This window comes from Cynocephalus volans, chromosome 1 (assembly GCF_027409185.1).
Source record: "Cynocephalus volans isolate mCynVol1 chromosome 1, mCynVol1.pri, whole genome shotgun sequence".
NCBI lineage: Eukaryota > Metazoa > Chordata > Mammalia > Dermoptera > Cynocephalidae > Cynocephalus > Cynocephalus volans.
Genome location: NC_084460.1, coordinates 247,116,253 through 247,260,431, shown reverse-complemented (window position 1 = coordinate 247,260,431; position 144,179 = coordinate 247,116,253). Strand labels below are relative to the sequence as shown.

The 144,179-nt window shown below is 36.2% G+C and overlaps 1 pseudogene; it reads left to right on the top strand.

Moving 5' to 3' along the window:
* Window positions 1-30,669: 30,669 nt before the first annotated feature.
* On the top strand, window positions 30,670-105,588 carry LOC134369429 (E3 ubiquitin-protein ligase RNFT1-like; annotated as a pseudogene).
* Window positions 105,589-144,179: the final 38,591 nt, after the last annotated feature.

Below are 144,179 nucleotides of genomic sequence, written 5' to 3'. Positions count from 1 at the left end.
TCCAAGGTGTGAAGGAGGGCAAACCGATACTGGAAAAGGAGATTAGGAATCAAGGTCGCCCATAAAGAGATCCCTTATATGAAATTTTTTCTCTTGAACTTTTGTAATAGTGATAATTTACATCTAGTTGCAGGTGTTTTTCTCCTGTATTGTAATATCCTCTTGTAATCCCTAACTCTTCAGTAAAGTATGTTATACATGGACAGACTTTTGTCAGCTGGATTGTGGGTAATTGCATTAAAAGTCAGTAAATGGAATTCCTTTAGGCTAGCAGCAAGAACTGAAGACAACGGTGGTCTCAGAGTGCCACAGCAGGTGCAAAGCAAGCCGTATCCAAGGCATTACTGAGAATAGAGAACAGGAGCCCTTGATGTGGTGAAGTCGGTGCCAAGTGGGTGGCTTCAACATAGCAGGAGCCAAACACTCCTTTTCCCTAATACACCAGAGGAAGACGATCCTCAAAGAATGAAGCTGACATTGAAGATACAAGCACATGCCAGGCCCAATGTTGCCACTGTGGTAGGCATTTCCAGAGGAAGCACAAGGTACTGAGAGCAAAGAATGGGGCAACTAACCTAATTCTCAAGGGTCTGAAGACTGAGTAGGACTTATCAAGGCAAAGTGCAACATGCCAAGAAGAGCACCCCTGGCAAGGAGAAGAGAAGGGTGAATGCTGAGAGAAGTTCAAAGAACCGAAAGAAGGCCCAAGTGGCTGGACTCCTCACATTGACACAGGCTAGGCTGGTAAGGCTGGTGGGGCCAGGTCCTACAAGAAGCTGGAGGCAAAGTTAAAATGTTGTATTTTATCCTAAAGCAAAAAGTTTGAACATTCCTTTAGATCCCCAAGTCTAAGTGCCCCTACCTACAGTAAGTAGTGAATTAATACTATGACTTGCAAAAAAGGGAAAGCACAGTCCCTTGAGTGACCAGAAAAAAAAAAACCTCTCAGAGCATGTTAGCCCTGAGGATAATCATGGAAGATTGGTAGAACTGGTAGGTCAAAAGAATGGGAGAGGGATCCTGTAAAAGAAAAAAAGAGAAAACTCATAGTACAGAGGGTGCAAATAACTATTGCTTTCATAACAGGGAGTAGCTAAGTCCCTTTTATATGAAGAAACCTTTAATATGAAGGAATTTCAGTGGTTGGACAATATCAATAGAAATTATCCAGTAGTGTAACTATCAATGAAAATCAAAGCTCATAAAGAGCAATTAACAATATTTTTCCCCCACAGAAATAATTCTTTTTTCAAAATAACTCAAGTTTGATTTTTATCTTGCCAATGACATGTTTAATTAAATGTTTTAAGACTAGATTCAATGGACCGAATGCCCCAATATTCTTATATTGAAATCTCAGCTCTCGATGTGATAGTATTTGGAGGTGGGGCTTTTGGGAGGTAATTAAGGCATGAGGATGGAGTCCTCATGGATGGCATGTGTCCTTATGAAAGGGACCTCAGAGAGCTCTCTCACTCTCTTTTTGTCATGTAAGGATGCAACAAGAAGTCAGCCATCTACAACTTAAAACAGGGTCCTTCCCAGAACCTAACCACTCTGGCACCCTGATCTCAGACTTTCAGCTTCAGAACTGTGAGAAGAAAATGTCTGTTATTTATAAGCCACTTTGCATATGATACTTTGTTATAGCAGCTAGAGGTAAAATACCAGATGAGCTTTGATTTTCTTTGATAGTTACACTGCTGGATAATTTCTATTGTTATTGTCCAACCACTGAAATTCCTTCATATTAAATGTTTATTCACTAATTTAAAACAATTTTCCAAGGAATTAGGGTTAGGTGTTTTCTTTCTTTCCTATGTCTGTGCCATAAGGGTATACACACAATTAAGGTACAAATTATAATACTTGTTCCTCACCACCCACTCCTCCTAGGTTAATGGACCACCTACAGTTTTTAAGAATAATTTGGAGTGAAATATATCAAGTCAAACTTTGTTCTAGACCACTTTTATGCAGAAAAATAATTATTTCAGGGTGCTTTTAGCTGAAAAATGACAGAAAAATTCACCACTATTTAAGTCATTTAATTAATAATATGTACATAATGGCACATAACAAGGCAGGTGGTTCCAGATCTGCACGTTCACAGGCACAAAGACATCAGCCTGGGTGCTCTCCAACTTCCTGCTCAGCCATACGCAATATGTCAGGAATGTCTTCCTCATGGTTACAAGATGGTGGTAGCAGCTTCAGGAGTCACACACAAACACAACAGCATCTAGCCTAGAAGAGGAAAACCTTTCTTTGATAAAGTCTCTTGTCACTGGGAAGGAAAAGTCTCCGAGAAACTCTCTGATGGCTGTCTTCCCCTCAGGCCTTATGGGTCAGAACTAGGTCACATGAACATATGTAAAGCAATCACTGGAAAGATGAATAGGATTAAAATGAGTTGCTGGACTAATCGTGATTTATGCCCCAAGGTGCACATTACCTTCCACGAGCAAAAGGCTGGGTAAATGCTGGAAAGAAATTGTAGATGTCCTAGAAGGGAAGAAAGAGGGGAAGGCAAGAGAGGGCAGAAAAGAGGGCAGAGAATGAATAATCCTGAAACTTAGGTGACCTGTTTGAACATCTGTAAGGATGATATGGAAAAATCAACAGCAGGGTGCTATTATCCCCAGGTCTGAAGGGGAGGGGGAGAGGTTAGTTACTGAAACACAGGAGGAAGAAGATGTGTTGAGAGGGCCTTTCTTTGAAGCCTGATGAGGCTAGCCTGAGGCAGCTCCACAAGGAAGGAGCCAGGGGAATAAACACACTGATGTTTCCCATCTCCTATTGAGGCTTTTCACTGGCCAACCCCACCTGGAGGCTGGAAAACAAGTGGTCCATATAGAACAGTGTCCTGTGTCCGGGTGAGGGGAAGGGGAAGAGTTGATTTGCAGGTATAAATGGGAGATATCTAGCACAATCAATATAAGGATTGATTAAAACCATTCTCACTGTCATTGCAAATAAAAATTATACTGCATGTGCATTTTCAAGCAAAAAATATTAACTTGCTTTTTATTAAGTAACATAAAAAGTTGTTCTCTTTTCTGACCTCTTTTTCTTAAAGTATACCTACAACATTAATTACTGCCTTTTGTTAGTAATAGATTTTTTTTCAAAACTTGATAAGTTGGGCCCATGTTAGTAGCCGTCAAAAATGGTGTGTACACAAGTACAGGCAAAGGAAAGGGGAACCCAGAACATTCATTGCATAGGTTGTAGAGAAGACCTGCATGGAGTTGAGTCATGAAAGGTGAGGCAGTTTGAGATGCAGTTTAAGTTGTTCCATAGCACTTATATTTTGAAATAGTTTCCAAAGCTTTTATAAAAATCTGATAATTCTAATGTACACAGAACAATTTGGCCTTATTTTGCCTGTCTGAATTTCTCCCCAAACTTCTTTACAAGATCCTCCAGTATTCTCTAGACTAGTTCAGATTTTCCTATCGTCCAATTCCTACAGTAACAGGAGAAAGAAAAAGACAGAAACATACATAAAAAAAAAAATAACAAGAAAAACTTGAAGGTGTTAACCCTCAGATTTTCAGTTCCCTATTTTAATCTGTATCCATCTAACTTCCTTCTGTGGTTTTGCTGCTCTGATCATAGAAAAATAAACAAATGGCATGCCACCTCCATCTGAGATCTGTCAACTACTGCACATGGCTTTCAAGTACCTTCACTTTATCTTGCTCCTGGCTGAACTACTAGAGTGCATTTCAGTGTGCTGTTAATATTAAATTAAGGTGCATGTACCGTGCTTAATCAATTGACTTCATATTTTAAAACATGATGGTTTCAGGTGAAAGATACAGAGAATGAATAAAATAGTTATGCAGCCCCATTATATGGTACTAATTGATTTTTAGTATGTCTTCTAAGCCAAAGAAATTTAAATGGGTTAATTCAGGATAGCTGTTAGCAACACTTGATCTTTTCATGTCTGAAATGCATACTTTTTCTATGGCTAAAATTAAGAAATCTCTTTGAAATATTTGATATCAAATAGAATAGAAAAGATAAGATGGACTTTGTTTTAAATAGCTAATTCTCTAGTAGTGATTTGGATCTTTCTGCTAACTGAAAGACAAGATAATTAGTCCACAAATGTAAAATCCATGAGAGCTGATATTTGTATCTGTTGTGTTTACTACTATATCCTCAGTGTAGACAGCGCCTGGCCCGTCATAGGTGCTCAATTAATATGTGCTGAATAACAAATGAATAGTTAAAGCTCCAAACTAAGACTGTCAAATAATGTAAATATCAAAAAAATGGTTAAATTATTCTAGGTGTCAAATGTTAAAATAATATAAAAAATAATAACGCTATTCCTATTTTTTGGTATTTACCCTTTACCAGCCCCAGTTGAGTGTTTTATTCATAATACTTAGTTATGTATGTATATGTATATATTGTCTATAATACATAATTACACATAGTCCTTTGTAAGGATTCCATTCTATTATGAAATAGGTAATAAGAACCCTATTCTCTAGGTGAAAAAGCAGAGGTTTACAGGGCTATTATTAGGTGATCCCAGGAATCACATGCTCATTTATCTGTTTCCAAAGTCCAACCTCTTAAGCGCAAAGCTATAACTACAGCTTGTATCACCAAAGTATAACATCTCAAACCTGAAATCCAAGATTTAGTGCTTGAATCAAAAAACCTCTCATGACGTAGGCCCAGACAGCGCTAGATTTGAATGTCTTCTAGGCCACTGTCCTCTGAGTGACAGTGCACGAGTTATTTAATACTCATATCTCTGAGCACTGTTTTTTTTATCTGTGAGATGTGTTTAATTATCCTACCTATGAAGATTTTATTAGACTTAGATGTGCCATTCTTGTGAAGCTTGCCTAGTATATAATTAAAGTTTATTTTGGAGGTTCAATGACTCTATCCACATAAGTACAATGAAATAGTAAGTTAAATTATTATATTGTGAAACAAAAACATGTGGAAACATGATCTAAATAATTCCAATACTAAAAGCACTTACTGTAACCCCATTTTTTATTCTCTTGATGAGTGAGGGTGGAAAAGGCATTTCACTCGCAGAATCCTAGGGTAAACCCCATGTCACTTCAGCAATAGAGACCAATGTCTGTGAAATCTTCAAGACCCATTCTTAGGGAATACTAGCCACTGTTGATGATTGATGAAAGAAACATGAGAGGTCAGACAGACATTAAAATAAAATCATTCTTGTTTCATTTATTTATAGTTTTATTTTCAGCATCCAAAGAGAGCACAGAAAACAGAGAGAACATTGCCCACTAATTATTTTTTATTAATTCCTAATTACTTGATGTATTTGTTTATTAAACTTTCCGTTTTCTTCATAAGATCACAGACACTTATTTAATGTTTAATTTTTCCAAATTACCAGTGAGTATGAGACATCCTCTGGGATCATCCACCCTGCTCTACTTGTACTGAAGGGCATTATTTAATTACTTAAGCTTTTCAATTCTTTTCTGAGAATTATTACATACCGGAATAGAACCCCATCTTAAAATAAACACAATATCTAAGCTAGTGTTCGTCTGAGTTCTTCATCTCCTTGAGGGCTTCTACCTGAAGAAGGGCAAGCCACAATGGAAAGGAGAAAAAAGGAAAAAGATCAATATCAAGAGAAAAAAATTAAATGTAACCCCTTATTTTGTGTGAGTTTAGGAATTATTAGCTTCTTACAAATCTCCAGCAGACAGCTGACAAAAAAGAAAGAAGTGATATATTGATAGGCTGCTTAGAAAATGAAGTACTCATGGGGAAGGGAAGGTACAACATCATAGAATTGCCAGGTGCCAGGTGACAATTTTAAAATAGCTTGGGTATGAACCGAACAGGTGTAAAACCAGAGTTCAAGTGAGACAAAGAAGGGTGCTCTGGATTTAACTGAGAAGACAAGAGGATGGTTCTAAGAACAATTTCAGAGAGTAAGTTGGACCAACAGTGGTTCTCAACTTTGGCTGGACGTGGCTATCACCTCGCAAGCTTTTAAACATCCTATTGCCTAGGCTACCCCCTAGGTCATCAAAATTAGAATCTCTGAAAATGGGATTTGGGCATCCACATTTCTTTAAGCACTCAGTGATTCCAGTGCGCAGCCAAGGCTGAGAACCATTGGACTAAGGAGGCAGATTCAATACACGATTCTTCCCTATTACTTTGAATTACACAGAATTCTTAGAAGCAAAGTCATTATTTTTCAAAGAGACAGCAATAAGCCAACATTCCTTATGAGTTCACTGAGTTTCCTGACAACTTCTGTGCATTGTCAGTAGAACAGATGACAATGCTATGTGTAACAATTGAATTACAGCTCTGATTAAGTCTTCTGAATGGCAGACTTAGAAACAAAAAGCTGTTGGATCTCTGCATTCCTCTACAGCTGTTGAAAATCTAGAAGCCCTCTGCAGCAGCTGTAGGTAGAGCCTGTCCTCTTTCCAGCAGCCCAAAGAAACACTTGCCACCTTAAGCAACTGTCCCAAGGCATGAACGAATTAACATCTGCCAGGGATCACAAACAGCTGCTGAAATCAGCTGCTGGTGCAAGGTGAAGTGGGGGAGGAGCACATCTGTAGCCACTGTCAGCTCCTTGGGGAGCCCTGTTATCACTCCCAGCGTAACGTGGGTGGCATGGAACACAAAAGGGTGGAAGCTTGTGAAATAAAAATCTGCCAATGAAATTACTAAAGAGCACATGCTTTGACAAGAAGCTATCAACTTTCCACTTACTTGGAAACTTAAATATCTGGTATTTAAAAAATTATGTCTTGAAATGCTAAACTGTACTTCAAATTCATAGGACTAGTTTATCGTTTTCTCATTCACTGTTATTTTTTTTTTAATAAATCTAGGCATTAACACTTTCTTTCCTTGTATTTGTCAGGTTTTATAAACATGAACTAGGGCTTTTTTTAAAAAGGTACTTTAAATAAATGAATTCTTCCTTCATTCCAAATGGCAGTAGTTTACATATTTTAAAAATACATTTTTCAGTGAACTGGAAAGTACATTTAGAAGTGTTAAATTCTGGAGATTAGAATATATATTTCGATATCTCTCATACCTACTGAATGTTGCTAAGCAATGGGAGTAAACTTCAGAATCCAGAAGGCACCAAGGTCCTATACCTATTTTAACACTTAATTTTTTACCTGTTACCCCCACAAAAATGTTCTTACTTTACTTCTTGCTGTCTTAGATTTCTATACCTCAAATGTCTTACAGCCTGATCTAGCTATTGTTCAAGATGTGGGAGGTAAACCAACAAAGCTATAGTAAAAAGTATAAACAAAGGATAGTTTTGAAGTAAACCCATAATAACTTCATGGTTTTATGGTTCAGGGTCTAAAGACTTAAAATGGCACCATTTGAGTCTTTTCTATCTTAAAGCCTCATATGTATAGGTAAGGCTGTAAATACAGTATTTCAACTCCACCACCAAAATCTTTTTGAAATCAATTTTGTTCCTCAGGTTAAAACATATTTCTGATACAGTTTTTATAAGGTTGTTCAAGAAGGAATATATACATACAAATGTACCTTTGGAGTAGAAAAAGGCAGATTTAGGAAGAATCTGGAGAATTGGAGAAAGATCAAAGAAGTGCTATGCAGATAGCCAAAAGGTGGAAATTGGAACACACATGGAACAAGAGAGGAAAAAGGAACATATCAGTCAGAACAATTTCCATTACAAATCATAGAACTAGACTCAAAATGGTTTAAACAAAATAAATATTAACGCTTAGAAGTAGCCACCAATTGATATACATACCAATATACCCAGGTCACATGCCAACTCCTGGATCTGGAGAAGAACAGACATTCCTCCCTGAATCACATGAACTGAAAGTGGAGGAAGGGATGTAACTCACATTTATTTATTTATTTTTTATGACACGTAATTGATTATACATATTATGGGGTACAGAGCTGACTATCGCTATTTATGTACAATATGTGATGATCAAATCAAGATAATTCGCATATGCATCATTACAAAAAGTAATCATTCTTCGTAACGTAATCAACCATTAACCAATTCCTCGCTAAAACCCCTCCTTTCCTACCTCTAGTAACCAAAGTTCCATTCTCTCTTTCTGAAAGTTCAGCATATTATTGTGATTATTGTATCTTTCTTTTTTATTTATTTGTTTATTCTTTAGCTCCCACTTGTGAGTGAGGACATACAGTATTTCTCTTTCTGTGCCTGGCTTATTCCATTTAACAATTTTCCCCAAGTTCATCCATGTTGCTGTGAATGGCAGAATTTCATTGTTTTTAATGGCTGAGTAGTATTCCATTGTGTATATATATATACCACATTTTCCTTATCCAATCAATGAGTCATGAACAGGAACACACATACACATGCATGTGAGCATGCACACCTGTATTAGTTTGCTTCTGTTGCTTATAGCAAAATACACAAAATTGGGCAATTTGTAAGAAAATGAAATTTATTGCTCACAGTTTCAGAGGCTGGGAAGTCCACAGTGCAGAAAATACATCTGGTGAGCATCTCGGTGGTGGTGACGGTGACCCAGGGGTCTCACATGGCAGAAATGGCAGAGCAGAGAGAGAGAGATAACTTCTCATGTGTTCTCCTTTTATAGTCCCCAGAACCACACCCCCGACCGCCATTTTTAATCCATTCACTAGGCATGGTCCTCAGAATCTAATCAAATCTTCAAGGCCCCACTTTCAACTACCATAATAGGATTTCACACCCTCTTAACAGTCACAAGGGGGATCAAGCTACTAATACATAAAACTTGGGGGACATAATCCATATCAGCACTTTATATCACTCAGCATCCCAGATAGTATCCTCAAAATAGGATAATTCGAAGCAGGTGTGATAATGACTATTACTTAATAATGATATGGTCAGAAATAATAAAAAAAAAAAAAAAGAAGAATAGGAACAAATGGAGAAAACAGTTAACAGAATCTGGAAGAAAAGAATCTTTTAAAAATGGTCATCTTGAGAGGAGCAATGGTCTTGTGTCAAGGGACAGAGCCAGCCCAAGGCAACCTGGCAGAGAAGAAGCCAGGAGAACAAATACTCCAGCCTCATCCTCCTCCCTCTTTCTGATTTCCGCCAGGGATCCCCATTAGCCAAAGCCATCAGGAAGCCAGATGGCAAGGGAGATATCAGAGTATGGTAAAAAATGGAGAGAGTGGCTCTTCTGGGAAAGATGATATCCAGCACACAACCACTATAAAAATAGTTTATAATAGTGTTCAGCTGTAAATGTGCATCAAAACCAATTCCCTTACAATAAATGCCATGGAAATAAAGATATCTGCATAACTTAAAAGAAATCTATTCTCAGCTCCACATAACCTCCAGTCCCAACATTTATTTTTCTCTCTACTTTTCTTCATAGCTAAGTATCTTAAAAGAATATCCAACACATCCTTCCTGTGCTTTCTCATAGTCCATTTACCCTACAACTTCAAGTTAGCTTTTGCCCTCGGCACTCTACAGCAGTGGTTTTCCAAATGTGGTTCCCAGACCAGCAGCATAATTACCTGGGAACTTGTTACAAATGCAAATTCAACTGGCACCATCCAAGACCTACTGAATCAAAAACTCTGACAAGTTGGAGCCCAGCAATCTGCATTTTAGCAAGCCCTCCAGGTGATTCTAAGCAAACCAAAGTTTGAGAACCATGGCACTACAGGAAATACTGTTTCTAAGATTACCAACGATGCCCACCATGCTAGACTCCCTGAACAGCTTTCTGTCCTTATCTTTCTTGAACTTTACTTTGACCTTTTTGTGTGGCATTTGACATTGTCATCTCTTCTGCAGGGAGAATTATCCTCCCTGTCCTGCCATACTCCTGTCTCAGGTCATAGAACAGGAATATCCATTCTCTTAGAAATATTGGGAAGAAAACCACTGCTCATGAATCCACTCACCAAATCCCAAACCTCCCTAATACTAGTGAGCATCTGATTAATAATAGGTATAGTTAATGAAGTAAAAATCATTGTTCTCATGCAAACTGCCCCTTATTTTATTTTATTTTGTCTTTTTTAGCTGCCTGCTTGCAAGTTTCATTGAATGCTTTTCACTAGGGGAGTGTGGGAAAGTAAAACCTATAGTTTTCCAGCCACTGAGCCTGCTAGTGGGAAGGATAGTATAATTCGGGGAGAAAATAAGAAGAGGCCCATTTTGGCCTCAAGTGTAAGCCAGATTTTTTGAAAACAGTTTTATCAACAAATAATGTTGACATTTTGATCTTTATCTGTCTCCTAAAAAATATATTTATTTTTCTATTCAGAATCCATGAAACTAGTGAAAAAGTGTGGTTACTTATTCTAAATCCCCAACACAAGGTGCATCTGCTGGAAAATGATGAGAATAGAATCAGGACTTAGTTTTAAATCAAAATATGACATGGACAGATTGAACTTTCTATTGTAGCTGAAATGAACCGTTTTAACAAGTGGTGGTTTCTTGGTCCTTTCAACATTGAAGTCAGCAGAAGCTTATATTATTGCTGGAGTCTACATGAATGTAGCTAGGGTTAACAGGTTTAGGTTATGCAGCCAAAAACTTTGGTACAAGTGAGCAAGGGTCCAGGTGAAGATTTTAAGCAAGACTTTGACTAGTGTTCTTGAGCTTAGAACCAGGTAGGTTTATCCGGAACAGGGGTTCATCTTAGCAGTAATGATGGGCATTTCAGAGCCTTTGAATAGAACAAGAAGAAATCTGATCATGAATGTAAATATGATGTTCTTTCTTGGTGTCAGAAGAATTTAAACTGGAGAGGCAGTATCACATTTTCTGGGACTTGTCCCACACAGAATGAGTAAGATCTTAGCTAGAATGAGGAAAGGCTCCTATTAGATGAGCAGACTTTTGAGCATGCACCATTCGGAGGCATCTTGGCCTAGAATATGAAGTGTAGGGCTAGAGTAAGCATCTACTGATCTGTAGGAGCTGAAATTTTTGGAGTCCTGAATACTGGTAGAAGAAACCTAACAGAGTTAGGTTTGTACACCCTCATCCTATTTCTCAGCTGCTGCAAAATGACCCATAATGAGGGGGGAAAAAAAAGTCCTGCTAAGAGGAAAATAAATGGTAGAGATGGATCCACTGGAATAGTAAAGATTAACCAATAAAAAGGGCTTTAAATTTTTTTTAAATAAAAGCCTATTTTGAAGAAGTGCATTGTATAGGCTATTGCTCTTCATTGGACTTCTGCTCTTGCAGCTATGAAAACCTTGGACTTGCAGAAATGGAAACTATTGATAGCCAATTGACCACTATTATGAAGAAGCTAAAACCAAAAGTATTTCTATTTTTTTTTTTCCTATTTATCTTCCAGATATTACTAAATCCATGATCCTTGGCTGACATCTACAGTGAGGGTCTGGATAGTATTATTGTTTTGCTAAGATTGTTGTGGCATCTGGAGATGTTTTTGCTTTCTCAAACATATGAATGAGCAAGTCCTATTGTAATCATACAGTGTGTCCAGTTGATTCTCAAACCCCTTAATGGGACCAATGGAAGACACTGCAGGTTGCTGCTAAAAGAACCCTCACTGACTTAAAATCTCAACCCAATTGAAAATTAGCAAAATCAAACATAATGAAAAGATAAATTTTGATTTTTTTCTTTGAGAATTTAATTTAGAAGCAAATTATTCTGGGCATTAATTTCTCCTTAGCAATTTAATAATTATAGTGTGTTCTGAATATGCAAATTTGGGTCATGTTTCCACTGCTGGCATTGTGTTATCTGGAACATTTTATACTGTAATTTGACTGAAAATATAATTCCTTGTGAATTATATGAATAAATAGAATTTGAGATGTTAAACAGAATAAGGAAAAATTGTAATTCAGAATAGCAGATAGAGTATTGAATACAGTCTTCACCCATGTCACATCATTCTAGGATAAAATCTGAAATGCCTACCATGGTGCAAAGAGGATAGCAAGGAGTGTGTGAGACAGTGACAGGGAGTGACTTCAGAAAAATGAGAACAGGACTGACCTTACAAACTGCAGTTTTCCTCTTCTGCACTCTCAGTTTACCACAGACATAAGTGTCAAGCCCAAGTGTCACGAGATGAAAACCTGGGGCATGTAAGAGAGTCATTCTCTGACATCATCACATTCTAGCCCCAAGCCCTAACATGGCCTCTCCAATCTCCTCACGCACTGCTCCCAAAGAAAGAAAGAGTGACAGATCATTGGTGAGAGCCTGCCCTCTCTTAAGGATAAAAGTCTTTTTGTGAACTCCTTCCTTTAAAATTCTCTATCCTCTATCCTCTATCCTCTGTGGCTACTGTAACTCATTCTCTTCGAGTATTTATCCCATTCCTGCTCAGTATCTTTCACCAGCTCCACTCTCAAACATCCCTTCAGTGGGCTGTCCTCCAGGAAACCATCTTCAGTCCTTTCAGAGTGTTTTTCTAAAATGCAATGAAGATATGTCACTCTTTCAGTGGCTTAAAATCTTTCAGTGGCTTCCTTTAGCTTTCAGAGTAACATTTGAACCGTTTAGCTTAGTCTATGAAGCTCTTCATGATCTTGTTCCTGGTGGTCTCTTTTGAACAAATGAGGAAGAACATGATCAAATTTACAGATCTGAATTATCACTTAGATAACAATGTAATGTAGATAAACATAGTAGATATCCAGTAAGTATTTGCTGAATAAAGGAAGGAAAGAAGGAATCAGGACATAAGACCCTGATTGAAGGATATGCTGGAGAAGGTGAAGAGGGAAGAGATAATAAGGAGGTAAAATCTGCAGCAAGGGTGACTAATTAAAGAGGTGGGAGATTGGAGAGGGGAGGTCATATTGAGATTTTATATTTAGTTGGTAGTATTTTTCAAGAGAGAGAATCACAAGGAAGAACAATTTTAAGGGAGAATTCATGAGTTCGTCTTTAGAAATACCGATTTTGAATTTCCAACCACAGCCCAATATGAATTCTTTGTTCCATCCACTTGAGATCATTTACCTGAACACATAATAGTATTTTATGCTTTCTCTGTATCTATAATACCTGTTCTGACTGCCTTGAGTGCTTTCCCTTCATCTGTTCCTGACACATTTTTATTCTTAAAACTTATTTTAAGTATTCTCTCCTTTAGGAAGTTTTCCATGCTTCTCTCAATCCATAGTTGAATTAGATCTACTCATTTATGCTTTCATCCATCGTTTAATCTACTCAATACATATTCATTAAGCACCTACTACATGTCATGTGCTCTCCCTACTCTGTGATCCCTACTTCTAAAATAGTAATTTAACACATTACAGTGTAGTAATTGATTATATATCTCCATATATTATAAACTTTTTAAAAATAGGTACATTATCTTATTTGATTTTATTTTCCTAGAACCTAGCCCATTACTAGGCACATAGAGGTTGATAGAGGTTGCTTAGTGGCATAGACTGGATGCCCCCCCAACCTCATTGAAGCTTAAATCCGCATTGTAACTGTTGGACCATGCTGTAGTGAATGGATTAATAATGGTCATTCTAAGGGTTTTAAAAAGAGAGTAAATGAGGTTACTCTCTCTGCTCCACCGTTTTCACTGTGTGATACCCTACCCTAACTGTCATCACCACCAAGGCTCTCACCATAAAATTTTTACTGGCCCCTGGATTAGAGAGGTTTGAAAGGCTAAGGATAAATAAGAGAAAATTTATAGAATATTACTGACTGGTTATGAGAGGAGAAGAAACATTTTTAGCCTGGTTGACTAGACAAGTAGAACGACTATTGATAAACAGGAAAATAAAAATGAGGAAGAAACAAATTAATCAAAAAAGAAAATGAGTTTGGCCCTAAAAGATATTGAATTGGAGGATACAGTGGTATATCAAAATAGCAGTAAACATTTATACAGTACTTAGAGACTAAGAGTAGAATTCAAAAATGAGGTAATGACAAATAAAAAGCACATGTGAGAGTCTTGTATACAGGCTAAGGATGTATAACACGGTTATGAATTCAGAGAGTAGAGATTTAGAACAAGAAGGCAGAAGTCAGTGCAGCACGTATAGAAGAGCAATCAGCAACAGAGAAGAAATGTGGCTCAAACAGCATTGGAGCAGCTCCCTCAGCTAGGTCCAGAGTCAGAAGCCATGGAACACTTGGATACACTGGCGGTTCTCAGCTCAGTCTGGGGCATGGCTGTTCCAGAACATAACGCTTTCCTCCCTGGAGTCAAAAACACAAAAACTCCCTCAGGCTCCTTAATTTGTTTTTCCTGCGCCACCCACTATGTGATGGTAAAAGGTAAAACATTTTCACTCCCCAAAACACCCTGCCACAAATAACCACATTGGCTGCAGGGTATTTTCCCCAGATAAACCTTCTGGTAACTGTCCTCTTCAAAAACCATGAGCTCTTTTCATTGCCAAAGGGCACCTTCCATCAACCTCCAAACAAGAATCATCTTGCTTAATTAATTACTTCCTTTGCTTTACAGAAGAAATGGGGGCTAGGAGGCTGTAACAACTCCCAAACCTAAAGTGGATTAACAAAACAAAAGTTTATTTATCTTTCCCTCACAAAGTCTTTTGTAGTTTGGGCAACTTTCCAAGGAAAGTGGCCTTTCTACAGGACAAGAAACTTGGATCTTATGGCTCAGCTTTTTCATCATGTGGTCAGTGTACCCACCACCAGAGGAATAAAAAGAAGCTGGCAGTTGCACGAGAGGTGTGGTGGTTTTACTCTGTGTCAGTTTGGCCAATCTGAAACTGTTTCCCAGAATCCCTTTCCTCTGTATGTTTCCTAACTATACGTGACCAAAAAAGAAATTCCTACAAGATTTGGAAGGCTGAAATGAAATAGTAGTGATTATGCTCTGAAAATCACGGTGCCTAGAGATAGTGAGAGACATGCAGAGCTGTTAGCAGATTCCACCTTGTCTCTGTTCCTTTCACACTGAGAGATAAATGCAGAGGTGCAGAAGATTCTAACTGTTTTCTGCTTACCCTCAGTCCATGTCCAGCTCTTTTTCCTGACTGCCAGCCTTTCTAATCAACAAAAGATCCAGCCCACCACCTGACACAGATGCAGCCACCTTCTATAGACTTCTCCAAAAGTTTTCCTTTAGAGCCCCTCAGCAGCAGGTGGATGTATCTGGCTTCACCCACTCTCTGACAACCACCAATTTCTCCACCTGTGTCAATACTTTAGGAGCACTGGTTAGTGACTTTTTATTGATCCTCAAATTCTACTTTTACATTCTTATTTCTCCAACATCACTTACAATTGTGTAAATTCTTATCTAATAATAAATTCCTTGTTCCATTATATTCACAGTGGTTCTGTCTACCTGACTGGTGAAAACTGCTACAATTATTGGCATCAAGAGTAGTTCCAGGGCAACAGAAGTTTAAGAATGAAAACAAAGAATTTAGTTCTCTGACTAAATAGTATTAAAGACATCATTAATGCTAGCGCTGCTGGTAAAGGGAACTCTGATATTCTGTAATGTGAAGTGGCAAAAAAAAGTCATTTAAATTATTACCGGTACTCAAAGACCCAGAACAAAGTTTTGAATGGTCAAGTATTTGCGATTTTAGAAAATTTAAATGAAATCAAAGTAGAATGGTTTAGTTTTTTGTTGTTTAACTGCATTAAAAAAATTCGGAGGAAAAAAAATGGAGTTGGAGTTAATTAACTCAGGATGTTAATTAAATTCCCATCTCCAGTACTGACAAGGAAACAAAAAGCTTTTCTGTCTGCTTAAAAAGGTGCCCTTATTTCTTTAACTATAGGTCAAGATTTCTGGAAACAAAACCAAAAGTCTAATTCAATGGGTGGCTAAATCACAACCTCAATTGAATTTTCAACATTGTAGTAAGGACATTAATTGGGAATGAATGGGACCCTAAACAATATGATGGGTAAATTCTGATGAAGTACAGGACCCTAATTCCCAAGTTTTTGCCAATCTTCCTTTGCCAGTAAAAGCAGCACTTTCCTCCCTTGTGAAGTAATGGGAATGGCCTCCCCTGAGGTAGTTACTCCCACCAATTCTTCTTGCCTGTAGACCTACAACCAGACTAAGTCCCAGCAAGCTCCAGGTGGTCAAGTTCAAAGTAAGTACCATACTCATCTGAAGATTTGCAAGATTTTTGTCATTTTTATCAACAGAAACCTAAGTAAATATGTATGGCAATGAATTACAAAAGTGTTGAGTTAGAAGAGACATATTTGATTGGGCTGAATTTCCTAATATGGCAACGCTCAATCAAGCTCTAAACTGCCAAAGAGAAGGTGAGAACAGCTATTGTAATAGGTAGCAAAGCCAAAGCAGTAATTAAAATGGCTTGACAACAGAGATCCTTAGCATTTGACGATTTATTATGGTATACCTAAGATTGTCAAACTTCTGAGGTCTTACTTCATTTAAATAAGCGTAAAATATTTAGGAATGGAGAACAGGTGTCTGACTTGAATAATAAGAGCCATAGTGCCTTAACCAATTCCAAGTCTTGAGCCAGTTCACAAACCCAGAGTCTCTTGAATGAAAGGAAGCCTGAGTCCCTTGAGACAGGACCTTGATTATAAATATAGTATTATAAATCTAGATTATAGCCAAATCTATATTACAAATCTTTTTTTTTTTTAGCCCTTCCTAAGGGACATGCAGCCTTTTATCAGGGTGACTCTGCATCACAAAGGAGAAAACAACCAGACTTTGGGGGTATTATTGGATACTGGCTGTGAACTGACATAATTTCTACAGACACAAAACACTGCTGTGGACTACCAGTCTGTCATAGTGTAGACTTATGAAGGTCAGGTAACTAATGAAGTTTTGACTTGGATTTACCTCATCAGCGAGTCCCTGAAATCAACCCATTGTTCCTTATCCATTTCTGGAATTCATTATTGGAAAAGACATAATTAACAACTAGCAATATCTCCACATTGGTTACCCAACTCATGGAATAAGGGCTATTATGGTGAAAAAGGCCAACTAGAAACCTTTAGAGTGACCTCTATCCATCAGAATAATAAAATAAAGGCAGTTCTTCATTCCTGGGAGGATTTCAGGTATAAGCATCAACATCAAGCATGTGAAGAATACAGAGGTGGTGATTCCTACCACATTTCTATTCAACTTGACTATTTGGCCTTTGCAAAGGACAGGTGGATCTTGGAGAATGACAGTGGGTTATTGTAAACTTAAACTGATGGTGATATTTCTACTGTACCTTCAGTTTTATATGTGATTTCTTTACTAAATTAAATCAACACATTCCCTCATTCCTGGTTTGCAACTACTGATCCTGTGAATGCTTTCACTTGATGGCATAGTTTGGATATGTTTGTCTCCACCCGCCCCCGCAAAAGTTTATGTTGAAATCTGATCCCCAATTTGGCAGTGTTGGGAGATGTTTGGGTCATGGGGGCAGATACTTCATAAATAGATTAATGCCCTGGGGTGGGGAGGAGGAGTGTGTGAATTCTTGCTCTATTAGTTCCCACGACAGCTGGTTGGTAAAAGGAGCCTGGTACCTCCCTTCCCTGTCTCTTGCTTTCTCTCACCGTATGATCTTGTACCCACTGGCTGCCTGCTGTTTTCTATCATGAGTAGAAGCAGCCTGAGGCCTGTGCCAGATATAGATCTCCCAGAACTGTGAGCCAAATAAACCTCTTTTCTTTATAAATTACCCAATCACAGGTATTCTATTAAAGCAGTACAAAAAAGGACTAATACACTTGATCTACCACCACAAATCTACTTCAGGCCTATATCAACTATGCAGTTCTGTGCTTTAATGTATTCCACAGGGACCTTCCTTGATAATCTCCCCAATACACAAGACATCATGATGGTCTACATTGATGATACCATGCTGATTAGATCTTGTGAGCAGGAAGTAGCAACTACCTTAAACACTTTGATAAAATATACATATCCAAAAAAATTTTCCAAAAAATTTCTAGGGGTCTAGTGAACAGAATCATGTCATTATATCCCTTCCAAGGTGAAGAGTAAGCTGCTGAATTTGGCCATTCCTAGCGCTGAGAAAGGGATTGTATTAGTCCCTTTCTACTGCTTTTAACAGAGTACTTGCAACTTGGTAATTTATGAAGAAACGAGATTTATATATTTCTTACAATTCGGAGGCTAGGAAGTTCACAGTCCAGGGAACACATCTGGTAAGGGCCTTCTTCTGTGCGGGATCTCTACAGAGTTCCATGGTAACCAGGGTATCACATGGTGAGAATGACCTGACCAAGAGAATTAACCTTCTCACTCGCTCACCTTATAAAGCCATCAGAACCAACACCCATGATAATGCAATACTTCATAAATGGATTAATCCATTCGGGAGGGCACAGTCCTCATAATCCAATCACTTCTCAAAGGCCTTACCTTTCAAATACCATAACTGGATTTCCTATTCTTTTAACATTGTTATAGTAGGGATCAAGCTTCCAACACATGAAACTTTGGAGGACACATTTGACCCATAACAGGAACTATGCTTAGTGGGCCTCTTTAGATTTTGAAGGCAAAATATACCTCATTTGGACATGCTCCTATGTATCAATTATTGAGTAATTCAATAGGCTGCCAGCTTTGAGTGAAACCCAAACAAGAGAAGGCTGTGTAAAAGATCCAGACTTCCATGTAAACAATTCTTCCACTTACACCATATAATACAGATACGATGATGCTTAAAGTATTTGTGGTAGTTTATGGGCTTTACAATGGAGTCATTCTGAGAAATATTTTAAGAAATAGCTTTCAGATTTTGTTGGGTCCTAGTGGTGGATAGATGTTTAACAATAGCCACCAAATTATCTTGAACATTAAATTGACTCTCAAGAACTGATTGTTGACTTACACACCAAGCCACAAAATTGGGAGTGAACAGTAGCCCTCCAACATTAAGTGGAAGAGGTATATGAAAGAGCAGCAATTCCTAAAAGCACAAGTAGGATGCTTGAGCAAGTGGTTCACCTTCCTATGGCTCCTACTCCGCTCCTACTCCACTCTGTCAGCCCACAGTTATGGGAGTTCCTCTAACCAGTTGATCGAAGAGAAAGAAAAATTTGGCAACCAGTTTACAAATGGTTCTGCACAGTACACTGGCACTTCCTGAAAGTGGAGAGCTAATCCACTACAGCCCCACTCAGGCGTGGCCCTGAGGATAGTTGTGAAGGAAAATGCTGCCAGTGGGCATAACTCTGAGCAGTGCACCTAGTTTTTTATTTTGCTTTGAATTAGAGATGGCCAGAGGTATAGATCTATGAGATTCTTAGGCAAGCGTTGACAATTTGTTAGTTGACAGCATGGAAGAAACATGACTGCACTTGGTAAAAAGGAAGTCTGAGGAAGGAGTATGTGGATGGATCTCTGAAAATGGGCACCAAGTATGAAGATATTTGTGTCCCATATCAATGCCCACCAAAGAAAAACTCTAGCAGAAGAGATTTTAACAATCAGGTGGAGAAGATTACTCATTCTGTAGATGCCATTCAGCCTCCTCCTCAGCCACTCCTGAGACTTAGCTCCACCAGATCATGATTAAAGTGGTTATGGTAGTAAAGAGAAAACATTTTCATGAGCTCAGCAACATGGACTTCCACTCACCAAGGCCACTCTGTCAGTAGCTGCTGCTCAGTACTCAACCTGAGAACAACAGAAATTAACCCTGAGTGCCAACATCAACTGATCACCAAAACAATCACCTCATGACAGTTTGAATACAGTGAACAATCTCTTTTATGAAAGGGCAGCAATTTTTTTTCACTTGAGAAGGCAATTTCTGGATACAGATTTGCTGTTCTAGCCTACAAGGCTTTAATCAAAACCACCATCTGTGGACCTACAGAATGCTTTATCCACCAACATGATATATCACATACTATTGCTTCTGACCAAGGAGTTTATTTCATAGCAAGTAAAGAGTAACAAGGGGATTTTGCTTATTGAATTCACTGATCTTATGATGTTTCCTAGAAGCAATAGAATGAACTTTTAAAGACTCAGATATGGTGCCAACTGGTCATACTTTGTGAAGTGGGGTAATAATGTCCTTTGGCATGAGTATGGGTATTGACATGATGCTGGTTTCCCACCACTCCCCACCACCCATGGCCAAAATTCATTGGTTGGGGAAAAAAGGAATGGGAAATGTATTAAATCTTCTCCCTAATGACCCACTAGAAAAATTTTTGCTTCCTGTCCCCACAACTTTGGGATCTGCTAAAGTTTGTAGATCTTTATTCCCAAGGAAGGAATGCTTCTAAGAGGAAACACACAACAGCTCCAAATAACTGAAGATGAAATTGCCAGCTTGCCGCTCCTTGTAGTAGTGAATCAGCAGTCAAAGAAGCTTACTGTTGTTGATGGAATGATTGATTCTGACTACCAAGAGAAAATTGTAGTTGACAGAATTCTAAGATAGTCCATAAAATTTCCACCACCTGGAGTATGTGCCTGTAAAATCCCCTTCTCACTCCCTTGATTAGGTTACATTATGTAAGACTCTTTATAGCAGACTGGAATAATAGTCTCCTGCTGGACTTGAAGAAATAAGCTATCACATCATAAGATAATATCTAGGACCTAAGAGTGGCTTCTGAAGCTAAAAGTGGCCCCCTTCCCCAGCCAACAACCAACAAGTAAACTGGACCTCAGTCCTTGAACAAGAAACTGAATTCTACCACCACTGTGAATAAGTTTAGAGAAAAAACCTGAGTATTAGATGAGATCACAACCTCAGCCAACAAATTGATTGCAGCCTGGCAAGACCCTGAGCAGAGGGCCCAGCCCACCTATACCTAAAATCCTGGACCACAGAAGCTGTGAGATAATGAGTGCTGTTTTAAGTTGCTAAGTTTGTGTAACTCAGTATGTAGCAGTAGAAAACTAATACAACTGTGTGGCTTCTATACAACAAGGTAGAGAAGTGTATGTGTAGAACACAGGAGCTCCTCTAAGGCACCTCTCATGACTCACATATTCTTAAAATAAAACATTAATAGAACACTACAAGAACTCAGGGCTGTCAGAACTACTAATGGCATGGAATCTTCAGGAATTCAGGTTTGGGACAATTTACCAGTCAAGAAACCATGATCATGTAAGTTGTCTGCTAAGGGCAAATGGAATTTGGAATGGGTATTAAAAGAAGCAGCTACAACCATGAGACTACTTACAAAAATTAAAACTATATTAGTTATGAGTACTTCCTCCTTACCTTGACATGAATATATTTATGTGTGTATACCCTTATTGACATATACCTAGGAGAGGGAAAAGTGATAAAGAAAAACATACATGCACACACACACATATATATATCCATATATCTATATCTTTATCTTAACCATATTAACCAATCTTTTTTATTATTTTCCCCTCATCTGTTTCCCTACTATCAAACATAATATGGTAATAGTGATTAACCTAATGTGTCAATTTTTTATCGAAACGTAATTGATTATACATATTTGTGGGGTACAGAGTTGAATAACAATACCTGTGTATAATATATGATAATCAAATCAGGTTAATTAGCATACTCATCATTACAAAACATAATTATTCTTTGTGACCCTTTATCAATTTCTCGCTAGCCCCTTCCCCCTTTTCCCACCTCAAGTAACCACAGTTCTGTTCTCTCCTAAAAGTTCAATGCATTATTGTGATTGTTGTATCTTTCTTTTTTATTTGTTTATTTTTTAGCTCCCACTTATGAGTGAGGGCATGTGGTATTTCTCTTTCTGTGCCCAGTTTATTACACTTAACATAATTTTCTCCAAGTTCATCCGTGTTGCTGTGAATAGCAGAATTCCATTCTTTTTTATGGCTGAGTAGTATTCCACTGTGCGTATATACCACGTTTTCCTTATGATCCAGCAATCCTAGTACCGGGTATATACCCAAAGGAATGGAAATCATCATGTCGAAGGAATACCTGCACTCCCATTTTATCGCAGCTCTATTTACAATATCCAAGAGAGGAGCCAGCCTAAATGTCTATGGACGGATGATTGGATAAGGAAAATGTGCCAATATTTAAACTAGAGGATATCAAAGCAGGAGTGTGACTCAGCTAGAAAGAGAATAAACATCACTCAAAGATGAATGAAATGACTAGGGGGGATCTGGATCCTCTTTTTGTAGAGGAGGGAGGATTAGCATGTTTTCTATTGCATAAGAGATAGATGTATCATGTTAGGTGGAATCATAACTTGGCTATTAGATATGAATATAGGTAAAAGAGGTGTGAATGGAAGCCAAGCTAATAAAAGCTGGCATGCAGATGTTTTGTACTTTATCAACTTGGCTAATCTGGAACCATATTTCCCAGAAACCTCTTTCCCTATTTGCTTCTCAGTTAGAGGTGGTCAAAAGAGAAATTAGTGTGATTTGAAAAGCAGAAGTGAAACAGCAGCCATTACTCTTTGAAGATCGTCCTAGTTAGAGGTAGTGAGAAACACAAAGATCTTCCGGAAGGTTTCAGCTTGTCTTTAATCTTCTTGACGTGGATATTCAGACACAGACACAACAGGACCTCTTGTTCTCACTTTCCTCCACTCTGCATCCAGCTCTACTTGTAAACTGCTAACTCTGCTGATGAACAGGAACCCCTAACCATCACCAGACTCAGAGACAGTGAAGAAGAGCCACTTTCACTCTCCTTCCTTCACAGCCCTCATCCAGCCCTGCGTCTGTGCGGCTTCACTAATTCCCTGGCAAGCTCCTCTTTTTCACCCACACCAGTGCATCAGAGGAGCTGGCGAGTGCCTATTTTCCAGCTTCCCCCACAGTTTTACAAGGTCTCATCCCATATGAAGTCCCTACTACAGTATTCATAGTGGTTCTGTTTCACTGAATAAGACTGACTGGTACAGGAGCTTCACACGTCCTCAGCCACGAAGAGACAGTCCATGGGCCAGAGTGGTCCCCAGTGCACTTACCTGCAAGGAGGCTGGGAAAGACTGGAGAAATGACAATGAGCAATAGTAAGGTTAGCCATTTCTTTTTCCTTTTTAAATGTTAATTTATGATTTGAGAGGAAGTAAAAATAATAACCATGTGCTCATTATTTTAAAAACTGCCAGGAATATAAAAGTTACAGCTTATCAAAGTCAAGATACTCTCTCCATCACCCTCCCAATAATCTCACTTAAGGGGAGCCTTTTCTTTCATACATGGAGTCTAGCACAAAAGGTTAGGGTTGAAGTTACATCACAGTCCTCTACAGAGTTCATTAACTTTCTACTCTCATCACTGGTCGGAGGAGAACACAACTGAAAAGGTAAGAGACCACAAAATGCCTTTTAAGAGAAAGGTTCAGCATCCTGCTGGGGAAAAAAAGAGAAAAGAACAAAAGTAAAAATCAGGACTACGTGGTGAGCAAAAGGCAGCCTGTCAAGAAGCTAAGCAGAGGATAGAGGAGGAGAATGGGACAGGAACCCGAGAGAGCAATAAAGTTTTTAGAAGATTCTTCTGAGATAGGGAGGATTTGAAAACGTTTCTAGAAAACAAGAATGACGTCAGTGCGCTCAAACTAACAAAGGAAAAAATAACCAAGGTTTCAGTAGCCAGAAAATATCAGAGAAGACTGGAATCAATAGCATAAGGGGAGACGATATCTTAAAAATGAGGGACCCCACTTCCTTAGCCATTGCAGAGAGGGGTCACAGCAGGAACAGGGATGCCAAAAAATTCCAACAGAGAAGGGAGACTCTCTCTCTCTCTCTCTCTCTTTCTTTCTCTCTCTCTCTTTCTCTCTCTCTTTCTCTCTCTCTCTCTCTCTCTCTCTCTCTCTCTCTCTCTCTCTCTCTCTCTCTCTCTCTCTCTCTCTCTCTCTGTTTCACACACACACACACAGAGCCAAGTTTTTTTTCAATGACTATGGCTAATAAATCATTAACACAAAATCAAATTTTATAAAGGAGCGTGTCTTACTTATACAGAGGTTCCTGGCTGAACCTAAATTAAGATTAGAAGTGTGGGGCCAAGAAAGGTGCTCCCTACCCTTAAGAGTCCCATTCCCTGACTCAAGCCCAGAAACAGAGAGAGACAGAGAGATCTCTACGCCTGAGTGAATTCCATAGAACAAAGCGTGGCCTGTATAGAGGAATCTGGGGGATGGAGAAAAAAAGGTTATAAGTAGCACAGTATCTCAATACATCAGTTGGGAAATTATCATCTAAACCCATCATTACTTTAATTTGATTTAACTTTGTAATTATAGCTATCAAACAGTGACATTTCAAAAAAGGGAGAAAAAGGCATAATTGAGAAAAACATCAAAATGTAATCTAATCTTTAATGGGCCATTCCAGAAGCTCATAGCTAAGAGGTCTATTGGCAAGCTTCTGAGGAATGACAAAACAGCACACATCTGGGGCTGTGTATATGAAAAAATTGAAGCAGAGTTGTTGCAAGGAGTATGCTATAATGCAGTATATTAATTTAACTTTTGGTCCTCAAAAACTTCATAAAATTAGTCACACTATTACACACTATTACCTAATAATAATAATGATGATGATGTAAAGGCTGTCATTGATAAGAACTTCTATGTATTAGCCATGAGTTAGATTTACTTTGTGTTAACTTACCGTGTGTGAGACTTACAAGGGTATTCCAGAAAGTTCATGGAAAGATTCATAGTATCTCATCTTTTAATTCTATTTACCCACAGACTTTTTGAAGTACCCTTGTACTATGTGTCAGTAACTACAGCTAAGAGCTATACCTCATTTAATCCTCATAATCCTAGAAGGGAAGCATTATTATTATCTCCATTTCACAGATAAGAAAAGTTGCGAGTTGAGATAGTAAGTGATTTACCCAAGGTCACACAGTAAGATAGGAAACTCAGCACTTAAACTTAGTACTTAGTTATCTGACCTGTAAGTCCATGCTCTCAACCACTAATCTATGCCATCTTCTTACATTTACAGACCTCCAAAAACATTCATCCAACTTTAAACACTAGCTACTTAAATATGAATTTCTCAGCAAAATTATTTTCCTATAGACTTTACTAATTTTTTATTAATGCGAATCTTTTATGAACCTCTATATTAAAAATGATTATTTTGGTTATTTTCTTGGCCCTATTCTCTTTCAAAAAGACAGTCTCTGCAAAGTTTTGGTTTAATTTAAATCCAACCCAAGTTGAGAAAAGTTTGCTACTCTCCTGAGTACTACTGTTCCTGGTGCGGAATTGCTGACCTAGTTTTAAAGTGAAGGATAAATTCACATAGCTCAAATGTAGTCTTTAGGGAAAGAATGGAGTTATTGTTCGTGTCCCATTTATATGGAATGCTGACCTTTCAAAATAATCCATTTCTTACTGTAAATGTTTAATGAATAAAAATAATTGAGTTTAGGCTTTAACAGCAATGATCTGTGCTACTTTGGTCTAGAGTTTTTGTTGGGTTTTTTTTTTTTTTTTTTTTTTAATCTTAAAACCTGAATACCCCACTTGGGTTTAGTCTTAGGGAGTATGACATTAATCCATGTTGTATACGGTGAAATATTACATACTGAACTCTATACACCTTTAATCCTAAAGATAAAATTGTTAGGTAGAAAACAGAGATTTATACTTACTCTAAGTCTGATAAAGAAAGGGGGAAATCTCATTAATTATCTTATTACGTGATGTTGAATAGACAGATATAACTGACTTGTATTGATGACACAGAGGCATTGATTTTTGTCTCATCTAATAAAGTATCAGCAACACTAAAAATATCTAATGATTCGAGATAACAAAAGTATGACCTGTGACACTTACAAGCTTCAGAATCAGAAAATGTCTTTAAGTTTGTTGTTGTTTTATATTATTTGTAAGGAAAAATTATTTAAAGGACTATTATACAATTTAGAAATCAAAATATAGTATAAAACTCCAAAAAATAAATACTAAGTGGTAAAGAAAACCTTCAGAGTTCAAGTTGTAATAATCTAATTTGGTATAAATTAATTAGAAACAATGAGATCCAATGTGATTAAATAACAGCTATAGGTTAAACTAAAAAATAAAAATAGCTACATTAAGATAAATATTCCAGGAAAAATGTAAAAACCTATGTTTTAGAAAGTGTATATTCAACTGCAAGGAATAGAAAGCCTCTAAGTCCAGCTTAATAAAACGGGGCTTAACGTAAAGGTAAACATGCAAATTCCATGGGCATTCAAAGACAAGAAATGAAGAACTGCCACCGCAGGGATCTCAGAAGTAGAAGTGGAAGGGCAGGAACCACGGCATCTCTCTGTGTCTCCCAGAGATCACCCGTGTCTCCACTCTCTCCCTCTTACCAGCGTTCTAGGCTTAACCGTGACCCACCAGTGGCCACACTGTCCTCAGCTCTCACCCCAGGCAGCTATTTTAAGGACTCGCTATCATGTACTGACCACATTCTCAGTTGCCTCACCTGTAGCTTGTCGGCTCCTGAGTTGGGTGTTCATGGTGAGGCATGTGAGCTCCAACTAAAGGGCAATTTTAAAGAAGGGGAACTTCGATAGAATAAAAATCACCAAAGCATACATCTGCCTCTACCTACAGAAACAAAAAATAAAATGCAAGCATAAGCCTATATATTTAAAGTTCAAATGAGAAAAATAGAAAACTTCTATGGCGGTGTAGGGGGCCTGCCCAAATACATAAAATAGGGATTCTCAAAACAATTTACTTGGTCAAATTTTCTCCCATTTTTAATGTAGATAAAATAATTACTTTAGATTTACTGTAAGTTGAAAATAAATGTTTAGTCATGCTTTTGATTTTGGTTTTGGGATCCAACAGAAGCTGTTTGAATAACAACTCAATTTAATGGCTTCAACATGCACATTTTCCAATAGACAAGTTTCTGGACGTGTGGAAATATGAACACAGAATTCAGTCCACTATTTACAAAAGTTTTTACATGATATCCTAACTGTAAGGTTTCAATTGTGATTCAAGGAAAAAAGTCTTAAAAGTTTAATGTCATTTTTATGAAATTGGGTTTTGTTAGAGGTACTCACAAAATATCAGTTATTATTCATTAAAAACCAAAATTTTCTAATGTCCTATAAGTATGCCTTTGAAGAATATTTTTAATATTTAACTATCCAACCATGTGTGTATATTATATAAGCTATTTCATAAAGCTGTATAAAAATATCATAAGCACTGTTGTTTTTTATTCACTTTTGAAACACTTCTTAACATCTATTTTTTTGCTTAGGATTTATAAATTATTTTCTATTTTCTGTGGAATCCTTAGTACCATGCTTTCAACAAAGGAAGCATTTTAAATCCGCTCACTGATTTTAATCTTCGGTGGTCTAACTTCCCTTTATCTACAAATTCATAAGTTTTTTTTAAGTGCCCACTTTGTGAAAAGCACCAAACGTAGTGATGCAATTAAGTTTTAGGCTGGCTTTAATTAGTGATAAAAATTCCATTTTGCTCTTTTTTTCTACAATTCCCTAACAGATGAAGAAATACATACATGAACTGGTAAGTCCTTAGATAATTGAGGATTGATTACATTTCCTAATAACTTACCTCCTTTAATTGGTTCTCTTTTGCTTCTGTATTCACTTTATTACAGGATTCCTCCCTTAGCAATCTTTCTCTGTGCATCTTAAAATGAGAAGTTAATGTCAAGAAAAAAAAAAAAAAACTAAAAAGCAACTAACATTTTTGTACATAATCACTAAAGTCATGTTGAATTGATCTTTTTTTAAAATGGAATTAATTGCAGAATTTGAATTTTTTATTTTCAAATTTCATGAAGCTGAATTTATTGCTAGTTTAGTTAAGAAATGTTTCTGTGGATGGAAGCACTACCAACTAATATTAAGCCAATAGTTCAGAGTATTTTGTAGTTTTTAAATCGTGTGCACCATTGCTCCAAGCATAGCAGGAAAAGTTTCACAAACTTTATCATATGGAATTTATGTCCTAGCATTCTTCAAAATAGCTATTACTATAAATAAGCCCCCACATCCATTTTTTCCTCTCACAACATCAAAAAGTATTGGCTATTTGGCATAACCACATTTTGAAAACTTTTTTACAATATTGTCTACGAATTAAGCCCAGTTATAGCACACAAATAAAACATTACTACATTCAATTCCAGATCTCTAAAAAAAAATAATTTAATTAATCAATTAATTATTTTTTTTAAAAAAACTACAACATTATGAGAACCAGTGAGTTAACAACAGAATATATGTGTCCAGAACAGAAAAGCTTTAGACTAAAATTCTAGGGTAACCTGACTGAGAGAGTTGGGAGAAAAGGGAAGACTAGGTGCTAAGGCCAAATGAGGAACTAAATGTCCTAGCTCAGGTGTTAGCAGATTGAGAACATTATGTACTAAGACACAAATCCAAAACCGAAGGGAGAGATCAGAGGTCAAATTTTTAGCAAGAGTTGACAATAATTCTTCAAAACAAAGGTTGGTGCCAGAACAGAAGCTGGGCAAAAGGGAGAGCAGCAGGACAGGTCTTCAAGGTCAAATAGGAAAACACAAAATGGGAAATTCTACATCCAAGAAAGGCAAAAGTCAAAGGCTTAGAATACACAAAAAATGGGAAATTCTACATCTAAGAAAGGCAAAAGTCAAAGGCTTAGATGGGAACAAGACAGCAGAAATTAACAAGAACACTCTATAGAAGTACCATCCAAGAGAAATTTCTGTGATAATGGAGAGTTCTACCCTTCAGCATTCATTATGGTGCCTTATCCACATGACATTTGAGCACTGAAATATGAAAAGTGCAACTAAAGAAATGAATTCTTAAAACCAATGTAACTAATTTAAATTTAAATAAACATTTGTGGCTATTATATTGGACTGTGCACCTCTTTGGAAGCATAAACATGGCTGGCTCTGACTAAGTCACATGGACTGTATTTCATTGCTATACAACCTCCTGCAAGGGCCTAATCATGCTATGGCACTACCGCCAGATTAAAAAGTGCAGCTCCTTTCACCCAACATCTGATACTACCCATTCTTCCTTATTTCCCCTGATAGTTATATCCAACTAGTATAAGATTTTGGTATCATGAGGATGTATAAGATCAAAATATTGTGTGGGATAAAGTTCCTGGGCTCCCATGTCACTTTCACACCCCCAGTATACATCTCACAATTAAGCCACTTCCAGAGATATCACATTCACTGACTATACACCTGGGGCAGGCAAAGAAGTGGTGCTCCTTGTGGATGTGGCCATGAAAGAGAGGGATAGATGAAGAACTGGAAGTATTCAAAGGGATAGTGGGAATGGGAAATGGAAAGAAACAGATAGGATACAGCATTTATGAGAAACCATCCCAGGAATGTGTTGCACAGACCTCCAAAGTAAAAAGGGCTTCTGAAAGTTGGTTGCATACCTACATTTCATATGAACTTGATGAAAGGTGCCCTAGAAAAGAGCCTTGGCTCTGTAGGATTAGTAAAGTGAAGATTGATGAGATATTGCTATTTTTCACTCTAAATAGTGTGATGAGATTATAGATATGATGATCCTGCTCTGTGCAGGTCTCAGAGGGCTTGAACTTCAAGTTCACAGTGAGAATAGATGTCCGAACTCTATGAATAAAAGAGATAGTACACCTGCAATTTCTAGGTTGGGTTTAGGATGGGGACAGGTATAGGTAGTTGTTCCACCTTATACTCACACATTGAATATGACACTAATTTCAAATAACTTGGGAACAGCAGGAACACATCATCTGTGATAACTTTTCTTTGATTTGTATTCTCAGTTCCTAAAACAGTGCCTGGCACACAGCTGATACTCAATAAGTATGAGTTGAATGCCAAACCATGACCGCCCCAGCCTGGACATTGTTCTAAAAATGGCATTGGCAGGTTGGATGAAAATGTCACCATCCATGTGGTCCATCTGTTGTGGATTTCTGAGTCTTTGCTAAGGCATGGATGAAGATTAGGTAATGCAGCACATTTTAGCTATCAAAAGTAGAGCACAGACTTCTTCCAAGAACATGAAGTAGACACACTTCTCCTCTTCCCTCTAAGTACAACAAAACACTGGACATTATCTATAAAAGCACAGAAAGACTGAAAGTTGGAAAGAAGGCTAACCAGCCAGGACCACCTCGGGATCCAAGGAATGACATGGCAGTGAATTCCCTGGGTTTCCTTTTTCCTCATTTATCCCAATTTGGAGCTAGAAAAGCTAACAACCTGCATATGCCCATGGGCACAGACAAAGACAGCCCCAACAAATGCCTTCTCTCTCTAACCAAATAACCAGGAAATAGCCAACCCAGCAAGACAGAAAACTTTTAGATAATAATTTCTTTACTCCAAGCACCATAGAGAAAAACTGTGGCCTCACTCTCCATGCCCCCACCAATAGCTGCAAAGGATGAGTGGAGAGTTTAGACTTTTTCCTTCATGAGGCTGTCATGAGATGTCCCCAAACTTCTACCAGGGTGAGGCCAAAGAAGGCCAAATAGAGAACTGGGACTTTCATCTCCACAAGCTGGTAATGAGGTCACCTCCACACAGTGTAGGAGGAGACCATACTTGATGGTCTCCAGAACTTCTGCTCCCACCCAGAAGTAATGAGGTGCCTCTCCATATTCCTGCTTGAGTGCTATCAGTGGAGCCCCATGGAGTGTCAAGACGTTCCTCATTGCCCAGTGGTGTTGAGGCTGACAGCACTGCAGTGCCAGTGGGACCCCATGGGAACCAGAACTCCTGCCTCCACCGAGAAGTAACAAAGAACCCTTGCCTCAGGTGCCAATGAAGACCAAATGGGGAAACTAGATATCTACCTCCACTTGGCAATAACAAAATAGTATCTTCTCCTCCCTTTCCACGCCACAGCCGTGTCAGAGAAAGCCAGCTAAAATGGAATTTGCGTTGTGGGGCAATTTACATGGGATTGATCAACCAGCAGAGGAGGTAAAACATTCACATTCATTACTTTTCTTTCCTTCAAGTAGATGTAATGGTATCAGTGTTTACAATGTCAGTGGTAATTTGAGGGTCCTGTGTCAGATGCAGGATGCAGGATTTCCACAAGTCAGGTGGAGTAATTGAAAACATGGCAGGTGGCATCTGACAACAGAGAAAAGTAATGAATCCCCAAGCTAACAGGGCCTTCTACTTGCCACTTACCCATCAACACTGAGATTTTTAGCTGCAAAAATAACTTTGTATTTAAAGAACATGAAATTACCAGAATCCAGAAAATTTTTATGCTGGGTGGGAGGAGAATACACACACGCGCACACACACACGCACACACACACACGCAAGCAGGATTCTTTTGCCCATCAAATAAAATGAAAAATTGTAGAGGGCCACACACAAGGTCTTTTATGGTCAAATATAATACTTTTTCAAATAGGTGGCAAAAGGTAAAGATCAGCACAATTGGTATCTAAAGAAGCTTTACCAAAAACTACTTTTAAGAATTTTTAGGTCTGGGCTGAGGGTCTTGGCCACACCCCCCTGACACTCGCACCAGCCCAGCGATGACCATCCAGCTACAGCAGGAAGACCCTGGGCTCCCAAGCTGGGGGGGCAGGGCACAAAGGCTTCAGCCACACCCCCTGACATCTGCACCCAGCCCAGCAATGACCAAGCCACCACTGGAAGCCCCCTGCTCTCCCCTGCAGGAATGAGGGGGCTGCCACAGGCCTCAACCCCACCCCTCCTCCTTCATCCTTCTCCCACCCCATTTCCTTCTCCTTTCCCCTCTCCTCCTTCCTGCCAACTGCTCTGCAACAACATCATAGAATATAAAAAGAAGAAAAAAAGTAATATTAATAAATAAATAAACTTTTTTAAAAAAAGAAGTTTTAGTTCCACAAGAAGAGAGTCTTAGAATCGAACCCTGATTTCAGAATGCCTATGTATCACGAGTGGAAAAGTGTTAGGCTATTGTACTTTGGGGGATGCACCCCAGGCGGGGCTTGTGACTGTCCAGGACAGAGCTGTCTTCATTTCCCTGTTTCCTGAACTGGCTGAGCTGTGATCTGTCCAGTCTCCCGGGAGGCTTTATTTCCTCCAGCTTTTCTTTGCTTCTGTCAAACTCCACACTTAACGCATTCCTTCAGCCAACCGTTGTTTCAAATATGACACGTCCCTTTCTTTCTTTGCTGATGTCGTAGCTGTTATTTAGCCTTCTTGAATGTGTTGTTTTATAGAAAGAAAAAAAAAAGACAAAAAGTCCTGTGTCCCACTGGGTATTTCAGCTTCAAAAATCAGTTCGGAGGACAAAAGCTGCACTGGGAATGGTTGGCCAGGATTCCGGGTGTAACGCTATGTAAACCTCAAGACTAGAATAGTCTTCTCAGATCCTGAAATGCCGCAGAGCAGTACAAAGGAGAAAGACATGCTCTTTGGTATTTCATGTTACTTTTTAGTCCTGAAAGAACAAGTTACCCAATAGAAAATTTATCTCAAAGCTCAGTTCCTTTGCTGGCTTTCAGTGTTAGATTTAAGTCCAGAAAGAGCAGTAGCAATGCTGTTACTGGGTTTTTTAGTTTTGTCAGTCTACAGTAAAAAGGAAGGGAATTTCTTGTTTACCTGCATTACTGAACCAGCCTTGTAACTGGTCACCTTTTTCTTCCCTTGCTTCCCCATCCCATCCAGTTTATTCTCCAAGAGCAGCCAGGGTGAGTATCAGATGGCAAACCTCCTCTATGCAAAACTTCAATGGCTATGCCTTTCAGCCCAAGTTTTACACCATCTCTTCACCCACTCACCTCTCTTACTGTGCTGACCTCCTCTACCACTCCCTCACACCTCTCCAGCCACAGCTCTTTACACTCTCTTTACTGTCCCTTGCACACACCGGGAAGACTCTAGTTTTAAGGCATCTGCACTAGAAGATCGTACTACCAGGATGCCTATTGACATCACTACCTTTAAGACTTTGCTCAAATAGCAACATCTCAAAGAGACCTATCTTGACCACCCTCTAAAACACTGAACTCCTTTCTTCTACTTCTACTACACTTCCAACTCCTTTAATCCTGATCTACTTTTCATTTGTTCATATTATTTATTCTTTTGTTTACTGTTTGCTTACAATGAAGGCCTACAAAGGCAGAGATCTTTGTTTGACTGATTTAACTCAACTACCTAACACAGAACCTGGCAAAGGCATAGGAGAGACTCAAATTTGTTAAATACATTAATTAATGGTAAACTGACATATATTTTTTTTCATTAAAGATAATAAAGATATTATCCTAGAAAGAAGAAAAGACATTGTTAATAAAGTAATTGCAATTCACAATCACTGAAGAATCAAAAACTGTATAATTTCTGAATTCAAATTCATGGATTTTGGGGTTTTTTTAAAGATTCATGGAAGATCCTCAATATCCATAGAATAAAGGTAAACTTAAACTTGTAAACTCAAGTGAATTTGAGTTAGAAGTAAATTAACAATTTTGGGAGCATTTTTTAATTGCCTTCATCTAGGAAATCAGACCCACCTTCACTTTCAGACCAGTCGCCAACTTTCAGCTGCAAAGACATGGAAACTAGAATTTTGGTGCAGTATGAAAATTCTCTCCTAGAACTTAGGAAAAGTTCAAAATTCTTACCTGTTGCTTGGTGCTTGTATCAGTTAATCAAACTCCTTCCTGAATCTGGAGATTTTCTTGGTAAAATGCTCTGGTTTAGGGCCTGAGCCTGTGCTCCTGACTCATGCTCCCTAGTCTCCTAGTGATGCGTTTTAGCCTTTGTTTTCTAATCTCCTTGCTCTCTGGGTCTCTTGACTGTGCAGACCCATGCCTTCAACTTGTTCCTTGACCTATGTGGTAGAACCAGACATGCATCATCCAATCTCTCTTCTCGGAAATACTTGTTGACCAGGTGTTGTGAGTGGGGTCAGCACATAGCCTCCAACTGTCAGCCTCATCAGAAACTGCCTCAGCTACAAAGTGCTGTCTGCCTCATGTTACATCCCTCCTTGGGGAAGCATGCATCCAGTGATGGCCCAGTGATGGACCTCTAAGGAGCAGTACTTGCTCCAGAGACTCTTACTGTTTGGCTAAGGCATTGCCAGCCATGTATCACTATCCAGCTTCTCCCTCTGCCAATCCGGCTTCCACCCCTTTCCTTCATAGGTACTTATCCCTAATAAACGTTTTACATTTCCAAACACCATTTCATTATCTGCTTCTAGAGAACCCACCTGACAACAACCTCCAACACTCCAACACAACTAATAGAAATCAAAAATTGAGAAACATGGAGAGGTAGAAAGTAAAGCAGAATATGTACAAGCAACACTCAAAGAGCAATATGATAAGGAAGGGAGTTAAGGTAACGCTAATAACAGGAATGACTTCTCACTGTATTATATGTTAATATCGCCTGACAACGTAAGAAACTTATTTTGCTTTTTTAAGGCTTTAAACCAAAAATCTCTTCTAATTCACCCTCTGGAAAATCCTCCTTTATTTTAAGTTGATAATTATTTTACAAAAAAATGAAAACACACCAATGCTGGAGAAATGATAAGAACATAGATTAGGACCTGAATGAGGACCTAGGAGACCTGAATTTACTATATCGTAGAATTTAGAAAGATTTCACCCTGAAATTTGTAAATTAATAACACCCATTTGTCAGAAATTCACTTCCAACTATATATCTTTCAGTTTTAAAATAATTTTAGAATGGAGTGGGGTTTTTTTCTTTTTAATTCTAAGAAACAATGAATTTACTGTCACTATTTCTGTTGCTGGTCAGTACCAGCATGTGTTGGCTGAAATCATTTACCTCTGCTTTATTATGGTATTTCTTTATACTATTCAAGGTAAATTTGCCTTTGATCCGATGCATCTAATATCTAGGAGACACTTTACCTGGATCCAAAACTGTGCATAGGTGCCGCCTTCTGTTTGCCTGAGGGTGAATATAGTTAGCATTTTTTAAGTCCCTTCTAAGTCGCGTGATCCTCTGAGTGGCTGATTTCTGTGCCAAGCCCATTCAACTTGGCCCCTTAAGAGCGGTTCTGAATTTTAAAGGCCGCTTGTTTGAAAATTCATGAGCTTCTCAATGATACATTTCCTTTTTTGGCTGCCCCACTGCTCAGTTAGTTCAGACAACAAGCTGCTTAGGGACGGATAATTTTTCCTTTTAGCTGCCAAAACCTACATGGGGGGTGGGGGGGGGTTGGTGTTTTACTGCTATTGTGGAATTTTCAGAAGTTTGGAAAACAGAGGATTTTATTTTTTGTTTTGTTTTGATATAGGACATTTTGACAATGGCTTTGGCAGTGAGACAAAAATCTCCACACTTATAAACCAGAATAACATTTGCCGCCATCTGGCTTCTATGTAGCATCCTCTGAGTGGGATGGATGTAAAAACAGTTAGCAATTAAGAGGTTTAAAATGGCTTTCCCATTAGTCTCTGAACTGAACTATCCCACGGTAAAGATATAATAGGCAACGAAGGACTTGCTGGTTATTTGTCAGTACACTTCCCATCATGATAAAAATTGTCTGACCCCTGCGTTATTTCTTAATTTTTCAATCTCCCTTTGCTATCAGTACCACCATTTACCCCGATTGCTGAACTCCAATTTTTCCTAAATATAATATCCCCAGTTATAACAAACCACCAAATTCATTAAAAGATCCACTATATGCCCAATTTGGCTGCTTATTCTTCCTTTTGAATATGACTAAGTCTTGATTCCAAGAAATGTAGGAAAACTTTAAAACAGCATAATATGAATCACTGTCTTTTAATTTTAAATTTCCAGGTTTAATCTTTATATGATAAACATTAGATATTTTATTAGCATATTTTCAAACAACATAACACAGAAGAATATTTGATTCTTGAAATTGAAAAGACATAGTTCCTTTAAATCAGGAACTGTGCCTTTGACCTCTTTAAAATTATTCAATTTTATAATAAATAATAATTTATAATAAATAATAAATACTCAATATAATAGTATGTACCAAGATATATAAACAGCATTACCAACTTGGAGGCTTGTCAATTTCTAGTACAATAATAAGAGACCAAAGTTATCCAGTGCTCTAGAAGCAAATCTGGAGAGCCCATGCTGAGATGGTAGTTCGGGAAGAGGTTTCTATTTTCCCCTCACCTGACTAGCTTGCCCCCGCAGACTCCTTTCCTTTCAGTTCAGGAAACATGATTTACTGGTAATCTACAAAAGAAACTTTGTGCTGTCACTTATTTTGCACTTTTTACATACAGTAACATATTTTTATCCAAGGCTTTCAGATATTTCTCACTTCAGTTGTCAAGTTTAGAAAGCCCAGAGCTAGAAGAGATCAGACAGGAATTTTCCCAAACAAATTAGCATGTTGAAGGAGGATGACGTAAATAGTAGACTCATTGGCAGCGTGAATTTCCCCTATGCTTGAGCAAGTTTTGCAGCTAAGATATTAACAAGTGATGGTTTCATGCACTTGGGCTAGTGATTTACGAAGTTGCTTCCAGACTTAATAGAGTGCTGGAAAGGATTGTTGTTACACCAACTAAAAAGAAACATAAAATGGTAATGAATGTTATGAAATGTCATGAATATTTCATCTCAAGACAGGCAATCAGATTTATCTTAAGGTTAGAGAACACAGGCCATAAATCAGGCCCAAGGTGGAGTTGCTTGAAGTTTATAGTTGGTGAGAACTGTTAACATGTTAGGTGAGGCTACCTGTGGCGTTTATTACTTCAATCACATGTTAGAACCCAGTTAAGATAAAGAAAAAAAAATTAGTTTTAAAACAGATCACTTTTAAAAGGTTCAGCAAAGATTTCTTGGAAGCATTAGAGGTATTTTTTTAAACAAAATTGGCTTTATAGAAATTTTTTCATTGAAATTATTAAGTATTCAGAACTATAATCAATATTTAATAAAAAGGTATCATAAAGCTATTATGTTTCCATAAAATGGTATAATGAGCATGAGCTCATTTTTTAGCTATGAACCATACATATAACCATCATTTATATTAAATCTTTAACACATCACCAGTTTCAAGGCAATTTCTCATTTGGAATATTTATAGCTAGCTTAAAATTCACTACTTATTTTGTTAGATAGGTATATTTTATTTCTTCCAATAGGACCCCAGAAAATCATTCTTCCCCAGTCTACAATGATAACACAAAAGTAAAATTTAGTTCAGTGATGACGGGATTTTTCCCCTTGCTTGGCAGCTAGCTGAGAGCAAGCCCCTTAACTCCTTTAAGTTAGGTTTTTCCCCTTTCTTTTGTTTGTCAAAGTACAAGAAATGTTATTTCAATATGGAGATAATCTTTCTGCAATTTTTTTATTTATCTGACAGTGGAAATTGAAAGCTAAGTTCTCACTCATTCATTTGATCAGCAGTATTTTGAACACTTACTATGTGTTCCGATGCATCTAATATCTAGGAGACACTTTACCTGGATCCAAAACTGTGCATAGGTGCCGCCTTGGTTCCACTTGGTTTCGAGTGGAAAAAAGGGCACCAAAAGGCATGCTCCATATACCTAGCTTGGACTTCCTCACAACATGGTGGTCAGACTTTTACAAGACAACAACAGGCTTTAAGAGAAAGGAAGTGGAAGTTACCACCCCTCCTAAGAGCTAGGTCCAGAATTGGCATAGCATCATTCAAAGTTCCTAGATGATGGGGATGAAATAGTTGATTAGTAAAACATTCTTCCTATCCTGTAGAATACATGCTTCAAGAAGGGGTACAAACAAGTAAAGAAGCAATTACAAAATGTGTGATGGGCTGACATAACAGGGGCTGTCATGTGAGTACAGGGAGGGGCATGTGCCCCAGAGCTGAGGGGTCAAAGATGCATCTTGGAGAAAACAATGCCTAAAGTCGAAGCTACCTGAGCAGTGAATGAGGTCATGATGAAGTAAGGTGCAAACCAGGAGGAAAGAAAAAACATGATTCATCAGAGGAGCTGAGAAAAGTTTGCAATGGTTCAAGTGTGTTGAATGTGTGTTGTTGAATGCAGAGATGAGGAAGGAAGCCAAGGAGGACATAACCTGTGCCTGCAAACCCTGCCAGGAGTGTGAACTCCACCTCAGGGCGGGAGATTTCACTGAAGGGGCTCAGTACTGTAGCGATATAACTGGATTCCCATTTTATTTCGTTTAAAGTTAAACCTCTTGTTTGGTAGAGAAAGCATTTGACACTTCTACTCTTCGGACCAAAATTAAAATCAGGGATCTGACTAGATGCTATATGTCAGTGAGGAAAGGGTTTTGAAAGTAATTTTACAAAGAGAATGGGGTGGGAGAATCAAATCACTTACATAGAAAATGTTGAACATCATTTTGAATGGTGGAAAAGAGAGTGATCATGTAGATACATCTCTCTGAGAATAAAACTGGACTGGTGTTTGTTATCCTAAAGAATTTCCTGATAATCATGGAGTAGTTTCAAAGTGAGGTCATGAGATCTCTTTACAAAGTTCTTAAAAGGATAAAAAATCATGCCACTAAGGAGGTGGATCTCTACATTTCAGCATCTCTGCCCTTCTCACTACCTAAATAATGTAGTATTAAGATATGGCTAATGTTGATTAAGGAGATATGATGTGCCAGCCCTGGTCTTAAGTGTTCTACATGTATTAGCTTATTTAATCTTCATTTTAAAATCTACATAGTAAATACTATGAATATCCCCATGTTAGAGATGCAGGAATGAGGCACAGAGTAATTTGCCCAAGTCACACAGTCAGTGAGTAGCAGAGCTGGGATTTGCAAAGGGAGACCCAGTGTTCTCTGTCATGACATACTACATAGCAACAAGTTTACACAGTTTTCACAGTAACAATCAGTAAGCAAATAAATTAAAATTACCATCAAAAAGAAAAAAAAATTCCCATTTATCCTTTAATATTATTTTATGTCTGTTTATAAGGAAGTTCACATTTAGAGGAGGAAGAAAATTCCAGTTTGATTTTCTGTGAGGCAAACATACTTGTGCAGATTTGACACTCAGAGCAGTATATTTGCTTATTGTTTACTGATGAATAAACTTTGCGTTCTTACTGTGGTACTCCTGCACAGTAAGTGCATTGAATACATGACATCACTTATAAGGGAATAAATAATTTTAAAAAATTTCCCTTCACAGAAAATATATCATACTGAACTGTCACTAACATTACTCTAAACTGAGCTATAATATTATTACCTACTAGATGTCACATCCTTCATTCAAAATGTAAATTGTGTTTTTAATTTCTAAAGGAAAACACCCTATGTGTTTAAGCCAAGATATAGGGAATAAATACCATAGCCTCCCCATACAGAGAGTCATTTGTTCAATTTTCTGACCTGCGTCAGCCCAAAGTACAAGGACAGCAAAGGATGACAAAGGTTTCCAGCAGAAACAGATTTATAGTCAGAATCAGTTTTTTCTGTTTTCATTTATTTTGAGTGAATACAAAGAATAATCTTGCTGCTAATAGAAATGCAGCAAACCGAGCCATTAAATTGACAGTGTGATCTATCCCACTTCACACTGCTTTATAAGCAAAATGTATCATTCTTGGGAGCTTTCTCTGGTTAAATAATTGTGAGAAATATATCTCTTGCCATTACTTGTATTGATAAAACACAGCATGTCGTCCTAATTCATCCTTCCACTGTTCTATTTTATCCTCCACTGAGCGATTGGGATTCTGATCACTCTGTGTTCTGTCAGATTGAAAGCCTCTATCTACTCATCTGTTATTCCTTATGAAACAGAGTTCTGGTATAACATCTGTTTTCTCACTGAATCAGCACCCATCTCAGATTCCAGCAAGCAATAACCTTGGAGTTCCCTTAGAAACCCTCAAGAGCTCCTGCTATGTCAAGTTTCTGCTATACATTGAAGCTATCTAACAGAATTAATGGTCAATGTCCCGTTAACCCACTTTCACTTTGGAATTTAATTTGGGATACATGAGTTTGGTGGAGTACTGTTAATGTTTTACTGATTTTTGAAGTTAGTCATCACTTGGTTTAGAAGGTTGGAAGCTTTAGCTTCATATCTTAAACTTGATTCTTTCTCCTTTTCTTGTATTGATGTCCAGCGACAGCCGTATCTTATTTTAATCTCAGAACACAGAGAACATCTATTTTGTCACTCTTAGGAATTTTTATGAAATTTCCCACGTCTAATAACAAAAGACAATCTACAATTTCTATTCTGAAACTGGCATCTGTTTGGATATTTTGTTTGTGTTTCTTGATGGAATTTGACTGTTGAAAATTGATTCATCAACTTAGTTCAAATTACTGAGAAAAGATTATAAATGAATGAAAATCAGAAGCTTATTCTGGTCATAACACAAGTAATAGAAATACATAACCTGGAAAGTTTGTAGATATTAGTCATTTTTTATAATTAGTCATAACATGCTAAAAGCCAAACTGTATAATTTAAACTGATGTGTACATGTGTATATAAACACATAAACATGTATATGTATATACTTATATATTTATATACCTATACACCATGTTAATAGAATTTAAAAATTATTATCAGAAGTAATGAGTTACCTACTGTTTCATTATCCAGTGCTGCAAAACAATTCACCGAAAACTTAGTGGTTTAAAACAACAATAATTTATTATTTTTCACGATTCTGTCAACTGATAGGACTCAACTGGGAAGTTCTTCTGTTCCTTGAGACATTGACTGAGTCACTCACTCGGCTACATTTACCTGGTGACTAAGCTTAACTGGAAGGCCCAAGAAGACTTTACTCATATATCTGACACTTTGGTGCTCTTCCACCAAAGGGTACCAAAAGGCATGCTCCACATGCCTAGCTTGGACTTCCTCACAACATGGTGGTCAGACTTTTACAAGACAACAGGCTTCAAGAGAAAGAAAGTGGAAGTTACCACCCCTCCTAAGAGCTAGGTCCAGAATTGGCATAGCATCATTCAAAGTTCCAAGGACAGTGCAAACTCAAGAAGTAGAGAAATAGACTTTACCTCTTGATTAATAAAGCAACATGAATATAGAGGAAAGGAAAAAATTGATGTTCATCTTTGGACACAACTCAGCATACCTACCTACATTTAAATTTCAAAAGCCTTTATTTCTATATTTAAATAGTAGTACACAATGTTCTTCATTATACTAGATAAGAGTTACTGATTTTTCCAAAACATTATCCTGTCTAAATCCCACGTAACCCTGCATGTTTAGAAATGGGTGGATTAATCTGCTTGTTATGCTATCGTAGACATTTACTAATCTTAACATTGAAATCAAACCTCAGATTTCAGCCTGATTGTCTTTTCCCCACTATGCTTCCAATTTTCGCCAGTTTTTTCTTCATTAGTTTACATTTTCCCCATGGATACCATGTGAAACCAAGTGGAAACTGAAAACTGAAGGCAAACTTATAAATGTGTTTACACATATGACCCACTCAGTCTAGTCAAACCCAATCATCCATCCAGAAGAGCAAAAGGGACCCAGGGCAGTGTGAGAAGTTGCCAGGCAGTGTTTCTCACCATCCATCTTTGTCAGCCTTGGTTGGACAAAGTATCTTCATTTTCAAATTATTCACACCAATGGTTTCCCCCATTGACAGGAGTAACTGAGATGACTTTACATTTAGCAAGAGTTTAATAAACGTTAGTCACAAAGTATTCTTTCAGATATGTCAAAGAGAGTCATCCCAATACTTTTTGTTTGAAACATTTAAGACCCCAATATATGGTGCCCATTGGGAATATAAAGGTCATTATCACCTTTTCAAAGTTTCAAGAAGCTAAGAAAACATAAAATACTTCCTGATATTTATAGTTTTATTTTCTTAATCATTAATGTAATAAAATAAAACAAATTGACCTTTCATCAAGGTTTTCATCATAGTGCTTTCAATATCTTCATGTGAGATCAAATCAAATCAAACTGCTCTATTAATGACATAAGGATATTTAACAATAAAAGGTTTCTAAAACAAAAATGGAAGAATGATTTTAGTGATGGATTTCTTATCTGCAGATTAAAGATTTGATTGACATAAACCTCACATAGAAAACTCCTCTGTAGTTATTGCAGAGTGGTAAAGTCAGCTCCTACAAATTAGGAGTGATATATGGAAGGGGTAGTTTATTGATTAACTCAGTACATATTTTTTGAACATCTATTATGTACAAGTTGGTGCTGATTGCACAATGAAAAGCAGAAAAGATGCAATCTCTGCTTTCACAGAGCCTCCTGTCTAATGACAAATACAGACATGCAGGCAGCTACAATCTAGTGTGATTTATTTTGAGAGTAATGGGAAGTGGAAGCACACATTAGGATCCCCTAATCCAGGGGAGGAGGTCAGCAATAGCCTCAATAGAAAAGAATGATCAGAAATGTGTAAAATGGAAGTTTGGGGGCAGGGGAGAAGAGTATCCTAGATAGAGGGAATAGACTGCCCATAGACTCAAAGTTAAGAGAGGATTTTCTCTTCTGTGAACTGAACATCCTTAGTTTGGTGGGAGCACTACAGTGAGAGGAAACTGTGGAATGAGGATTCAGCTTCAGCAGGAGCACCACTAAATCCTGGGGAGTGGGAAAGAAGGCTTTTGGCTATATGTCTATTAACATTCCTATTTAAAGATTTCCACTTATAGAGTGTATCGTGTACATTTTTAGCTTTTAACAGCATGTGTGTACATATTTGAACATACCGTACACAGTTTTTTAAATGGGGAAAAATACATCAATATGTGAACCAGATGATTTTTTTCTAAATTTGCTACTTTGTCCTTTTTTTTGCATTTTTAAAATGTTATACAATACTATGCATAAATATTATATTTAACATAAAGAACAGCATTGTTTAAATGTAACTTAACTTTTGAATATAACTACAACTCATATGTTTCCAAACCTTTTTATACTTCCTCTGTTCATAAGGGACACTTTCTATACAAGTGTCCTTTCTGTATTTTAGTAATAAACGTTTTGTATTTGGAAGATGTCAGCTAAATTGAGTGAGTAACTAACTTCAGAACTGGATCCTTTATAGGAACAAAAGTAGTATTAAGAAACACATAAAAGTATATATTTTATCCATATTCTCTACTCACAGAGCATAATCCTTAAGTCCTGTAAATTTGAGATATATGCAATATTTGAATCCAACAGAATTTAAATTATTTGGAACATGCTATGAATATCGTAAATATTACTAAAATTCATCTCTTACACAAAGCACCTCTAGAAGTTAACATTTTTCTGATTCTAACAGGCTTTTCCCAGTTTTCTGTTCATTAGGCATCCCCCACAATATTTTCCCCACTATTTGCTTGTAAACTCTGCTTATTAAACCCAAAGCCACAAGACCATCACATGGCTCAGAATTTAAACTCAGAGAAGACAGGAGAAACAAACTCGTGTTTAACCTTGTAATATGGGTGAGGCCCCAGAAGCTGCACACAGAATAAATGCATCTGGTGACGGCTGCAATAAAGATGGTCAGAGTGATGATGACACGTCCTCGAAAAGCAATAAAAATAAAAGGTGCTTTGTCCTCCCAGTTCCATTTCTCAGAGCTGAGTTTATGCTGTTTTCCATAATCCAAGGCATGACTGTCAGCATAGAAAATGAATGATTGGGTTCTTAGTTCATGCACAGACCTTCAGAGGCCGCTGGCATATTCAGATCATCAAAATTCATAACTTAATTTGTTTACTTTAAGGAAACTCTCACTCGGTTATCAAATATAACATGTCTTAGAGCTAAGATTTAAAAGAAAAAAAAAAGCTAACATGCCTGAATTATTAATTATCAGTTTACAGTTTAAATCGTCACTTGGCAAAACAATTAACTTTTCCAAGATTGTTATAACAAGTCTTGGGCACAGCTATAGCAAACATTTGTGTTTGTATTAAATCTGGCTATTTCCACATATGCTCACTGTGACTTTAAGAACACAGCCATCAGGAGAAAGTAAGGCCGGCAGTCATTCACATTGTGCTGATAACAGCAATTTAGGTTGGTAGGCTAGCTGTGTCAAAAGGAACACTAATATTAATATTTATAACTTGCCTTTCTCCTGCTTTAAATCTACCTGAGACATTGTCATATTTACCTTCAGGCTATTTTTATGAGAAACACAGGTACCAATTTAAAAAAAAAAAAAAACACGTAAGGTAAGGTTTCTGTAATCTTAACTTTTAGCATAGTTTAGTTACAAGTGAGAAAAATGACATAGGTATTTGAAGTTCCCCAACTGACATTCCCTAATTGGATAAGAAAAGGGGTTCCAATTATGTATTTTCTGTCTAGCTGCCCCACCAAATCAAAAGTGTGACTTATAGATTGAAGAAAGGAAGAGGACTGACCAAATCTAAAGGAGATTGATTGGATTTGTAACAATGCTCCACTGTCATTTTCTCCCACAATTGGAAACCTTGTTCCAGTCTTTTAAAGTCTATGGGGAGAAAATAAAGTGGTGGATAGGAACTACATCATAACAGGAGAGGTTAAAAGCGCCCTGGGGACTATCCCCACTATTTTCCTGCCTTTAGCCAGACTGTTACCCAAACTGCATGGGGAAAAGTACAAGGGGTCTTCAAAAAGTTTATGGAAAGACTGTATTATCTTTTAATTCTGTTTTTCCACAAACTTTTTGAAGTACCTTTGTACAATCCACAAGTGGTAGGTCACGTCCTTTTTTAGTAATGAATTCTAATATATCTAATCTCTTGGGTCAAAAAATGTATCTTAATGCTTAAAATGTCAGTAAGAATGCCTCTAAGATTTCCTACTTCCTTCCTTTCTACATTCCTTCCTTCCTTCCTGATTTTCTGAACTACATAAACTCAGTTCCTTTGTAAAATCTTTGGGACAATTTTTCAGTGACATTTTATATTCAACAACCTCCCTTGCCCAAGAAAATCTGCAAGTAGCAGAACAGGCACAGGGTCTACAGCAAGTGAACATGGATGCTTTTTGATTGAGTGATGAAAGCTTCATCTAGTCACGAGAGCCACTTGTAGTTAGAGAGATGCAGCCTAGAAATGGTAGAACAACGAATGAACTGTTCCAAGTAACAGATCGAAATGAAATGGATAATATACAAGTGAGGCGTGAGTTCTTGAAGTCTTTCTCGAATTCTGGGTGCCTCAAAATCATCTGATGCAATTATAAAAATATCCGTTTCCAAAACTCCCATCCCCAGAGATGAGGCCCAGGAATCTGCATTTTTAAGTAGTACCAAGGTAATTCTGAAGCAACTGATCTGTGGACCACGCTTTGAGAAACACAGAGTAAGAGTTTATATTCTACTCCTAAGAAAATAAGTAACAGTCATTTAGAATAGTCATTCGATAATGCCTTATTGCTGATACTTAGCAGAAAGTGCAGAAAACAAGACAGACACTATCCTGCCACCACGATACTTACACTCTTACGTATTGGATACAAACAAGAAGAGGAAGAAAAAATACAATTATATAAAAGAACCTATCTAATTTTTGTTATATCCTTTATCTCTGATCTTGCCTTTACACAATAGAAGCTTTAAACAATGATAATTAATTTAAAAACATAACTTATTTTACATATTTTTAAATTCATACGTAATGACAAATTCCCAGAGATGAAAGAAAATACAGTAAAATATTTCACTAGGGCCTCATTAAATATTATGATCAATTAGAGTTTGAGTTCTACTTAGATATAGCAAGCTAGAAAAGCCCAGTGTCCTAAATTAGGTTGAACTGAGCTGCTTCTCTTGAATTTCATGTTGGGCAAATGGCCCAGTGTGGAATCATGTGGTTTGGGTGAGGACTTTCCTGGGCTTGGATCAGGTCTGGTTGGGGCCTTTAAAAAATGATACCAAGTGAAAGAGTGTTGAAAACTCAAGCATTCTGGTGATTAATCAGTCTTGACCTCAAGGAGCTTTTAGTTTAGCTGGGAGCACTAAATTTTAAAAACTAGTGAAAAAATAATAGTAAACAATGTTAGAGAGAAAAAAATACTTTAGGAATTCTGCAAAAGAAGAGATTAGCGTAGTCTGGAATGGGGAACTTTTCTTGTGGAATGAAAGGCTTAAAACAGCACCTAAAAGATGGATAGAATTTGATCAGTTGAAGGATATCCACTATGAACATAGTCTGAATACCAGAGGAAGGTCTAGAGTAGCCCAAAAAGAACTAAAGATTGTGAGTATCAGGAAACAACATTAGATAGCAAGAATGTGCCCCAAAAGGGGCAGGTCTTGAGTCCAGATTAATTGCAGCAATTACAAATTGATTTCAGGTTAAAATGTAGATTTTAACAGATGTTGCCAGGTTTCTTTTCAAATAACCTACAGCCATTATCACAGTTTCATTAACAATGTGTAAGAATACCCACACCGTAAATACTCTTGTCCCCTAATCTACCTTTGTGATGGATGTTAATTGGATTATTTCATCTATTTGAAGGGTATATAGTGATACTTCATTGTTATCATTATTTACACACTACTAAGTTTGAGAACCTTTTTATTTGTTTTGTTTTTATTTTTTCCTGTTTTATTGTTAGTGATTTGGATTTGCTCTCTCTTGAGTTGCCTCTTCATACCTTTCACACATTTTTTATTAGCTCGTTTGTCCCCTTCTTGTTAATTTTTGTTAGCTCACTGTCCTCTATCTTCTGACTAGTTCTTCCAAGTCCACCCATTGTCCACCAAGTTGACATTGTTTATGATTTTTTTAGACATAAATTTATCTAGTCAAATATTTTTATCTTTTTATTTATGATGGCTTAGTTTCCAATCTTGGTTAAGAAGTTCTCCCCTGCCCATTCAATTCAGCAGCTTACAACTGGGCATCTTTTTCAAAGAAATAATAACAGCAGCACATAAGGATTTCTGAATGGAATATTTAACACATCATTATCTGTAGTACAGAAAAGTCTGGAAACCAATGGAATATCTGCCAGTAGGGAAAAAGTTGTATAGATTACGGCACATACACCCCTCGAGTGAATTTGAACCCAGCTAATTAATTTGAAGGGACTTCCAGTGTTATTGAGTGAGGAAAGCAAAATGCCAAAATGTGTATAATTGGATCTCATTTTTGAAAATCAATGACAAAAAATTTATATCTATTTATTTATATTTGTGTGTGTACATAAATATATATTCTACATAATTATTCACACTAGATCATAACTATGGTTTAGGAGGAGGGTCTCTAAGAAAAACAAGAAAAAAATCTGAACTAGAGCAGGCAAACGCACATGGTATGTTTATATTTATATAATATTTTATATACTATATAGTATGTACATATATTACATAATATACAATATTGTATGTGTGAAAGAGAAATTTATTTAACTTAATGACATTTTTCCTTCAAATGAAAGTAGAGAAACAAATATGACAATTCCCTAACTACTTTTAGTTTCAAAATGCAGGTTTATTCATTTCACCATTAGATGACATCTGATTAGAAAATTATCACATTATATCAATTCATCAAATATTGGCCATCATATTTGTAAAACCTGAAGCTTCTCTGCATGACCTTGAGAGTTAACCACTCTGTGTCTCATCTTTGAAAGGAAAACAGGATAACGCCAGGATTTATCCTAAAGGATTATGGTGAGCATTAAACTAGGTAATGCGAGGGTACTTCAAAAGGTTCATGGAAAATAGAAAAAATGCTCAACATCACTCAGCATCCGGGAAATGCAAATCAAAACCACATTGAGATACCATCTAACCCCAGTTAGGATGGCTAAAATCCAAAAGACTCTGAACGATAAATGCTGGCGAGGCTGCGGAGAAAAAGGAACTCTCATACATTGTTGGTGGGACTGCAAAATGGTGCAGCCTCTATGGAAAATGGTATGGAGGTTCCTTAAACAATTGCAAATAGATCTACCATACAACCCAGCCATCCCACTGTTGGGAATATACCCAGAGGAATGGAAATCATCAAGTCGAAGGTATACCTGTTCCCCAATGTTCATCGCAGCACTCTTTACAATAGCCAAGAGTTGGAACCAGCCCAAATGCCCATCATCAGATGAGTGGATACGGAAAATGTGGTACATCTACACAATGGAATACTACTCAGCTATAAAAACGAATGAAATACTGCCATTTGCAACAACATGGATGGACCTTGAGAGAATTATATTAAGTGAAACAAGTCAGGCACAGAAAGAGAAATACCACATGTTCTCACTTATTGGAGGGAGCTAAAAATTAATATATAAATTCACACACACACACACACACACACACACACACACACACACACAAACCGGGGGGGGGGGAAGAAGATATAACAACCACAATTATTTGAAGTTGATACGACAAGCAAACAGAAAGGACATTGTTGGGGGGGTGGGGGGGAGGGAGGTTTTGGTGATGGGGAGCAATAATCAGCTACAATGTATATTGACAAAATAAAATTAAAAAAAAATAATAATAAAAAAAATAAAAGAAAATAGAATTAAAAGATAATATGAATCTTTCCATAAGCTTTTTGAAGACAGCTTTTATATGTAGCATTTAGGACAGTGTCTGGCTAAATAAATGTTAGTTGTACTATACAGAACTATACTACAAGCAGAAATGCTTACATATACTTATTATACTATAATGCTTATTATACTATAAGCAGAAATAAATACACTTATATATATGTACTTATAATATAAATGTTTATTATACTATAAATGTTTATTATACTATAAGCAGAAATACTAGTAACATCCTATAACTACTTTTAAAACTCATCAAATTATATGCTTAGTTTGTGTTGACCTTCTTGGCAGTTTCCCATTAATTCTTAAGTCTATCAGCATAAGATAGAACATTACCCACTACTACTAACACTCAGATACACCTTTTCCTGGTATATTATGGTTTCTTCTGTTTGAGTCTACAAACCATTTCTGTGTCTCCAACAGGCCTTTAGACTTGTGATCAGCGTTCACATCAACAACAGTAATAACCCACATCTCTGTAGTTCTTTATAGTTTAAAAAAATCTTTGCATAATTTTGATCCTCAGAATTCTTCAGATAAAATACTGAGACCTAAAGAAGTTGTGGTTTTTCCCAGATTACGGTCAATACGTCTAAAGCAAGGAGTCAAACCTGGGTCTTATGACTCTAAAACTCTTGTTTTTTTCAATTTTAATAGCTATTGTCAGGCTGATTTTTCAAATACAAAAAAGAAAGTGAATATCTATTTCCTTTTTTTAAGACAATCTTTTGTGATGCTATTATGATATATTTTATGTAATTCTGGCATTGAATTTGTAATTCCCATCATTTTTTGACACCACACAAGTCCTTGGAATATAAGCTTAGGATCTGGAAGAAAAATATTGCTATGATGACAGACACACTTATTCCAAGTTGTCATACATCTGGCTAATACAACATTCATTCTCTTATAAAGAAAATTATTCTGTTAAGGTGAGCTAATAAAGTGTCCATATATTAGAAAGTGCATTTGTCCCAACAAGTGCATCTGCTTATACATGAAGAAATTTGAAAAGCCAGTGAGCACATCCAACCATCACTGACAGAAAAATTATATCTTTGACATCTTGCATACAAATCCAAATGTTTAATGCCAAGGCAATTGTATTTGAATTTCATATGTTTGAAAAGATGAATACCTTGTTTTCACAGATTCTTTTTTATGTTTTTAGAGAATAAAATCGCTCACAAATCTATCCACATACCTTAATTCTTACAAACGGGATTCCCAGTAAAGATAAAGACTTCTATTTTTGTCTCAGAAGTTTTACAGAAAAGACTTTTATCTGATTGTAAACTATTACAAACTATTTCAGGGTACATTCTACATATAGAGCCCTAAGTGAGATAAAGGGAGAAATGTGAATAGTTATACATGGATCCATGGATCCTATCCTAAAAGAGTCTATAGTCTGTAAAGGGACAGAACACACACACACACACACACACACACACACACACACACAATAAGGTAACAGATGATGAAGCGGGATGATGTACTAAAAATGCATGGGCTGTAAAATCAACTCACACTGGATCTGATTTTCAGCTATGTCAATGTCACTTTGGACAAGTTACTCAAACATTTAGGTTTATTTTCCTTTTTTGCTACAGAATGGGCATAATAGTATATCTTACATAATTTCTATGCTGGCTAACTAAAGTAATATGAGTAAATCCCATGGCTTAGTGCCTAAGTGAAAGAATCTGCTGTATAATGGTGATTATGATTATTATAAGAAAAGAACTGGTTTGGTACCATCAAATGTCAGGGGAGGGAGAAATCATTTTTAAAAATATAATGGAGGTAAAATTTATAAAACTTGTAATTGTTAGAGGGGAAGGAAGGCAAAGTCGATGAAAGTTTTCAAAGAAGATCAGTCAAAGGGTGATGATATCATTAATAAAAATAAAGATAAGCATGCAGGAGGACAAGAGGATTAAACACTGATGAGAACTGCTGTTTATAGGAAAGGACGTCATTATTTTCCAACCATCTTGCATTATCCAAGTATTTTCCAGATGTTTAGAAATATGAACATGAAAATCCTTTTTTCATGGGTCTATTTTAAGGAATTTAAATTATATATTCAGCAAAAGTGCTCGTCGATATTATTAGAAATGTACTTTTATAAAACGGTACATACACAGGACTCCTCGGACCATGCGGCTGGCTCAGAATTACCCGACTGTGCAAGAAAATTATTCTGATACATTTGAGAAGATACAGATGTTGAGGAACAAATATTATTGTACCTACCTTAGCAACGAGCAAAATCTAAACTGAAAATAAATCCAAAATTTCAGAATCCTCCATGTTAAAAGAAAAAAAAACTCTTCAAATGCCAGATGATGTAAGCTTAGCTTGGGAGATAAAATTCTAGATTACTTTAAGAGACCTTTGGTGAACAAGAAAACTCTCAGGTGGTTTCACAGAGCACAAGTGACTTTCAACTCAGTATCCTATGGGAACACCGATAAATGTAAATTAACTGAGTAAAAGGATTTTTCAATTCCCTGTGAATAGGCTCTTACTATTCATCAAAACGCTCCATATATTCTGTATTTTTAAGGTAATTTTTCTTCAGAGGTGATTAGCACAATATCTTGAGACTATTCAAAATGTAAAGGTAATTTGAAACACTTTCCACTGTGTTAATAAAGAAAACACTCACTGCGTTTGTACTGACCTTAGTAACACACCCAAGAAGCAAATGAACTGACCATGTGATTGTATGTATACTGCTTTTCCCAGAGGAAGCTGGTTAAGTGGGTTGACTTTGCCTGCTTACAGCAAATAAAGGCAGATCTTCCATCAGACTATTTAACCCTGAGAAAGGGGACATCATTTTAATAAAATACTGCATTTTCTGAGTCTTTGTATTTCACTCTAAAATAAATACGTTATCTTTTTTTATCAACTTTCATAAAAATAACATGCATAGTTCTTTCTAGATATAGTTTTTCGGTTAAACTTCTGAAGCTGTCTAGAACCCTACCTTTTACTCAGAACTCTTCCATACTCAAAAATGAAGTCAGTGCATGCCCAGGCTCCTAGGCAAGAGATGAGGGTATCCACCTGAGCCTGGAGCAGGCAAGGAGCATGCCAAAAACACCACTTCCATGCCAGTGGCCCCCAACAGCCAACACCTCAGCCATGGCTATGCCACAGCAGTAGCCACAGTTACCCTGCAGGCAGCCTAAGAGACACTCAACTGCAGTGACACAAGGAAAGTCACCAGTGGAGACCAGAAAAAGAAGAGGATGTCTCTCTCTTAAAGCCCACTCCAACGTAATAGAAGCAGCAACTGCTTTATTACGTCCCTGCTTTATTTCTGATTTTAGTAATTTCTGTGTCTCTCTTTTGTTCTTGGTCAGTCTAGATAAAGGTTTGCAAATTTTGTTGATCTTTTTAAAGAATCAACTTTTGGTTTTGTTATTTTTCTGTATTGTTTCTTAGTTTCCTATTTCATATATTTCTGTTGTAATTTTTATTTCCTATTTATACTCACTTTTGGTTTAGTTTGCTCGTCTTTTTCTATTTTCTCAAGGTAGAAGTTTACATTACTGATTTGAGATTTTTCTTATTTTTATACAGGTGTTTACAAGTATAAATTTTCTTCTAAGCACTGCATGAGCCATGCATCCTGTAAATTTTGATATGTTGTACTTTGTATTTTATCTCAAAGTACTCTAATTTCCCTGTGATATTTCTTTTTGCCCATTGTTTATTTAGGAAACTGTTGTTTAATTTTCACAGATTTGTGAATTTTCTAAATTTCCTTCTGTTATTTTGGTGAGAGAACGTATTTTCTATAATCTTAGTCTTTTTGAATGTATTAAGAATTGTTTTATGGTCAAAAATAAAAAAAAAAATAAAGAGAAGAATAAAATAAATGAAGTAACACCATGGTCATGGAGCACGCATTCATAAAGCCATGAGATATATCCTTCCAGCAACTGTTAGATATTCCTTGGAAATATGGCTCTATAGGAAAGTTCTTACCAACAAAAAATTTCTTATCTTATGCAATATGATGGGGAGAGTCCTTTTACATTTAGATTTAACATTCACTAGTTCCTTTTTAATGCAGAAAATAAAAAAGCAAAAATAAAGCAGTACATATTTCCATAGCACATATAAACTTGCACAACATCCAAACCAGAAAAAACAAGGTAAATAATATGTGCAAATTGTAAGAAATTTTAAACACTTCTGAAAGGTATAAAATTAAAAGTCTCTCTCTTTATTCCCAGCTCCAAACCTTTACCACAAAGGTGAACACTGTTAGTTTCTCATCCTTTCAGAAAATAATTGGCATTTCCAGTATACTAATCTTTTAATTTTTTTTACACTAAAATAATCATACAAAACAATTACTCTGTACTTTGCATTTTGTACTTAACATGTCTGGAGATCTTTCCTAGTGAGCAGATATAAACCTATTTCATTACTTAAAAAGAATCAGGCAGTGTTCCATGTGCAGATGAGCTATAATTAGTTGCAGTTTCTTTGATTATAGACATGTAAGTTGAGTCTAGTTTTTTGTTTTGTTTTGTTTTAACAAATAATGCTGCTATAAACACACTGTATGTATTTTGTTTGCATATCTATAGGGAAGAATTCCTAAGAGTGGAATTGCTTGGACAGTTTGTGCATTTGAAGTTTTCATAAATACTTCATCGAAGTTTCATAGATATTACCATATTGTCTTCCAAGAGATAAGACCAGCTTATACTCCTAACTTCTGTATGAGAATGCCTGCTTCCACCCACCTCACCAAGCTTCACCAAATATTAACCAAATCTTTACATGATAATAATTGTTACGTGTTGAATCACATTCCCCCAAAAGATGTTAAAGTCCTAACACTCACTACATGTGAATGTGACCTTATTTGGAAATAGTGTCTTTGCAGATGATCAAGTTAAGATGAGGTCATGAGGGTGGACCCTAATCCAATATAACTGTGCCCTTATAAAAAGGGAAAATCTGGACACAGAGACAGACACACACACAGGGAGAATGCTGTGTGAAGACGAAGGTGGAGATACAGGTCATGCATGTACAAGCTCAGCTCTCAGAAGGAACCAATCCTGCCAACACCTTGACCTCACACTTCTAGCCTCCAGAAGTGTGAGAAAAAAAATATTTATTATTTTAAGCCACCCAGTTTGCAGTAGGTAAAAATTATATATCATTCTTTGATTTGTCCTTTTTCTGTCCTTTCTCCCATCTTCACCTACCCCCAATTTTTTTAAGTCTCATGGCATTTCAGCACAATGTCTTGTACTCAACAAATGTTGATGATAAACACTTGCTAAGTGAATAAATACTATAATAAATAAGCTATTTAAAAGGTACAGGACAGAAAAATTTATAGATAAGAATGTATTACTGCTGTTTTAGGTGGCATTTTGGGGGAAATAAAGTTGAGCCTATGATTATATTATTATTCGCCCTTTGTTGTTTTGTTCTTATTGCTGTTTTTCTTACCTAAAACTACTTCTTCATATGCTGTGCTCACTGTTCTGTTAAGTTGTGCATTTATAATTGTTGATTTGTGGGAATCACTTGTAAACCAAAGAGATTATATATATGTCATATGTGTTGTGAGTAAATTCTCAACTTATGATTTGTTTTTTAATTTAATTTTAATTCATACTAATTCTTTTACATTTTTATAGTATTTTCACATTATTATATAGTCAAATTAGTCAAACATTTTCTGTAAGGCTTTTGGAGTTTGTGTCTTATTTGGAAACATCTTTATACCTTTAAATTATAAATAAATAAAAACCTATTTTGTCATTTTAATTTTTACATTCAAATTTTAATATATTTAGCTTGAATCATACATTAAAAAGTGCCAAATATCAGCATTTTCATAAGGTTCAACATAATGACTTACTTTTTGGTGCAAATGAGGTAATCTAGTTTATTTTTTTCTAAATGGCTATCCAGGTGTTCTTACGCTATCTGATATATAAATTATTTTTCCCTAATGACTTAAACAATACCAAATCTGATAAGTAATTTGGTCAATTTCTGGTTTTTTCTTATCTGTCTATTCTTATTTCTAATGTATTCTATTCTTATAATTATGGGGGTTTATCACCCCTTGTAACTATGGTAAAAAGTATTTCTATGCATTATTATATATGTATTATTGAAAATGAACTTAGGAACCAACTGGGCGATTTTCCCTCTCTTTTTTCTCTAAAAAAAAAACATATTTGGATTTGTTGTGAGGTTGTCACTCAGGAAAGGAACCAAACATTTAATTAAGAATTTTAACACAGTCTTTATTAACCGGCCTGCAACTGCCTCCCCTAGGTATTTTGGGAGAGCAGCAACTAGCCTTAGCCTGGTGGAGTTTATAAAGGCAAAAACCACATCCCATCAGCACATGGGCTTGTCCAAGTACACAAAGCAAGCTAGGTAGCTAGGTTACAGAAGCCAAAAGTGAGCAGTTAAAGCAATTAAGCATGAAAATTTTCATTGTGTATAGTTCTTGTTCCTATGCAACGGTTCACTGTGTATGGTTCCTGTTTCTATGCAACAGTTTTTGTTTCTATGAGAAGGTCAACAGTTTCTCATGCAAAGGGGGGTAGTCTGACAATGAGAATGGAGTAGTGCCTACCTAAGATGGCATTGGTCAGGTCACAGTTTTCTGTTACAGATTTAGTTTGCCCTAAATTTATATAGATTAATCTTTAGAAACTGATATCCTTACAAAACAAATTCTTCTTGTTAAGGAGAAACATATTTCTCTGTATATAAAATCTTTTATTAAAATTTTCCTGCAAATTATTTAATCATTTTCTTAATATAGTCCTACTTATTTCTTTACTTAAATTTATTTCTAGATATTTTATGATAGTTTTTTAATTGGCATTATAAATGGGGTCTTTTGCCAATCTATTCTTATTAAAGTTCGTTGATTTAAAAAAATCTATTGATTTAGATATATTAATTTTGTAAGTGACCAATTTGCAGAATTTTCTGATTTATTATAGTCTTTATGTCCATTCTCTCACATTGTTCACATTACAGTCACATCATCTGCAAACAATAATGTTTGCTTTCTTTTTAGTATTTATTTTAGTTTACATGCCTGTACTATGGTTGTTGTGAGAATAACTTTGTGATACATACAACAGGCCAGGCCCATGGTAAGCATTTAATAAGTGTTGTGCAGTCCCTTTCTTCTGGAAATATTTAGGAATAACTAAATCATAATATACTATGTTGATATTATGAGCAACACGCCATGGAAGATCTGGCACTGCCACTCCCACATACTGTCTTATCCATTCTCTTCATATGCTGTGCTGCTCTAGAGCAGGTGCTATCACCCAAACTACTAAGTAGTCTCCTATTTTAGTCCACATATTAACAACAGCAAACACATTTATAGAGATTAATTATATACCAGGTATTGTTCTGCTTGTTTTACAGGTATTTCTGTTTGTTGGGGCTCAGAACATGATACCCCAAAATATGGGACCTTAGCATACTGAGTATTTTTAGCCAAAGGAAATTGAAAAAACCTGCAGAAGCAGGAAGACCTTCTCCTGCCTTTATCCTTTAAAACAGGTCATAAAAGAATTCTCTGATCTACCTCTCCTGAAAGTTGGTCCTAAAACCCTCATTTCAGAAGGGTCCTGTCTGCTACCCAGAGGCCAAGAAGAATCTGAACAAACAGGCCTTGCTAAGTTTCCCCAGTTTATTACCATTATCATACCCTTTTGTCCTCCAATCATACTTCTGCACGACTGTCTGTGAAAATACACAGTTTTCCCTGTGCATAATTGGGTCTTCATTTTTAAAGGCTTCCATGTCACATAAAACATATATTAAGTAAGCATGCATGCTTTTCTCTTGTTAATCTGTCTTTTGTTATATGAATATCAACCATGTCACCTTGTAATGGGTGAGGAAAAATAGTACTTTTTCTCCCCTACATGCTTAATTCTCACACTTTTATCCCCAATTTATTGATGAAGAAATTGAGGAACAAAGTTTAAGAACCTTTCCAAGAACTTTCAGCCTGGTGGTGGTGAAGGTGCAAACCCAAACAGTCTGATCCAAGGCCCATGCCCACAGCAAGCATGCAGAGCTCCCTGTAAGTGTGGTGTCCATACTTCTATTCATCCAATTTTTGATGTTGATTCTACCTCTTTAACATCTGTCCCTTCATTCCACATCTGTACTTTCCTTTATATTCTTCCATCAAGCATCCTAAAATAAGCCCAAATTAAGTTCTCCTAATTGACCGCAATTGTCTCGTAATTAAGTCTTCCCAACTTCTCTCTGCTCTGCACCATACTCTATTTGATCTGTCACTCTGCTCCCAGTTTAATGTTTCTGAAGTGGAGCTCAAGTGCAAATATCTTAAGTTAGTATTTACAATGTCTTGTACAATCAGGTTCCAATCTACTAAGGACCATAAAATACATGTACGTGTATGCTATTTCCTCTACCAAGACAGGCCACTCCTTATTTCTCAAGAAATATTTTTTAATTTATTTATTTATTAATATTTTTTTTTTACATTCTAAGATGTTATTGCGGAGCAGTTGCAGGGGAGGAGGAGAGGAGAAAGGGGAAGGAAATAGGGCAGGAGGAGAAGGAAGGAGGGGGATCTTGGTTGAGGCCCATGGCACCCATCTCATTCCAGCATGGGAGCCCTGGTCATTGCTGAGCTGGTTGTGGATGTAAGGGGGGCGTGGGTGAGGCCCTTGGTGCCCCCATCACCCCAGCTCAGGAGCCTGGGGCATTTCCTGCAGCAGCTCATTGGTTGTGACTGGGCAGGTTGCAGAAGTCTGGTGGGCGTGCCTGAGGCCCTTGGCCTCCCACTGCCCTGGCTCGGGAGCTCTGGGGACTTACTCTGGCAGCCTAGTGGTCTGGGTGTGGTCATCAGGGGGGATGTGGCTAAGGCCCTTGGCCCTCTCCACTCCCTGGATTGGGAGCCCAACAGGCTTCAGTTCCTTCTAGCTTTTATAGGTGATCATTGGTGGTAGTGTACATTTACTAGTTAATATCAGACTTTGTCTCTGATATGTGGGTTGTTTTTTTTTTTTTTTTTTTTTTTTTTCAGTTCTGTGTTGGATTATTGGCTGTTCCCACCACTTAAACTCTGCACTGGAACTAATTTGTTGTCCTTTGCTTACTTCTAAAATGGGAGAAGTCCCTGTGGGGACCAGCTTTGAGCCCTATGGTTGAGCTAAATTTTTGCTTTGCTGCTGATTCCCTGGGGAAGGCGTTTTGTGCAGATCAGGTTTTAATTGTTGACCTTGTATGTACTTCCAGGTCTTGTGAGGTCTGATACACCTGGTTTGTGTACACTCTGGTCTGGGCCTCAGTCTTTTCAGCAAACTGCACCCACAGCAGTTCTATATTCCTGATCAGTCTCCACTGAGTGGTCCTGAGATGATTGGAGGGCAGATTAGCTGTCCATGCTGTTTTCATATGTTACCCCAGTGGACCCATCTCCCCCATCTCCCACACTCCAAACACTTCCCATAGGGCGGGCCATGTACTGGTCCATTGTAATGACTCACCAGCATCTAAATGGCTCCTTTTTTCAGTTGTTGTGACTCCTCCCTCCTATGTGGATCCATGGGGACTCTGTTAGTGGTCTTGCTGGCATGGGGGCCACCAAGGCCCTCTACTCCCTTGCAGCCTCCAAGCAACTTCATCTGAAAGGGACAGCTGTAGCTTTTGCCAGCTCCTGCTCTGTGTGCTCAGTAGCTCCAGCCTAGAAATAGCCAGGGCTCAAAATGGTGGGAGCAATCTTTTTTTTCTCTCATCATTGCTTCTTCTGCCTTCATGAACTCTGTAGTTCTCTCCTCTTCCCCTGAGCTCTAGTGGACTCAGCTTGGCTGTCATTGCTTTTTAATAGTTGTAAACTGGTTGATTTATGGGAGAGAGTGACTCTGGGGACCATCTATTCCACCATCTTGACCAGAAGCCATCTCTCTATAAATTCTAAGCCATTTTTCAAAGGCCCTTTCAAATGTTAACTACTACAGAATCCTTTTTTAAGCCCCAGGCTGAAAGTGGCTTCTCCCTCTTCCCCTTATCCTAGCATTTGAATTATGCTGTGGCGTGAATCATATTCTATTTTATACTTAGTTATTTGTGTACATACAGTCAACAGCTTGGGCTGGTGTGCCGAGATAGTACTTATAGAGGAGACTGTTTAAAGTCTGTTTAGGGTTTGAAGGAAAAGAGAAGAGTATCACAGAATGAGCTTTTAAAAAAAAGGGGAGAAAAGTAAGGACATGAGACAACTAAAGGAAAGATTTGTATAAGAGAGCAGCAGTTGGGAAATGGGGCCAGACTGTTGAAGACATGAAATTACTCATTAAATGATTTAGATTTGATCTCATATGCAATGGAAGACTTCTAAAGGTTTTACATTCGGGAACAGACTACACATAAGTGGCATCCTGGGAAGATTAAACTGGTGAAGAGCGCAGGATGGATTTACAGATGGGAAGACTGGAGGCAAGGGGATAACCAACAGTGGAGCAGGATGAAAATTCAATTATCCTTCTGGTTAAACTTGAATCAATTCTTAGATGTGATTGGCCAGAGTATATTATTGTATCAAAGAAAATTATCCCAAAGCAGCTACTTAACAGCAAGATCTTTTAGGTCAAAAGGACAGTATCCCTCTTGATAAACTATTTTATAATCAAGTTTTCTCTAACAGCAAGAAGAGAGTTTCCGGGCTTTTATTTTTGTTAATAAAGGCCGGCACTTCCACAGTTCTCTAATTCTTTTTATCCTAATCCCTAGAAACATTTTTGCATCTCCTTAATGGAGAAATTGAACCAATATTTGTAGAGGAATTATTAGGTTACACATTTAATTTTTACAACAAGGCTATAATTTAGGTATTACACTCCACATTTTACAGTTATGGCAAAGGAATCTCAAAGAGGCTAGGTAACTTACCCACGATTATATAGCTGGCATGTAGCAAGAACCAGAATTTGATTGCAGGTCTGACTGCTAAAAAATCGAATTCCTTTTCAAGTTCACTGTGAACTCTCTTCCAAAACGAGGGCTTCCTTTAAACACACTGGTTGGTGCATTTGGTAGAACTTTCATAAGAAATTTCATATGATACTGATTCTAGGGAAACAGGCCCAGCATTTACAATTTACAAAGAGCTCTTCCTCATTATTTGTAAAATTAAGGAATGAATAAATTAATTGATTTTCTTGTGGTTTGCTTCCTTATGAGTAGAGAGGGAAAAAAAATTGACATTTTCCTCATTTAAAAAAAACTCCTTCAAGTAATTCATCTTTAAAACTCTGAATAATTTATTTTCAGTTAATTTATATACCCCAACTTTTAGAGATGAAGAGTTGCATAGTGGGTAGCACAGTGCTTTATGAAGCCTCAGAGATCTCCGAAATTACTGAGAATATTCTTTTTCAGAATAACTTCTATGGCAGCCAGCCTCCAAGATGCCCCCGGTGATCCTCGCTTCCCAGCATTCACACCCTTGTGGAGCCCCCCTCATATCATATGAGGATTGGTCTGTGTGACCAATAGAATACAGCAGGGATGTATTTCCAAGGCTAGATCATAAGGACATTGTAGATTCTGCCTCTCTCTCTGGGATCACTTGCTTGGAGAAAGCTAGCTGCCATGTTTCAAGAAGCCCTTACAGGTTGTAAGGAACTAAGGTCTCCTGCTGAGAACCACATGACTGAGCTTGCAAAAAGATCCTTCGGCCCAATCAATCCTTCAGATGACTGATGTCCCTCTTGATATTTGGACTTAAAGTCATGAGAGATGCTGAGCCAACCTACCCAGGTAAGCCATTTCAGAATTCCTGTCCCCCCAAAACAAGAGACAACATCCCAATTGATCTCCTTGATTTCCTTTAATATCTGAAAACACAGAATTGTTAGATGTTAGTCAGGAATAGTATAAGGCTTAAGAGTACTGCATAGGTGTGTGCATGTGTGTGTGTGTGCACGCACATGTGCTGGATAAGCAACATAATTTGCAGGGCCCAGTGCAAAACAGAAGTATAAGTCCCCTTGTTCAAAAATTATTTAGAATTTCAAAACAACAACAGCAGAGCATTAAACGAAGCATGGAGCATGGTCTCTGAGCATGGAGCCCTGTGCACAGGTCACTGCCTGTGAAGCTGGCCTTGAGTATAGGCTATAGTCGTAGCCAGTATTTATGGAGTGCTTACCATACCTCAGGCACTCCAGAAGCATATTCTAGTTTAATCCTCACCTGCCCAACGAGGTGGGTCTGATTATTATCTCTATTTTAAATGAGGAAGATAAAACTCAGAGGTGTTGATTAACTTGCTGAAGTTCAAAGAGGTATTAAATGACAGGACTGAGATTTAAAGTAAAGGTAGAAATCCTTGAGTCCAGAGTTGTAATTGCTACATTGCTACATTAAGGATATTGTTTCAGTTACCATAACAGCATAAAAAAATTACCCCCAAATTTAGCAACTAAATCAACCATTTTATCTTGCTTACAATTGGATGGATCAGAAATTCAGGCTGGACTCAGCTAGGCATTCCCACTTGGAGTCTCTCATGTGGCTGCAGTCAGATTCTGGCTGGGGCTGCACTCATCCAGAGACTTTGCTGGACAGGGTATCCAAGATAGATCAATATGGCTGTTGGTTAATATAGGCTGCTGGTTGGGAATTCATCTGCAATGAGGGCATCCACACTTGGATTCTCCAACATAAAGCCTCAGAATAATTGGCATTCTTACATGATAGCCCTTTCCCCAGAATGATTGTCCCAGGAGAATGAGACAAAAGCTTCATGGACTTTTCTGACTTAACCTTGGAAATTACATAGCATCACTTTTGTTGCATTGTGTTGGTTATAACTGAGTGACTGAGTAGGTCCATGTTCGAGGAGAGAGGACATAAACCCCACATATCAATGGGAGAAGTATCAAAGAATTAGTTGCATGGTTATTTGGCATTAATGCATTTGTTTGAAATTTGCCTCCATTAAGCATTTGCTTAATCTAATGAAACTTAAAATAGTCTGGATCATTGCTTATAAGTACAGGTGAGATTTTATGATTAATTAATTGTGGATAACATTTGACAGAAGAAAAATTAAACTAACAATAGTGGTTGATTCTATTAATCAACTGAGGCAGTCTACTTTATAAGCAAACATGTAACAAAACCTCATCATGGGAGACATGACTTAACCTTGAGTTAGACTTTTGTAATTAATATTTAAATATGAAAGCAATAACAGTATAACTTGTCTTATTAAAGATATTAGTAATAATTACTACATTTACTCATCATTTCCTATATATTCATTTATTTTTATACTACAAAGTTATATTTGTATTTTTGAGGGAGAATGAAAAGAATAATGAGTTACCATTGTTCTTTAAAATTGTGGAAAATAAATTTAACATTGATTCAACACTGTATGTGTATGTGAGGAAGAGGAAGAGAGAGAGAGAAAAAGGCAGAGAGAGAGAGAGATAAGGATTAAAGATAAATGATTTGGGCCATGGGTTGGCAAACTATACTGGCCAAACTACACAAGCCAAAACTGGCCTGCTCCTGCTTTCATGTATTTTAGTATGGCCTAAGAGCTAAGAATGTTTTTTACATTTCTAAATATTTTTAAATAATAAAAAGAAAGATAACATTTAATGACCTGTGAAAATTAGATTTAAATTTTAATGTTTATAAATAAAGTTTTATTGAGACACAGCCATGCTCATTCATTTATATATCATCTATGGCTGCTCTAACACTACAAAGGCAAAGTTCAACAGTTGCAACAGAGACCATGTATTCCATACTGCCTAAAATATTTACCGTCTGCCTCTTTATAGAAAAATAAATTTACCAACCCTGATTTAAACAAAATAAAAATTAGAGTGGAAGAGAACTGAAACAATAGATGAAGTTATTCTTATTAGCATAAAATACAATGGGTCACACAGAGCCAATCAATAATACTAATAGAAATAAATGTGCAAACATATCAGCAAATCATTGAAAATATGAAGTTTTTTTCCTGATTTTACATCCATGATAACAGCAACATCTATGCCACTCTGCCAATGCAAAGCTACAATTGCAAACATACATCTTCAATAACAATAATTTAATTTTCAATAATTACGAAACAGAGGCTTTAACAAGCAGATTTTTCATGAATGTGTGTGTTATTGATGTGAAAGGTCAGAGTGAATAAAACTGGGAATGTTTTTTCCATTCTACTCTTTTATTTCTTTAGTACCATACAGTAGATTATTAAAAAGAGACAGGTATTCCTTGTAACATAGTTTCTATTGTTTTAGCTATCAATCCTTTAGCAAAGGATTGGTGTGTTGACAGGTATCTCAACCACAAATTATAATTTCAACCAGAGACTTATGAAGATGGAACTGTAGAGAGAGTTGGAATGCTTATGTTTCTCTTTAGTCTATCTGTGGAAATAGATGTCTAATAAAGAAAAGCACTAATGACTACAATTTGAATTCCCCTCTAACAGACATATCCAATCACAAGTTAAATGGCACAAGAACAGCAGCTTAGATAGAATAAATTCAGTCTTTCACTTCTAAACTAGACTGAATTTAGTCTACTCTGAATGACATTCTGATTTTATTTCCTATAGAAAAATCAATCATTCAATGTCTTTTAAGGGGTGGTTGTTAAGTCTGTGAGAACAGATGGAATTACCCAGGCTGGGGACAGAGTCTGAATGTCTCATGGGATCACATCGAGAGCTGAGGCCTGGACAGGGATGAGCAGAAGCGACCCTCAAGCTGTAGAGCAGGGAGCCAAGAGAGTTCCAAGAAACATTGCCTGGGTGGGACAACTAGACATTGAGTGCCTCTTGATGTGATGTTTAAACTAATGCTAATCAAACTTTTTACATCTAACTTTCAGTGGTAAGAAAATAAGGGAATAGAGAAAAATGGATATCTGAGGAAAAGTCTGACAAAATCAGAATGTGAGGTTTTCTATAAGAAAATTGGCCTGCTGTGTTGGAAAAATCAATATTGGGGCAGGGTAGAGGGAGGAAGGGGTAGAACTACTCGAGATTAAAAAGAGTTTAAGAAATATAACTTTAAAAAATTAAGTATAAAATATAGTCCTTGATTATATCTTGATTTTAAAAATACATTGAGATATTATTGTATAACATGAAGGGAATTTGCATATGAATAGAGTATTAAATAATATCAGGGATCTGTTGCTAAATTTGTTTGATAAGATTATGAAGTTGGGGCTATGTAGGAGAATGTCCTTTATTAAAATGGAAATGAATACTATAATATTTAGATAAATACTTCTAGTTTTGTAATTTACTTTAAACCAGTTCAGCACTTGCTATATGTAAAGATGAAGCAATATCACCATGTACATAGTAAGTGTATGTGTGTTAATTCTATTTTTTGTGTGACTGGAAACTTTATAACAAAATTTTTTAAAAATTACTTTCTGTGCAGAGGCTATAAGCTTTATTAATGCATTGATCTAAGGGTTTACACTAGAATGACGGAATCCAGCTAAGCCACAAAAAATAGAGCAGAACCAGTAGACTTGGGAAAAAAAGTGGGAGGCAGGACCTAGAACGATGCCCTGAGATGCCTGCATACAACCAAGAGGTCATTACATTCCTTGAATCACTCTTATCAATGGCATAGAGTTGACAACACATCACACAGAAACACCGAACCCCTGTGGTCTCTGTCTCCTGAACCTCTTTCCCCTGTTTGTAAATTTCAGCTTATTTTGTTGGTGGCTGCCCTGATAATCTTCTTAGAGGACCATATTGATTTTTTACATGAGTCCTTAGGTTGCATCTCTTTTACCTTTTGTAAATATTTTAAATCTCATCAGAAGGCTCTATGCAGAGAAACAACACTTTGTTTTCATCTCTTTTGACTCACTTGGATCTTTTTCTTTCATATTTGGAATTTTGCTTTTGATAGCTCTCAAACTTTGGAGACTTTTTTCTTTTTAAACTTTCAGGCTGCAAGATATGACCATCTCACCTCTAATTTGGAATTTGCCTTCCTAAACCCAAGGCCCCTACCTCTGCCCACTGTTCCCCTTCCAAGATCCATGGAGGGTACCAGTCATTTCATTCTGTCCCAAGTTCTAGAACTTCAAATTCACTAACCACTTCTTCCTGATGAAGGCTCAGAATGAGGTTCACAGTTGGAGCTTCCAATTTTCTAACTCTAATTTCTGAGAAATTAAATAATCGACAAAGGAAGTAAAGAATTTAGCTTTGGGTACTATTTAGCTCAGATGATTCAATTGATATATGAATACCTGAATTCCCCAGTACTCACTTTGCCTGTTTAATCTGTGGAAAGAATAAGATTTCCTCTACCTCCACTCGGGCACTTGCGTTTATCCTCTCTTAAATGCTCTATTCCCTCTGTCCTTGGCTTTCTAAGATATTTCTTTACAGCACACTTAATTATTTCATCTTTTCTCTTGCCCATTTTTGCCAACAGTGTTCAAACAAATGAGAAATAAAGTCAGAATTAGAGGACAGAACTCTCCCACCTTCCGTGAGAACTGACTCCACTATATCACACTGCTTTTCCTTCTAACCAACATGGAAAAACAAGTTGGTGAGAAAAAGACTTCCAGTAGAAAGATATTAATGAGGAAGGGGAAGGCTAGATATAAATATTTCCTCTAAGGGATTAGGTTTAGAAATAGTGAATTAAACCCCAGCTTCTAGCAGAACAATCTTGATGGAAATAAACCAATGAAAAGAATTAAGGGAAAGGTGGACAACACTATAAGAGAACTAACCATTAATCACAGAAGTGACTGCTATGGGGTGGTGGAACCCAAACCCAGTGGGTCTCTTTGGCTTCCTTTTGAGATTGGGTCTCAGTAGCAGTCAAACCATTGTCCAAATGGAGTCACTACTGTCATATGAAATGCCAGCCAAGCTCATTCAAGGGAGAATGCCCAACACCAAAGAATATCCTGACCTGGGACTAGTACTGGTTCCACTATTTACTTATTTGTCACTTGCACCCATGATAAACAGGAATTCATTTTTAAAAGCCTGTGTGTCAAGAATGGTCCGATTGGATTAACCCATATGGGTAGGTTAATGAGGAAGCTCCATAGATGTCCTTTTTCATCTAAGGACAATTTCATATGCTTCAACCTATAGAACAGAGTGTAGGACTAGCATTTTAGGGAGAGCACTGAAACACGTCATAGGTGAGGATATAATGAGAGAGAGCATACAGTTACTTTAAATGAGTTTAAACTTCTGGGTTCAGATTAATTCTGACTTGAAGTATTAAGGAATTTAGAAAGATGATCTCAGATCCAGGTTAGTAATTTGCGGAAATCCTGACAAAGAGAGGATCCAAATGCCTAGAAATGGTTATGTTCAATTAGAGAGAAAGGAAGGACTGTGGAAGCTGCAGATGTGGAGACTTGGCAAAGGCTAAATATTCAATAACTGATTTATTATATGGTTAGCTTATAAGCATTTTTTAATGTAGTGATTGCAGTAGCAGTTGTGTATTTTGAACCAATAGCCAAATTATACCTACCAGTGAAACAAGACAGAAGAGATTGTTTTAAAACACTAAACATGAAAAATTTTATTACAAAATTTGCATTATTTCCTGATGATATAATTGTGTAATCAGAAAAGTATAGGAAATCAATTGAATTAATGATGGTTCAATAAATCAGCTAAATATAAGATAAACAAGAAAAGTCAATAGCATTTCTATGTTTTGCATACAATCATTAGAAACCTTAACAGAGGCAAATTCAAAAAATGACACCTGACTGGTAATGCCTGAATCAGCCTTGTTCAGTTTCCAAAGAAAATAACTATGAAAATGCAGAGAAAAATGCAGAGCCATAAAAATGCTGGAAATTAAGATTACAGGCCAACCTAATGCAGGAGTCAGGAAAAATTGACACTAATATTAAGAACTCTGGGGATCATGTAGCCATTACAATTTGTGGCCAAGTCAGACACATATTTTGCACTACTCATCTTTTATGGTTGAGGAGTCAAAAATTAGTGATTTATTTTCTACCTAAACAATTTTGAAAAAGTAAGGTCAAACATCTTTTAAAAGTAGAGAATAAAAACTAGTACAATTTATAATAATGTAAAATCGGAAAATAATTAAAAGACAAACAAAAATGACAACAATAAAAATTTGTCCACATAGCAAAACATAAATGAAAAAGGAGGAGGAAGAGGAGGAGAGTGGTGAGAGGAAGAAGAAGAAATCAAACCTAGAAAATACTAAACAGGATGGAAGTATTAGGCAAAATACAGGTAAGGCAATAAATGGAAATAGGTTAAAAACAAAGGTTCCAATACTGAACCTTAAACAAAATATAACCAGAAAATGTTTATAAGAATTACACTCAAAAAGTGACATGAAACAAAGTTTAAAAATTTAAGCATGCCAGTAAAGTTTGCCAACAAAAGAATGCAAAAATTAAACATATCAAAGTGATGCAAATGCAAAGATAGTTAACCAGGTGAAAGAAAAATTTATAAAGGATAATAAGGAAAAAAGGTATAACTAGCATGAACCATTATGTATTAAATAAGAGCAACAAAAGGCACAAGAGGAATGTCTTTTTAGAGAACGTAACAAAACATTAACAGAAACGCAAGCTAATGGGAGACAAGGCAACCCTCTCAGTCTTCGATCAATTAGGAAAAATATAGAAGTTCTAAGTTGGATAATAATATCAATCTAACTTTAGCTCCATAAAAGGCTTTTTAGAAATACACAATTAACATTTACCAGAAGAAAAAACTTTATTCATTCATTCAACAAATATTAATTACTAACCTGCATGCCAGACAGTACCACTACCTCAACTCGAAGATGATGTCCTCAAGTGTTAGAACATAAAAAGGACTCCAGGACTCCCCCAAAGCAGAAATTATCCTGACCATACTCTCTGACCATAATGCAGCAAAGCTAGAATTAAACACACACACACACACACACACACACAGACTCTCTCTCTCTCTCTCTCTCTCTCTCTCTCTCTCTCTCTCTCTCTCACCCTAAGTATTGTTAGGGAGAATTGAAATCAAAACTCCAACTAAAAATATTTAGAAATGAATGACAATGAGAGCATTATACATCAAAACTTATGGAGGACATGCAAAGTTTAACTCAGATTTCAATCCATGGCTTTAAATGATTTTGTTATTAGACAGGAAATGTTAACACTTTAATAACCAAAGCATTCAACTTCAGATAGAAAGGTAAAACAGCCTAAGTAAGGAAAATAAGTTCAGTTAGCATGTAGGAGCTCAAAAGAAACCATACGTCTTACCCTAACAACCAAAACAAACCAAATAAGCTGCAAAATTATAATTAAGCCAAACAGAAATCTGAAGATACACAGAAACCTAAATACATTAATTCAAGAAATGAGCAAACACTTCAAAGGAGAAAAAAGACCACAGCTTCTTATGTCACAGGCATAGTGACAAGAATGAGCCAAATGTACCACAGATGGGTCTAGGGAGGAATGAAGAGAACTTTTAAACAAACTTTTACCGCCACATGGCATTACACACTAGAATCCAAAGAAGTCCCAGTCACAGTGTATCTATACCCACATGCTAGCCCTTTCCCACGTTCTTCACTTAGTACAAAGACAACTCCCCAGCAACACTAAAAGGTGGCAGTCAGAATATAAAGATGAGAGAGATCACCCGTAGTTTAAAAAGCTGGTGGTTCACCTATAAAGCACTGAGAAACTTCTGGAATCTTGTCAGTGTCACCATTGAAGGAAAAGTCCTGGTCCCATCTTTGAAACTGTTGAAGCCCTGGTGAACTGAATCAGATGAAAGGTGAATGACTGACCAGTTCAACAACAACAGATACCCACATGAACTTAAGTACCCCTCTAGCAGCCTGGCAAAAGTAGTGCCATGCTATTTTCGATAGATAAATATTAATTTCAGTGTCTCTTATCCTTTTATGCGGTGTTCTTTATGCAGTCAAACAGTATGAGATGTACGAAGAAGCATGAAAATGTGGCCTTTGGTCAAGATCAAAAAGTATCAGTAGAAGGTAAAGACCCAGAAATGACTCATAGGTTGAAATTATCAGATGTGGACTTTAAAATATCTGTGATAAAAATGTTAACAGATCCAGGGAGAAAGTGAACAACAAGCATGAAGAGATAGCAAATTTCAGCAAGGAGCTGAGATATATAGAGAGAGAGAATGAAAAGGAATTCTAAAAATAGATAATATATCAGAAATGTTGAAGAAAAATATCAGAGTAGACATTCTCACCTCATTTTTGATCTTAGTTTATAAGCATTCAGTCTTTGACCACTAAGTATGAAGTTAATTGCAGGGTAGGAAAAATGGATTTTTTAAGATGCCCTCCAATTGAAGAAATTCCCTTTTTGGTTTGTTGGGAGTTTATTTTTTTATGAATAAGGTTGAATTTTGTCTTTTTTTTTTCTATCAATTAAGATAATACAGTTGGCATTAGAAGTCAGTTTCTTAAAATAACTCTGATTCACTGAAGCATAGTGAAAGCATTATTTGGAAAAAGGATGAGAGGGCAAGGAATGATGAACCTTTGATGCCTGAATAGCTACCAAGTCCTACTGGGTATGAGGCAGCAACTTCACTGAGGTTAGTTACTAGAGATAAAAGTTACCAGTGGAATGTGGAAATGATAGACCCAACTCCCAAGGAGTTGGCTCTCTGGTTACATAACAAAATGCAAAATAATGACAAACAAGCTAAATATAAATATACAGATCCTTGGTTATTTTAATCTGTAATACCTAAAATAAAACTAAAAGAAAGTGTTGGAGTAGATTCTAGAGCTGTATCAAGCTCAGAGTTTTATTCTCCAAGCTGCAGTCTCCAGCCTGAAGTTCACTACCAAAGGGAAAAGTTAAGCTGGAAAAACAAACAGCATTTCTATACCTCTGGTCACCAAGAAGGTAGTAAAGGTGGTGAAGGGGGCAAAAGACTACTAAAAGTAGGGAGTACAAAGTGAATTTTGTCGATTGATATCATTGGCTTCCTACAGAACCTGAGTAAATGGATTGTGAGAGTGACTAATTTAGAAGTCTCCTTGGTTTTGAATGTTGCGGAATGGAAGCATGGTTGAGTTGATGCAGTACACACAGCTCATTACCGAACAATGACTGATGACTGTACAGACTCCCTGGGGGGAAGACCCCACACATAGCTGGCAAGTAGATTACATTGGACCTTCAGTAATATAGCCCAGGGAGGCTATCAATGGATCCTGACAGGAATAGACACTCTGGACAGGGCTTTGGATACTTGTGGGTAGATGCAAATGCTCAAAACACTATAAAAGGACTGGAACAGAACATACTATACCAATTTGGACAACCAAGTTACATACTTTCAGACTAAGGAAAACAGTTGACAGCAATAGTATGAGGACAATTTAATCATCATTCTTAAAATGCAACAATAGCTTCTATATCTGCATTTTCGGTGTTTGAAATTTGTTTGTGATGAACACTTACGTAATCATAATAAAGGAGTAGCGTACTATTTTATTAACCTGAACACCTGCTTCATTTTTCTATAATCCTTCATTTATGTGCTCTGTTTTTTTTTAAATTTTCATAAACTGCATTTTTTACGTAAACTTCCTGGTGTCTAGAAAAGTAGCACACAGCAAATGCACAGAAATCTATAATGACAATGAGCATGATAACGTTGATGACAATGACTGATATGTAAATAAAAAGTATACATAGCTAGTTAAAAAGAATCTCCATTTTATTATAAAAGAATATCTAAGAACAATGAGAACAAAAGAAGAAAAGTTAAGAGTAAAATTAATTATAGAATTTTTTTAAAGCAGGATTCAAAAGGAAGGTGGGAGGGGAAGCAAAGAAAGAAATCACTTAACAAAACCGTTCAGTGTGAACATGCAATAGGAAACAGGAAATGCTTAAGGCACTGATACAGCAGCAATTATATCCATATCGCCCATTAACTTTCTGTTTGATGCCTCAGGAAGCCTCAGTTCACATCCCTAGGAGACATCATTCTTGAAGGTTGTGTATTGATTGTCTTGTGCTTTTTTCTTTTAGAATTATTAAGTGTTTTCTCAATTATATTAAAATGAAATGTCTAACATAAACAAGAAATTGCTCATTATAAGAATTTGTTTTGTGAATGGATTACTTGAGTATTTTTATTTTTATTGAGTATGGTGAGAGATGAATGGGCCTTACCATTTATATTAACTCATTAATAATAACCATTCATTTCTTAATATTTGACAAATGCTGCCATTTAGTACGTTTTTTGCATAATTTTTAATACCATGATAATGATGGAAAAAGGACTAGAGAAACTACAGACCTCTCTCAGGCCAAGAGCATCCAGCGACTTTTGTAGCCATCTGTGTTAGGGCTGGAAAGGATGTTGGAGTTTATCTGGCTGGATTTCCTCATTTCAGTACAGGAGAAGCTTCAAGTTCATTGAAACTCACCAAGAATCATACAGGTTGCAGATCTAGAGTGAAACCACAGTCTTCTAACAACACTGTTTTAGCTATTCTCCATTTTTTTCTACATTTCTTGATCCATCATATCCTATGTTGAACTTGCAATCAATTAGCATTAGTTAGGGTTTTTCAGTGAAACAGAACTAATAGGATGTGTTCTTATATAGAGAAAGAGGTTTACTTTAAGAAATTGGCTCACATGATGATGGAGACTGGTAAATCCAAAATATGCAGTGTGAACCCATAAGCTGGAGACCCAGGTGCAATTTCATTCTAAAGGCCCATAGGCTGGAGAACCAGAAGAGCTAATGGTGCAGATGAAGTCCAAAGGCACCTGCTGGAGAATTTCCTCTTGCTCAGGGAGCCTGGCTTTTTATTCTATTCATGCCTTCAACTGATTGGGCAAGACCCACCCACATTCTGGAAGGCAATCTACTCAAAGTTCATCAATAAAATGTTGATCTCATCCAAAAACATCTTCCAAGATGACACACGAAATTAACTATCACACAATTCTTCCAACAAATATATTCCTAGTAATATTTTGCCATTGATCCCTACTAAGTTGTGAGATTTAAGCATCAGACAAAGCTTCGTTTCACTCCTTTTTCTTCTTTTGTAGTAGCTAGGTTAGAGGTCTAGAAGGGAGCAGGGGTAAGCATCATAGATGTCCAGGAAGAAACACGACAAGACAGGTATGAGGACTGAAGAAAACAAAACACCATAAGCCTGAAGGGAATGAATATCCTCAAAATATAGATGTTTTTATATCCCTATTAGTGGTCTACATCAAATATATACAATATATGTACATTTTCACATCCCTCAGCACCAGACTTAACTATATTGAGCCCACAAATGTTCTATATTCATAGAGCCAATGGGATGACCAGGTTTGCTAGAAATAAGATGATTAAGTGACAAGATGATGTAACTTTAGCTATCTTCAGGTCAGTAGTAATCAATGGCCCACAGACAAGCAAAATGCAATCTCTGTGATGAATGCAATAAAAGTTACAGAAAGGTGAAAGGCTTGAATACAGGTGGAGAAACTGTATTCAAGAGTTCAGGGAAATTCACACAAGGATCCCAAAGACATGTCTACCTTAAGAAATTACCCAGGAAACATTTTTTTTTTTTTACTTTTTTAAAAATGTTTTTATTGAAGTATAAATATAACATACATTAAATAGAGACCTTAAAGAGCACTGATATTAAATACACAGCCCAGTGATTTTGTGTATATATACATTATATATTATATTAACTATATATAGTATATGTATACCCATGTAACCACCAACCAGACAGATACACACTGTAAACTTTCGATCATAATCTCAAAGTGTGTTGATAGGGAATAAACTTAAACATGCCAAAATTCCACCTCTGTAATTCTGAGCAGGATTGATATTTATAACAGCAATGAAATTATTTCAGTGTAAGAATTACTATTATCTTCCATTTCTATCTTCTGGTTCATTTGACTTTCTGATCTGTACTCACAAGCATTAAATTTACTTTGAATACAATTCAAGGACAATGCTTTATTGCAAAATGACTTGAATATGAAACTAGTCTTTTTAGGGACACCATCTGTTGTTCATGACACTTTAAATGAAGATTTCAGTTGCTAAATATTCCACAGAAACATATGAAGAGAATTCAAAGGGCTTGGGTTTCTAAGAAAATACAATATCCCATAAGCATGAAATGAAAGTGTTTGCAATAACAAAGAAGTTTTTAATTATATTTGATATACATAGATCTTTCTGGAAAAGCAAAATAACATGTGAATTAGATTAATCTCTCTGTAAAGCACACAGAATAATGAAAGTCAGTGATATTTTTACTTTCAATCGTGTAAGGACAGAAACAAATGGAGGTTAAGCAACTTGCCCAAAATCAAATGGTCCTGAAAAAGCTAATTGATTTGTTCCTCCTTACTCGAGACATAAATATGAGTCAATTGTCCAAGGACAGAGTTGAGGCTTGGAGGGCAAGCGGTCTAATGTTGCTTCTTTGGAGAGGTTAATCAGACTTCCCAGGACTTAGTGTTTCATTTTTAAATGACTTAAATATGCTAGAACTTCTCACAGGAATAATTAATGAATACTCATTAAGATTCCTAAGTCCTTGCGCATAAGAAGTTATCAGATAAATGTTTAGACATAAGAATGTTTTGAGCTCCTTGGATGAAGGGTTTTCAAGAATAGCTCAGCCGGGCTATTATAAAAGAATTGGAACTGCCATCTTTTGTGAACCACTCTAATCTATAATAATCTACCCTGTCAATAAACCAGTTAAACTGTGGCTTTGTCAGAGAGCGGGGGTCAGAGAGTATTATCGTAGATTGTCATTTGCTTTCTACGTGGTGCACTACACATCATTTTTAAATGATATGCTGTGTTCAATATTTTATATGATTGAAGGATAACTCTAGACTTGAATTTACTGCCACACATACTTGCAGCTAAATCATAAAATATTACTTCAAACACTATTTTCAAGATATCAGCTAGCATAACTGATGATTAACCATTTTATATATAAATTCATTTTTGTCTCATTTTTCGTTTGCTACGTTATTGCTTTCTAGTTATCTAAAATATTTTACACCTGGAAAATTTTTTGACATCTTTACATACAATCTGATTTTGTTGAAGCTGAACAAGTAAAAAAGAAAATAAAGACTTGTTCCCTTTCTGAAAAGTATTTTAAGGTTTTTATTTTTGTTTTTAACTTGGAGTTGCTATGATTTGTGGAAGAGCTCTCTGGGGACAAAAATCAATGTTGTCTTATTGCAAACATTTGTTTTCAATTTGGCCAAAAAAAAAAATCAAGATGATATGTTATATTTATATCTGAATTACTGATATATTGTGTAAATATCAATCCATCCTGAATTTCAGTTAAAATTGTATTTAATTATCCTCGACATTCCTCCCAGCAATTTCAACACTAAATTTCAATGATAATCTTATATTCCAAGTTTGAATTAACAACTTCACTCATCAGAAATCAATGAGGTGCTTTCTAAGACATTCTGTTATTTAGGGTATAGAGAACTCAATAAGATAAGACTTTTCTTATTTAAAAGAAAGAAGAAAGTTAGCTAGTATGTGCAAAGATCACACAATAATTACAGAAAACATTTATCCCTTTGAAATAAAAATATTGATTGACAAGAATCTGAAAACAGATTTGTTCACCAAAGTTTTTCTGTTTTCGTTTTTTTTTTTTTTCTTTTTTGAAAGTTTTTCGACAGTCTAGCAATGTAATTAAGTAGAGAGAGACCGGGTTTGTAAGCATAGAAACTACTGTTCTATTTATTTTCACACAACTTTAGTAGAACCTCTTAATGTAAAATGAGACCCACCAACTAATTACTACAGATTCTGATCAGTTTACACCTCAAGGTCATTCAGATTCAGTGACGGCTGTGTTAAAGTAAAAATCAAATTAGCCAAAGTAATTTTGCACAATTTTTTGGTACAATATATGCTTGTTCCACGTGGCACTATATTTTGACATTTAAGATAACATTCCAGTAGATGATGATTAATAAAACATCATAAGGTTCTTTAAGAATAATTTACATACATCAAATATATGATTGCTTAACAGGCACTTACCAAAGAATAACCTCCGAAAGCACTGTATGTAATATTATACCTCAGGTACACATAAATCATGAAGAAAGATGATCAGAGGAGCAGAGGAGCTGGGCATTTGTGTCTATCTCACTCAGGTGAAGATAAAGTCCATGCAAGTTAAGGCAAATTAATTGGTTCCTACTTCACATCCCTCTTCCCACCTCCATAAAATAAAAATGATGATGCTTGCTAAGTATCACAGGAATGCCAGAATATTAAAAGATTATCTTGTTTGTCTACACTCTAAGAGTCTCAACAAAATACTCCATGTACATTGTATTAAGATTATTTTATTTTCTAATATCAATTTTATATTTATTTGTAGTTACTCTGTGCGGAAAAGAGGTCTAGCAAATTGGCTAAAATGGAATCTGTAAGTTTACCTACAAGCCCATTATGTTTATAATTTTAATGGTTTGATTGCAAAGAGCAAAAAATGGGAATTGTGTAAAGAAAGGAACATGGGTAGAATATCAGAAAGAGGAATTGAAGATTTCCAGGAATGTAACATGCTAAATTATGGTAATGGTGAAATTGATGATTAAAATAAAATAAAGTACTTATATAAAATATAAAGAAATTCAGTCTTCAGGTTGAATAGCATAGCATCTTTACAAATTGCAAGATCTACAACCAAGATTTTAAAGAGAGTTTCGGTTCTCATGAATAAAACTAGGGATCTTAAAAAGTTCATGGAAAGATTTGTGTTATCTTTTAATTCTATTTTTCCATGAACTTTTTGAGGTGCCCTCCTATATATAAACCATCCACCAACTTATCTATCAGCCCTTATTAAAATCTGTCTATACTTTCTAGCTAACATCACCTAATATGTGTGTGGCTCTGAGTTAATCTTTGATTAAGAATATTAGGAAATCTCTTTATATAATTTATCACTTGAATATTTCTATGAAAAAAACTATGATCTCAGAGAATTCTGAGAAAAACCAACACATATTTTGAACTTGACTATAATTTCTTTAGCTTAATTTCTAAAATAAGATATAAATGTCAAAATAGAAGAGATCATCTTATTTTTATTTGCAGATACCATAATTTGAAATTCCAACTGATTGGGCCACATGTTTACCCTTTGAACAAATTACTACACCTAGGAGGGGACTGAAGAACTATACAAGGATCAGCTTGGGCTACAGGTCTATCCCAGTAGGTATGTATTTGGAAGCACCACTAGAACTCTATGGATTGGATAAGATTAGTTCTCCTAAGGAAGTCTAACAAGTAGAATACGGGGAAGAGGAATGCTAGATAATTTTTTTTTAAGTATCCTTTTGGATTACTATGAGTCTTTACATTTATGATATAAATGTAATGTACTTTATGCAGGGGCTAGTACATGATAAATGCTCATTTAATGTCAGTTATTAAAGCAGGGACCATCTCTGCCTCTCCAGACATTCCTACTTTTGCCTGTGAAGTAAGATTGACTGCCTTTTCAGTAATATTAAGATGACAGTTTTCTCTCTCAATCACTCTCTCCTGTTAGAGAGAAAGAATGACTTATCTGATTGCTAAAGTTGAGAAAAACACCAGAAAAGAGTGCCTCTTCTCTCCTAGGACTTTGTTTTTACCACAGCCTGTCCTCAAAAAAGATAAATCTCTTCTTTTCCCTACCACCATGCAGGAAGCACAACGAAATTATAACCCATGACTTGCCTTCTAGAGGCCAAACTAAAAATCTACCTCTTCCTCTAGATATAAAGCATGTTGATTCTCCACGCATCTGGCCAATTGCCAGCTTTAAATCTCTTTTCAAATCGGCATCCGAACTACTTGCTGTAAGGTCAGGTCACAGGAAATCTGATTGTGGTGCCAGTTCAATAGTCCGGCTTTACTGAGGGAAAAAAAATTTATGATGATTCTTCATATGACTTGTGTCTATCTTTTTATTGAATCCAAACTGAGAGGAAGACAGGTAGGATTAATCATCAAATATTTGATTGAAAAATATCTTCAAAATCACTGGCATTAGCTGCAATTATTATTATTGATATACAGCACAGCATTAAACAAGGAAGATATTTATAGTGACTACTCGGTGTAGTTTTAGACTGAGTTATAGTCTTTAGATAAATCATAACGGTCTACTAAAAGTTGTCTGAGAGAAAAAAGCATATATAGCCAAGGGGGAGGCACAAAGACCTATTGAAGATAATAGCTGATTTTTGGTAGGGTATAGCTTACTAACCTTACAAGGAAGTTTATTAACCAAACAATATCTATATAAAAAATAAAAACTTTAGGATTTTGGGATTCCCGATTCCAGAAAAATAAAAAGGCCTCAATAACTTGGGAATAGAAATGATATCCAAGTATCTTGATATGAAGTTAATAAACATCAGGATTAATTGAGCCCCTTTGAACATGGACTTAGATGCATGCACTTCCTCAGAACAGAAAGCCAAGCAGAAAGGACAGGAGTAAAACTCATAGTGAGGGTTAGAAGGGAATAAAGCATGGGACACAAAGGCTTTGCATATGAAGGAAAAGCAATGTTATGAAGAGATGAAATTTTAAGTGTATGAGAAAGGGTTTTGGGGGTGTATGGGAAGGCATGGGTTAAAAGGATTAAGATATGCAAAGACAGTACAAATGGATAATAAATTTTCTACATTATGAGTGGACAGACTAGATGTCCACTGAAGTATCTCCCAGCTCCACAAAACTATAAAATTCTTAAGACAAAGTCTCTTGGTCATTAATAAAATGGACGAAGTTTTAATTAATGCTTTTAGTCATTGTTTTAGCACTCACAAACAAACTGCAGTCCTCTCTTATTTCATTACACCTTATGAATTTCAAAGAATTTATGACGAAAAAACATTAGGTAATGTGACCTAATATAACCTAGAATAAGAATATCTTATTCTAGGTTGCTTGCCCTAGAATAAGATATCAGACTGAATATCAGCAAGAAATCTGAATATACAAAAGAAATAACAAACATAACAAGTCTTCACTTCCTCCAAGACAAAAAATACCCTATTTTCACTGCTTTGAGAATAATGAAAATCTAGAATTTCTAGAATCCAAAAACTTAAAATTCATTAAGAGAATTCTACTCATTAACCATGTAATTCTATATTCAAGCAAAATTTTAAATAATTTTTAGTATGTCATTACAATGATGCCAATGTGATATTTACATACAAACAAAAATAACTTGAATTTGCACAGGTAGTATGACTACTCTTGTATAATGTATGAATAACAGGTATAAGAATAATTATTAACAAAGAATAGTCAAAGGTGCACACAAAATTCCTTTCTGTGAGCCACCAGCAATGCATCAAAAATGCAGATCGTTTCTTCTGATGCCATGGGTAAATACCAAATAATTTCATAACTTTAATTTTTACACATATACAATAGAAAGAGAAAATAAGGAGGGTGTTTATATTTTTCTTTGCTTAATAGAACAAGCTTAAGAATTTGAACTAGAATATGTTGATGAAATATTATAATTTTGAGCCTTATTTCAAGACCTTTGCAAAATTTTTAGTATGTTTGGGAGGAACTTTCTAAAGGTAAGGGGAATCCTTTTAGCATGATATCAGGCAAGGTTCAGAGAAAGATATAAGGAATCCCCAAGGCAGAAATAGCCAGGAATTGTAAGAACATTGGTTTTAGGTTATCTTCTGTTGTCTTCGATGCTGTAGACTGCCACCACGATTTCAAATGTTCGATTAAAGGGCGATTTATGTAAATGGTATATTGAGGAATGTGGGAGGCACATGGCCATTCACTGGCAAAATTGGCAGAAGTCAAACAGTAGTATCAAGAGGGGGTACAAAAAGCAGAAATCAGCATGAAATCCCAAAGAGAGGACACCCTCCCCCCACCTCTCCTACATCCGGAACCTCCTGGAAATCCATGAAGTCCTAGTAAAGAGATAGAGATAGGTTAGATTTCCTACAGTAAGTGGAAATGGAAGCTTGAGTCATTCTATTAGGATATTTAAAGGAAGGTATTAATCATATAACAAAAAGCTACTTAATACTACAGGGGTTCTAAGGTTATTAAATGTAGTAATAAAATAAAATTAGCACACTACCAGAGTTTACTGAGAATTGAAATGTAGTGCTCTGTGGTACAGTCCGGCTGTCACACAATGGCCAAACTTTCAACTTTCTGGTATGCTTGTATGTAAATATATGTCTAGATTTTCCACTGTTTTCAAATAGACCATTTAATTTTTCTATGTATCAATCAGTTTGTTTTGAGTCACTTAAGGTTCTCAGTCAATGTTGTTCTTGCTTTTCAGTTATAAATTAGTGTTATTTTATTTTATCAATTAAGTTTGCCTAGAGTCATTGGCTAATCCCAGTGTGAGTTAAAGCACATAAGCCTCAACAGTACTTTTGGGCTATATCTTTCCAACAATTAGATTTTACAGTTTAGGATTAATAGGTGTTGCAGCTCAAATACAGAATTATCCATTCTCCTGGCTCTAAAACAGATGCAAACTTAATACTTCAAAAAAAAGTATACTTGGCAATAAAACTGTAATGTTTCCCCAATCAAAAGTGGGAACAGATAGATTAGGTGGGTCTCAGATTTACTTGCCAAGCCTAAGAAGAGCTCTGTAAAAAATGTGAAGAATGATTGGTCTATGAAATGCCTTCAACTAAGGATAAAGCTGTCATTTTCCTGCATGATAAAGTGACAATAGCACATTTGCCACTTGACCAGGTTTGAGCCATCATATTCTAACTTGGTCCTTTGTATTGCCAGGCAAATTTTATATATGATACATGTGGGAAAGAGGACTGAATTACAACTGTCACTCTTTTGAATAAAATAGATAAATAAATTAAATAAATCTATTGCCTGAACTCTTCTATATTAGTTACAGATGTCATATAAGACGCAATTTAAGACTGTTTGGTCATCTAATTGGAATATAAGAGAATACAATAAGAACCATTTATGCTGTGCAGTTGATATCCTCATGCAACTCATGTAAAATTACATTTGTCTTAGAGATAAATTGTGGAGAACTAAAGGCAGTGATCTCTTACCTCAAAATTCTCTTTGTCCCTCAAATGACCTTCACATAGTTTCCTGGTCACCAAAAGGCACAAGTAGGAAAAAGGTAAAATTTTTACCTAATTTCTTAAATTCATGTGTTTAATAGTAAGTAATAGGGAATCTATAATCCTGGCTTTATACTTCCCACATTGATCAACCAGGTAATAATACAGTGAAAAAGGAGGCAAAATATATCTTAATGTGTATTGTGTGTAGATTAGCATTTAGAGCATATGGCTACCATGGTAATAAGTTAAAATGAGTTAATATGAGATGGTAAAGAATTTCAAGTAAAATAAAATCCCCAAACTATAGATGCTAAATTTTAAAGGTTTCTATTTATAGTCTATAAGGGAAATGTAACCTAGGATTACACAAAATTTTGCTTTTGTGTGAGTACAAATATGTGAGTACTACCTGTGTCTGGGGCTGTCCCAGCCAGTGAACATCCTGTCAATGTGCTGGATTTGCTGCACCTACCTAGGTAGTCCCCCATCCTGGCCCCACGCAGAGTTGTTCTAACTTGAACAAGCTATCTACCACTTTCATTTTCTGATTAATAATTCAACAGCTAGAGTTAAATTTTTAAAGCAATTAGTGAAGTTTTGACTGTTCAGCCTCCTTTTCTAAACAATAACAAAGGGAGAGTATTGAATATATGAAAGAGTAAAGGCTTTATGTGTATGTGTGTGTTTGCAGGGTAAGATTTTTTAAATACCTAGTATAGTCAATCAGAAAATAAAAACTGACTGCTTATGGTTGTGAGAAAATTAGAAAAGACCAAAAATCCTATGAAATAATACATTTTTTTCCGAACTCTTTTGTTATGCAAAAACTCATTGTGTTGTGTTGGATCCCAATTCTAATGACTTCCCTGAATACTTCCTGAATGCTTTCAACAATTTTATGAGTATTAAAGTTTTAAGGATTGCTAAGGAGAAATAGGAATATTTTATTGCTTAGTTCTCATTTCATTTTATGGTGGATAACTCTGTTTTATTATTTTAAGTCATTTCATAAAACTTCAATTTCATTTTGAAGGAAAAGCAATAGTTGTTGACAGTGCTTTAGAAATTAGGATTAAGCTGCCAGTACCTTGATATCAGGCAGTGGAGTAAGTAATACAATGATGTAATGTGAGAAGACGGCCCTATCCTAGACAAGGTTAATCCCAATCCTCTTCAACAGCATCCATTAAAGTAGCATTTTATTCACTCATTTGTTTGTTTGTATGAAAACAAGAATTGGTATCTTTCACTCTAAATCTAATTTAGAAATGACATAATTTTGTTTTGTTACTATTGTCCTTAATTAGCAGAAGAGCTACCCTGAACTATCACCACTACTAAAAACTACTCAAGTAGTGGAGTTGGCCCTGCTGATATTCCTATTATTTTCACTCAACAGGAATTCTAGAAATGTTATTTTCCAGATTTTCCTAATGAAGAATGCTTTCTTTATTTTTATCAGCAAGAATTGCTTTGGTGCCTCACCCTGTTTTTCAAAATTTCACTTACCTTTCATACACAGATTGCTTGCTTCAGGTCTATACAATAATTATTAATTTCAAGCACCTGCAAGAAGTTTAGCTAAAACTGTTTTGAGCAAATTCAACCCCCCATATTCTTATCACATTCTTAAGATTATTCATTTTAAATGTACTTTTTTTAAGTGTTAGATTGAAATTTTATCCAAAGTTTCAGAGTTTAATATTGTTATCACTTCAGAATGGCTTTTGTTTGGTGGTTCTTTTAGTATATAAATTTCTATTAGTTTAAGGAAACTCTTAATGTTTCAGTTGATTAATAGTCACTTTTATTCTTTTGTATTTATGTTATCTTATTTTTTTCTTTCGAATCCTGTTTTGGAAACTTTTTCAGAGAAATTAAGAGAAAGTTACAACCACCTTGGGAGTCATTAACTACTTTTTTCAAATAGGACTTCCTGACATGTAGGTCCCCTCTGCAGTGGAAGGACAGGACTGAGCTCGTTCTGTTTCAGAAAGGAATGTTCTCCTTTGAAGCTCAATTCACCTGACTGGGAAGTAGGGGATGTTTCTGGACTTGTTATAGGAATCTTAAAAAATGAAAATTTGACCTGATCCTGGACATAATCTGATAATGGATATTACACAAAAAACATGTACTATCCTATGCATCTGTGGGCAGCATGACAGATCTTATGGTGATGGAGTGTTCTGCATTTTGACTGCATCAATATCAATATCCTGCATGTGGTATTGTGCTATGGCTTTATAAGATGTTACCATAGGAGAAAACTGGGATCTCTCTGTATCATTTCTCTGTATTATAACTACATGTGAACCAACAATTACCTCAAAATAAAAAAAAAAATTAAAACATTGTGCATCTAAGGTGCTCACTAAATTCCCCTCTGCCCTTCTCTGGAAGTTGACAGATACGAGAAATTCTACCCAAGAATTATCTCAAGTCCAATTTTATCCAGGACGAAACTCTATCCTCAATTTTGTCTTGCATTTTGGTTCAGGGTCCTGAATTCTAGTCACAGCTTTGCTAATAAATGAATTATCTAAGCCACATTATTTTACATCTTTAAGCCTCAGTTTTCTCATATAAGATGAGGGATCAAGCTAGATAACTTTTAAGGTTTTTCCTAACTCAAAAAATCTGTGACTCTAGAATACTGAACTGGTGCTAAGTACTCATGAAGCAAATACTCATGAAAAAAAAAATGCAACTGACAAGTTATTAGAAGTGAGTCCCTAGGTAGGATATCTGACAACAAGGTCAGTATCGTGGGTTTCTCTGGCTTTCATCTGTTTATAACAAAGGAAAGCTTTTGAGTCCAGAGAAAGCACTTCAGGAATCCCAGAAAGTTGCTTTTTCCATACTCCTCCCATTACACCACGACCTAGGCGGCCTTTAACTCAACAATAATACTTCTTCATTGTTAATGTTAACACTACATCTTGACATAATAACATTTAAACCAGGATCTCCCTAAGAAGGAGCCCTGTGGTGACAGAGTGTCTTTATCCCACCAAGAATATCCCTCACAAAGAAAATTGTTTGCCGTAGTCATTCTTAACCTCCATACAATGTAAAAACAAATTCAAAATCATTTGTGGAAATGCATTCATCCAGTTACTTTAATATTTTTTCTCTCAAGTTCTGAGGGAAGATTAATTAAACAAAAGGCCACGTGAAAAACGTTACTGAATATTCTTTAAAAGGCTTTTGAAGAGATTGTCTTTATATTGTGCAGGCGCCTCTATAAACAGAGTCATGCAAATTCAGCATGGTTAGGGACTTATCCTTTGACAATTTAGAACCAAGAAAAAGCTTATTTCTCCTAAGGAATGTATGCATTTACTTTTGTTGCTTAATTAGAATTTAAAATCCTATAATGTTTCCTTCATAAAAGCTAAAAGCTCAGACCTAAAGTTAAACTTCAAACTTAGTACTGTTAGATTAGCGGTATTAAACAATTGTCAGTATATATTCAGATTTAGGAAGAATGAAGATTTCTAGGTCCACACCAAGGGATTCTGATTAAGCAGGTCTGAGAAGACAGCTTCAAAATGTGCAATTTTTAATGAATATCCAAAATAACTATAATACAAGTGGCCCATGTTAAGAAATACTAGCTTACACCATTTTAAATTATTTCCTTTCTTTTTGACACTTCAAATGTATCTATTTTTATAGCAGTGGCTTTATTATACAATTATTTTATTATAGATTATCTTAGTTGTTTTCTAGAAGTAAGCAGGATAAAAATAATTTGCACATTACCGCATAAATACAAACACATATACCCAGTAATTAATTTGAAACCAATGAGAAAAACATGGATATACATCTTTGTGTCCTAGGCAAGAGAGGACTTCTTAAACAAAATTGCAAAGGGGAAAAAAAAAATGAATTTCATGGCATCCAAATTAAGGATTTCTATTCAATGAAGGATATCACAGATAAAGTTAATAGAATGGGAGAATATATTTGCAGTTTCCAAAAGCACGAAAGAATTACTCAAGGATATGCTATACATGCACATGTACGCTAGAATCTACCCAGAACTTACACAAATCAATAGGGAAAAAATTATGATCCCAGTGAAAAAATGGGTAAAGAATATAAATAAGCAATGTAAAGAAAAAATATCAAAATGTTAACAAGCATTTAATGCTTAAGTTCATTGGTCATCAGAGAAATGCAAATTAAAACAAAAATAAGATATCACTTTACATTTAATAAACTGGTAAACATTAGGAACCTGGACTCTGTCAAGGACTGGAAGGGATATGGTGAAATAAGAATGCAGCTACTCTTGAGAGCAATCTGTCTATCAAAGAAGTTTGCCAGCCCTTCTGTTCCTTATAAGATTTTCCAGGTAGGAATCATATACCCATCCATTATGTGCATCAAACCACCAGACAGTCCATGCTAAGGCTATGCTTTCTCTTTAAATCAACTCTCTTGGCTTGAGAAAAGCCAGAAGTACTTCCATCAGCACACCAAGAGCCTTCTCTGAAAATCTGCCCTCAAAATTCAGCTTTCGACCCTTTCTTATCCTCAATGCCAGTGAAGGGTTATGAGTCATGCAGCCGTCTTCATGCAAACTGCCACCATCTCCCTTGAAAATCCTGCATCATGGTCTCATATCTCTTTCAAATGTGGCGTCTGTGGATTCAGTGGTTCATCTAAATTTTCCATTTTATTTAATTGCAAGTGATTACAAGGGTCCAATTGAACAAAAAGATAAAATCAAGTGAAAGATTTGTGTTGGTTCTATCTTGGAAGAAGGAAAACAGATTCATGCTACCAGAAGTGGGTTAACATTTACTCATTCACTACACTTGTCACCTGGATATCTTTAGGGTCCCTTCTATTTCTAAAAGTAAAAAATTATAGGTAGGCTATGATCCAGGTACCTAAAGTTTATGCAAAAGGACCAATGAACTTCAAGAGAAAAATGAAGAATGTGATATTTTTTTTAAAAAAAAATCATTATGGTTAGGCTTCTGAAAGTATGGTTTTAAAATAATTATGCTTCAAATTTTAACTGATTTTTAAATTAAACTTATGAATAAAGCATAAAAATTTACACTTATGGATTTATCCATCAAAAATTGAAGAAAGGTGTTATATTTCATGCTTTTATGTAATATAGGGTATCTTTCTCCTAAGAAATGAGATTCCTTTAATTTCCAAAAATTGGGTCAATCTCTCTATCACACCAGTATATTGCTCGAGGCTTATAGAGCAATATCTCAAAGTGTGGGCAGGACCACATGTCTCAGAATCACCTCAGTTATATTTAAAATATGTAAATTCCTAAGCCCCATCCCAAACCTATGAAAGCACAATCTCTCTTTCCCAGGATAGGGCCCCGGAATCTTGCATTTAAAAAACTTCCCAATATTTTTCAGCAATAAATTCAAAAGCTAAAGTACTTAAGCGCTCAAATTAAAATGTGAAAACCAGTGTTTTGGAAGGTGAACTTATGAAATATTTATTTTTTAAAATATAAACTAAATAGGATCTCTTCTCTGAATTTATAAATATCACTTTCTTCAGAAAATCAGCTTGGCTTAATGATTAGGGCTATAGAGTAGAACTCAACAAATGTTTTATTCCCTGTGCCACCATTTCCCTTTATGAATGACATCAGTAAATTATTTAAATTCACTGTGATAAATAGGATATACAGTAATTCCTTTTTCCTGCCTCAGAGGCATAGTGTGTGGTTAATTAAATAACAGCTGCAAAATACTTTGGGCTCCTTAGAGAAAGACATTATATAAGACATAATATATATGCAGCATTTTTTCTCTCCTATGAAAATAGGGCTAATTGTTCTTGAGAATGCAGCCCATGGCAGAGAAAACAACCATGACCCGGCTTTCACAAGCATTTAATTCACAAGGGCAAAATTTTGTCACAGTTGGTGTCAGGCCCAGTGAATGCTATGCTTCTATTCTTTGCACAAAGACCACTGCTATCTTGTGGAAAACAGTCATTGTCCTTATCTTGAGCTTCTATTTCATTTGTGTGAAATGGTGACAAGATAATTTGGGTTTTCTGCTATCAAAGATTGGTGGCTTATAGAGTCTTAGTCATCCTGAGGCATGTTATCTGTGGCACATGAGGGCTAAGTGAGACCACACTGAAGGTCAGGGAGTGCTAATGGAAGGAAGAGCTTTATAAACAGGATATCTCCCCGGGGCTTGGAACCGTACATATCCCTCAAATAGGGCTTGCCACAAAAACCTGCTTTTGTGTTCCATTACATTCTAGAATTAGGGCCAAAAAGAAGGGGAAAAAATCATCACTGGAGATCATTAAATCCAATGTGATGGCTCTGGGAAAAATATGACATTCTGTAAATATTGTTTGTATGCATTTGTCAAAAGAAGAAGAGGGATTGCTTACAGAAAATAAATGAAATAAGACCATCAAGCAGTCCTAAAGTCTATCAAGTTGGATAAATAATTGTCATATTTTGGCAAACATGATGACTTTTTAAATCCATCCTACAAAAATAGGTTTTTATAGAAGTACAATTTTTTTCTTTCTTTTTTTTGTCGTTTTTTTCGTGACCGGCACTCAGCCTGTGAGTGCACTGGTCAGTCCTATACAGGATCCGAACCCGCGGCGGGGGCGTCGCCATGCTCCCAGCGCAGCACTCTACCAAGTGCGCCACGGGCTCGGCCCGAAGTACAATTTTTTTCTAGCCCTTCTTGTATTTGCTGAAAGGCTTCAGGATGATAACACCTAAAGAAAATAGGGCAAATTTCTTTCATTTATTCCAGAAAAAAATTTTGCCTTAAGATGTAATATTATAATGGAGAAACACATAGTCTTTCTGATTAGAATTATTGTCTTTTACTTCTATAAAGCAGATATTCCTTGAGAAACACATACTTTTTTATTTACATTTTTTAAAGTTTTGTAAATGAGTCAGACAGGCAAAAACACGAACAGATGAACGTTGTCTTTGATACTCTCACCTCTTCATTTCCATACTTTTGCTCCATGCCCCCTTCAAATCTTTTCCCTCAGCTAGAGGTTTTCTCACATCCGTGCCAGGGCCCCAGCTTCTCCAGTCACCAAATAATTGAAATTTATATGAATTTACACTAAGATATTAGGGACTGAATAAGTCACTCCACTGAGGAATAGCACATTTTTGAGGAATTATCGGTTAGTCACTGCTTGATTCAAAAGACAGAATATCAAAAGATGGGTTCTAGGAAACTGGGCAGGAGAGAAAGTTTGGTAAGAGAACTTCTTTTTTTTTTTTTTTTTTTTTTGCTAGAACCCAATATTTCATTACAAGAGGGCCATCAATTCACCTGATTGATTTTTAAAAGTCAACAAAACACTTGGGAAAGAGTAATATCCTAAGTCCTTCAAATAAAATGGTGTCTTCTAACCCCATCTTCAAATCTTATCTCAACACAGAGTTGCATCCAAAAGTAATAAAAAAAAAAGTTTTTAATTTAAAAAAAATCAGTTTACCAGGATTTCAGGGAATAAGGGATGGAACACAGAGAATTGTTAGGTCAGCAAAACTATTCTGTATGATACTGTAAAGGTAAATATGTGACATTATGCATTTGGCAAAACCCATAGAACTATACAATACAAGAAGGGACGGCCGAGCCGTGGCGCACTCGGGAGAGTGCAGTGCTGTGAGCGCGGCGACGCTCCCACCACGGGTTCGGATCCTATATAGCACTCACTGGCTGAGTGCCCGTCATGAAAAAAAAAAAAAAAAAAAAAAACAAGAAGGGAAACTTAATGTAAAATTAAGTTAAAAATAATGTATCAATATTGATTCATAATTGTAACAGTGTACCATACTAATGTAACATGTCAATAACAAGAGAAACTATGTTTTTGTGGAAAGGTTAGGGAAACTATCTGTACTTTCTGCACAACCTTTCTGTAAAACTAAAACTGCTGTAAAAAATTTTTCAAAAAAAAACAATTCTGTTATTAGAAAAAGAAATAAATACTAGATGACCCAAATCATCAAAGAATAATACAAAGAGTCTTCAAAAAGTTCTTGAAAATGCATATCATGAAAAAACTATGCATGGATTTCAAAATATTTTTGCACCAAAATAAACTCATATAGTAACTTTTATAACATGTCCAAACAGGATCTAGTTTGAGGCACTAAGAAGAAGAAGACACCAGTTTGAAAAGATCCCCTATCAGAGCAGTATGAATTCTGCTAAAATTGAAGGAAGAACACACATCAAATTTATGGTGAATCATGGGCAAAAAAATGGTGAAATCATTGATCCTTTATAAAACGTTTGTGGGACAGTGTCCCAAAGAAATCAACAGTTTGCATGTGGATAACTTGTATTAAGAAGGGATGAGACGATGGTGAATATGAAGCCCACAGCAGCAGATCGTCCACATCAGTTTGCAGAGAAAAAATTAATTTTTGTTCCCTAATTGAAGAGGACCAGCAATTTACAGAGGAAACAATAGCCAACAAGAGAAATCTCAATTGGTTGTTTACATAATTTGGACTGAAAAATTACAGTTGAGCAAACTTTACTCCATGGGTGTCAAAACTGCTGCACCCAGATCAGCTGCAGACAAGAGCAGAGTTTTCAACAGAAACTTTAAACAAGTGGGATCAATATCCTGAAGCATTTGTTTGAAGAATTGTATCAGGAGATGACATACAGCTTTACCAGTGTGACCCTGAAGACAAAGCGCACTCAAAGCCATGGCTACCAAGAAGTGGAAGTGGTCCAGTCAAAGCAAAAGGGGACTGATTGAGAGCAAAGGTCATGGCAACAGTTTTTTTGGGATTCTCAAGGCTTTTCCCAGTTAACTTTCGGGAGGGACAAAGAATGATAACATCTGCTTATTACCAAGAGTGTTTTGAAGAAGTTAGCCAAAGCTTTAGCAGAAAAACACCTGGGAAAGCTTCACCAAAGAATCCTTCACCATCACAGCAATGCTCCTGCTCATTCCTCTCATCAAACAAAGGCAATTTGGGGAGAGTTCTGATGGGAAATCATTAGGCATGCACCTTACAGTCTTGATTTAGTTCCTTCTGACTTCTTTTTGATTCTGAATCTTAAAAAAATCTTTAAGAGGTACTCATTTTTCTCAGTTAATAGTGTAAAAAAGACTGCATTAAATTCCCAGGGCCCTCTCAGTTTTTTAGTGACAGAATAAATGGCTGGTATCATTGCTTATAATAGTGTTTTGAACTTGATGGAGCTTTTGTTGAGAAATAAAGTTTACATTTTTTTTATTTTCACCTTTTTTATGTTCATTTTTGCTATGAACATTTTGACATCCTCTCATATATGAGTTCACTGAAATGTCTTGAAGAGGAGGCAAACAGAACCAGGAATATAACACATCATTCAGAGAAAGTTTTTCTATAATCTATTTTGGATATATATTTCTCCTAAGTCCCACAAATTGAAGCAATCAATCCCCTAAATTTTCCATCTCCGTGTTTTTGAAAGCACCCCCAGCCTTTTGTTCCATCACAGACCTCCATAAGAAGCATTTTCTTAAGTAAGCAGAATTCTTTATGTTGTATTTCTACCCAGCATCTTGGTCAGTACCTCAGATGCCCAGAAACCTAGAAATGATAGCAAAGAATTCCCATTAGAGGTTGGAGAGAGGGTCCAAGACCATGAGCATTATCCTTCAATAATTTTGCTCCTATAGCATAAGAATAATATCACATTACCAAAAAGAAGAGTTCCTGTTTGAGCTCCATTTTATCCCAAATCAGGGCTGATCCCTATTAAGCCCCCTGAAGGGTAACAGGTATGCAAATAACTGTCACTGGAGGACACTTCAGTGCATAGTGACTGAATGAACATGTTCATCCTGCCTGGAACACCATTTCCCATGTTGTTGACCTAGTAAATTTCAATGCATGTTTGAAGAACCATCTATAAACTCATACAATGAAATGAGTTCTCTAGCAGAAACTGTTAGTTATCCTCTTTCCAATCCATTATCTGCTTCTTTCTCATAGCAATAAAACTTCCTTTTTTTAGCTGAATGCATGGCCTCCCACAAGAAAGAATATATTCCCATTTCTCACTTAGCATTTACTTAGGTATAGCCATAAAACTAATTTGTGGTCAATGGTATGTGGGCTTATAGGATGTGTTCATCTTCTGAGCTGTGCTCTTAAGAGAATGCTCAGTGCCTTCAATTATCCCCTTTTCCATTTCTTCTGTAAGGATGTGGGTGGGAAACACTATGACCTTGTAGATGAAGCCACACACTGGTGACAGAAGAATAACCACATAGAAGGAACCTAGAGCCTTGATACTGTGGAACTACCAAACCAGCTCTGCAATTCTATGCCCAGAATGTTAGGTATGAGAAAAACTATTTTATGTAAGCCACATTAATTTTGGGTCTCAATATATAAATTCAAGAACCCTCCAACATGTTCCCATAGCACCCTGTGCAGGCTTCTTTTGAAACACTGATCTCTCTATATTCAATAAATGTTGAATTTCTTATCTATAGACTGTAAACTCAAGGCAGGCAGAATATGCTGTTAATGTCTGTATTCCTGTGTCTGGTACACTATATGGTTGAAATAAAAACGTGCTGAGTGAATGGATAAATGGATGGAAGGTTGGGTGAATAAATGAAGATGAATTTGTATTCACTCAGATTCAGATACATTTACCTTATAACTTAATGGAGTTTTCCAGCTTGGGATTTAGGAGATAATATTTAAATTATAATAGAAAAGAAAGAACAAACTTTGGGAGAAAAAAATGCTATGAAGGGTAATATTTGTGATTTTCTAAAATGATTGATATAAACACATACATAATTAATGATATCACTTATTTCTCATGCATGATTCTCTTCTAATCAACACTCTCTCCTTACACAAAGTCCTAGTGCCAGTGCTGGTTCTGTTTTTATTTGTCCTAGTTTCATCAAAGTGGTTTTCTACTGATAGTGGTAGAAGCTCTAAATAGAACAAGCTATAAAATTTCTCAGATTCTATCTGTGCTTACATAAATTCAGTTTCTAAGAAACAAGGCCTCCTGACTCAACTGTTGCTGCTACTTTTGTTCTCTTGTCACTCCTATATCTCCATCTCTTTGCATTTCCATATTCATGCACAGTTCTACACCACTGTGTAGAACAAATGTCACAACCAGTCAGGAAAACCAAACTCTTCATTTATACATGACAATGCGTATTTGGTACAGAGTATTCATCTGGACTGAGAGGGCCTTCTCATCCATTCTTTACTCACTCTAGAACTATGTCTCCTGGACCCTTCTTCTGTTGCTGTCTCCACGTAAAGACTGCAGTTTAAATGCTCCAGGAAATAGCTCTCCAGTCTCAGAACGGTTCTTGCTTCTACAGCATGTTGGGCTCCATTTTCCAGATCTTTCTTCCTGACCACCAGGACCTATACTGCACTCTAGCGTCACAGTTGGCTGGTCTGATCATGCTTTTGAATCTGTTTCTCCCTTTGGGGTTTTTCTTGACCTTGTTTCTACTGATCTCTCTGTTTTCTCTCTTTTGAGCAAGTTAGATGATGTTATTTAGCCTACCCTTAGAATTCAGGCATAAAGAACAGCAGCCAGGAAAAGTACCACTGGGTGTATTTCTTCTACTTCATGCCCCTTCCCAGTTTCCACCCTTCCCCCAAGATACATACCTACACATGTTCACACATATCGCACACACACAAATCCTCTCTCCATAACCTTTTCTATGCTCCTTTCAAAATCTTTCCTTTCTACAACTACTGCGGGACAAGGGGCAAATGGTCACGCTTATTTTGCAAAAACTGCAGCTGGCATTCAAATTGCTTCTATGCTTGCAGAAAAGTCATATTCAGTATTTGTTCTTCTTTAATTCTTTCACAATCCACTTTAGGTCGTTTACTCTAATTAAACAAGCTCTTTAAAATGTGATCCATCATTCACAGGTTTTATTTAAAGAACAAAAAAATTTTATGTCCAAAAGTCCTACACGTATGTGGTGATTTTTTTAGTTATTATGGCATAAGTTAATGTTTATCTGTATACAACATGCCATCAATTGTGCTATGCATTTTAACTTATTTCACTCATCTGTGTCTTGGAGTTTGAAACCAAAGCACTGACAATATTGATTAAAGGAGAATCTGAATAAATTATTTTACTTTCTGTTTTAAACAATTTATTTCAGATATGGCTTCTTTAACACACAAATTCACAACTATCTGCAGCTAGGCAGGGCTTATCTTATCTTTCCATCTGATGAATTGTTTTTCATTTTCGCATTAATGCCAGCAGAGTTATTTTAATCATGTACCTACATTGTACTGGATTAGCTATGAAAATATCTTAACGCTCCTCATATGGAAACTTTAGGAAAATCATACACATATGTACTCATTTTTTTCTCAGCTAAACCACCCTGTATTATAAGAGCCAAATTCTGATAACAGCTTTTCTTACTACCTTTCATACAGTAATTTGTCAAACTTATACCTATTTTGTTCTGTTGAATATAGTCCACTTCAAACAGTACTGTTTACTAGCCTTTACTAAATATAATCCTCTCAGTTTTTCTCACTGAATTCTAGATTTCCTTCCTGAAAAACCCTCCAAACCTCATTTTACACAATAGTGCCAATACATTTCAAATCGATAGGCTTTAATCCAAGAAGATAAATGGCAGGAGTTTGAAACGTGACTTGAGAAACTGTGTTTGCCAAGATCATTCATCAGAATACTTGAAAAATAAACTGTGGGTTTGATCATTTTTAATTTTCTTTATAATGAACCCAAGGTAAATATCTTAGACATGTATGCTATAATAAAGCATCTTTTCAGAGTGGAAATTATTAAATTACTTCTGTTTAATAAAAGATTTTCTAAGTGTCTCCATCATGTTTTCTTAAAGCAATTACAGATGATATGCTTTCTGACATAAAAATGCTTAGGCCCACTTCACAGCTACAGGTGTAAATAGCTGCTTTCCATGTTTTGATTATATGAGTTAAAGTGCTGTTACTTTCACCTTTAAAAAAAAGCTCCTGAAAGCTGGTGAATAAATAAAATAGGCCCATATTGTTAGGCCCTTTTTGTTATAAGCCAGAGGGGGCAATTTTGAGTTCAGAGAAACATAGCTCAGTGTTTAAAAATAATAGAAGTGGTGAAATCGATAGCCGTGAAAGACAATTTTAATATAGTCTTTTGATGAAATGGTCTTCTTTAACTAATAACCTGTTTTAAAAATATGTATTTTAATTCTGAAATTAAATTATTAAATTTAATTCTTTTAAATGTATTTTTATTCTAAAATTAAAACCAAACCCAAGTGGGAAAGACAAGAAAGTGTTTCTTTTGCTCGTTTGTTTTTATTATACATATATGTGGGGTACAAAGTTGATTTTCAGTAGCCGTGTACAATGGGTGATGGTCAGATCAAGATAGTTAGTCTTTTTATCATTACAATACATAATTCTTATTTGTGTCCATAGGAAGTGTTAAAAGAAAAACTTTAGGCAAATTAAATTTAACAGAGTTTAATTGAGCAAAAAACAATCCTCGAAACGGGCAGCCCCTAGAGTCAGAACAGGTTCAGAGTGACTCCACGGTTATAGCACGGTCAGTTTAGATTTATAGACAGGAAAAGGTAAGCGACATACAGAAAACAGAAGGGAGGTACAGAACAGTTGGCTGCCTATAATGGGCTAACTTGGCTACTTGTTACAAGAGTAGGTTACAGTCTGTTTGTACATCACTTTAGGTTAAAAGAATAGGTTAACCTGTTTACACATCAAGTTAGGTTACAGTCCTCTATGTCTGAAGAAACCTTTAGGCCAATCTTAATTTAACAATTCTCCCCTTTCTATAAACCTCTCAAAATTGAGAGGTTTACCAAAACTTTAGGCACTGACATCATTATGTCATCATTGTAAATGGACTTCTTTGGTTTCAAATTCCACCGGGAAATAGCATAACAGTGGGTATTATAAGGTAGGATCAGGGAAACAGAACAATAGAAAAAAAAATGATCAGTATCAAGCTAGCTTATCATAACAGTTAGAGCAGAGGGGACTCCCTTATCATGCTGGAATCTCCTGTTTTCAGGAGAAAAAAATGGTCTGTTTTGAGATCTATCTGCTTTCTTAAAGTTTAAGTTTCATTATGTGGCACTTAACATGAATGACTCCGTTTTGGTATGGTCTGATCTGTTAGGGATTAGAGCAGGAGCTCAGTCCAAAACAATGGCCTCCCATAATTTTTGTTTAACAGAAGAGAAGTGTTTGCCTTTCTAAATTGCGTACTTTTTAAGCAGCAGACTTGTCACAGATGTGCAAAGGAAGTGGAGACGATGCACTCTACAGAGACCCCAAACCTGCTGACTACATGATGAGATAATCAGACTGAGGAGCAGGCTGAAACCAAACACATGAATAATTGATAAATATATCAAGAGAGTAAAGTGGCAGGTCAGAAAGGCATGAGCTACTAAATTAAAAAGACAAGTCCTGAATGCCTAAAGCTGCCTAATTTACCTTTCACCCAGGTTAATTATCATTTTTGTTTAGAATTTTTAGAATGCTTTAAATTGGTATGATTAAATAAAGATATTTGCTTTATCGATCATCACTCTCCCTTCCTCCAGATATGCTGATGTACACTAAACACTTTTTCTATTAAAAATAAAGCTCAGTAAAATCACAAGGGAATTTCAAAGTTTCCTTATATATGGCAGGTTCTGCGAGCAAAAAGGGAAAATCCATTAGGTTTACCATAAATTTACGTTTTCATTAGTAAGTTATTAATATATGATTCATTTAGTTCTATTAGCAGAAACTGTCTATATAGCATAAGCTGTATAAGTCCTTTAACATAAAAAAATTTATTTATTTGTCATTGTTTTGGCTGGAAGCGGAGGGTATGTTTTATTTTTGTTTTGATGTCCTTATCAGCTACAGTAAAAATGAGATTGCAACATCTAATAACCTTTCGAGAGTTAGTTTTGCGTGTGTGTATGTACGTTTAATTTTTCTTTAGAGAAGGGATTTATATTTGAGATTATTTCTACTTTCTTCAAATCAGAATTCCTTAGGGAAGTCTGAAAACACATTTGGGACGTTTGCTGACTCTTCTCTTTGGAGGAAACTACAAAAAAAATTCTCACGGTAAGTATTTTTCCAGGTTTGTTTGGTTTTTTCGTAGTTTCTAACCTCCTACAAAGGACTTTTATTTTGACATCAATGTGTCTTTTAGATAATCATTTGGCAGCTGACCCATTTAGCAATATGCACATTGTCAGCAGCATTCCAAGGGGAAAGGTGTCCTCCTGAAGCCTTGCCAAGAGTAAGTTCAGTGAGCACTTGTTGAGCATCTTCTCTGTGCTCAACGCACTACCAGGCAAAGATGATATAAATATAACACCAACCAGCCTACCCCTGCAAAGCTCATGCCTTTTTCATAGTTTGTAAATATTGCATATTTATGTGTATATTAAATAATTCATTTAATAGGTGCCTAATAATATAGTAACAGGTACCAGCAACCATGCTAGTAGAGTTAAAAATATAAATACAACATATATTCAGTGTCCTGAGTGCTCACAGACTAGTAAGAGAGGTGGAAAGTACATAATGGGAAATCTCTGTAATAAGTGCATTAAGAAAACAAGTAAAAGCTACTGCAGCAATAAAGGTAATTAGTCACCGAGGGGCATCAAGGAAACCCATACGACCATTGGACATGCTCAAAGCAATACAGCAAGACAGATAAAAAGGGGAGTTCCTGATTTTCTCATTCATTTGGGCAGCAAGTTTCTTAACAGCACGTCTCAAGTCATCCTAGAATATCATCTCCAGACCACCCAGAAATGGCTCTGTCTCTGGGCACAGTCACCACTTGGCATCTGCTGAGATGCGAAGTGAGGGTATTAATTACTGCTCACCATGTGATTAATGTGGCCGATAGTTCTTGATGAGGTCAGAGTGTTTTGTGGATCTTAGATTAACGATTTCAATTTGACAGACAGCAAGCCACTAAATGGCTACCAGGTGGCAAAAATATTGTTACACTAGGTAGAAACAAAGAGAGGAATATAGCTACAAAATCACCTCACTGCAGGATTACTTGAAAGCACAATTTTCCCATATTTTTACAAATAATCTTAAGCAGAAATTCTAATTTTTTTCTCATTTTTTATTTTTAGGAAACAAACTGACTTCTGAGTGGACTCTACCAAAACTCAAAGAAAATTATTTGAAGAAAAAAATTTAGATTTGGCATCATTGAAGCAGGTGAGGAATGTCAACTATAGACTGCACAGCAAATGGCCAGCCTTCATATGGAAAGGGCCACATAAATGTTAATTTTAATTTAGCACTTGCATATTTAACCATTTAAATAGCCTAAGCACATTTATGAGAAGACATTTCACATTTCCTGAGCTTCTTCAGGAAAATCCTATTAGTATACTAAAGTGCTTACTTATTTAAAAAAAAAAAAAAAAGAGAGAGAAAAGAAAAGAAAAAGAAAAAAGTCAAGATATGACTTATAGTCTGACTGAAGAAAATTTAATGGAACAGAAATATATAGTATTTCTGTTTTCCACCTAGCAAGAACAGCAAAAATCCCAACATATGATGACTCTTTTGCATCTTCAAAAGGTCATGAGTTCATTGAGGAAGAAGCCATTCAGTGATTATTCTTTTATTCCCAGTATCTAGGATCCAATATAGGGGTGAATAATTTTGTTGAGTCATTTGTCAACCTAATCTGGACTATGGAGACATGGCCCTGACCCACAAGCCGTTGTGTGTACAGGACCTCAACCCCACATATCCAGAGTCAATCTGCAGAAAGGCAGGCAATGCCAGGCACTGAGCACACACAGGCACAAAGTATGAGGCTACAGTAAAAAGAAAGCACATATCCACTTCCTTTAAGGAGCCTAATATAGTTTTTGAGGAAGATGGCTGTTGGTGGGTATAAATATTTTGTGTCCCAAGAACTAGAACATTTCACTCCCAAATTTTTGTACATGTTTCACTCCAAATTGCTGGACTAACTTATGACCTCTCCATTTATGAAATTTTATTGCCATATAAGACAGCTAAATTATCAATAAAATTTCATATTATTAGCCAGTAATGATTTTAAAAGGTCAGTTGATCATGTCATGTCTTGACTAAAACCCTGCAATGACTCCCATTTCCCTAAGGGTAGAAGCCAATGTCCACATAAAATCTGACATCCTTTACTTCCCTGACCCTCCCACCACCACCTTAGGCACTAGCCACCCTCTCTGGCCTGAGCTTTTGCACTGAACTTGCTGTTTCCTTGTCCTGGAACCCTCTTCTCACTCCCTTCCTGTGTTCAACTCTGCCCCAAAATTATTTTCTCAATGAGGTCTATCTCACCTACCCTCTTTACAATTCTCTAAGAGAATCCAAATATGCCACCCCCAAAATATGCCACTTTGGCATAAGGATTGTTTTGAACTGAAGACAATTAAGAAACAGCAGACTCAGAAATGACTCTCTGTTCTTCCCTTTTCTGCCTAAAAGTGAGACATACATTTTCCTTTGTAAAAGTGTCCCATCTCCCCTTTTCCTTACCAGGAAAAGCAATTAAGTCATTACTGCAGACAGCATCGACTTGAGTCTACACAACAAATCTTACTAAATAACCCTTATCTTCCATTAGTTTCTCCCATACATTTATCTTCCAACAATTTACTAACCCTAGAAGCCCAAACCTCCCTTTCCTTTGTCTAGCCACTTCTTCACAATTTATCACCCTCTGTTAAGATAGTATATAAGCCCCAAATTCTCACCGCCACGTTAAGTTACTCATCTCTGAGTTCTCCCACATGTATATGCATTGTTTTATAAATAAATTCTGTTTCTTTTCTCCTGATAATGTTTTTTATCAGTTTAATTTGCAGTTCCCAGCTACCGAAAACAGGGAAAGTTTTTTCCCTTCCCAGCAGAACCTTGCTAACTCAACATTTCCCATCCTCCTTATTGTGTTTCATTTTCTGCACAGCACCTATAATGCTCTAACATACTATACATATACTGAATATATTTAGGATTGACTTTCCTTTAGTTGAAGAAAAGTCCTATGAGGACAGGGATTTTTGTCTCTTTTGTTCTCTGATGAACCTCAATGCCTTAGAGAAGGCCTGATACATAAGAAGAATTCAGTATTGTTGAATGAATAAATCGTTCAATCGATTTTAACCATCATGGCCTTTGCATATAAGAGCTACACATAAAGAGTTAGTAAAGATTATTTAAAAATTAGAGTTTAATTTCTTAGTGGGATGGAAGTGTAAAGGACTATAGGAGAAGTCACACTAGAAATGCCACCTTCTCCAACATTTATTATAAAAGATTTTTCAGGCATCTAATAGTATATTGGCAAAGAAAATAATTAAGAAGAAATTATCCTTATTTTGAAAGCAATTTTAAGGTTTTTGGAATATGATGAATGTTTATGCATACTACAAGGAAATTTACTAGCAGAAAAACACTTTAGTCCAGTCTTCACCAGATATATTTTTAAAAGCTTCAGAAAGTCTATCCTGTGAATGCTGTAGGAATACCATGTTTCAGTCACTATTCTAACCCTATATTAGAATATAGGGTTAAGGTCCGGCCCTGTGGCGCACTCAGGAGAGTGCAGCGCTTGGGAGCGCAGACGCGCTCCTGCTGCGGGTTCGGATCCTACATAGGGATGGCCGGTGCGCTCACTGGCTGAGCGCGGTGCGGGCGACACCACACCAAGGGTTGCGATCCCCTTACCGGTCACAAAAAGACAAAAAAAAAAAAAAGAATATAGGGTTAAGTATATTAAGTAACTAGCACAAAGTCACCTGCAAAATTTATTTATATACCCAACATATAGCTGTTAAATCTTATATATGAAAGGTTTTTTATTTTCATAATCAATTTTAATTTTTTATGATTTTCTTAAAAAATGGATCTCTAGGAATGGAACACTAAATTACAACATTATGCTTGTATAAAGTAAAGGTTCAACTAGCAGCAATTAACTTCGGAACCTTGCTCAAAACAAATTAGGTGAGAGCCAGAATGGGCAATATCCTCCACAGTATGTGTAGATTTGTTTAAAATTATGATAAATTTCCACTGTATATTGTTATCTATTTCCTTATGCTCAGGATATTTTGGGCTTTTGGTGTGTAAAAATGGCTCAAGAATCTTGACTGCACAGTTAACCATAAAATCAAAAATGTTTTCTAATCTTTGAAACATAAAACCAAAAAACTGTTGAATTACTATTAAATTCAAATTTAATTTAGTTGTATTTCATTTAAATCTATAATATATTGTATGATGCATCATTATTCTATGTATCCCTTAGAACAAAACACGGTCAATTATAATTACAAAATGTATTTGGTTATAAGATACATCCCAATTTCAGAGATTTGAAAATGGGGGAAATGTCTATCTGAATCAATGAGTCATTTTCTAGTATTTAGGGGAGTTATAGTCAGGATGGCCAAATATTCTCTTTTTCTACCAAGGAAACAATAAGAGTAAATTAATTATTTGTGAGGTAGGAGATATTCAGTTTCCCTTGGCTCAGGTTACAGGACACACCTCTGGGATTCAAGCCATTCCCCAAGCTTTCAAGTAATCCCTCCCCTAAAGGAAAATTACTATTGCTAGTTAGACCTATTTTGGGCACCAACAGGAGGAAATTGAGAACTCAGGGGGCTGGCTTATGCAAATCCAGTGGCTGGGCATGCTCAGTGGAGAAGGGTTTTATAACTGGTAGCTGAATGACCTTCCACAGGAGGTGCTAAGGAGCACAGAATATTCTTGAATGTGTCTGGTACATGGGATAGAATTTGACCAATGAACATGCTCCAACTGTTCATTGTTCAAAAGGAGACCAACTGAGCATGTGCAAGACTATGCTACATAACTGGGAACCACCCCCCTTAATTGAATATTCCTTAGATAGCAAAACTACAAAAGCCAAATTCCAGCAAAAGGCAAAGCCCCACACTCTGCCTGTAGAGTGTGCATTTCTTTCTTTTTGTATCAAACTTACTTTCAGCAAACAGCTGCTCACTCTCATGAGCCAGCCTGCACTCTGTACTTAACTTTAAGTGTGTATTTCTCTTTTGTGTTATACTTGGTGTGGGCCCTGCTCAGTCTCTGGAGCTAGGAGGCACTCTCTGTGGAACCTGTATTTCTTATCTGTTACATTAAATCTGTTTTCACTTACTACTGTGACTCTGCTCTTGAATTCTTTCCTGTGGTGGAGTCGAGAAACTGGTATGAGGATGGGGTGGGTTGAGGCTGGCTACCAAGCCCCCTAGATCCTTCCTCCAGCATCATTTGAATAAGCTACTATTGAGTCAAGGTATTCGTGTGACACTGCAGATTATCAAGTATTGTACTAGATTCATAAAAAAACTACAGAATATCCTAGAATGGAATAATCCTGGCTAGCATGAGCAATATAATTAATCACAATCCACGAGTCCAAGATCAAAAAGAAATTAGCCTGGATCTCAAAGAAATTATATTTTAGCTATAGTCTTGAAGGAAATACTAAGCTTCAAAAAAAGTAATATTATCTTAGGATAATATTAATCCTTCTTAAATTCATGAAGTAATTGATCTTCTCGAATTGTTTTCTTTGGAATTCTGAATTTTTACAAAATGACTTTCTCTAATGAAAATATTCACCAATATGATCCTTTATATCCAATCCTTCTTCATGCTGTGCTGTAATAGGAAACTTGAAAATGTTATTCTAAAAATTATTTTGACAAGAAGCAGATAAATCACAAAACATAAGCAAGATAATGCTTAATATGGGGGAGGATTTGGCAGCCAAATAGCCAAGAAAAAAATGCAAACTACTAATACCAAGACTGAAAGCACTTATAAAATTTCAAGAATGCATGACTAGATTTTTCAAAATGGGAATTATAAACAATAAGAAATGCCATGCAGCAATTTCATTTTATGCAGAATCATGTAAATAAGTATACCATTTGATTTAATAATGAAGATATGAAAAAGATAAACTGTTAACAAAATATAGTCCACAGTAGCTTCTTTCAGTAATGGTGTATACATTTTAAAAGGAAAGAGTCAATAGATGTAAGATTAAAAAACATTATTCATCTCTTTCTCACAGCAGGGTGACTAAGCCTGCTGTCACCAAACATGTTACCTCACTGTTCCCTGATGGAGTTCCTTTAATAAGATGAGATGAATGCAAGTGTTTAACTATTTTAACATATCAACAACAGAAAATAAAAGCAGCTATTGAAACAATGATCTGGCTTCCCACTAATTGAATTTGTTTATGTCTTTAGACAGAAAGGTGCTGATGCCTAAAATGTTTATAGTACTGTAGGAATAGCGGTTTACCAATTAAATGACAAATTAGGTCCAATACAAAATAAGCCTGTCTAACCCTTTGCTAATCCCTCACAAACAGAAGTACTTAACATCTGTCAGGGAAACTGTACATGCTATTTTAAATCTAAACTAAATCTAGACTGTAATTTCAAAAGTTTACTCCTTCCTAATTAATGTTGGTCCAAAGGCAGGAGATTGCCTAAATTATTAATAGATCACGTTGCCTTGGATGTGTCTATAGTAATGGAAGAAGTCTCCAGAATCCAGAAAACCTTTATATGGAATGTAAGACAACTTACTAGGCTATAGCATTTTTGTTCTCTAGAGCACTCACAGTCAATGAGGTAACACTTATATAAAATAATGTGAAAAGACAGCATTAATGCTACAAATGAATCACTTCAAAATTTCCACAGTTTTGGCCCTGACCTATCCTTAGGTCAAAATGGAAAATAAAATCTCCTTGGTTCCCATTCTTTTTTCCCAGCCCATTTCGCTGTTTTATTGGGCTCCGTTTCCAAGCCTTTCAATTTTCTCGCCCAATCTCCATTCACAGAAAATAAACTTGATAAACTTTTGTGGGGTAAGAACCTAGCAAAATATTTCTTCTACTAACATTTACACTTTAAATGATGTGTCTAGAGAAGGATTAACAATGTGTTACGAATAGTGGAGTTTCTGCAGATGGTTTTTAGGTCCCCTTTGGTGCAAAGAACTAAGCCTAGCCTTGTTCTTCCTATTATTAACAATTTTACATGGAAACAAAGGATTTCCCAGAATAAATAGAAAAAAAAAAAATTCACAGAGTTTCATGAAACTCACCTTGTTCAGTACAAAAGGAGTTTTGTATTGTAGAACAACCTCCAACTCCAGTGAGTTTTATAGTTTTTCAAGCAATTATTATAGAATGTTTTCATTCTGTCTAATCAGTATGAGCTAATGAGATGAAAATCACAGCTTTTCATGAAGCCAGTAAATTTTCTTACTATCATATTTTTTAAAAACAGGCAACAAAGAACATGTGACCAAGGGCAAAAACGAAAGGGGTTTTTGTACTTTTGTCAGAAATTTCCTTTTAAGTAGTAGTAATATGCCCAATTTGTAGTCACAATTTTATCAGTCTTCACCCCGCAAAAAGAACAATAACAAAAAAACAAAAGAAGGAAGAGGGGGGGAAAAAAGGAGGAGATGGTTGGGGAAGAGGAGATGATGCCTTTCTGTCATACAACAAAATCTCTCCATTTTGAATATTAAAACTGACCATACAACAAATTCCACTGTTCAAATTTACACTAGGAGATGAGGTGACGACCAAGGTTTCTCAGTGAAAACAACACTGCCACAAATTTATTCTCAATGTCTTCAGTGTAGTGGTTCCCAGCCCTAGATGCATAATAGAATCACCTGGGAAGATTTAGAGCTGTACTGATGCCCCAGAACTACCCTCAAGATTCTGCTGTGACCGGCCTGTGTTGCAGCCTGGGCATCAGATTTGTATGCACAAGTGCACAACGTTAATCAAAGGACAGAAGACAGATCTATTCAAGACACCTGTTTGAACTGATAGATTGTGCCCCGGCTTCACTAGACATCCCACCTAGTATTGGATCTTAGTCACATCCCACATTGATTCAGTGAAATAGGGACAATAGTAGATCACAATCTTACAAAATCTCTCTCTCACCCATTAATCAATGGATTGTTCCTCTCTCTCATTCTCTCTGTGGGTTCTGACTCATGCTGCAGTAGAGAAAGAGACAAACAGCCTAGCCAGTAAACGACCGCTGCTACAGGATCGCCTTTCTTTGACTACAGTAAAGGGCCAGCTGATGCCTTTCAGTCGTGCAGAGACAGTTTAGGAACAAGGCTGCCATCTGGCTGCCTTCCTGGGCATCTCACTCTTTCTCCAAAAAAAAGACATGTGAATGACTAATCATACTCTCCTACTTCATTTACACACTAGACACAAGCTTAACTATTCCTCTGCAATGGGGGCTCCATGGTAACAGGCAGAAGGGAGAGCAGAGCCAAGTAGACCACAATGATCACCTTCAAAAATTTCTTTCACCCACCTGTCTGGCTTCACAGTGGTTCTTTAAGGGCTTCTGGAGAAAAGCCAAATGGGATAAGATAGTTTTGATTCCAGGAAGGAGCAAACACAGTGGTTCTCAAGTTTCGTGCACATCAGAATCACCTGGAAGGATTGTGAATATGCAGAATGCTGGGCCTTAAGCCCAGAATTTTCAATTCGGTAGGTTTAGGTTGGAGGCTGAGAATTTGCTAAAAGTTCCCAGATGCTGCTGCTGGTCTAGGCACTTCATTTTGAGAACCACTGGACAAATTGTCAAAGATTACTTGATATTTAAAAATTAGTACTCTAATCCATCAGCCCCCTCAGTCTGCCAAGGAGGCAAGACTAGGTGATGAAGCCACAGACTGGGACAGTGACCAGGGTCAAAAGATGTTGCCACTGTGGGGGTGTTCCTAAAATTCTGTGGAGCAGCATAAGGGTACCAAAATTGCCAGGTAAGAGGAAATGATTTGGATGAGGACTGGACAAAAATGCCTGTTTATTGTTTTGCCCAGGGCCCTCTGGGGCTTCTGGGAAACATTGTGTGATCTTTCACCTAAGTACTAAATCATCCAATCCATCTAGTTGAGTGGGGAGCAGACCTGTTTCACAAGCCAAAATAACATTCTGTGATAGATTTCAAACTGAGGGTTTTATAGAGATAAACTGTAACCAAAGATAAATTAAATAGTTTGCATTCTAATAGCACCATCTAGTGGAAATTTGGGGGGTTTTGTTTTACATCAAACAGCCTAAAATGGAGGTGGTGTATATTTTTATGATAGGAAAAGAGGAAAAGAGGGCTGCATCATTTGCTAATTGAGGTACAATGCAGAAGGTCAAGCAGACAAAAACAGTAACCTGTAGCTATGTGAGAGACATTTTTTCAATCATAAATAATGTATTTTATAAAAACAGAGCAAAACCATTAGCTGAGGAATTTGTATGCACAGAGAAATGTGTACAGGTAGTTTTTCTAGAGTAGTCTGATAAAAATAGGTAGTAAAAGTGAGAAAATTATATCATATAGAAATATATTTCATGTGCTATGTTTATATGTCAAAGCCTCAGACTTCCTCAGGATGAAGCCCAGGGAGCGGACACGTTGGCAGGGCCAAGCCAGAGTTGCTGGCCATGCAGTTTGAGGGTGATAGCTCTAGCTGAAGGGCTTGAGGTGGCGTGTGCCACTGTTCCTTCTGTACAAGGTCTCTGTTTGCTCCTGGTCATGAGAGGAGACAGAACCCTAAAGCAAAGAAATCTGGATCTGAGAAAAAGTACTCAGGGGCCATGCAAGCCAATTGTGACAAATGCCTCCCAGTGTGTCCATACAAGATTGACAGGAGAAGGTCCTTGTCTTCATTCTGGAGATGTTCATATGCATATGAACTCCATACCTCGAGAATGTGCTGAAGGTCCAAACTCCAGATATAACGTCAGGTGTCCATAGCTGTACCCACAGATGTGCACATAGTCACTTATGTGAAGCAAGGCAGCCTGATGACACTGCCATGGAGTCTAGAGAACACAGAATTTCTCTTGGAATTGGGCTGCTAACAACTTTTATGTATGCAAAGAAAAGCATTGTAAATCAGGTTTTCCTAAGAGAAAGGTCCTCAGAGATTCAGTGTGCTTGATTACTGGTATTCTTAACAGGGTCTTCTGTTCTTTTATATTACATCTTTCATCTCAGTCACTTAAGCTTAATTTTTTTAATCCTACTTTGGACCATTTGAACATCTGGGAAGTACTTTGGATTGCTGGAATTACAGATTTCATTCTGAAATTCCTCTTTATGGGTTTAAAATGCTGTGTTTTATTGGTGCCTTCTTTCATCATACCCTTTAAATCCAAAGGTTACCGCATATGCTTTTAGAATCATGTCAGTATTACTCAATTTTTATTCCCATACTGGTTTGGTTTCATTACTTTATAAACTATGAGGAGTTTGATAATGTAACCAGATAGAGTCTTGGGATCTTATTGGCTTTACCCTACCTCATACTAAAGCTTTTAGTATGAGGACTTTCAGATGGGTTTTGCAAGTAGTTTTTACAAGACCAAGTTATGGAGTGGCTGCCAGCAGAAGACAGTGTTGAGATGTGGATGGTGTTTGTTCACTACGTCAAGCCAAATTTCAGAAGCCAATTCTCATCCGTCAGCATATATTTTGTGAAGAGTTCATCACCTTATGGTTTAACAGAGAGAACACATGTCCCCTATGCAGAATTGTTGTTTCAGACCATTCAAACAAATGGAAAGATGGAGTCACTTCATCACACCTGCACATTTTTTAAGTTGTATAAACTGTTAAGGCCACAAAATACTAATTTCATGTGATTGCAGTGACTACTGATAAAGGCATCAGGATGGATTTTGAGGGCTAAAAGAAAATTGTTTCCAAATGGTTTTAGAGTATAAGACTTAAGTGTATAGTCCAATTTATCAACATATTAAATGAAAGAACCCTGTGTTTTAAAATATATATAAAGTTTAGTCTAATGCATATGCAACATTTGTCCATCCTAATTATTTGATTGTAGTGTTAATTCGTAAATGTGTTTTCTTGTTGATGTTAGCAAAACAGCAATTGGAAACTAGAACTAGTGATTTCTAGAGAATACTTCAGGTATTCTTTCCTGACATTATTTTCAGAATAAAGAATATTGTTTACGTATTTAAAGATACATATTATCTGAAAGTGGAATCTTGTTTAGCATTGACTTTTATAATTCCCATTCTAAAAATTCTTAAAATTTTCATAAAATTTGTCTTTTTAAATAAAAGTTCTGAGTGCTACATTTTACCTGGACAATCAGATTTTCTAACTGAAGATTAATTTACTGAGGATAATATATTTTAATACTGTATTATTCTCTTTAGTATAATTAGCAATAAATGATCTAAATGTTTTTTAAAAACCTCTTCTCAAAACTCATGTTCTACATGAATATAATAAGATTCAAGTAACTACACACATTATAAGCAGTTGAATAAATTGAATTCTTTATATTGCACTCTGGAATCCAGGAAGAGAAATAGTAAGGAGAAAAAGAGAGATGATAAATTGCCATTGTTGGCCCTGAGAAGGGATCAGAAAAGAGAAAATTCAAGATGTTAAAAATCTGCTTCACTGGCCCACAAAATGTTGTGTGGGAAGCGCTGTTCCAGGTAAGCTGGTTTAAGAGTAACCGTTTTGCAGAACAATTTGAACTCAGTGGATATTAACAAGAAGCAATTTTGTTTTTCTAATTGCATGATTGGTCGACTTCTCCTTTCCTGACTCTGAATATCTCAGGCAGATTCCATTGATGTCTGAACATTTTCATGGTTTTTGCAAATCACATAATGAAATTGGTGTCCTACAGGGGTCTGGCCTGCTCCTCCTCCTCTGACACCAACATCATGAAGCCAGGCTTGTTGCAGAATACCTCCTCACCGCTCATCAAGACCTAGTCATCAAGCTTCTTTAGTGAATTGAGGTGGCAACAGGGAGAGGAAATGAAACAGGGTTTCCTTACCCAAATACTGTTTGTTGTAGAATTCTCTGATGATTGTTGCTGCTTATCTGGATAACACCAACTACCAACGATGTCCTCGGTGTGTCAGGTGTATAGACGCTAGTTATCTAACTGACTTGCCTTTACTTACTGTGTAAGTTCACAGGCCCTGAAGGGTCTCTCTGAAGTGATAGATCCAACTCTCGCCTTTCCTTCCCTTCCTCAACATCCCCCATAGCCTCTTTCCACTGACAGCTGTAAACAGCACTCTTGAATGGGAGTACTGTCAAAATGACTCAGGTCTTGGCTACCTCTCCCCACATCCACCCAGCCTTTGGGAAACATACACGTTCTTGTCACTCCAAGTGCAGAATAGTCTCTGTCCTGTGGCTGCCACCTTCTCTCTTTGCCATCTCTTCACATGCTTCTTCTCCCTGACTCATACAGAAACAGACTGAGAAGATATCCAGCTGGGAAATAGGATACCAACTACCCCAATCTCATGGGGGAGGGGTATGAATCCTCTCACCCCATGAACACTGCATGCTGAGGATTTGGAGCTCCTTTTTCTTCCCAACTGTCCATACATAGCCTCCATTCTTCTAGCCCAAATCTACCTACTTGTATTGAAAAAGAGAGAAAATAGAAACCTCAGATTGATGACAGCAGGAAGTGCCTGCCACCCTGAACTGGAAGGACCCACAGGTCCAGGATCCAGGGCTACTCGGTGGAAGATGGACCACAGGCAGACCTGTCTGGTGGAAATGGGAAACAGTGCTGCAGAGAAGATGGAGTTACAATCATCTGAGGCGTAATGAAAAGGATAGAAATGCCCTTCCTCATGTGCCCTCCAGTCTCTCACTATTGTCTCCCTTGGCCTAAAGCAGCAGGAAGCCAACTGACTTGGAGAACCTAAAATACATACCCTGAACCTAAAATACATACATATCATAGGGGAGCTCAACTCCCCTATTATACAGCAGAGCAGAAGTTTGAGGAAGGGACTGACAGTCAACAGGCCTGGGATGGCCCTCTAGTCTTGGAGCACAGAAAAACTGGCTTGGCTGATTCATATTCCAAATTTTTCTCTCTTATACCTAGATCACTAAATTTCTTTGAATCTTTATCTAAACTTTGAAGTGGAATTAAAGGATCCTAAAATCACTTAGCACTTGTTTGTTTTTACCTTTATGTCATAGTCACCATTTTCAGATCAAGAGGAAAAGTCCCTCTCAACATTCTGTCATATGAGATTAAATGTAGGGTCTCCCATTGTGTTGTCCAATTGTGATATAACAATTACAGGTACTTGTCTTAATACTACACTGCTTGGTCCCAAACTGTGTCTTAGGTATTTTCATAAATATTGTAGATAAAATTTTACCTAACCTGTTATTTCCTACCCCAAGTGAGATTTCAATATGTCCAGGATTTTAAAATTACATTTAAGAAAGTATATGTAATTCTATAGAGAACCCCTGAATATATTATATTTCAGTACCTTCAACTAAGATTTTATTAAATTGTGTTTCTACTTCTTATATCTAGAATCCCCATACTAATAAATAAATCTTCATTGAATTTTATATGTGCTCAGCACTATGCTTTGAAGGAGAGAGAAGTATCTTATGTTGGGATCCCAAGAGACAGACTCTGAGATGAGGATTCATGAGCTAGTGATTTATTAGGAAGGTTCTCTCTGGAGAAATAAGTAGGGAATAGGGAAAGCAGAATAGGAAGGCAAGCCAAGCAAAGGTGTGTTTCAGACCTAGTCCATGCAGGATAGCCTTCGCCTGATCCTGTAGGGAACTCCAACTTACCTGCAGAAAATGTGTCCAAACTGGAAGCAAAGGAACTGAGCTTTCCTGCTCCCAAACATGTCATTGGATGAGGAGCCTGAGCTCAGCTGACAAAGAATGTTCACAGGTGCTGGCCTTTGGAATCAAAGACATGCCAAGGCTGCAGGAGGGACAAACAAATGGGTAAAAGGGATTGTGGCATTGTGATATAATAAGAAACATATAATTGGTCTTCGTCCCCAGTTCCTGACACAGTTTCTAAAATGCTTGGAATTTCCTGAGTAAGAAATAGGGGTGAGAGTAGTATCTTTTGTTCTTCATAATAAGCCCCTTTCAACCCTACCTGAGTTTATGCTAATGAGGTGACACTTGGTGGGTCCCTAGATGTCTTGTTGCCAGAGAAGCCTACTATGTGATTAGAGGTTGGAACTTTCAGCCCCACCCCTTAAACCTCTGGAGAGGAGAATAGCTTGAGATTGAGTGATGCCTCCATAATGGAGCCTCCATAAAAACAATGAACAGTGGGGTTCAGAGAGGTCCAGGTTGGTGAATACCCTGAAGTGCTGGAAGGGTGGCACACCCAGAAAGGACATGGAAGCTGTGCACCCCTCCTACCCACACCTTGCTCTATGCAGCTTTTCCATCTGGCTGTTCATCTGTATCACTTATAATAACATTTATAATAAACCTGTAAGAGTAAGCAAAGAATAGAGCCAACTATATGCTGCCTATAAGAAACTCAACTTACCTGTGAAGACTCACACAGACTAATAGTGAAGGGATGGAAAAAATATACCACGCAAATCAAAACCAAAAACAAGCAGGAGTAGCTATTCTAATGTGAGATAAAATCCAACTTTAAACCAAAAACTATAAAAAGAGACAAAGAAGGTTATCATATGAGGATAAAAGAATCTATTCAGCAAAATAATATAACGGTCATAAACATATACACACCCAGGTATTTAAAGCAAACACTATGAGACCTAAAGAGCGAGGTAGATGCCACTACAATAATAGTTGGGGACATGAGCACCCCTCTCACAACACTGGACAGATCATCTAGGTAACAAATTAACAGAGAAACACAGTATTTAAACTACACTTTAGACCAATTGGACTTAGCAGTTGTATTAGTCCATTTCTGTTGCTTATAACAAAATACCTGAATATGGGTAATTTATGAAGAAACAATATTTATTGCTTACAGTTTCAGAGGTCGGGAAGCCCAAAGTCTAGGGAACACATCTGATGAGAGTCTGTTGGAAGGAAATGACTTTTCACAGTAAAGCAGGGTATCACATGGTGGATGATGGAAGCAGAGAGAGAATTAACCTCTTCACTGGCTCTTCTTTTAAAGCTCTCAGAACCAAACCTGTGACCACCATTAAACCACTGAATGGATTAATCCCTTCACTATGGAATGGTCCTAAAAATCTAATCATCTCTTCAAGACCCCGTCTTTCAGTTATCATAATAGGACTCCCACCATCTTAAACCTGTAATGGTGGGGTTAAGTCTCTAATACCTGGACTTTGGGGGGATACAATTCAATCCATGGCAGCAGTCATCTACAGAACAATTTATCCAACAACTACAGAATATACATTCTTTTCATCAGCACAAGGAACATTCTCCAGGATAGACCATATGTTGGATCACAAAGCAAGTCTCAAGAAATTTTTAAAAATTGAAATAATTTCAAATGTCTTTTCAGACCACAACTGATTAAAACTAGAAAGCAATAACAAGTGAAACTTTGGAAACTATACAAGTACATGGAAATTAAATGTGCTGCTGAATGACCTATGGGTCAAAGAAGAAATTAAAAAGGAAATCAAAAAGTTATTGCAACTAATGAAAATAAAGACACATCATACCAAAACTTATGATATACTGCAAAAGCAGTACCAAGAGGGAAGTTTATTGGAATAAATGTTTACATCAAAAGAATAGAAAGACTTCAAATAAACAACCTAATGTTGCACCTAAAAGAACTAGAAAAACAAGAACAATCCTATCCCAAAATTGGTAGATGGAAAGAAATAATTAAGATCAGAGCAGAACTAAATGAAATACAGACTAAAAAAGATACAAAAGATCAACAAAACAAAAACATGTTTTTTTGAGAAGATAAACAAAATAGACAAACCATTAGCTAGGCTAATTAAAAATAGAAGAGAGAAGACCCAAATAACAAAAATCATAAATAAAAAAGGAGACATTACAACAATACTACAAAAATACAAAGAATCATTTGAGATTATTATGAACAACTATATGCCAACAAATTTGAAAATCTGGAAGAAATGGATAAATTTGTGTTCACATACAAACTACCAAGACTGAACCAACAAGAAATAGAAAACTTGAACAGACCAATAATGAGCAATGAGATTTAAGCAGTAATCAGCAGTCTCCCAACAAAGAAAAGCCCAGGACTGTATGGCTTCACTGCTGAATTCTACCAAACTTTTAAGGAAGAATTAATGCCAATCTTTCTCAAACTACTCCAAAAAATTGAAACAGAGGCCATTCTCTCAAACTCATTCTATTAGGCCAGCATCACCCTGATAGCAAAAACAGACAAAGATAGAACAACAAAAAAAGAAACCTATAGGCCAATATCCTTGATGAACATAGAGGCAAAAATCCTCAACAAAATATTAGTAAACAGAATACAGCAGCACATTGAAAAGATTATACATCATAATCAAGTCAGATTCATTCCAGGGATGCAAAGATGATTCAACATATGCAAATCAATAAATGTGATACATGATATCAACAGAATAAAGGACAAAAACCATATGATTATCTCAGTAGACACAGAAAAAGCATTTGACAAAATTCACCTCCCTTCATAGTAAAGACTCTCAACAAATTAGGTGTAGATGGAAAGTTTCTCAATACAATAAAAGCCATCTATGATAAGCCCACCACCAATATCATCCTGAATGGGGAAAAGCTGAAAGCTTTTCCTTTAAGAATGGGAACAAGATAAGGATGCTCACTCTCACCACTCCAATTTAACATAGTATTGGAAGTACTAGCCAGAGCAATCAGTCAAGAGAAAGAAATAAAGGGCATCTGAATTGGAAAAGACAAAGTCAAACTGTTACTGTTTGCAGATAACATAATTTTCTGAATATAGAAAAACCTAAAGAATCTACCAAAAAACTCTTAAAGCTGATAAATGATTTCAGTAAACTTGCAGGATACAAAGTCAACATGCAAAAATCAGTAGCATTTTTATACTCCAATGAGGAACTAGCAGAAAAAGAAATTAAGAAAGCAAGCCTATTTACAATAATTATCAATAAAATAAAATACATAGGAATAAATTTAGCCAAGGAGGTGAAAGATCTTTACAACGAGAACTACAAATCACTGCTGGAAGAAGTTAAAAAGATAGAAAGATATCCCATGCTCTTGGATTGTAAGAATTAACATTGTGAAAATGTCCATACTACCCAAAGCAATCTACAGATTCATGGGATCCCCATAAAAATACCAATGACATTCTTCACAGAAATAGACAAAGCAATCCTAACAGTCAAAAGACCCTGAATAGCCAAAGCAATCCTGAGAAATGTTTTTTTTTTTTTTAAATAAAGCCAGAATCATTACACTACCAGACTTCAAATTATACTACAAAGCTATAGTTACAAAAAGAGCATGGTACTGGCATAAAAATGGACCAGTGGAACAAAACAGAGAACTCAGAAATCAATCCAGCTACTTTCAACCAACTGATCTTCAACAAAGGCACCAAGAACATACACTGGGGAAAAGACAGCCTCTTCAGTAGAAGATGCTGGGAAAACTGGATATCCATATGTAGAAGAATGAAACTAGAACTATATCTCTCACCATATACAAAAATCAACTCAAATGGATTAAAGATTTAAATATAAGACCTGAAACTATAAAACTACTAGAAGAAAACATAGGGGAAGCACTTCAGGATGTAGGAGTTGGCAAAGACTTTATGAATAAGACCCCAAAAGCACAAACAACAAAAGAAAAAATAAACAAATGGGCTTATTTCAAACTAAAAAGCTTCTGCACAGTGAAGGAAATAATCAACAGAGTGAAAAGATGATGTACAGAATGGAAGAAAATATTTGTAAACTATACATCTGACAAGGGATTAATATCCAGAATATACAAGGAACTCAAACAACTTAACAGTAAAAAAAAAAAAAAAAAAAAAGTAATCCAATTAAAAAATGGGCAAAGGAGCTGAATAGACATCTCTCAAAGGAAGACATACAAATGGCCAACACATACTTTAAAAAATGCTCATCTTCACTAACCATCAGAAAAATGAAAATCGAAACCACATTGAGATATCATCTCATGCCAGTTAGACTGGCTATTATCTAAAAGATAGAGAATAACAAATGCTGGCAAGGTTGCAGAAAAAGGGGAACCCTCCAACACTGTTGATGGGACTGTATGTTAGTATAGCCATTATGGAAAACAGTATGGAGGTTTCTCAAACAACTACAGATAGAACTACCATTTGACCCAGCAATCCCACTTCTGGGTATATACCCAAAGGAATGGAAATCACCATGTCAAAGGGAAACCTGCATACTTATGTTTATTGCAACTCTATTCACAATAGCCAAGAGTTGGAAGCAACCTAAATGTCTGTCAACAGATGACTGGATAAGGAAAATATGGTATATTTATTCAATTGAATACTACTCATCTATAAAAAAAAATGAAATTCTGGAATTCACAGCAACATGGATGGGCTGGGAGAAAATTATGTTAAGTGAAATAAGCCAGGCACAGTAAGAGAAATATTGCATGTCTTAACTCATAAATGGAAGCTAAAAAATAAACAAATAAGAAAGAAAGAAAGAAACAATCACAATAATACATTGAACTTACAAAAGGAGAGAGCAGACCTGTGATTACTAGAGGTGGGAAAGGAGGAGGAGAGGGGGTTAGTGAAAGATTGGTTAATGGGCACAAGAAATTATTATGTTTTGTAATGATGAATATACTAATTATCCTGATTTGACCATCATGTACCATACACAGGTATTGATATTCTACTCTGTAATCCACAAATATATATAATCAATTATGTTTTCCAAAAGAAGAAAGAATTAGATACAAATATTAGACCAAACACACCCAAGTGCAAACTTATGGTACAGCTGAAGCATACTATTATAGACAGAAGCAGTCATTCCCAAACTGTTGCACATTGAAATCATGTGGGGATCTTTAAAATATATTGATTCCCGGATTCCACCCCTTAGCATACTGCCTTGTTTGGTATGGGATGCAACCTGGGTAATACAATTTTTTAAAGCCACCCCCTTCTCCAGGTGGCTCTAATGTTCAGAGAAGTTTGGGAACTGCCAGTCCAAGATGAGAAAGATCAATGTGGCTTGCCTTACTGCTAAGAGACATCAGGAAAGGAGTGAGACTTGAACTGGGTCTTGAAAGATGGTTAAAATTGGAGTAACAAGAAATAACAGTACTGGCAAGAGTTGCAGCATAAGGTCAAAGGCAAAAATTAATATGAATAATAAAGGAAAATAAGGAAACCAACTTAAAAATGTCTTGCTGAGACTAGTGGAAAATAAAGTTTTACAGATAAAGTGCATTTTTATTACAGTCAACCCAGTTGCCAAGCAAACTTGAACTGGGCCCTGTGGGCAACCATTGTAGATTTTTGAATAGAGGAGTAAAAAGTGACGTTTAAAGAAAAGTATTCCAACAATAATGCAGAAGATAGATTCAAATCGCAAAAGACTTGAGTCAAGGAGTTCTGATGAGAGCCCATTTCAGTAATCCTGGAATTTGATAGGGTACTAAGGCAGTCACTGGCAGAATTGAAAGGATATAAATGAGAAAAGTTATTTTAAAGAAAATAGAGGTCTTGGACCTTGTATATAGAAGCCAAAAAGAGGAAGGAATTAAAGCTAATTTCTCTACATATACGTTAACCTCCTGAACTACCTTCAGTTGGGCTGGGAAACATGGGCAGGCTTTCTGCCATTTGGGATGTCAAAGAAGAATAAGTGAAAAAAGACAACAAAAACTTTGTTTTAAACAAATTAATAAAAATAATAATAAAGCTGCATTGTACATATAACACATAAGGTTCTCAAGGAAATTAAGAAAGTTTTTTCTGCCATTCCTCTATGCAAATCCTCCCTGGAAAAGGAGAAGGAAATTAGGCAGGAAGAATAGAATTTAGAAACTCATAATGAGGACTTTGGCTGGCTGGTTAGCACAGTTGGTTAGAGCGCAGTATTAACAACACCAAAGTCAAGGTTTTGGATCCCTGTACCAGTCAGCTGCCAAAAAATAAAATAAAATAAGGACTTTGGACATTGTTCACCTCCATTCCACTTTCTTCTCCACATTGCTAATCCCTGTGGGTCAAAAAGAGCCAGAAGCACGTATAACCCTTCTTAATCCCTACAGATTCAAAGATAGCATACATAATTGAACTCCTTTTTTGCCCACCAGATGGCATTGAGGCTTGTGAAATCTCAGACACACAGCTGTTTATGATAGTCCTGGAGAGGGGCCCTTGAGCAACAGAAGTTATTTGAGAGAGTTGGTAGCCCAAAGAGATGTCAAATATGGTGATTGTATTAGTCTGTTTTCTGTTGCTTGTAACACAATACTGGAAACTGGGTAATTTACTAAGAAAAAAAATGTATTTATTACAGTTTCAGAGGCTGGAAAGTCCATGGTCCAGAGGGCACATCTGGTGACAGCCTTCTTCTTGGTGGGGGCTATGTACAGAGGCCTGTGGCAATGCAGGGTATCACACGGTGACAATATGGCAAGAGCAAAGGAGCTAACTTTCTCATCTGCTCTCCTTAGAAAGCCATCAAAACCATACCTATGACAACCCATTAAGTTATTAACTCATTACTCTGTGAATGGATCAATCTATTCATGAGGGCACAGTTCTCAAGATCCAATCACCTCTTAAAGGTCCCACCTTTGACACCATTTTGGAAGTTAAGTTCCAACATGAGCTTGGGTGAACATTCAAATCATAGCAGTAATGAAAAATTGTGACAGCAGAAACTGACACTGGACCCTCAGTTCCCACATTGTGGTGGAACCAAAGACATGAACAAAAGTGAGAATTGATGCTGATAATTAAGGATGATGACAGGAGGATTATACATCCCAGCCAATAGCAGTATGGGACAGATCAAGTTGCCATGTTGTGAGTTGCCCACACAACAAGGAATAAGCCAACAGCCCACAATGAACTGATTCCTATCAACAACCAGGGGAGTCAACTTGGAAGTAGATCCTCCTTTAATTGAGAGTTCAGATGAGAATGCAGCTCCAGCTGACAACTTGATTGACATCTTGATCGCAACCTCATGAGAAACACTGAGGTGGAAGACCCAGCTAAACTATGCCTGGATTCCTGACTCACAGACTGCGAGGTGATAGACTAAAAATTGCATCACTGATTTAGAAGAAAAACCAAATAAGCTGTCCAAGAATGCAAGGAATGTGTGCAAAAGTTGGAAAATTATTCATCCAAAGATGATAGAACAAAAAAATCCAATTTAAGAAAATAGGTATTTGCAAGGACAAATGAGAAAAAACAGAGCCAAAGCAATAATTAATGAAGACAGGAAAACTCTCCTGAGCTATAAAAAAGATATGAGCCTGTACTCAAAAGGGTTCAAGATTTTGCAGGCAACATTGATGAATTGAGATTCATGCTTAGAAACCAACTGGAAAAAAATCATCTCAGGGGTGAAAGGGAAAAAGCCTATAAACATTTATGAAGAGTGTGTGGAATTGATATTCTCAAAAATTAATAAAACTCATTCTCCTTCCATATACTGGCCACTAGAAGACTGAAGCAATGTCTATAGAGTTTTGAAGAAAAGTGTTTGTATTCTAAGGTTGTTGTGTGCAAAAGCCACTGAAAGACATCCTTAGACACAAAAGGGCTATGAAAATAAACAACCCATTAACTCTTCTCTTAAAAATATATGCAAAGATAAAACCCTATCCAATTTAATAAGAAGTAAAAGTATTTATTTAATAATAAGAAAATAGAATATGAAAGATCTGTAGGAAAACTATTGGTACCAGTTAAAATGTGGAATGAAATCCAAATAAAAATATGATAATATTAATCTGACACTAAAAGTAAATGTATGTAAATTCTTCCTCATTCAGAGCAAGTAGCTTAAGTGATTTCACTTTTATTGAATTTAATGAAGACATTACATTCTGGAATGTTTTTGAAAAAGTGAAAGAGAACCAGTAAAAGATTTTCGTCAGTTAAATTTAGTATGTCACAAACCACCCCAGGGTTTATGGGGCTAAAACAACAACACTTATTTAGCTCATGATTCTGTGGGAAAGCAATTTGGATTGTGTTTAGCCAGCCAGTTGTTTTGTTTTCAGCTGGCCTCTCTAATATATCTGAGGTCAGCTATCAGGTGGGCTGGAGAACTAACTAGTATAGGATGACCTCTGCTGGGACAGCTCATCTTTGATCCATGTGGTCTTCCATGTTCCAGCTTGATAGCCTAGGCTTTTTCACATGATGACGAGGAAGGTTTCCAAGGGAGCAATTGGAAGCATGAAAGGCCTCTTGAGTCTAAGGTTTGGAACATTTCACTTCCACTGCCATTTTGTTGGTCAAAGCAAATCACAAAGCCAGCATAGACATGAGAGGTGGAAAATTTTATTCTTTAATTCTGCCAAGTCTCCTTGAGTATAAGCCTGCTCAATGACATGTGGCCCAATTGCCCCCTGTCACCATGGCTGCTGCCAGCCAACCTCTAGAAGCAGAGCTGCCCTATTCAATGTATGAAGGACTCCAACTGAGCCATTGAAGCTCACCCTAAATTTGTGACCCACTGAATTTGAGTAAAATGAATGTTTGTTGTTTTAAGCTACTTAATTTCAGGATAGTTTGTTAGACAGTGATAGTTAACTAACACATAAAGTAAAAAAAAAAAAAAAAAACTACAGTAGATAAAGCAAAAAAAATAATAATAATCACAGCTCTTATAAAGAGATAAAATAAAGCCAATAGAAACATAAAAACAAGATAAAGAAAATTAGGCATGTCACTGATTTCAGAAAAACAGATGGGTTAAATTCCTCAGGTAAACTCAAATGCTCTCATTCGATTCAAAATAAATTTCATGGGAAGGAGCATGCCAGGGGTCCTAGTCAGGAGCCAAGGGGAGTCCCTACTGCCCACAAGCAGGCAAGGAGCAGCCTGGGGACCTAAGCAGGAGTCGAGGGGAACATAGTGAAAACATGACTTCCACATAGGTGGCCTACCACAGCCACCACTACAGCCACTGCTGCCACAAAAGTAGCTCTATACCATAGCAGTAGCCACAAACACTGCACAGGCACCCCACCAGACACTCAACTGCATTGACACAAGGAGCATCACCAGCAGAGACTGGAAAAAGAAGAGGGTATCTCTCTCAAAGCCCATTCCAGAATAATAGAAGCAACCGCTCAACAAAATCAGAAACACAACTGAGAGCAGAAGCAGCAGGATAGTATAAGCAGAAGAATTTCTGATCTTGAAGGTAGTCTTTTTGAAATAACCTAACTAGACAAAAAAAAAAAAAAAGGAAAAAGGACAATAGACTTTTTTAAAAAATGAAGAAAATCTAAGAGAGCTAGCAGACAACCTTGAGCATACATACAAATCATGGGTGTTCCAGAAGGGGAAGGCAGGAAAAAGACATGGAAAACCTATTCAATGAAGTAATAATGGAAAACTTCCCCGGTATAGAGAGAGACATGGACTTTCAGATCCAGGAGGCTCAAAGATCCCCAAAGAGATTCAACCCAAAAATATCCTCTCCAAAACACATTATAGTCAAACTGGAAAAGATTAAAGACAAAGAGAGAATCTTAAAAGAAGAGAAAAATGCCAAGTCACTTTTAAGAGATACCCTGTCAAACTAACAGCGGATTTCCTGAAAGAAACTCTACAGGCCAGAAGAAAATGGGATGATGCATTCAAAATACTAAAAGAAAAAATTTGCCAGCCAATAATACTATACCCAGCAAGGCTATCCTTCAGAAATGAGGGAGAAATAGTGTATTTCCCAAATGAACAAAAACTGCTGGAGTTCGTCACCACACAACCAGCCCTGCGAGAGAATCCTGCATCTGAAATCCAAAAAATGAAAATCACTGCCGTGAATACACAAGAAAGAATAAAACCCACTGGTAGAACAAAAATGCAAATGAAAAAGAGAAAGAAACTAAATCTTACCACCAGAAAACCATAATGACAATGAAACAAACTCTCAGTCTCTTTGGAAGATGGTAGAGAAACAATTCATTTTTCTAAATCTAGAAAGTAAAAGGGAAGAGTCAAGCATTTATTCTTTCTTATATGAGTTGCTCCTCAGGCTAACCATAAATAGCTGAGGAGGAAATATTTCTGTCTATTGAAGTATCCCAGCTAGTAAATAAAGATGGGAAAAAATAATTAGAATATTGTATTTTGCAAACACCTATTGAAATAATGGATCTAGCAAATGTTCAGCAATGTCTGCTAACATCACAGAGAGACGATCAGACATAACTGGCCTCCTGTGGTAAGAACATACACCTCTGAAACCACATATAACCTGAGTGAGACCAGGCCTCAGGATTCAGCAACCAATCATCAGGAAATGCAGAGGACAGTGGAACATGTTAAATGACACTACTGGGATGGAGCCAGCAAATCCAGACCTTGGGAAACTTTATGGGGTAAAGGGAAAAATTAGATGAAGGGGGAACCTGTAGATTAAAAGAAACTTAAGAGACAGCTGACATAGCAACCAATGCAACAAGCAGAACTTGTTTGGATCCTGATATGAACAAATCAATTGTAAGAAAGAAAGAGGAGGGGGAGAAACTTAAACTGGAGAAATTTAAACATGTTTAATGTTTGATTATATTAAAGAATTTTGATTTAAAAAATGTGATTATATACTACGGTTATATCTTTTATAAAAGTTCTTATCTTTTAGAGACAAAAAAGAAAAGGAAAAAAAAAAACCACATTTCTAAAATGACATGATAGTGTCCAAAACAAAAGGCTGGGCAAATAAGTATTAGTCAAGTAGAAACAAAAAGGAAAAAAAAGCAGTAATTGCATTATTAATATTATATAATTAAAGACCTAAAGTTTCAAAGGTATTAATGATCTTTTTTTTTTTAATAGTGGCTGGCTGGTATGGGGGTTCAAACCCCCGACCTTGGTGTTATAACACCACACTCTAAAGGACTTTATTTTATTTTTACTTAATTTATTTTTTTTCTAACTAGCCCCTTTACTTACTTTTTAATAAAGGATTAATCATTAAGAAATAAATAACAGTTGTAAATCATTATTAATGATATCACCAAAATATGTCAACATTATTATAAGTTCAAAGAAAAATGACAGAATAGATAGTTATTTACAAATTATTGAACTTGAATCCTATTAAGATTGATTTATGTAGGATTCTATATCCTATGTAAAAAGAGAGAACATATGTTATTCTCAAACATCCCTAGAACAGGTCATATAGTAGATAATAAAGAAAACTTCAAGAAAATCCCAGAAACCAAAATTTCAAGGGCTCATTTCCTCACCATATGACAAAGGCCCTTAATCAGGAGTTCATGCATGGGCTTCAGAAAAATCCATGGACCTGCTTACACAGTATTTTGAGTTTATGAGCACTTTTCCCAGAATTGAGTACATAGCTTTTATCAATTTTTCAAACAATCCCAATCTCTCATAAAAATAAAATTGGGAACTAATAAATACAATTTTAAATGAGCAGTTAAAACTCCAATTATACAATTTCTAAAGAAAAAAATATTTTAAACATCAGTATTAAATTTAATATGACACAGATATTGTGCAAACTACTGTTAGCATTTAATGAATGGGTGTGTGTAATTGGAACTGCTTTTGGGTTTGGCAGTGGACACAAATTGTCATATTCATTAATCAGTAATCCATAAATGAAAGTGTTTGTCATTATGGTGAGTCCCACACGCATATTGCAATTTATAGTTGGCTTATTGTTCTATGTGCACAATTTTTATCAATTAGAACCTTTTCCTTACAAGTGAGAAAAAACCTAACTCAAAATGGCTTAAGCCCAAAAAATTTAATCATAATGAAATTGGAACTTCTAGGGACAAGTTCGTCTTGACACAGAAGCTCAAACTGTGTCACCAGGAAATGGCATATTTCCCACTCTATTTCCTGGTCTATCTGAAGACAAGTTTATCCCTTAAAAAAAACAAGACAATTTGAGCAATTCCAGAAATGTTTGTAATCTCGGATTCCCAAATTTTCTCTCTATAATCTCCCTCTATTACAAAAGTCTCCAAGAAGTCTCATGGCATCTCACTGGCTCCGGTGGCATCACCTGGGCATCCCTAAAGTAATCATTGAGGAAAGGAAAAAGTGGAGATCTGATTGGCCACACTTGATTCACATATCGCCCCTAGCTTTCCACCCAATCACATGTACTGAGAGTGAGTGACAAGTAGATTCCAAGTTTTAAAAAGGGAGTGTTAATTAAAATAGCTGAATGAATGTCAGAAAAGAATAAATGTCACTAATAATTACATATAGAGTCTACTGAATAAAGAATTTCATATTTACATGTTTAGTGTTCATCCTTATTCTGTAGTTTCTTAATGAAATGGGACTATTAAAATTGGCAAACTTTCTATAATAGTTGAATACTATTCTCATGCTCTTCCTTTTTCTCATACCTCTCTATTATCAAAATTAATAGAAATTTCACACTTACAGAATCTGGAAGTTCCAGGTGATTAGGAATCATGAACTCAAACTACCTGTATTTTCATTATCTCGTAGTTAATATATTGAAACTAAAATTCAAATAAATGCCCAAATTTTAGCTATTTAACTAAATCTTAAAATCTTTTGATGTTTATCATTAATGATTCACACATTTCAGTAAAATCAAATCAGAATAATTCATTGTTCATGCTCCTGGAAGATATTGGGATCTAAAAATAATTGAATTCTTTACTTGTAAAAATATTCTCTTATTTATAACAGAAGTTACAACGTATGGAAATTCAGTACAGATAATTTTGGGGAGATAAAGGATTCTAAAAAAAAAGAATTTCAGTAAAGTGGAAATGTCATATGAAAGAAAAGGCACGATATGAAAGTAAGAAAAGAAATCTAGCATGCTGAGAGAAGACAAAGGACCAAGAAGTGTTCAAAGAATATCTAAAAGCTTAACTTCCCTGACCTCCGCACAGCAGAGAAGAAAATAAACCTTATTTAACATTTCTTGGGCTTTAGAATGTATTGTACATTGAAGGAACACAAGATAAATTATTTAGACTGTTTCAACTGAGATTGGCAAAATCCCAACCTGTCATAAACAGTTTTAAAAGCTTGTTACTGCATAAATAATTTATAGTTTCTAAAGAAAAGTTCTAAATTTGAAGCCTGCATTAAATAGAAATCTCTATATCAACAAGGCCCTCATCCCCCCTCAGGAGCAGACTGAGATACTTTACAAAAAGGTCACCATCATAAATAAAAGCCCAATATTTCATTTCTTACTTCTGATTTTTGCAAATGTAAACCAAACACAGGATATTGAAGAGATACAAGTTCAAAAAGCATCATGGAAAGATTATCTTTTAATTCTATTTTTCCACAAATTTTTGAGGTATCCTCATACGTCATAGAAATTTTTAAGTAAACAAGAACAATAAAAATTCTACCTATATGCTGTTACAATTATTATGTACACTACATGCTAAATTATCCTGTCTTTTTCTTTTTTATAAGACGATCAAGTTAGTTCCATATTTACTCAACTTCCATATCATAAAATACACCTGTGATGCAAAGGGTCTTTAAACTGAAGTAAGAAATATAAACCCCTTGGGAAGAAATCTAAGTACAGAATCTTTCTAGATTTTTACAAGAATTTCTTATCTTTTACATTTTCCTGCCTACACCAATTTGACATAATTTTTTAAATGACTTGCCTTTATCAAGCATATCCAAAGCATTCAACCAGGTTTATATAAAAATGTCTCTTCCCATTTTCATGTTTCATCAGCTTATATAAAAATTCACTTAGATTACATGAGGAAAATAACAAGTATAACTGACAAATGTGTTTGGGAACAAGCACAACTAATTTTTGGTGAGAATGTAACAAATCAGGGCACCTGGTGGGAGCTGACCCAGGCTGGCATAGCCGTGGCATTTCATGAGTTTCAGTGAAAATGTTTTGCAAGGTAAATAAAGAGCATTGATTAATCTGGTGAGTCTCTTAGTGGAGGTCAAATAAGAACACTTTCACAGTATAATAAGGAAAACAGCTACTATCTGTGTAGCGTTTGCTACGGACGTTGGCACTATTCCAAGTGATTTACCAACCATCTGTCTGACTTAAATATATCAGCAAGCAGTGAGACGTGTTCCATGTGATGATGTCCCTAACACACAAGCAGATTAACTAATATTTTTTTAAAGAGTAATCCAGGTAGACTTTCTAGAGTCCCTTTGCACTTAAAACCCTGAATAATTTGCCCAAAAACAACCTGGCCAACCTTCCACTACTTTTTCATCTGAACCTGCCGCTCTAACCACCATCCCCACAACATAGCTATTCAGTACAGAAAAGGGTTAAGAGGGCTTTGAACTCATCCTTCCTGGGCTTACTGTCAATATAGCTAAGATTACATTGCTCAGTCTTTTTTAGAGACAGTTTCCTTATCTGTAAAAAATAAATAAATAAATAAATAAATAATACAATAATGAGGATAATACACTCCCACTCCCTATCTCATAAGTGATATAATGTCTTAAAGTACTAGTCCAATGCCTGGCTTATAGTAAGTGATCAATAAATTTTGCCTAATATTATTACTGTCTATAATGGTATTAGTTATAAAGAAATTTGAGAAATGCAAGGCACTCCATTCTAATATTTTCTGACACTTAATATAGGATGACTTTGAATGACTACTTAGGGTTTATCTTCATTTATGTAATAGAATGCATATTTTAAAAAATATTTCCCAACCCTAAACTAATATATAGCACTCCTAGTTTAAAAAAAAAAAAAAAGACTAAATTAAAATATATCTAAAAGATTGTGGAGTCTGATATGAGGCACTAAAATTTTGCCTAGTGTCTAGTAAACAATAGTCAACCATAATCAACATCCATAACATATTTCTATGTGCTTAACATTGTGTTATGTGCTTTATATGGACTATCTCATTCAGTCTCCCCAAAACAATGAGGTAAGCATCATTATTATTCCTTTTTTATGTGAAGAAACTAACTTGCCCCAAGTCATATGGCTGGTGACTGGTGAGTCGGGATATGAACTCTGATGCCAGAGGCAACGTTTTAATGCTCTGTGCTATGCTGCCAAGATTCTTCACTGTCAAATATCGAAAATGTCAAAAACTCACAAGGTGAGATCAGAGACCTCCCAGACCAAGGGTGAAGGTTGCAAGTCCTACTGATAATGTTTCCTCCATTCCTATTCTAAATGCTCTTGTCATAGGATAGGGTGACTTCCGTGATACATTGAGAAGAGAAGGGATCTGTGGATGTTAAGAAGTAATTGAAATTTGGTATGTGGTAAAATCTGTGTGAAAGCTTTTCATTTTGAGAGAGGTCTATTTTAGGACAATGCATGATTCTCAACGCTTGGAGATTGCTGATAACTATAAAAATTTCCTAATTTTCCTTTTGCTAATATTGCACTCTATGGCTCATAGTCATGTCAGTGGAGATAGGGATAGAAAATGAGTCCTGATTAGATAACAACTGTTAAGTTTTTACTTATAATTATTATTGCAGTTTTATGACTACTATTATTGTTTCCATTGTCACTCTCGGTCTTTATTCATGCCATTTCTTCCTCACCCTCAATCCCTGACATTTCCTATCACTTCAATAAATCTATCAAAATATACTCAGTCCCACCCCAGCAGTTTTTGCTAACCATGCTAGCTCACTACGATTGCTGCTGGATGTGAATTCTTACAGCAGTTATCATCCCCATCACGTTTTGTATTGCTGGTTATTTTTTACACACACTTGACTTATCTCCACTTCTACAGAGATTATAAATTGTTTGAGAACTGCACTATGTCTTATATGTGTCATTGCCCGCAGTATCTTTCTTGTGAGAGACATTCAACCAAAATATATTGATTTTCTTCTTTAAAGAAGCATAACCACAGCAGAGCCATACTTACAAATCAATTGGCCTTAGGCTCTTTCTTACTCACTATTACAACCCACAGACCAAGGAGGAAGAAAAGTCATCTGTACCAGCTGTGATGGAACAGGTGAGGAATCAGGGAATATCTTGTTCATTGAAAGGATATAAGATTTCACTCTGAGGTCTTGAAAGAAAAAATTTGAGTAAGCCTATCCCTAACACAACCAACCAATCCCAAAATGAGTAAACAGAAGAAACTGAGCCTTGACTGTTCTCCAATGTATTAGTGCTGGAGACCCTTCAACATAATGTGGATTAGGAAGTACATGGCTTGCATATGAGGTTGCAATGACAGTACTTGTGTCCCTTAAGAGCCCCTGTCTGAAAAGCACAATATCAAGGAAAACAAGGCTCAGACATGTTAGCTTATTTTTCTCTAAAACCAGAGCGGGTTAATACCCAAACTTAAATGAGAACATGAGTATCATTTCTTGCATTGATTCTCATTAAACAACATACAATGATTATCAGTGAGGTATTATTTTCATTTCATAAGATTTGACTCATTATGGCATTTTTTAAAATTCTAGGATCCTATTAGAGCCAATGTAAGATTTTGTAAAATAGAATCAAGCTGATAATGTTCTGCCACATGTCCCCTTTTTTCTCACCTAGGACCTTGATTTTTTAACCAAAGATACAATCTGAAGAATTACTTTTTCAACAAACAAACAAACAAACGAATAAATAAATAAATATTTAGTTGATTCATTTTTACTTTAAACCTCAGGTGAAAATGGGATATTTTAGTTTTCAGATAATGGCATATAAGGGTTTTTTTCTCTCTCTTGTTTATTCCAAAATACATTTAAATTATCTTAATAATCTTCTAGATGAAAAAAGATTTAAAATAAAATAAGAATTATACCATGGAAAACACAATCACCGAGGGGAAGAATCACCGAGAGCAACCCATTCTCACATGCAGCCCAAGATAGACGTGCCCGATGTTGAGGTTTAAGACTGCTGTGTTGGTAGTAAACCTATCTTTAAAACAAATTTACTTACAATATTATCTTTAATGAACAGAAATTAAACTTTGCATTAAAAATATCCACTTAAAACAATCTCGAGGGATTTCTGAGAGCTGTTTAGTGAAGATTCACCAGCCTGTCTTTCAGGTCATCCTCTTCTCCTTCACCACACTCCATCAGCCAGTCTGTTATCCATCCTGCTGCTGCACGTACCTCCCACATGGGTCTCTGTCCAGTTCTCTCCATCTCCACCACCACTTCCATATTCCAAGTCACTATTACAGACTTGTAACATTTCTTTTTAGGGCCGACCGCGTGGCGCACTCGGGCGAGCGCGGCGCTGCGAGCACTGTGCTCCCGCCGTGCAGGTTCGGATCCTATATAGGGCTGGCCGGTGCGCTCACTGGCTGAGCGCGGTGCGGGAGACCCCATGCCAAGGGTTGCGATCCCCTTGCTGGTCACGAAAAAAGACAAAAAAAAAAAAAAAAAAAGATTTATAACATTTCTTTTTAAATTTACTTTTGTTTTTTCCTTCTGGTTATGGGTGGGGTTTTTTTTTTTTTTTCTTTTTTATACTTTCTCTAATTTCAATATTTTGTACAATGAACAAATATTATTTAATAACAACAAAAACATGGTGAAATATGTTTAAACTAAACACTTTTATGTCACTTTCCACTCCACCAAATCTATACTTATCAATGTCATAAATGATACCCACATTAAAATTATCTTGTTAAATTTCTAGATTTTCTGGAAAAATCTAAAAGAAAAAAATCTGAAAATCTAAAAAAAAAAAAAAAAAAAAAAGATTTTCTGGAAAACTCCCACGAACCCAGTGGTCAGTTCTCAAGTTTTACTTTATTTGATCGATTGACAGCATTTGACACTCTCTCCTCCTCGAAAAACTCTCTTCATTTGGCTTCTTACATACCCAATCCCCACCCCGTTGTCCTCTTACTTCGCTGGCTGTCTCTTCTCAGGCATCTTTACTTTTCCCTTTTTTCTCCGTAAACATCACTGTGACCCAGGGCTCAATCCCTGAACTTCTTCAATCTTTCTGTGATCCAGTCTCATAGTTTTGAAACCTGATACATCCTAGATGTGTATCTCCTCCCCACACCTCTCCTCTAAAATTCCCACTCACACTTCAAACTCTCTACAGACCCTCTCCACTCGGGTATCTTGGGTATCCCTAATTTACCACATCCACAACAGAACTCACACTCATCCCTTGTGAACTGGCTCTTCCCCCTTAACTATTCCACATCCAATCTGTCAGCAAATATCACTGCTTCATCTTCAAAATATATCCAGAACCTGGATTTTTTTTTTACCACCTCCATATTATCACTCTGATCCAAGATATTATTTTTTTTTCAGTTAGTAATAATCATTTAACAGTTGCTTAGTTTTAAAATTTAGATACTCTACAAGACTTATAACGAAAACCAGCAGTCTTCTACACTCACCACTAACTGCCACACCAAAGAGGCAATTGCTTTCAATTCTTTTAGTTTTTTCTCTGGTATTTTTTGCCATATTTTTTAACAATATGCTTATATTGCTACTTCTTGTTTGTCAGCAGTAAGTATCTATTTACTTGCTAGAAGAAAATTATTTCAATCTCTTACACCACACACACTCTCTTATGCACATACTTCTACTCCCTATACCCTATTATAATTATAATATTTGGTAAAATATTCAATGTTTATGCTACTGTGATTGTGGAAATCTTATCCACAGCTGAGCCATACTGTGAACTATGATGTTTCCTTTCTTGAATATTTCTTGTTCATCCTGGGTCGACTGCCTCCTTTTATCAATGGACATTTTTATCAGTTCATCTCTAAATGCATAACCCAAAATGTAAATTTTCCTTCAACAGATTCAAACACATCAGGCAATCTCTGCACTTCCTCTAGCCTTACTTGGAAAGATAACTCCTGAAACTTTTTATTCAGTTTCTATCTAGACTGGTTGCTCTCTAGGCCAGCAGCACATCTGTCTGGGATCCTCTGGTTTCCTGTCACTTTCATCCTGGGAATTACCTTGGCCTCTTGCTAGTGTTGGAAGCTTTGGTTCCTGGATCCCAAATCAACTTCCCGAGTTATTCATTTGTTTTGGTAAAATTTCACTGTTAATTTCTAAGAAAAAATGCATCAGAGGCCAACATTTTGAGACCTTGCCTTCAGAAATATCTTTATCATATCTTTATACTTGATTGACAGTTAGGTTTAATATAAAATTTCAAGAACTGTCCTGTCTCTTTTTATTTTTGCTCTATTTTCTGCAAATATGTCAATCTTTCTAACACTTTTAAAGACTTTAAAATTTCTGTTACCAATTTTTCCTTCAAGAGATGTTTCTTCTGAGACTTGTGCATATTTCTAATCACATCTCACATCTTTTACCCCCTCATTCTCTTTGTTTAAGCCACTCTAGATGTTCATATGTTTCTTCAACATGCCAAGATCACTTCCATTTTAGGATCTTTTCACTTGCTATTCCTCTTTCTAGGAATCTTCTGTTTCTAACTCTATACCAGGCCAGTTATTTTTTATTTAGTTCTTGGCTCAAATATGACCTCTGCAGAGATGTTCCTAAGCATGCAGAGTATTCAATCTACAATAGCTTGATTCCACCCTATTCCCAGTCTTTCTATATCATATCCCCTTGTTTTATTTTTTCATAGTAGTTATTAATTTCTGAATTATTGTATCTTATCAATTATTATTAATATATGTTACATATGTATTATCTATGTCTCCCTCCAGCCAAACCCCTTCCTAAAGAATATAAACTTAAGAAACTTTCTTGTCTTCTTCATTGATACTTACCAAGCATGGAATATTACCTGGCAAGATAGAGACCCAGTATATTTTTAAATGAACAAATACATGACTGAGCAAATCATCTCTATATTAGGCTCTAAATTAAAATTATTTGTGTGCATCATCATTTAACTCTGTCAATTTGGGTTGTTTTTTTTTTTTTTTTAAGTGTTTAAGAATATTTCTTTCTTCTAGCTATGATGAAAAACAGCTTACAGAAGACTCCTGCTGAGAACAAGAAATATGAACAAAATACAAAATCATCATCATCATCAGAGACAATAATTGAGGGAGCAACGTCATGAACAGAAAGGAACCACATATGGGAAAGGCAACATTCTGTGAGTTCATTTTCTCTTGAAGTATTTGCCAATTGGAGATTAGGGATTTAAGAGAAGGACCAGAATTGCTATTAGAGAAAAAATTCTGATAAGAAGTGGGAAACCAGCAGAGCTTTTGGCAATATTAGTAGAGAAAGAAAAATATAGAACACTAGAAATGGTGGTATGAGTAAAAAACCTAAATCAATATTGATATACTAAACAATAATAATAATGCCTTACAAAGGTTTACATACACGTAGAATTAAAATGACTGACAAAAGTAACAAACAGCAAAAGTAGGGAAAGTAAATGTAATTAGTGTTATAAGTATTCCACACGCTTGGGAAGTGGAAAAAATACAAATTGGTATTTGACTTTATTAAGTAATGAATGCATGTTTTAATCCTAGTGTAACTTCTGAAAGAACGGAAAAGAGAATGTATAACTAAACAGCTGGTTGAGAGGAAAGGGAATAATTTTAAAATTTTGATTAATCCAAAAGGAGATTTAAAAAAAAAGGAAAAAAATTAAAAACACATGGAAAGTTAGAAAATAAATGATAAGATGGTGGATATAAAACTCAAGTCAATAATCACGTAAAGTGTAAATGAACTAATCAGCTCAATTAAAAGATGAATATCATCAGATTCGATCTTTTAAAAAAATGAATGCCGATTACAAGAGACAAGCTTTAAATATAAGGACACAGACAGGTTGAAAAGAAAGGGTGGAAAATATGCAAACACAAACCAAGAGAAAGTTACTGTACTATTCTAATATAAGACAAAGTAGATTTGAAGACAAGAAGTAGTTCTAGAGATCAACAGCAATATTTTGCAGTAATTAAATGATCAATCCACTAGGAACATACAGCAATTCTAAATTTATATGAACTCAATAATGTAGCTTTAAATATATAAAACAAATGAGCATGAGTAGGAGACTTTAATATACCTCTCTCAATAACCGATCAAAAAATAGTAGACAAAAATTCAGAAAAGATTTGAAAGACCTAATGTGAGACATACACACATAATCCTGCACCACCACAAAATGTCAAGATATACATTATTTTCAAGGGTATCAGAACATTTACCAAAATAACACACTGGGCCATAAAGCAAGTCTTAGGAAACTTAAAGGATTGAGATCTTTCAGAGTGTCTTTTCTGACCACAGTAGAATTAAGCAGAATTCAATAACAAAAAGAAGCTAGAACATCTCCAAAATCCTAAAAAGTAAGAAATAGACTTCTGTAGCCCATGAGTGAAAGAGCAAACAACAGTGAAATGGAAAATATTTTCAATATTTAAATGATAACAAAAAGAGGATATGTAAAATGTAAGCAGCTAAAGCTGTATTTGAAGAAAACATACAGTCTTAAATTAAGACTGTAATTTCTTTTTAGAAAAAGAACCACTGAAACTTAATGATCTAAATATCTTTCTCAATAAACTAAACAATAACAGCAAACTAAATCCAGAAAAGAGGAAGAAAAGAGATAATACATGTAAGACCAAAAAATTATTTAAATAAAGATAAAAACTGAAATAGAGAAAGTTAAAAAGCCAAAAGTTGGTTCTTCAAAAAGGATACTAAAATTATGCATACACAGCAAGACTAATGAAAAATATATATATTGGGAAGGCTCAAAGTATTAATAGTGTAAATGAAAATGAGGACACTACCACAGATCTTACAGATATATAAAAAGATAAGAGAATTTTATAAAAGCTCTATATCAATAAATTTGAAAATTTAGATGAATGAAGCAAATTCCTAGAAAATATTAACTTGCAAAAAGAAATATAAATTGTGAATATCCTTATATTTTTAAAAATTTTAACTCTGTAGTTTAAAACCTTCACACAAAGAAATCTCTAGGTTTAGATAACATCACCAGAGACAAACATTCAAGAAGGAACAACATCAATCTTACACAAACTCTTCCAGAAGTTAGAAAAAAAAAAATGCATTTCATGAGGTCAGTAAAAAGCAAAATCCGATGGGCATTACATGTCAGGAAAATCATAAACTAACCTCTTTCGTGAGCTTGAAGCTTGGATGCAATATCCCTAAGCAAAATGTTAGCAAATCCAGCACAGCAATATATAAAAAGGATAATACAAATCATAACTCTAGAGATTATTCCAGAAATATGAGGTTAGTTAAACATTTGAAAATCAATCAGTATAATTATTCACAAAATCAGAATAAAGAAAAAGAATCATATGAGCAGCTCAGTAAATTCATAAAAACATTCAATAGAAGGAAAGGTCTTTAATCTGATAAGTTTCTACAAAAACACTGTAGTAAACAAACATCTATTGGTGAATTATTGGAAATGTTTTCTCTAGATCAGGAATGAGGAAAAGGTACTCCTGTCACCATTTCTATTCAACTTTTATCCTGGAAGTTCTATAAAATGCAATAGCAAAGAAAGATAAGTAAGGATTGGAAAGGAAGAATGATGAATGGCATTATTTGAATATGCTGTGATTGCAAACTTTGGAAATACACAGATATCTACCAACTGTGAGAATTAAATAAATTTTTCAAGGCCAAAGGTATAAAATCAATATTTAAAACAATTATATTTGTCTTTGCACCAACAAAAAGCAAAAAATGAAAAATTAAGATATTATCATAGCACCACAGACATCAAATATCTAGGAATAAATTCGAAAAAAAATGTATGCAAGACCTTTTCTTTGAAATTTACAAAACATTACTATGAAAATTCAAAAGACCTAAATCAATGGAAAAGTATACCATGTTTCTAAACAAGAATATTCAACATTAAAAATAAACCAATTGTCTCCAAATTACTCCACAAATTAAAAGCAGTCACACTCTAAATCCTAACAAGTGCTTATACAGAAATTGATAATTAGGCAGAGCACATGGAGCAGGAGCCAGCAGAATCCGCAGCTGTGTCCTTCAGATGGAGTTGCTTGGAAGCAGCAAGAGAGAAGAGGGCCTTGGTGGCCCCCAGGATAGCAAGATCACTAATAGGGTTCCCGTGGACTCACGCAGGAACGAAGAGTCAGAACAACTAAAGACAGGGAGCCATTCAGAGGCTGGTGAGTCATCGCAAGGAACCAGCTCAGGGCCCGTCCCATGGGAAGTGTTTGCAACACATGCGGTGGGGGAGACAGGCCCACCAGGAGAACACTGGGACACAGCAAGGACAGCCCATCTGCCCCTGATCAGCACAGGACCACTCAGAGGAGACAGGTTGGGAATGCAGAATTGCATGGAGTACAGTTTGATGAAAAGAGTCAGGCCCATATCAGAGTTTCTACACAACCCAGGTGCACCTGGTCCCTGGAGAGCTGGAAGTACCTATAAGGTCAACCATTAAACCCTGAGCTGCACAAAAAGCCTTCCCAAGGGAAACAGCAGCAAAGCAGCAATTTAGTTCAACAACACAGCTCAACTACTGGTTCCCACAGGAAGTTTCCCCTTTTTAGAAGTAAGCAAAGTACAAAAAATTAGTTCTGGCCCAGGCACACCACCAGTGCCATGGTGCCTGCCAGAGGACCTGAGGTATGAAGAAAGGGACTGGACCACCTGCCCACAATGACACACATGGCCAGGGCCTCGGGGCCCTCCCAGGGGCCAAGGCTTGCAGCTGGGGACTGGACCCTCTGCCCACATCCATGCACACTGTCAGCACCAAGAAGCATACCAAAAGCATCACCTACATGTGGGTGGCCCACCACAGCCACCACAGTAACCATGGCTGCCATGAAAATGGCTAGAAGTTACAACCACCACGCAGATGTTCCATCAACCACTGGAGTGCATTGACACAAGGACAGTCACCAGCAGAGACCAAAGAAAAGAAGAGGATGTCTCTCTCCACAAAGCCCATTCCAGAATGACAGAAGCATCTGCTCTATGATAATATTGGGGGACCTGAACACACCTCTCAGCATTGGTCAGATCATCTAGGCAACAAATCAACAGAGTAACTGTTACTCTTTCAGAGGGAGAGAAGAAATCTAGGGTAATCAGTGGTGGGAGCGGGGAGGGAGAGGGAGACAGGGAGAGATTGGACAAGGGGCATAAAGAATAAGTACGATTTCTAACAATATACATACTAGTAATATTGATTTGATCAACATATGTCAACATTGAATCCCAAAAGTATGTATGATCAATTACAATTCAATAAATAAATAAATAAAACAAATATGGAAAAAAAATAAAATAAACTTACAAGAGAGAAAAAAAGAATTGCTAATTAGATTCTCAAATGTATATGGAAATCTAAAGGACCAAATATAACTAAGATAAACTTGAAAAACAATGAGAAAGCTGGAGGCCTTACATTACCAGTTATAAAAAATCAAAAATTACATATCAAAAAATTACATATCAAAAATTACATTATGTCAATATAGAATTGGGGCAAATGTGGAGAAATTGACAAAGGTACAGAATACAGAGTCCAGAATCAGGAGCACTTACATCATTCACTCAATCTGTGACTACAGGGTAGTGAGGAAAGAATTGCCTTTTCAATTAATAATGCTAGGACAATTTGACATCTGGATTTCCAAAAAAATGAATCTTGATGCCTACCTCACACCACTCCCCAAAATCTATTACAGATAGATTCTAGATTTAAATGTGAAAGCTAAGCTGTAAAACTTCTGGAATAGAGCATAGGGGAAATTATTCATGAACTTGGGACAGGCAGAGATTTCTTAAACAGGACCCCAAAAGTGCTAACCATGAGTAGAAAATAAATTATACATTTGTACCCATTAAAATTTAAAACATTTGCTCAATGTAAGACACCAAAAAGACTAAAAAAGGGCAAACCACAGAGTGATGACAATGATGCTCTACATGTTTCTAACAAAGAATGTGTATCCGAAGTGAAGATCTATATCAGTATCTGTGCCTGTATCTATTCATTCAAGTCAATAATACAAAGACACAACTCATTAGAAAAATAGGCAAAACTTTATAAAAGAGGCATCTAAATTACCAATCAACATAAAAATTATTCAATTTTGTTAATTATCAGGAAAATGAAATTAAACCACATGGAATAACATTACACACCCATCAGAATGTCTAAAATTAAAAATGACAAAAACAATCAAGCTTTTCAAGAGAAGATGGATCATATGCTGCTGGTAGGAGTGTGAACTGATATAATCATTTTGGAAAACGGGCAGTCTTTATTAAAACTGAATATAAACATGACTTAGGTATATACAACTGGCAAATGCATACAGTTATTTACCAAAAGAGAATGCAAAGGAGTGTTCATAGTTGCTGTAATCACAGTGGCCACAAAACTAAGAAATACAAAAATAACCCAAATGTCTATCAACAGTAGACTAGATAAATTATGGCATATTCACACAGTGGAATACTATACTGTACAGTGATGAGAATGAACAAAGAATATGGTTATCACTGCAAAAGTGTTAATGGCTAGAATGTGGCACAGGGAGCTTCTGGGTGCTGGTAAATTTCTATTTCTCGATAGGCTTAAGTGGGTTCATTCAAAAAATTTGTGAAAAATCATTTTGATGTCACAATGAACTGAAAGTATATTCCCCCCCCCCAAAAAAATCATGTTGGAACCTAATCCCCAATGTAAGGGTATTTGGAGGTGGGGCCTTAGGGAGGTGATTAGGTCATGAGGGTGGTGCTGTCTTGAGTGGGATTAGTTCCATTATAAGAAGAGGCCCCAAGAGATCTCTTGCCCATTTCCCTATGTGAGGTTATAGCAAAAAGACACCATTTAGAAAAAGGGCCCTCAACAGACACCAAATCTGTCAGTGCCTTGATCTTGGACTTCCCACTCTCCAAAACTGTGAGACATTAACGCCTGTTGTTTATAAGCCACCCAATGTATATTTTGTAGCAGCCTAAATAGACAAAGACAGATGCACACTTATGATTTGTGCACTTTCCTTATTTGTTATGACTCGATAAACATTTTATTTTTAAAAAATGTTTGTGAGATGGCTATGTGGGGAAATACGCTTCATTTCTAGGACTGATCTAATGCTTTCTTGCTTTAAGCATCCTCAAGCACCAAGTTAAATTAAATTATAAGGTTATGTTAACTTCTGCATACCACCAGCATAGATATTGCACACGGAGGCAGAGACTTACAGTAGATCTACAAAGAAAAAATAAATAATCCTAGGATAACATATACTAAGCACATTAAACAAATAAATAAATGTGTAAAATATATGTGTATGTAATTTACATTTATATACAATGATGTCTAAATCAAAAAGCTTTGTAAGGTTTCCAGGGCCTAACTTATTATGTGAATGTTCAAGAGTAGGTCCCTTATTGGTCTCCCGAATAAGTTTGCACCCTTATTCTTCATGCTTGTGCCTGGAGTAGACTCTTCACCCTACTCTTAGGGTAACTTGGCAAGAAAACACTGAGTTTCCCAGAACAGAATTTTCATCCTGCAAAGTTACTGCAGAGCAAGGCGCTGCATCTAGACTATCTGGTCGGTGTGACTGGCAACGCATTACATGAGATACCCATTGGCTCTGAGTGAGGTAAGCACTTTGGGCAAAACAAAACTAAAGGGACAGAAAGAAACACTGAGGGATTTGAAAGTTTGGCATAGTGTCACCTGGTACAGGAGGAGGTATGTAGTTTTTGCTGGTTTCCTTGATGTGTTTGTTCGTGTATGTTGTAGAAGCCGACTGACTTTTCTTGATGCATTTAGGTAAAGTGAGTAAAGCTACATCTTAGATGAGAATTAGGTAAGAAAGACACAACTCATGATAAAAACTAAAAATTGAAAAATCACACTTTGTCAAAATTACCTTTAAAAGTCCATTTTTAAATGGTGAAACATTGGACACCAATGTACCTTGTCTAAATCCAACAAAGTCAGTTTTTTTTCTCTAGTATTGGAATACATTGCTCTTTCTTCAACTGAACACCAGATGAATGTTTTGGCTGTTATGTAGGGGCCATGGTATATGAAAATTTCATAACTGTAAATATTAGAATAATATAAGCAGGGCAAGATGGCCAGAGGAACTGAGTTAGAAGGAAGGAACAGCAGATCAATAGTTCACATGGGACACTCACTCTGGAACAAACACCAGTTAAACGGAGTAGTAGGAGAAATTGCCAGCATTATGTCTTTTGTTTATTTCCATTGTTCTCTCTCCTCTTCTCCCCGTTCCTCCCCATCTCTTTCCTCGGCTTCCTTCCCTCTCTAGTGCATGTGGTTTAATTGACATTAATTAAATGTGTATTCTGTGAGACTCCAAAGCATTTGAACATGGAGCAAAATCCTCTTCCTGAGGACTCTCCGGACAGTTTTTCAGATAGGAATACATTATTACTGGAAAAATTATCTATCCTTCCTCCAAAACACAATTACCCTAATTGTACATAAAGTTTTTCATTTGGTTTGGGAAGACACTCGATGCTAAGAGTGACCTGGGGCAAGACACTCAGTTTCATCAACTGTAGAGTAGGGATATTAGTTCCTGGCTCATAGAGTTGCCACCATTTACACAGGGCCCAGCAAAGAGTATGTGCTATGTAAATATTTATTAAATAAATAAGTAAATAAAACTGCTGATCCCTCTGCTATGAGTACTTTAATTAAACATGTAACTTGAGGAGAAGAAATTCACAGAAAATTTAAAGATTCTTTCACCTCCTCTATTTATGTTAGTGTCTCTTTGTTACTTTGTGTATCAAATCTAATTCAGTAGGTTTCCTTCCAAACATCATACTCTTCATTCCAACATTGGAGCAAATGTCCTAAACTGTTTCAGCATTCCTTCTGAAGCTCTTATTTGGGAAACAGACCTTTGCACCGTCTCTAAGACATTCATCTAGTTCATCTACTTGAGCTTTTTGCAGCAAAAGCCTTTTTCCAGATTTATCACAATGCATTGTCCTGTAGAATTAATTGTCTCTATCAGTCATCTCTGCATGGAACCATGAAGCAACATTCACCTTATTTATAAGGCACCACCTACTGGGTTCCTCAAAGTACTAAGTAAAATCCATGATAAATAATAAAGCACACAAACGGAAGAGGCCCAAACTAGCTCTTAACAATACACATTTCCCACTGATCTAAATAAGGAAGGGAAAAGAAAAAAAAAACGTTTTATACCACATTGACAGAAATTTCACAAAGAGTGTGTGTATCAAGGGTCACCCAAATTGCTGACTTTTCATTTTATGAATGCAAAGCAAATAGAATTATTCTAAAATAGTTTAATGGCTAGATAGTATTCTATAGTTGTTTAGGATTGTTTTTCCTCATATTTCGTTTATTTTACTTATATAATTCTACAGTGTGGTGTTTCAAAACATTCTGCTTTGAGTCTCAGATTTTTGTTTCCTGTTTTATGACCAAAGTCTGGTCATTCTAACTTCTTCCAGGTTCAATGTCTTTGTCTTTTTAATTCTCAGAATGCTTGTTCTGCCTTCTGCACAGAATTCTTTTTAGAAGGAAATGATGTATATAAAAACTCTTATGAAAACTGCATAACATGTTTTCTGAGGATAACTCAGAACTAATGCAATAGGAATAATGTTTAAATTATTTGATTTTTTATTTCGTTGTCGTTTGGTACATTTATCTAAGACATTATATCATGTGTTGTTTATATAATTTTCTAACTGGCATTTATATGTGTATTAGTCATGGTTCTCCAGAGAGACAGAGTCAATAGGATATGTTATAAATATATGACAGGGGATTTATTAGGGGAATTAGCTCACGCAGTTGTGAAGAGAAATCCCACAGTAGGCCGTCTGCAAACTGGATGCTGGTAGCATGGCTCAGTCCAAGTCTGAAGGCCTCAAAGCCAGGGAAGCCGATGGTGTCCTTGGTGTAAGTCCTGGAACCCAAGAGCTGAAAAGTCTCGAGCTCTGATGTCCACAGACAGAAGAGAAGAGTTATCCCAACTCCAGCAGATAAAGAGAGAGCTTCACCTTTTTTCTCCATTTTTTGTTCTTTCCAGGCCCCCAGGGGATTGGATGGTTCCTGCCCACATTGAGGGTGGATAATTCCCACCCAGTCTACTCAGGCCCACATGCTAATCTCAGCTGGAAACACCCTCACAGACACACCTAAGAAGATAGCTTTACCAGGTTTCTCAGCATTCCTTAATCTAATCAAGTTGATGCCTAGAATAGACCTTCACAGTACATAACCCAAACAACTCTAGAACCTTCCATTACACATCCTGAGGGGGGTCACTTTCACAGCTTGCCTTCATGTTGTTGGGCCATTTGCCCCACTGCCAAGTGGCAGGACCACAGCCCTCTGTCTTATGTCTTTCTAGGAGAACTGAAAAGGGGTCCTTGCTAGCTATGAGTTTCCACTGCTTGACTGTTCCTCCTGCTGCTGTACTCTGAATGTCACTGCCAGTCTTAACCACTGGTCATTTAATACAGCTGCTGTTGTCATACCACATTCACTGATATGGGCTGAATAGCACCCACCCATAATTTGTATGTTGAAGTACTAACCACCAGTACCTCAGAATGTGACCGTATTTACCTTTAAAGAGGTAACTCAGGCAAAATGAGATCATTAGAGCACGCCCTAATCCACCATGACTGTTGTCCTAAGAAGAGGAGATTAGGACACAGACACACGTAAAGGGAAGACCATGTGAAGAAATGGGGAGAAGAGGCTATCTGCAAACTAAGGAGCAAGGCCTCAGCATAAACCAACCATGACAACACCTTGATCTTGGACTTCTAGCCTCCAGATTGTAGGAAAGTACATTTCTGCTGTTTAAGCCAGCCAGTCTGTGGTACTTTGTTACAGCAGCCCAAGCAAACTAATACAGTCACCCTCAGCATCACCCAGCCCCAAATTTGGCCTTGAATGTCCCCTCCACCTCCTTTTTTTTCCCACTACTGCTGAGATAGATCCCCATCTTGTGTGCCTTGTTGTCTAATTTCTTTCCATCCCTTCTTTTCTAATATCCAGTTCCTCCAGAGGCCTCTAATAACATAATCCTCCCTTTTTATAACCTACCACATTCCTTAGGTTGCATAGAGGTTTTGGAGAGGCACAAAAGGGAATAGGAGTCAGAGGGGTTCAGGACAGCTTCACAATGTTTCCTGAACTACAGCTTCTTCCCAACCCTCACAAGATCGTGAAGTCTGGCCCACTCTGCCAGACTCCGGTGTGATTTTCCTTTCAGGACTTCCTTTGCCTCCCCTGTAATCTGGCTTCTGTCCACTCATTCCTTGTCATCAGACACATCTGCAGAGATCTGGACCTCTTTCATGGTCAGGATCCAAGTTTGTTCAGATGAAGTTCCCAAACCCCAATGAAAACCAGGGGTGAGACTGGGTACCTACTTCAGGATCCTTAAAATTTTTTCCTCATATTTATAACTGATTGTCCAGAGCATCCTGAAAATTTCTGGGGTAGATTCTATGACAGACTCAGCTCTGTCTCAGCTGATAAACCTTCTTACATAAAAATTCCCTACTGTAATTTTACTATTTGTCACAAGAATTTTGTGAAGTTAGATTAATACTGTTTTACTTTATAAAAAAGGAACTCAAGACTACATATCAGATTTACTCTCCTAAGGTTAGTTTTAAAGTGTATATATATATTTATATAAAGGGAGAAAATAAACATATCTAGAGAAATGTCTGTACTAGATGAGCTTAAAATTTCATTTTCATTAGAATATAATGAAAATAATATTTCATTAGAATTTTATTTTTATATCTATTGTGCTTATGTGCATGAAAGTCTAGTAATAAGAAAGATTACAAAAAGAATATATTCGTACTCAATATTTTTTATAGAGAACTAACCTTGTGAAAACAGAAAATGTATCTCATAAGTTCTGATTTACAATGTTACAACAGTATCTTGTAAACCTTTTTAAATATATATAACATCTTGCGATTAAAAAAAAAATCTCACAGGAAACAACCATACTACCCAAAGGAACTGTATTTTTAAAATAATGCAAAAGACTCTTTATAATATAAGAGCTCATTTCATACTTTTTTGCTTAAAATCTGAGCATCCACAGAATTTATTTTAAGGGAATGTCAGACTTTAAGACCTGAACTCTGTAGGGATGCACTCAGAGCAGGGATAGTTTTACACCTCCTTTAAGAGGGTACAACCTCCCAAGGCCTGCAGGATCTACAGCCTTCTGTTAATCAGAACGGAGTCTTGTGCACAGAGGTTAACTTCCTAACCCCAGGCTTTATGAATTAATACTATTTTAGCATAAAGCTTTCTTTTTATTTCTTCTTTGTCAGAATCATTCTAATATAGTCTGCCAGGGAAGGCCGGGAGCTAAAATACCAGTGGAAAGAAAAGAGAAAATTGAGGCTAGTAGATTCGTCTCATTCACAAACAGTGAAAACAGTGGTACAGAAGAAAAACAGCCAAAATGCACATGAAAAGATGTTCAACATCATTAGTCATTATAGAAATGCAAATTAAAACCACAATAAGAAACTCCTACATGCTACAAGAATAACTAAAATGAAAAAGATGAACACCCCTTTACCAATAATTGATAAATAAATAAATAAAAATAAAAAAGACCAATAAAAGCAGTAAGGATAAAAGTAACTTTGAAAACCACTATTAACTTTACCTAAATGATATCCAACAAATAAGGAATACACATTCTTTCCACGTGCACATGGAACTTTTATATTGGGTCATAAAACAAAACAATCTTAACAATGTAGAGAATTCCCAGTACTTGATTTCTAGATACTTTATTCCAAAGCTACAATCATCAAGACAGTGTGTTTTGGGTGTAAGTTTAGGCAAACACCCCAGAAGAATAGAATACAGAATTAAGCCCCATACTTATATGGTCAACTTATTTTTAACAAAGGCACCAAAGATGAAGTAGAATCTTTTCACAAATGGTGCTGGAACAACTGGACATCCATATTAAAAAAAAAAAAAGCCACACCCTAATCTAAACCATATATAAAAATTAAAATGATATGGTTTATCAGTGTAAATGTAAAAACTAAAACAATAAAGTTTCTGAAAGAAAATATTACATATCTTCCAAAACCTTAGGATAGACAAAAATTTTTAGGCCACTGAAAACATTTTCTATAAAAGAAAATAAGGATAAATTATACTTCATCAAACTTTAAAATTCCTATTCATCAATAGACATTTTTTTAAAATAAATAGATTGACCATAGACTTAGAACTTAGTACTTGAAATACATATATCTGACCAAGGATAAACAGTGCGATATAAATATTGACAAAACTTGAACAGACACTTAATAAGGAAAATAGAAAAGCTAATTAGTCATTAGGGAAAATGCAAGTTAAAACCACTATAAGAGACTACTATACGCTCACTAGAATGGCTACAATTAAAGACTAACCACACTGAATACCGGTGAGAATGCAGAGTAATCAGAACTATTCTACATTGCTGGTAGGAGTGCAAAACTCTGCAAAGAAGAGGAGCTACAGAGAAAGGGAGCATATATATGTAAGTGTATATGTTACTACTAGTAACCTGGTATGTGTCATGAATAACAGGTCCCAGGCCAGAAGGGACCTAAAACAAAGACAAAGGACGAATAGACCAAAGAAGGGAAAGGAAGAGGAGAGGAGAAGGTGGTAGTGATGTGTGTGTATGCACACAAGCAAACACACAGGTGTATGAGATAAAGAAGCAGAGGGGAAAATCCATACCCACGACTGCAACGAAGGCAGGTGAACATAAAATGAGGAGCTGGATGTGAAGGACAAACTTCTGTTTTGCAGAGGAGTAGCCCTGACTCTTACTTTCAGAAATAATTTATTTTGTTTACCTATCATGAATACTCCAGAGAAAAGCCTTAAACCATAATTTTCACAGAATAATATTTCAATAGTTAAAGTCTTTTGTGAAAACTAACAGAACATCAGTTTAATCAATGAAAGAAATGAAGGAATTTTACATATTTTAGCAAGGATGGCTCCTCTTGTTAAATTCTCTATACTGGAAACTGCCCCATAAATTTTTCCTTGGCATTAGAATAAATTACAGCTCATCTCTTCCAGGGAGAAGAGAATTCCCATCCACTGCGCTCACTGGGGATAAGCTGGGAACAGCTTAATGGATTACACAGTATTACTAAATGCATACTGCCCTCATCTGATTGCTTTTCAATCAGAGCCTTGCATCTTTTGCCAGATATAAATCAGCTTATATAAAAGAGCTTTTGAATACAAAACCAATGAAGTATTTTTTCCTGGAGGTCTTAATGCAATCCTTATTTGATTCTGAAATCCAAATTTCATCATTGTAATCTACATGGACAAAGTATGCTGTGTTTCTGTAATATAAATGATATGAATACAAAATATATGATCTTTTTATTTAACTGCAAAATATTCAAATGTAGTACCACCCTAAATTGGAAAAATAAGCCATAGTGTATTTTGTTATCTATTCCAAATTATGCTGTGTAATTATAAACAGTCCCTAGCTCAATTCCCAAGGGTAACAGAGAAGACAGGGTATTGGTATGTATATGAGCACATAGAGGAGGAATTGTGCTGGGGAGAGAAAAAAAGGGGGAATGGACAATGAACAACATGTAACAAAACTTTGCCTCCCTAATATCCATGCTGGTGGTTGGGAAATATCTTAAGTATTCTTGAATTGACTTAGTCAAGTTGCCTGAGTTCAAAGCTCTAGGACTGATTCACTCTGAGGTCTCTGGTAAATTATTTCATGTCATTGAGTCTCAATATCCTCCGTTATAAAAAAAAAATTATGGTTGGATTTTGTCATATCTAAGAATTTTATTATCACTCTCAGATAACATACTATGTATGTGATGCAATTGTGATATCTAATTATTTGCCATATTTTAAAGTATTGATTAAAATGTAAATAAGGGCCAGCCCCATGGCGCACTCGGGAGAGTGCAGCGCTTGGGAGCGCAGTGGCACTCCCACCGCGGGTTCGGATCCTATATAGGAATGGCCGGTGGGCTCACTGGCTGAGCGCAGTGCGGGCAACACCGAGCCAAGGGTTGCAATCCCCTTACTGGTCACGAAAAGACAAAAAAAAAAAAATGTAAATAAAAGGGGAAAAGACAAATTAAGTAGAGTTAGATGACTCAAGTAATTTTTGAAGAGCATCAAGTTAGTTATTCAACAATTATTCATTGAGTAACTACTGTGCAGCAAGTAAAATACAGAGCACTAAGTTGTAGATCAATGCATAAATGGGGGCAGAACAAACAACAAAAGGAAAAGAAAGAAAGAGCTAGTTGCTTAGTTGGATGCTCAAGCCTCTAACAATCACAGGATGGGGAAAGAGTGAGCACTCTACTCAGAGCAGCACTTCCCACAGTAAGAATAGCACTCATAAGATATGCTGTAATATGATTTTAGGTGATACTTAAAGAAAAATTTTTATTTTGCTGTTTATAATTTACATATACTTTTTACTGTTTATAAAATAAAAAGTATTACATATAAGTATATTTATACATTTATTTGTATTTACACATTTATACATTTATTTATATTTACATATCTTTTATAATACAATTATAAATATAAATATATATATACAAGAGGACTTCAAAAGATTCATGTAAAAATGGAATTAAAAGAGAAAAATAACAAATACAAACTTTATTTCTCAACATAAGCTCCTTCAAGTTCAAGGCACTTTTGTAAGCAATGATACCAGTCATTTAGCCCATCCCTAAAGAACTGAGGGTCCTGGGAATTTAACCATGTCAATGCAATCTTTTTTACATCATTAACTGAAGTAAAATGAGTGCCCTTTAAAGATATTTTTTAAATTAGGGAAACAAACAGACAAGTCATAAGGAGTCAAATCAGGACTGTAAAGTGGATGCCTAATGATTTCCCATTGAAACTCTTGCAAAATTGCCCTTGTTTGATGAGAGGAATGAGCAGGAGCATTGCTGTGATGGTGAAGGATTCTTTGGTGAAGCTTTCCCAGGTGTTTTTCTGCTAAAGCTTTGGCTAACTTTCTCAAAACACTCTCGTAATAAGCAGATGTTATCATTCTTTGACCCTCCAGAGAGTGAACAAACAAAAGCCTTCAGCATCCCAAAAAACTGTTGCCATGACCTTTGCTTTTGATCAGTTC